Raw genomic sequence first — 144,179 nt, 5'->3', positions numbered from 1 at the left:
TACTTTGATTTTAAAATTTCTTTTAAAACCTTTTTTATACTTTGAATAAGTCATTCCCAACATCCTCCCATGTGAGGTGCTAGAGGAGGATTGAAAACCCATTTAATTTTTTTCATTGCACAAAATCGTAGTAATTCATCCTGGTTCAACTTCTTCAGTTCTTGAGATATTTCCTTTTCAGCTCCTATGAAGTTTTTTCCATTATCACTATATAATTCCTCAGGAAATCCTCTCCGACATCCAAACTGACGAAGTACATTGACAAATGAATTCATACTCAAATCATGTGCTATTTCAAGATGAATAACTCGAGTGACCATACAGGTGAAAATAACACCATATCTTTTTTCTCGGCTCCTCTTGACTGATACTTCTAAAGGTCCGAAATAGTCAACGCCTCTTTCAATGAAGGCCCTGATTGTGGGTTCAATCCTGCAAGGGGGTAGTTGTCCCATCATTGGGATTCTCGGTAAAGCTCTTTGATTTTTACAATGTTGACAGCTGTTCCAAGCACTTCTTACCGCTTGCCTCATTCTTAATATCCAAAATCTCATTCACAGATTGTTCACTACCATTTCTTGACCATGGTGCTGAACCATTTCATGATAATGTTGGATCAGAAGTTTAGTTTTTCTGTGGTTAGGATCTAAAACTATAGGACGTTTTGCAGAGTCGGTCAACTGAATTGACTGGTCCAGTCTTCCACTGAGCCGTATGAGTCCATCATTCTCAGAATAACTGCAAGAAAGAGTGTAAAGTCGACTTTTACTTCTGATGACCATATGTTTTTGAATTACCTGCAAATTATTATTTAATCCGGCTCGAAGGACCATATGTTTTTGAATTACCTGCAAATTATTATTTATTCCGGGTCAAAGAACGAAATTTTATATTCTTTTAGAAAAGTCAGACGTCTTTCAAAAACTTTTTTTTTTTCAACAAAAACTTATATTTTCACATCAACCTTGATCACTACTAACAAATGTCAACTAAAAACGATATACAGGGTGTAATCAGATAACAATGATAAATCTATAACATTCTCCCCCTTAGTAATTGAATAACAAATTACTACTATTTTATAACATCTAAAACGATGAGTCTTGAAACGTTAATTCAACAACATTTATAACAGGAATAATACAAAGTATGCTAAAATGAAGTCGTAAACAAAAAGTACAGTACCTATATGGAAGTTCAAGTCACAATTGTGATAGCAGATATTTTTTCAAAAGAAATATCAAGTTCTGTAGATTCGTGGTGTTTTTAAACTAACAAGCTATTCTACTATGAAATATCGAATTCATTCCATATTTTGTATGTACATAATACGTGTGGAATAATCACGTTTCGTGTTGATCAGTTATCTGAATCTCATGAAACTCAACATTCGAATGTTTCAAATTCTTCTTCACAGCTAAACTGTTGAGGAGTTTCACTGATAATTATAATTTTATGGGAGAAATTCTTTAACACGAATCTAAATTTAGCTGAAAAAACGCACATCGGAAAAAATATTTACTATACTAATAAAAAGCAAACGAATGAACTACAAAAACGGCTGCACATGATCAGGTGAAAAATATCCAGGGAATAATTATGTTCCATTTCTTTCACAGATGTTGACAAAAAAACCTTTCAGAAAGTTTTGATAAAAAATGAGAAACTGGAATGCGATTTTGTTTTGTTGAGTGGTGCGTTGTCATATGACTATCATTGTATTGTCAATATTCTATAGGATATTTTGAATTTTTTTGATATGGCCGAACAGTTTACATTCAATGAATATGCAGATATGCATGTATTTTATGGACGAGCATTTTGTAATGCTGCAGAAGCTCGTCGTCTGTATTCCGAGCATTTTCCCAATCGAACGGTACCGTCAAGAGAAACATTCGAGCGTGTCGATCGCAGCTTGAGGGAAACAGGTATGTAATAATTGATAATTAATTTGAGCACGTTGTTTTATTTCGATATTATTGTAGGTACAGTTTTGCCAAAACGAGGTGGTGAGGGCGCTCCTAGGACTGTACGTACCGTTGTATTGGAGGAAAATATTTTGGAAGCCGTCGCTGATGATCCTTCAATGAGCATCAGAAATCTATCAGAACAGTTCCATACATCCAAGTCCACTATTCATAGAATAATTAGGGAACAACTGCTCCACCCATTTCACATCCAGAAGGTACATGCCATGACACCTCAAGATTTTCCAGCACGACTGGAATATGCCAATTGGTTCATGGGTAGGCAAAGAGAGGATATGACTTTTATTAATCGAGTTTTATTCACTGATGAAGCAGGTTTCAGTAGAGATGGAGTTATCAACTCTCATAATCTCCATATATGGGCCGAAGAAAATCCCCATGGGATATTGCAAACCAAACACCAACGGAAATTCAACGTGAATGTTTGGGCTGGTATCATAGGAAACCATCTTATAGGACCATTCGTTCTACAGGACCGATTGAATGGAGAACGTTAGTTGGAGTTCATTCAGAACGATTTGAATGGACTTTTGGAACATGTTCCATTGCAAACCCGAAGAGATATGTGGTTTATGCATGATGGCGCTCCTCCTCATTTTAGTTTGATTGTGCGTGACCATCTGAACCATATTTTCCACAATAGATGGATTGGTAGAGGTGGGCCATATTCATGGCCATCGCGGTCTCCGAATTTAAATCCATTGGATTTCTTTCTGTGGGGGCATCTAAAAAGCCTTGTTTACGCTACACCTATTCACACAAGAGATGCATTGTTGAATAGAATAACATTACATTGTGAAGCCATACGAAACGACCCTGGAATGCTATTTCAAGTACAGAGAGGGTGTCTTCGCAGACTAAGAAAATGTATAGAGAGAGAAGGTGGTCATATCGAGCAGTTTCTGTAGCGGATTTTTCATTTCTGTTTGCTCTTGAGGCTCTTGAGTTTCGTTAGTTGAACGTGTTTGCATTATAAAAATTCGTTATGAACATTTTACCTATCATTTCCATTTTCCTTAAAAACTAATATTTTCGAATAATGGTAGACATCTCAGGATAAATGTTGTTGAATTAACGTTATCATTATTATTTCTGCTTTGATAATTATTCATTTCAAATAATGGTGGACGAGCGGGTTTGATGTCGTCGAGTGAAACTACATTTTTATCAAGACTCGTTGCTCCGATCGACTTTCCACACGAGTACTTTTATTCATAAAATTGTCCAAGTAACCTTAATTTGTTGAAAAATATTGAAAAATATCTGTCATTTCAAAGTTTTGGGGTGTGGACCATCGGGGGTAGTCCGTTCCTGACTTTGTAGCAAAACAACTGACTCCTGCATGAAAGCTCATCGAAGGAATTCATTTGTTTAGTCAATTACCAGAATGTGGATGATTTTGAATATTCACTTGAAAAGTTATCAAAGAAAAACATTTTTCATTTTGTAACTTCGAGGGCCCGTTACTTGGTAACGAAGGATTTTAGGAAAAAAAGTTATATGAAGTACTGGTGGTATTTTGACCCCATCTATACATTTTCGAGAGGAAAAGAGGAAGTCCAGGGACACCCTGTATAATTTATAAATTCGTTTATCATCAGAAGGAGTTAGTGCAACTTTTCTTTGATTTATTGTGGAAACCCCATGTTTTTTAATCAGATTTTCTGATACTTCAAAGTTTTTGAATAGACAATCGTAATAATTTTGAAAATTTATTTTTTGAAGAGAGGCTTTCGTTATACTTTTATCATCTTTTTTTGTTATAAATTTTTTTTATCATCCTCTTCATGCCTTTTTTATGGCATACATTTTTGACTTTAGACATATGAACTCTTTCATAATTCTTTCGTTTTTTTCATCTTTCATCAAACCTAAAATATTTTTATTTGCTTATGGAATTTTTTATCCATAGCATAGTCTCTCTTTGATATTTTTATATATGTCGATGTTTCATCGTGAGTAGACGTGTTGTAGCATAGCTCCACAGAAAAGGCAAACAAACTATCAAAAAGTGCAATAACAAATTGGAAAATCATCTTGCCATACAAGTAAGTGTTAAATTACAAGTTGTTAGTGTCATTTCAACTCTAAACTGCACGTACTAGTTAGAAGTTGCAACTATTTTTGCATCATGTCGAAAACTAGAACCAACAAGGGAGAGGACGAATTGCACACAACCATTAAAGCTGTAGTCAACAACAAACTTGTTTCATCTAACGAGTTTATAACACTCCTCTCCGATTCTATCATGGATGTAATCACAAAGATGTATGATAAAGAAATAGATGTGCTCAAGAAACAAAATGATGAACTCACAAAAGTTTTGCGAAATCAAGAACATCAAATAAAAACTCTAGTTGCTAACCAAGAATCATGTGATCGAATCCGAAGATCTAGAAATGTCATATTCTATGGCGTTCAAGAAAGTGACAATGAAAACTGCATGGACACTATTCTGGGTATAATCAATAATAAACTCAATATAAGACTTGATCTGATGAGTATTGATAATTGTTTCCGCATGAAAATTCCGGACAGAAACAATATTAAACCAATCATGACCCAGTTCTCTACGGTTTCCATTAAACAATTGGTATATAATAAAAAGAAGCTGTTGAAAGGAACGGGCATGGTAATTAGAGAAGATTTGTCTCCTGAAACACTGAAACTTTTCAAAGCGGCGGTGGAGAAAATTAAGAAAAATGGAAGATTATGGTCAAACAATGGAAATATATATGTCAAGTTAAATGACAAAGATATCATTAGTAAGATTAAGAAGTTAAGTGATATTGAAACTATGTGAAGTGAAATATTATTGCATTTTTCTTATTTCGTATTCAGATTATCTGCTCTATACAAACTTATTTACGATTCTTCTTATTTCTGTGGGACAGCGCAGTTTAGGTTACCATTTCAAATATTCAATTTTTTGTGGGTTATTTTGGTTTTGCTTTTTCATACATTCATTTATTGGAATATCATTGAACAATATGTAATTATTAGAGTTAATTGTTTATAAATAAGTTGTTCGCCCTGAACCGCTGGTATATTTTTCTTTTTTTGAACTTCATCTTGTCATTGTGATTGTAGCATTTTCAATTTTTTTTATTTTTTTATTTTTGCACAAATAATATCAAATAATCAATTGTTGTGGGCTAGTGCAGTTGGTCCGTACCCACAGTGACTGTTAATTTTTTGTGGTTTGGAAGGTCTTACCTTTTTTAAACTTCTACTTATTCAGTTGTAGAATATTAGAATTTTTTAGAATTGGAAATAGACTTCGAGAGAATATTTGGGAAAATTTAATAAATATTAATAAACAGAATGGATTATCTTAGTGTAGCTTGTTTAAACGTACGATCTTTGCTACCATCACTTCGTGACGTAAAAAATATACTACAGCAAAATGAATACGATGTTTTTTTGGTATGTGAGACATGGCTGTTTGATCATATTACTGATGTAGTCTTAAATATTGCAGATTATGTATTATACAGAGGAGACAGGAATGCTCGGGGTAGAGGTTTATGTGTTTATGTAAAAAATAAGTATCCTAATGAATTGATTGTAAAGAATGATAAAAATAATTGGGAACAATTGTGGATTAAACTGACAATCCATAAACAAACATTTGGTATAGGTGTGATTTATAAACCACATGACCAAACAGCCAATGATTTTCTTGATGAATTTGAAGATTCTTTGGGATACTTATTTCCAACTGTTGATGAAATGGTGTGTTTAGGTGATTTCAACATAAATTTTATTGAAAAAAATGCGGTTGTCAACAAATTGAATCATATTTTGGAGGTATTTGATCTAGCCCAGGTAATTGACGAACCAACAAGAATAACTGATAGCTCAGAATCGCTGCTTGATTATATTATACTTAAGGAAGAAAACTTGATTGAGAAAGGTATTATTCATAATGATATATCAGACCACTGTATTGTAAATTGCAAGCTTAATGTAAAAAAGAAAACGACTTTCAAGATGTATACTTATAGGTGTTTCGAAAATTTTAATGAACAATTATTTCTTCATGATTTGAGAAATATATCATTTTTCCGCATTTTCGATCAAGAAGGCGTGGATGAAAAAGTATCTTACTTGGTAAATTGTTTAACTAGCATATTTGATCGGCATGCCCCTATAATAACTTCGAAAATTACAAAAAAGAAAGCTCCTTGGCTGACATTTGCCTTACAACAAATGATGAATGAACGAAATAAAGCTCTGAATAAATATAAACGAACAAAGTCAGTCGCTCATTTTCAATTGTATAAAGATCTCAGGAATTATACAAACCAAGCAATAAAAAGGGAGAAAAGGGCATACTTTTTGTATCAGTTTGAGAATTCCGATTCAAAAAAGCTGTGGCAAACACTGAGAACAAATAACTTCTTGAAAAACAAAAATCAAGAAATTCCTGAAAATCTAAAGAAGCCAAGTGAAATTAATAATTTTTTAATAAATTCCATTCCAAATGTTGCCCCACCTGAATATCTTATGAATTTTTACAGCACCAACAATATTATTCCTTCCACTTTTAAATTCAAAGAAGTCAATGACACTTTTGTATATGACAGCATTTGTAAAATTAATTCCAATGCAATGGGCTGTGATGGGCTGAATGTTAAACTTATCAAACTTTGTTGTCCTCTAATTGTGCCATATATTACACACATCATAAATTTCTGCCTTTCAAGGGGTGTTGTCCCTACTGTTTGGAAAAGAGCAGTGGTTCAAGTTCTACCCAAGAAACAAAATCCTTCAGAATACAAGGATCTTAGAGGAATAAGTATCCTACCCATGCTTTCCAAGATTCTAGAAAGATCCATTGAAGTACAGATAAGACAGCATTTAGCCGACCACTCACTATTGCCTGTTGTTCAATCTGGCTTTCGTAAAGGCTACAGCTGTACGACAGCCTTACTTAATATAGTCGATGATATCATTGCCTCAATGGATAAAGGTCTGTGTGCAATATTGGTACTGCTGGATTTCAGCAGAGCATTTGACACTATCAACTTCAAATTACTGCTTAATATTTTGCACTATATAGGTTTTCCATAGGTTTTTCAGAATCGGCTGTTGGCCTTATACAAAATTATTTAGACAATCGTAAACAGTGAGTAAAAATTGAATCAAATCAGTCCGAATATATGACATTGAACTCGGGGGTGCCTCAAGGTTCAATCCTGGGCCCTTTACTTTTTTCTGTGTATACCATCAATTTAATAAAATCTTTAGAACAATGTAAGATTCATGTCTATGCTGATGATACACAGATTTATCACACTTTTCCTCCGCAGTTAGCAGATGATGCTTCTGAAATAATTAATAGGGAACTGGCGACGTTCATTAATTTTGCTTCTGAACATTGTTTACTAATAAATTGCGCTAAATCTAAAGTAATGTTATTTGGTTCTATGTATAATCGGGCTAGATTTCAGTTTCCTATTAATATAGAAATTAATAATGAATTGATCCCTGTTGTTGAAGAAGCTAAAAACCTAGGCATTATCATAGAGGCAGACCTAAGATTCGAAAAACATGTTAATCAATTGATTCGACGGGCATATGGTTCACTAAAACTGATTTATGGAAACAGGCATTTAATTCCTCGAAAAATCAAAATGAAACTGTGCGAAACATTAGTTTTATCACATTTTAATTTCGCTGACTCTGTCTATGGTCCGAACTTAACAACTTTTTACAAAAATAAAATTCAAAAAGTGCAGAATTCCTGTTTGAGGCTAATATACGGCGTGAGAAAAATCAGAGAATATCACATAAATTAATTGAGATTGGATGGTTGAATATGGAAAATAGAAGAGTTCATCATGCAGTCACTTTATATTACAAAATTATTCTATCTAAAACTCCTTCATATTTGTACAACAAAATATCTTTCAGGACAGACATACATAATTTAAATCTACGATTTAAAGGGTTATTATCCCCACCTAAATTCAAAACTGAAATGTTCAGACGATCTTTCACCTACCAAATTTATAATTTATATAATTCCGTTCCTGAAAGTTTGAAGAACCTCAGTATTACTTGCTTCAGATCAGAATATAAAAATAATTTATTCAAAACACAAGTCTAGATACCCCTCTGCCCCGCTGCCAAACCAACAAACGTAACGATTTTCGTCACTTATCACTCATTTCTCTCATTGTCTATTTGTCAATTACATGTACAAACACATATGAATTCTTCGACGCACTGTATTAGGGTTAAGTGGAAGAACATTTTCGTAGTAAAACTATCGTTTGTCTGCAGAAAATGAACTTCGCCCTTTATTTTCAGAAATGTTTTTTTTTTTTTTGCATACAATGTTAAAATCTATATGTATATTATTTGAAAATAATAAAGACCTTTATTATTATTATTATTATTATAAATATCATCAGTGAAAAAGTAGTAAATCACTGAGTCAGTATCTGTATATAACAGTTCGGCTTTTTCATTAAATTTACGTTTGATTTAATCATAATTGGAGTCATACAAAATGGTCTTTGAAATTTCTAAAACGCTGAAACCTACATAAATGATTCATTCAATTTTATATTAACTCTGTTCATTTCAATCACTACTATGTCATCGTCAAAAATGGTTATCTAGCTTTCTGCTCCATATCCACCCTCCCATTTGGTACATAACTAAACTTCTTTATATTTACGGCAATTCTCGATTGTTTTTCCGAATACATTTTCATTCATTAGCTTGAAGAAATTCTTTTCGAAATAATGTTTACTCTTTTTTCTCAACATCGTATTTGAATCAATATAAGTTTTTCAACCAAGGTATTTGCTTAAATTTCAAAATTTTCACGAATATTTTCAAGGAAAACATTCATCGTCTTCATCGTCGGAATCATCATCATCCGTCTCCCTAGGAAATAGGTCCCACTGATGGCCCATCATAGTCCACCTCGTCATCATTCCACAGGCCATAATACAGGTTAGCATCTGATTCAGTATCCGCGTTGTGGGATCCGGGAACTCGTATTCGAAGACGTCCGCCTCTTCGGTGCCGGTATCGTGCAGCACCTGCAGTCTCGTATCAGACCATCCTACAGGCTGCTCGTGGAGATGAGGCTCTGTGATGAAATGTACATCTTCTCCGACAGTCCAGTTGCCAGGTGACCTTCTGGGCTCCAAAAATGCTTGTGGCTCGGTGGTGGAATCTGCTTGAGAGGGAGTGGGGATGAAGTGAAATGAAGTGTTCACAAGCTGTGTCTCAATTGATATTTTTTTCAGGAGTGAAAAGAAGGAGGGAAGTGGACGCTGCCCCAACCACGCAGTGCCCTGTATACGCCAATGAACTCACGTGTACTTGATGAAAAAAAGGATCTGAGGAAAGGAAATAAATGAAGGTTATGTTGCCACGTCGTCAACCCCCTTATTGATCCGCTCCTGGAGAACCTTCACACGGTCGTTCATTTCGTCGACTTATCTCATGTTCTAACTGATGCAGATATCTTCTTCTAATGATTTCATATGAATGAAAATCGTTTATTACAAATTTTTTCAGGTTTTTACAATCTTTTGTGTGTGTGTGTTTGTGTAGAACCCTGCTATAGGCTTATGCCTCTTCAGGGTGAGTGGGTTGTGTGTGTGTGTTGTATTTTATGTTGGTGTTTGTGTTGTGTTGTTTTTGTGTTCCAGTTTTCTTCAGTGTTTTAAGGTTGATCCATGTGGTAGTCTGGGTTCGTTGCGGTGGTCAGTGGTCCAGATGTTGGGACTCGGTACCGGTTTTTTGGGCCGGGGTTGTGTGTGTTAGAATTTCGGTTCTTTCCGGGACGCTGCTATCAGGTATCCGCTATCTGTATCCCAGTGGGAAATCCTCTAGGATGTCCTGGATCGGCTCCGGTGGGTCTTCCATTGCTCCCAGGAGTCTGGCTGGGGGAAAGGGGAGCTTTTTCCTGGGTTTCCTTCAGGATCCTCCACGGGGGATCCATGGCAATGTGAGCGTGTCGATGGCATCGGTGTTGTTGCTGCTCATCGTTCTGGTCGCATATCGTCCTTGGAGTTCCTGAAATCTTTGGTTGATTGGTGTAGTATTTATGAGGTTGTATAGGTCTAGGGAAGGGTATCGGTAGTGCAGGTTGTGTATGTTGCGTAGGATTCTTCTCTCGGTCGTGAGGATGCGGTGGGACAGTTTCGGAGGAAGCGTACAGTATATCATTGCTTTGTAGTCAAGGACTGGTCTTATAAAGGTTTTATAGGTATGAAGCAGAGTTCCACTGTCGCATCTCCCAAGCTTTCCTCTCAGAGCCTTCAGTAGGTTAGCTCTCTTCCGGACTCTGTTCAGTGTCTCTCTCAGGTCGATTTCCCAGTTGAGGGTCCCCGTGAAGGTGACCCCCAAGTAGGAAACCAAGTCCTGGAGTATGAGGTTTTCCCCCAAAAGTCTGAGATTTAAGTTGTCCGGGTTTAGTTTGGGACGGGTAGAGGTGTTAGGATGTCGGAAGAGGATTGTTTGGATTTTGTGGGGTTGATTTTGATACGCCATTTGTTGCACCACTGCTCGAAATGGTCGATCATATTTTTGGCTTGAATTTGCAAGCGGCGGGTGTTGGGGACGGAGGAGTATAGGATGGTATCATCGGGGTATTGAAGGATTTTATGGGTTGTGGGAACATCATGTGCATAGAAGAGGAATAGGGAAGGGGCGAGGACTAATCCCTGGAAGATTCCGGCTTTTGGGGAGAAAGGGGTGGATAAGGCTTCGCCGACTTTGACGCGGATATGTCGGTTGGATAATTAGGAGGCTACTAGTCGGATGAAATGATGAGGCAGATTGATTTGGATAAGCTTCCAGATCAGGCCCGCGTGCCAGACTTTGTCGATAGCCTTTTGGATGTCTAAGTAGATTGCAATGGTGCAAAAGGATGCGTTGATATTTTGGGATATGTGGGTGTGTAGTTCGACTAGTGCGTTCTGGGTAGAATGTTCGGTCCTGAAACCATGATGATAGGGAGGGATAATGTTGTGGAGTGTGAGGAAGTCGTTCAAACGGTTAGTCAACAATCGTTCCAGCAGTTTTCCAATGCAGCTAAGCAAGCTGATGGGTCTGTAGGAGTCGGGATTAGTAGGATCCTTGTGGGGTTTAGGGATTAGAATTGTGTTAGCTTGTTTCCAGGCGTTTGGAAAGTAGGCGTGTGCGAGACTCGCATCTAGGATGTGTTTGATGAATGGGATTGCTGAGACGGGGAGGTTTTTCAGAACACGGCGGTTAACCGAGTCTGGTCCAGGAGCGGTATTTCTACCACTGTGGATGGTATTGAGGATGTCTTCCTTGCTGAATGGGGATCTTAAGGGACAGTTGGCGTCGAGGGGGATTTGACCTGGGTGCCTGCCCAACTGCGCTGGCACCTGTTGATGAATGTGGTTAAGAAATAGGTTGTCGAAGTGAGGGTCTTTAGGAAGACGGAAGGTGTTTTCGAAATTTTCACGGAAGGCTTCGGCTTATCGGGAGGGGAGGAAATGATGTTACCGTCAATCACTAAGTGACTGTCGGTTTTCCGTTTTTGTCCTGTTAGGACTTTAAAGTTGTTCCAGAAAGCCATTCCATCTCGGTAGTCTAGTTTTTTAGTCTCCTCAATCCACCTTTTCTGGGTGAATTGGTTGATGAGGAGGCGTATACGAGCGTTAAGACGGTTCCACTCGGTTTTAAGGACAGGATCCCTGGTACGGACGAAAGTTCTATATAGTTTGCGTTTATTTTTGATGAGGTTAATGAGGTAGGGGGGAAGTGGGGATTGATCTATTCGTCGGGTGGTGGTAGGAGTGGATAGGTCGTCTGACTCTGAGATAATTTTTTGAATTGATTCAATTTGGGCGTCAATTTGTCCAGAATGGTTCAGTGGAGGATTGTCAAGAGTAGATAGTTTTTGGTTAACGAGAAGTTGGAATTTTTTGACGTCTGTGTATCTATGGTTTTTGTATGAAATGGTTTCAGAAGTGAAAGGAGTAGGGAAGTTTAGGGAGGTTTTAATGATCAGGGGTAGGTGATCCGACATAATAGTGTCTCCGATATAGGCCAGTTTATCGACCATCTCTATCAGGCTCGCAGAGCACAAGATGTGGTCGATGATAGAGGCCCCATGGTGGCTCAGAAACGTCGGGTGGGGGCAGGGAATTCTATAAAGGTTGTGTTCTAGAAGAAGGTTGGCTAGGAGACGGCCGTTGGCATTGGAGGTGGAATCTCCGAATTGAGTGTGACGAGAGTTGAAATCGCCTATTAGGAATGCTTTAGGGAGAGAAGATGCATATTCAATTAGGTCTCTGGAAAGAGTTTGGGTTGGATGATTGTAATAGGCTATGACAGTTATGTTGCCGGTGTTAGATAGAAGATCTATCGCTAGACAGTCAAGTTCGGATAGGATAGGAGGAAGGGTGTGTTGTTTGTGGGGAAGTCCTCGTTTAGTTAAGATAGCGATGCCTCGGGAGTGAAGGTCTTTTGGACGGTGGGTTGTATTGAAACCGGAGAAGTTGGGAGGGTTTTTGGTCAGTGTATTGGTAATACACAGGATTTGGATTTTATGGATATGGAGGAGTGTTTTAGTGTGGTATATTTTTCTGTTGAGGCCCTGGGCGTTATGTGTTCGGCCGTATATGTTGACTCCGTGAGTCAAACATTTGGTGTATTGGTCCTTATTCGCGGTGATGATCTGAATAAGGGGGGTAGGTTTTGAAGTTTTTTGGAGGTTATCCTCCAGATTTTGATTACTTCAGTTTTGGCGGCTTCTAGAAGCCACTTATTTCTTCGATTGTAAAGTCGATCACAAATGATAGGTGCGGCTCTTTAGGAGCCGTAGATTGAGGGCTTCTTGGTCTCAAATCGACAACTTTGAAAGCAACGTGACCAGTGCGGTCACGTAGTAGCTTTTGGAGTTGCTCCGCAGATTTGGAGCAATTGTAAGTTTTGAGAAGGGCGGTTTTATTGAAATTTACTTTCAACTCCGTGATTTGTCCACGGAGGAATTCGTTTATATTCAAAAGGTTGAAAAGTGCCCTTTGACTGGCTAGGTCATCGGGGATTTCTCGGATGTTGAATAGATTATGATTAGATAGCTGAACTAGTGTGGATGTTGGAGGGGGGGTCATAGTGGGTTCGCGCTCGGGAGACGAGCCGGAAAAGAAAGGAGAGGGATTGGTGAAAGGGATTTGAGTACGTTTGGATTGGCGAGTTTGTCTCGCCATAGTTTTTTAGTAAATTAATATTGAGTTGTACAACCTTATGCTTGGAGATCCTTTGATAGCAGCACCTCCAGGTGCTGTCTCTGGGAGTTTAGCTGCACCTTCGCCTTTTGGATTAGGCTCTGGTGTCTCTATCGGAAGAGTTTGATTAAAATAATCAGTGACTCCTCACGCCGGTAGACACTTATGAGGTAATCCTCTGGGTTTGGGTACTCACTTCACTTCACTTCACTTTACTTCACTTTACTTACGCTTTCACTTCACTAGTTGAGGTTTCAACCTTTGCAGGTCGAGCTCTAACACTTGGAATGGTTTCATATGAAAAAAATCATTTCTTATATAGTAGATAGCGAGGCACCTCTCACCACAATCTGTGCAATTGCGCGCACATCGCTAGTTAGGTACGAACATTTCCCATCATTCCAAATCGATGAGCGTCAGAGGCGATCCTCCCACCAACAATTCCAACTCGATGCGCCTACAGAAGGGTATACGAGCATGTCAGTGGTCGTTGGAACTCCACGAAGTGTAGACGTGCGTACTCTCTGTCTCGATAGTCCCACTAGAGCCGACGTCACAGGCGTCCACTCTCGATGCGCTGACAGAAGGCGAAATCATTCATTCGTGATTGGAACTTCGTGGAGTGCAGATGTGAGAGGCTCATGTTGGTGAATAGTGGAATGGCTGATGTGGGGTGCTATGCAAACTATTTTGTACGTCATAGCGGTGGGGGAGGGACCGATGAGCTAACAGAAAGCACTGTGTATTCATTCGTGGCTAGATCTTCGTAAAGTGCAGAGGTGTGGTGCTCGTGTTGGTGAATAGTGGATGGCTGGTACTCTATGCAAACAAGTTTGTACAGAGTACACATGAAGGGTTATGCCCACTCTTTACCGTGCACATTTGGATAATGAACGACCATTGAGATCTGGTGTTTGTTTCCTCGTATCAGAACCGCTACTTTTTCTATCCTCCTGAATATTCATCCTGAAAATCCATCATCACCTTTGTGTTGAAACATAAGTTGTAGGTTGATTAAATGTAAAAATGAATACATATGGGTGAACGTTTGTAATTTTGTAATTTACAAATTCGTTTATCAACATAAGGAGTTAGTGCAACTTTTCTTTGATTCATTGTGGAAACCTCATGTTTTTCAATCAGATTTTATGATACTTCAAAGTTTTTGAATAGACAATCGTAATAATTTTGAAAATTTATTTTTTGAAGAGAGGCTTTCGTTATACTTTTATCATCTTTTTTTGTTATAATTTTTTTTTATCATCCTCTCCATGCCTTTTTCATGGCATACATTTTTGACTTCAGACATATAAACTCTTTCATAATTCTTTTGTTTTTTTCATCTTTCATCAAACCTTAAACATTTTTATTTTCTTATGGAATTTGTTATCTACAGCATAGTCTCTCTTTGATATGTTTATAAATACCATCAGTGAAAGAGTAGTAAATCAGTGAGTCAGTATCTGTATAAAACAATCTTCGTGAAGTGCATATGTGTGGTTCTCGTGTTGGTGAATAGTGGATGGCCGGTTCTCTATGCAAACCAGTTTGTACAGAGTACATATGAAGGGTTATGCCCACTCTTTACCGTATATGTAATCTATTTTTCAATGAAGGATATCTATACCGTGCAAATTCCAATGTATACTTTGTACAAGAAAGTAAACATAAAGGATAATCTGACCCAAGGTTAAACTATTCTTGAATTTTTTTTTCTGCACCAGACATATCGTTCGGAGTCACCCACCACCAGACGTTAATGACGTCATAGTGGTGGGGGTAGGCTTAGAATCGGCTCAAAACATCACAGACCACAAGGCAACCATTCTGGTTATGATTTTGATAAGTAATGGAACAAAAACAGAATATACAAAGAAATGTTTCAATTACAATGCTTTGAAAGAAAATTCAACTAGACAACATATTTTTATACTGTAGAATCTAACGAATTGGTGATTTCGTTCATGGAAATATTCAGGCATTTTATTGCACAAAATAAAAAAAAATACATCAAAAAGGAATTTAACGTGAAAAATGGATCACTTAAGGGCTTGTTATTCCAATTATTAGAAGGAATGATCTATATCGTGAACATGAAACATATTCCGAAGATGCTGAAACAAGACAACAATATAATCAATATCGTAATCACGTAAATATACTAATCGAACAGAATGAGGCATTTTTTATAAAAATGAAATAATTAGGAATAAAAAACAATCTGGAAACTTGTGGAAAATTGTAAATCCGGAACCTAAAAAAATGATACACTAAAAAATAAGTAATGATGATATAATAGATGATATTTTGAAAAAATTAATTTATATTTTCGTTTAACATAGTCGTAAATTCTGCCAAAAATTTTGTACGTGGACTGTCATATATGAATGAATCATCCCAGTGTGGACAAATCCGAAAACACGTCTATCAAAAAAAATATTTCTATACAGATTACAACTCATCAACGAAGTCATTGAGAACATTTACCAGGACAGTTTTGTAACTTTCTATTACTCTTTTCTCAAGCCAGAGTAGGATAACGGGACAAGTGCCACGCCTAGCTGTGGATTCTGTGGAGGCAAGGGCATAGGTCGTCACTTGTCACTATAAATCAACGTTGCTACACAGGAATAGGACACTTACAGACTACCAATAAAACAATGAAAACGCTTCAATGCAGAAATGTGAAGAATCAACTATTTTTTAAAAAATGGGACTGATTCTTGAATAAATAATTCAAAGTGTCGGTGGATGAAGAATGAGTTCTTGTATAATGATGGCCTCGATAAGAATATTTGAAAAATACAAGATCTCACCCAACGGTTTAATGCATCAAAATTTACAAACTCAGATGGAAAACATATCTTCTGAAACCATCAATGAAAATCGAAACCGATGACTGGTGATCTCCCACTCCGACTTCTCTGATCCTGGTGATTCCTGGTGATTCCGGCAGTCTCCAGCAGCTACCCCAGACACTTCTTCAACGTTCTTCTTCAATTCTCATATTTCATGCTGCTTATCTCAACCGATTGTGGTTTCGTCCATTCAAAAGTTTTTATAACATACAGTTGGTATAATATTCTCATACTTTCTTTTTTTATTTCTGTTTTACTACGCTTCACTAAGCTTGATTCTCTATTTTACCTGAATATTAGGTTTACTTTTAGGTTCAATCGATTCTAGGGTTAGTTTCAATTCACAACTTCATACTAATATTCAATAATGTACTCATTCAATTTCCACCCTATAAATACTCTAAAAGTTGGAATTCACTCATACGGATGACTATCAGAATAAAAATATAATTTTTGTCACCACTACTTCCTCCTTATTTGAAAGACAAGCACAGAGAAGACCGTTTCACAATTTCATTCTTTCTACACCTAGTAGGTATCAGTTCAAAGTTCAAACTCTTTTCCACCTGATAAAATAGACATATAAACAAAGTCCACCGATTCTAAGAATGACATAAAAATAGATATCTCTCTGTGTTTAACTTCTAACTTGACCCTACACGGTATAAATGAATTTCCTGACTCAATAATATTACAGTTTGAGAATGAATTCTTTAAATGAACGAAAGAAGAAGATTTATCTGACGTCTAATTGCATATTCACCCGTGATACGGACTAAAATAATCAAAAGCAAATAATATGGCTTTTGAATGTCAATATTCCGATTTATATTTGTTTGGTAGCGCTACCGAAGACTGCTCAGGAGAATCCCAGATCTCAGAAAATAAAAATAAGAATTTAGATAATGGGTAAGTTGTAATTCACAATTGATGAAATTGAAAATGAAAAGGTTCATTCGTGTTCAGATTGTGTCACAAACAATATGAAATTACAAATGGAAAAATGTAACGTAGCAATGATTGGCAATAATAGGACTGTTCACTTCAAGTTTTGACATGAATTAAGTATCGACGGCACTAAACTTGCTTTTTAAAAATAATTTTATTGTTACAAAAGTTGAAAATCAAAAAATAGAGAAATACAAAATATATGAAATTATACGTGTTGTTACTTTGAGAAATGAAATCCGACTGACTGTGGATGCGAGGCTTCGCTCATCAGCATCTGGAACACGGTGGTGGTACTGCTAGATCAGCGGAATTGTCCTAGGTGGTGAGATGGATCCTCCCCCCGAAGATTCAACTATCATGCACAGTCGGGTAGTTGAACAGATAGATCGGTTCCTCCATTTATTACTTGCAGTTGATTCTCTTCTTGACTTATTATTGGTGCAACATTGAAGTAAATTTTTTCTGTACAAGAAGTAAACTATCATTGATATGATCGTTAAGTGGATCACTAAAGTCCATATACTCGGTGACTGGTAAAGTCCGCCTTGGTTGAATGTTATTTCAGGATTCAGGATTCAAGTATGCCCACTGACTATATGTGAAGATTTCAGGATTGTTACCAATTCGGGAATCAATATTATTTGATTGCTATTAATTATATTTCCTTCATTGATTATTTCGGTTTGATTCGCCTCGATATTGCAGCCTACTGGAATGTCGACTGAATAGGATCCAATTATTCGTTGAACTTTCTCTTGTTCATTACACTGTAGGTGGATTGTCGTTTTATTTAAAAATGTCGCTATCCTTTGGGTAGAGTCCTCCAGTTGGTTAGATATTGGCTTAGTCATCCTACATCGATTTGTCTACATGTGGAAGTGTCTTCCATCTTCAGGAGTTTCAGCTCACAAAGATTTCCAGAAATTTCTCTAATCGGCATTTTCTTGCACACATAGAATTGTGGTTCGACATTGACACAATCGTCGTTTTTAAATGTGAAATATTCTGAGTTCTTCAGTAAAAATGAATTTTCGAGTATAAGTGCCTTGAACTGACTTTGACTATATGTGAGGATTGCATATAAGTGATAGTAATCGAAAATGTATGAATATGTGATCAGAAAATGAATAAGAGAGGTTATTCTACCATTCAGAATGAAACATTCGATTTTCATGATTTTCTCTAATTTCAAGATGTTTTCTAAAGTAATGTGAATAGGAAATTAATTCTTTGGAACACTTCTGTGTGATTTGAGAAGTTCGACGTATAAGTCTGGGGGTTTCACTATGCTTGGATGCATAATGTTGAGTTTCGCGAATGCTATCGAATTTTCAATCTCCTTTAAGGCAGATTCGACTATTCCGAACATATCAATCGTTTGGTTTAGTATATCTTGAACATATGCTTTAGTTTCTTCATAACTCTCTGTTTGAAATATGGCAGCAATATGAACTATTATTTCTTGAAGAAATTTTTCATTGTGAATTGTGTTGTGACGGCTTCTCTTCCTTGCGAAGCTCCTGCTGTCTTCCAGCCAAAGTCTTTTCTACCATCGCTTTGGAGTACCCATTCCATTGAAGATAATTTTTGATGGTGTCTAGTTCCTTCTCGAGACCTTGCTTCGTATTAAAGAGCCCAAAAGCACGGTCTGATAGAGTCTTGATGATTCTTCTTTCAGTCGATTGATGGTTGTTGGATTCGTGGTTCAGATACTGTCCCATATGAGTGGGTTTTCGTCACAAGTAGTGCTTGCACTTCCCTACATCATAGGATCATCGGAGAGGATAAGAAGCATTGGTTCCAAGTACAACATCAGAACCTGCTTCAGATCCGGTAACACTATCCGTAGCAGCCTCACGAAAACCAGGCCACCAAACGCGGAATGCGATTCTAAGAATTGGATTTACCGGATACCCTGTGAGTGCGGAAAATCCTATATTGGTGAAACTAAGAGGCCATTGAATGTTCGCATTGCCGAGCACAAGAAACACACACAGCGAGGGGAAGCCAGCAAATCAGGAATAGCAGACCATGTTTGGGCTCATCAACACAACATCGAGTGGTCCCAAGCTGAGATCTTGCACAGAGAGGAACATTGGTTCAGGAAAAAATTCAAGGAAGCCGCATACATGATGTCCAACAACGTATTCAGCCAAGCCAGCGTATGCAACATATGGAAGCCCATCATAAATAGGCATCTCTCGGAGGAATCAGTCCAGTCATCACCCGAAGACGATTGTAGATACTAACAATCGAAACGTACTGAACTAACGTGACTTGGAATCTCTCCACTGTTCTCAAATTCAGATCCATTGTCAACTATAATTTGAATAGGTACGCCATGATGTGAAAATAATATTAAGTTTGTCAGCTATATCGGTAGGCAATGAAAAGGGAAATGAAATACTTGCGCGTATTTTGAAAAACTGTCTATAATGGTAAGAAATACCTAAAGTATGAACGTCAATGTGGATAATTTCGAGTGGTTTGGTGGCTGTCGAGTTATATTAATTTTTATTTTTATAGAATCTCTTTCGTATATACTTCGTTAACAAATTTCACACTCGTTAATGAAGGTTTGGATAAAATATTCCATACTGGGCCAATAATAAAGGGTTTTGAGTTTCTGTTCGGTGTCGTCAATACCTCTATGATTACTTTTACCTTCGTAATATGTCTGTATCAGTTCTAAAGCTTTTTTTTATCTGTGACATCGATTAGTTTGCTTTCACATCTCTTGAATTTTATTGAAGGTCATTTGAAATTTTGTCTAATTATTTCACAAAATCGTTCATAGTTATATGCATTTTCGAAGTAAAGATGATAAGGTATGTTAGGTGCGATATATTCTTTTACGAAATCGATTACGTCTCTTTCAAAGTTATTTAAAGGAAGCTGAACAGTTTTTCTCTGTTTCTTCTCAAATAAGATTGTTATTTTTGGTTAGGATGGTGAATGAAGAACTAATTGGAAAATAATTTGATTTTGACCAAAATTTACTGGGGTTTCTGGAATGGGTATTTCAACAATTGGATTTTTCTCGGTATTAGTGTGTACGGTAACGTCATCAATTTCTTCAATTGGGTTTAGTTCATGTTTTTCAGGAGTTTGAGTAGTTTCTATGTCGGCATTAACTACCATATAAGTATTATCTTAAAAATGTTTACGTATTTCTAATATATCCGAAGATGGTTGGTAGTCTGGGGTATTTCAGTTAGGGTTAACACTATTTTGGTTATCAAAAGTAATAGATGGACCGGCTAGACGTTCGGACTCTTCGATCTAGTTCTTCCCAAAAAGTATTTGACTCTTTTGTGTTCAATGCGTGAAAGTGCATCAGCATTCGTATTGGACGACCTTTTTTTGTAAATTATATTATATTCATATTCTTCAAGTTTAATTTGCCATCTTAGCAATATAGAACTCTGGTCTTTCGTTGAAAATAGCCATTGGAGTGGTTTATGATCCGTGACTATATTGAATTTCCTGCCAAAAAGGTAAGGACGAAAATATTTGGTTACCCAGACACTAGCCAAAAGTTTTTTTTCTATCGTGCTGTAATTTGATTTGGAGTCGTTTAGAGTCCTTGAAACATATGCTACCGGAGGGTATTTTCCAATAGGTCCTTGATTCAAGACCGCTTCCAAGGCTACGGTTGAGACGTCCGTTGTTGAATTGAACGGTTTAGTAAAATATGGTACTGAAGGATTGATTCATTAATCAGTGAATTTTGACAAGTTCCGAAACACGATCGGAATTCTTTGTCGTTGATGATCTGTGCACCCCTCTTCAAGCTTTTTTTGAGTGGTTCCGTTAATTTTGCTAAGTTATTAATGAATCGTCTATAATATCATAACAGTCCTAAGAATCCTTTAGTTTGTTTAGTTGTTTTTGGAATAGGGAAGTTCTCGATTGATTTAATTTCATTCGGATTTGGTTTGACATCGTTTGGAGTAACAATATGGCCAAGATAAGCCACTGCTTTTCATAAAAATTCTGACTTATCAAGTTGCATTTTGAAGTTTGACTCTCTGAGTCTTTGGAAAACTGCTCTTAACCTTTCGATATGCTCTCAGAGAGATATGTCATCTGAATGGACTCAGCATTTTCTGTTTTGAATACCTCTTAGGAGATTCTCTATCACTCGTTCAAAAGTCGCGGGAGCATTCTTGGGACCAAATGGCTTCCTAAGGAACTCGTAGTGCCCATTTTCGGTATTGAATGCTGTTTTTTCGATGTCTTCCTCACGCATTTCAATTTGGTGAAATCCGCTGGCAAGATCTAGAGTCAAAAAATTTTGGCATCTACCTAGTTTATCTGATAAATCGGTTATATTCGGCAAGGTATATTTAACATCAATTGTTTTTTCATTAATATTCCAGTAATCTACAACTAAGCCTTATAATTTTTTGATCTAACATTTTTTGAATTTGTGTTTGGACTTCTTTTTTGTGAATGAAGGGGTATGTCTCAATATAAACGGGTATTTCGTCAGTCGTGTAAAGACATTACACGATTTTTAGTTTCATTTGTAAAAGTAAGCAGTTCATCCTCATGGTAAAAAATATCGAAAAATTCCAAACATAATTTTTCTTTCATTGATTTTTCTTCGACATTCAGATGGTCGGTTCTGATATTAGCGTAGTAGTTTCAAGTTTCAGGTTTCCAGAAACATCAAATGCCTTTGAAATGGGAATAAGAGCACTATGTTTATGACAGGATTTTTGAAATACTGCTGACACTATGAATGGATCATTTTAGATTCTATCGGGGTATAGATAATAAGACAGATTTGGATCAATAAAAGATTTGGTCGGACCTGTATCGACTGAAAATTTCAAATTATATTCAAGTAAAGTTATAAAGGGTAATTCACTAGAATTACTTGAATTTGAAGATATTATCACTGGTTCTTCGTTTGATTGGTGTGTTGACTTATTCATTGAATATTTTCATCGGGATTATATTGGGTATTTTCGAAATTTTTATACTGACCCTGGCTTTCAACTTCAGAATTTTGTGAATAATATTCGACATCATTCGTTTCTGTATTGAAAAGTTCCTCTGAGATAAAGTACCTTTGTTGAGGTGTACTAGGAAATGAGGGACCTGGTTGATTTATGTTGAACGTTTGCCTTGTTGAAACAGTCATAAGTGTTTGACTGGGAAGATTTCGATTGAGATTGAGCTTGAAAACGTTCTGGTTATTAGTGGGAAAAACTTGAGAATTTCGGAAAAATATTTGTTGTGCAATATCAATTCTTGGTTGGATATTTAAAGGCTGTGAAGGGAAATTTTTCAATGTATGGAATTGATTATTTGAAGATCAACGCATCATCGCATTGATCCGCAAAATTTCTATACAGTGTGTCTATTAAAATATTCCGAATTGTGACATTTTGAATATTAACTACTAGTTTAGCATTTTCTATTAGTTTAATTACCAAACTGTTCAATAGATATGTATTTTGGAAAGAAGATAGTCAAGCTATCACAAGTACTTAAGTTCATTCGGGTTTCCATCGAATTGTGGAACGCAATTTGAATATTCGGGTTTGAGAACATTTGCCATTTCTGAAAAGTTTGAAATATTCAATTCTGAGTTTTGGTTATGAAATGTTTTATCACTATTGATTGGAATTGATTGAGAAATGAAATTAGTTCGATTAGAAAAGGGGTTTACAAAAATTCGATTGGTTCTTGGATTTGGGTTGGAAATTGAATTGTGTGAGTCAGCTAAAGATAATTAATGAAAAATATTGTCAAGCGACATAAAATCGGAGTACTCACAATGAAAGCAAGATTTTGGTAACCGCTTTCTTGCCCACTATAAGGAGTGTGCCTGTCTTGTCAGCATCTGAAACAGGATGGTGGTACTGCTAGATAAGCGCAATTGTCCTAGGTGGTGAGATAATTCACGAAAACTATTATCATTTGAATAATTCAGAAACCTAATTATGTTAGAAAAGAAGTGTGTTGCATTGAACTGAAATAAAAAAACAGCTTATTTTCCGTTCTTTATTCTGTCGCTCACCTAGACATACTGCTCATCGGTACGTAGATGATATATGGAAAAGTACTATGTTCAGAGTGCTACACTAACAAACTATATACAGGATGTCACATGAATCATCTGAATTGAAAAAAAATCCTCCAATAGGTACGATAAAAATAATCTCATGGAAATAAATGAAATATTCAAAAACATTCATTGATTTTTATAACATAGCTGAGATAACCATACCTACCACAAACATCTGAAATATTTTTTTTAGTTAGAACTACATAAAAAGTAGACTTCGATATGTCATCGAAATTTCTTACAGGAAAACATACGCCTCCAAAAATTATACATCCATTATCACATTCAGGATTGACGATCTTCAGATCGGAGGTGTATGATGTCACGTTGTTCTCATCTTCTATGTAATTCACGGATTTTATTTGAGATTCCATATATCTTTCAGCCACATCTGAATATAACACCGTGAACAAACAGGAGATTGAATTGAGGACGGTGTTGTTTGTAGAAATCCTTCAATTCCCATCTACTTTCGGATTCCGAACTGATCATGTCACAATGTTTTCTCTTGCAATGATCTACAGAGTCAGATTTAAAACCTTCCCATCTGCATTCGACAGTCCTTCCCAGTGGACACGATATGAAGGCAAATTTGCCCAATATTTCGTGAGATACTACGAATAGATCTTTTTTGCGAATTTGATAGCCGTTGTTAGCATTTTCGCAAGGTCTTTCTAGTATCTCGAATATTCATCCCAAAAGTTGGGCCTCTACATACAAGACAATCTCTCGTTCGGCAGAAACATCCAAAACAAATCTGATGACCGTTGAGTCAAGCAAACTGGACATTCTAATGTAGAGGCTATTACGTCTTCCAAACGTTCTCCTGGCGAATAGGAATATGTGAAAGGTCGCGTCAAGCAAACTGGACATTCTAGTGCAGAGGCTATGACGTCTTTAAAACGTTCTCCAGGCGAATATGTAAAAAGTCTCAATAGTTACTACTGTATTGCGTGCATAAAAGAGGTGTGTCAATATTCGGTCCACACCGTAGGTCGAAGCCAAAAATTCTCTCGAATGTGGCATGAAAACACTAATTTTATACACGAAATACAAACAATATTTTCTCTACAACCATTGAAGTGAATTAACATCGTCTGAAATATATTGAATACATACATCTTGACGTAGTTTTTGTCCCGCTATGTTATCGCGTTATCGCTTTTAAACGACTGTTGTCTTTGAAATAGTTTTCAATGCTTTCAGTGATATCGAATATAGAAATGTTTCCTGTCTGAAAAAACTTAGCACAAAATAACTTAGTAAAACTTCTCTTTTTCATTCATTCTATCCTTGATAACATCAATAATTACAATACAATTTCACAACATCCAATGGATATGGATCAACCTTTTTTGCGAATTTGCTAGCCCTTGCAATCATTTTCACAAGGTACTTCTAGTATCTCGAATATTTGTCCCCAAAGTTGGGCCTCTACATACAGGAGAATCTCTCGTTCGGAACGAACATCCAAAACAAATCTGATGATCGTTGTGTCAAGCAAACTGGAAATTCTAGTGCAGAGGCTATGACGTCTTCCAAACGTTCTCCAGGCGAATATGTAAAAAGACTTTATAGTTATTTCTGTATTGAGTGCGGAAAAAGAGTGTCAATATTTGGCCCAGACCGCAGGTCGAAGCCAAAAATACTCTCGAATGTGGCATGAAAACATGAATTTTATAGACGAAATACAAACAACATTTTTTGGAAAACTGTTAAAGTGAATTCACATCGTATGAAATATATTGAATACATACATCTTGAGTTTTTGTCCTAATAAGTTATCACGTTATCGCTTCTGAACCACTGTTGTCTTGAAAATAGTATTCAATGTTTTCAGTAAAATCGATTACAGAAATTTTTCCTGTCTGAAAGAACTTAGCCCAAAATGACTAGGTAATACTTCTCTTTTTCATTCATCCTATATTGGATAATATCAATGCTTACAATACAATTCCACAACATCCAGTGGTATTTCTGTATTGTTACTATAGGCGGTTTTTTTTCAAGCCGCGTGTTAGACTTTTTGACTTGATTGATCGTAGTTGCTTCAATTTCAATTCATATTTGAGAAGATGGATGTTGATTTCAATGGTGGTAGTATAACCCGAATAGATATTTATGAGTATTATGCATTTTTGCACAATGTTCCGTGAGATACTATGGATCGACCTTTTTGACGGATTTGATAGCCGTTGCTAGGTACTTCTAGTATCTCGAATATTTGTTCCAAATTTGGACCTCTACATACAGCACAATCTCTCGTTCGGGAGAAACATCCAAAACAAATCTGATAACCGTTTTGTCAAGCAAACTGGACATTCTAATGTAGAGGCTATGACGTCTTCCAAACGTTCTCCATGCGAATATGTAAAAAGTCTTTATAGTTATTTCTGTATTGAGTGAGGAAAAAAAATGTCAATATTTGGCCCATACCGCAGGTCGAAGTCAAAAATACTCCCGAATGTGGCATGAAAACACAAATTTTATACACGAAATACAAACAACATTTTTTGTACGACTGTTATAGTGAATTTACATCGTCTGAAATATATTGAATACATCTTGACGTAGTTTTTGTCCCAACAAGTTATCACGTTATCGCTTCTGAACGACTGTTGTCTTGAAAATGGTATTCAATGTTTTCAGTAAAATCGATTACAGAAATTTTTCCTGTCTGAAGGAACTTGGCCCAAAATGACTAGGTAATGCTTCTCTTTTTCATTCATCCTATATTGGATGATATCAATGCTTACAATACAATTCCACAACATCCAGTGGTTTTTCTGTGTTGTTACTGTAGGCCGTTTGTTGGCAAGCCGCGTGTTAGACTTTTTGACTTGCTTGATCTTAGTTGCTTCAATTTCAATTTATATTTGAGAAGATGGATGTTGATTTCAATGGTGGTAGTATAACCCGAATAGATATTTATGAGTATTATGCATTTTTGCACAATATTCCGTGAGATACTATGGATCGACCTTTTTGACGGATTTGATAGCCGTTGCTAGGTACTTCTAGTATCTCGAATATTTGTTCCAAAGTTGGACCTCTACATACAGCACAATCCCTCGTTCGGGAGAAACATCGAAAACAAATCTGATAACAGTTCTGTCGAGCAAACTGGACATTGTAATGTAGAGGCTATGACGTCTTCCAAACGTTCTCCTGGCCAATAGGAATATGTAAAAAGTCTTTATAGTCATTTCTGTATTGAGTGCCAAGATAGAGTGTCAATATTTGGCTCAGACCGCAGGTCGAAGCCAAAAATTATCTCGAATGTGGCATGAAATCACGAATTTAATACACGAAATACAAACAACATTTTTTGTACAACTGTTGAAGTGAATTTACATCGTCTGAAATATATTGAAAACATTCATCTTGACATAGTTTCTGTCTCGATGAGTTATCGCGTTATCGCTTTCAAACGGCTGTTGTTTCGAAAATAGTATTTAATGTTTTCAGTAAAATCGAATACAGAAATTTTTCCTGTCTGAAAGAACTTAGCCCAAAATGACTAAGTAATACTTCTCTTTCTCATTTATCCTATATTTGATGATATCAATACTAACAATACAATTCCACAACATCCAGTGGTATTTCTGTGTTGTTACTATAGGCGGTTTTTTGGCAAGCCGCGTGTTAGACTTTTTGACTTGATTGATCGTAGTTGCTTCAATTTCAATTCATATTTGAGAAGATGGATGTTGATTCCAATGGTGGTAGTATAACTCGAATAGATATTTATGAGAGATATGCATTTTTGCACAATATTCCGTAAGATACTATGGATCGACCTTTTTGACGGATTTGATAGCCGTTGCTAGCTTTTCTGCAAGGTACTTCTAGTATCTCGAATATTTGTTCCAAATTTGGACCTCTACATACAGCACAATCTCTCGTTCGGAAGAAACATCCAAAACAAATCTGATAACCGTTTTGTCAAGCAAACTGGACATTCTAATGTAGAGGCTATGACGTCTTCCGAACGTTCTCCTGGCGAATATGTAAAAAGTCTCAATATTTATTTTTGTATTGAGTGCAGAAAAGGAGTGTGTCAATATTTGGCCCATACCGCAGGTCGAAGTCAAAAATACTCACGAATATGGCATGAAAACACGAATTTTATACACGAAATACAAACAACATCTTTTGTACGACTGTTATAGTGAATTCACATCGTCTGATATACATTGAATACATACATCTTGACGTAGTTTTTGTCCCGATGAGTTATCGCTTCATTGCTTTTGAACGACTGTTGTCTTGAAAATAGTATTCATTGGTGGTAGTATTACCTGAAAAGATATATCTGAGAACTATGTAAATTTGCACAATATTCCGTGAGATACTATGAATCAACCTTTTTGATGGATTTGATAGTCGTTGCTAGCATTTTTGCAAGGTACTTCTAGTATCTCGAATATTAGTCCCAATCTCTCGTTCGGAAGAAACATCCAAAACAAATCTGATAACCGTTTTGTCGAGCAAACTGGACATTCTAATGTAGAGGCTATGACGTCTTCCAAACGTTCTCCTGGCGAATAGGAATATGTAAAAAGTCTTTATAGTCATTTCTGTATTGAGTGCCAAGATAGAGTGTCAATATTTGGCCCAGACCGCAGGTCGAAGCCAAAAATTCTTTCGAATGTGGCATGAAACCACTAATTTTATACACGAAATACAAGCAACATTTTTTTGTACAACTGTTGAAGTGAATTTACATCGTCTGAAATATATTGAAAACATACATCTTGACGTAGTTTTTGTCTCGATGAGTTATCACGTTATCGCTTTCAAACGGCTGTTGTTTCGAAAATAGTATTTAATGTTTTCAGTAAAATCGAATACAGAAATTTTTTCTATCTGAAAAAACTTTACCCAAAATAACTAAGTGATACTTCTCTTTTTCATATTCGATGATATCAATACTTGAAATACAATTTCACAACATCCAGTGGTCTTTCTATGTTTTTACTATAGACGGTTTGTTGGCAAGTCGGGTGTTAGACTTTTCGACTTGTTTGATCGTAGTTGCTCCAATTTCAAGTTATATTCAGGAAGATGGATGTTGATTCCATTGGTGGTAGTAGTACCCGAAAAGATATATCTGAGAACTATGTAAATTTGCACAGTATTTCGTGAGATAGTATGGATCGACCTTTTTTGCGAATTTGATATTCGTTGCTAGCATTTTCGCAAGGTACTTCTAGTATCTCGAATATTTGTCGCAAAAGTTGGGCCTCTACATACAGGACAATCTCTCGTTCGGGAGAAACATCCAAAACAAATCTGATAATCGTCGTGTCAAGCAAACTGGACATTCTCATGCAGAGGCTATGACGTCTTCCATACGTTCTCCAGGCGCATATGTGAAAATTCTCAATAGTTATTTTTGTATTGAGTGCGGAAAAGGAGTGTGTCAATATTTGGCCCATATCGCAGGTCGAAGCCAAAAATACTCTCGAATGTGGCATGAAAACACGAATTTTATACACGAAATACAAACAACATTTTTTGTACAACCGTTAAAGTGAATTACCATCGTCTGATATACAGGGTGTCCCTGGACTTCCTCTTTTCCTCTCGGGAATGTATAGATGGGGTCAAAATATCACCAGTACTTCATATAACTTTTCTTCCTAAAATCCTTCGTTACCAAGTAACGGGCCCTCGAAGTTACAAAATGAAAAATGTTTTTCTTTGATAACTTTTCAAGTGAATATTGAAAATCATCCAAATTTTGGTAATTGACTAAAGAAATGAATTCCTTCGTTGAGCTTTCATGCAGGAGTCAGTTGTTTTGCTACAAAGTCAGGAACGGACTACCCCCGATGGTCCACACCCCAAAACTTTGAAATGACAGATATTTTTCAATATTTTTCAACAAATTAAGGTTACTTGGACAATTTTATGAATAAAAGTACTCGTGTGGAAAGTCGATCGGAGCAACGAGTCTTGATAAAAATGTAGTTTCACTCGACGACATCAAACCCGCTCGTCCACCATTATTTGAAATGAATAATTATCAAAGCAGAAATAATAATGATAACGTTAATTCAACAACATTTATCCTGAGATGTCTACCATTATTCGAAAATATTAGTTTTTAAGGAAAATGGAAATGATAGGTAAAATGTTCATAACGAATTTTTATAATGCAAACACGTTTAACTAACGAAACTCAAGAGCCTCAAGAGCAAACAGAAATGAAAAATCCGCTACAGAAACTGCTCGATATGACCACCTTCTCTCTCTATACATTTTCTTAGTCTGCGAAGACACCCTCTCTGTACTTGAAATAGCATTCCAGGGTCGTTTCGTATGGCTTCACAATGTAATGTTATTCTATTCAACAATGTATCTCTTGTGTGAATAGGTGTAGCGTAAACAAGGCTATTTAGATGCCCCTCACAGAAAGAAATCCAATGGATTTAAATCCGGAGACCGCGATGGTCATGAATATGGCCCACCTCTACCAATCCATCTATTGTGGAAAATATGGTTCAGATGGTCACGCACAATCAAACTAAAATGAGGAGGAGCGCCATCATGCATAAACCACATATCTCTTCGGGTTTGCAATGGAACATGTTCCAAAAGTCCATTCAAATCGTTCTGAATGAACTCCAAATAACGTTCTCCATTCAATCGGTCCTGTAGAACGAATGGTCCTATAAGATGGTTTCCTATGATACCAGCCCAAACATTCACGTTGAATTTCCGTTGGTGTTTGGTTTGCAATATCCCATGGGGATTTTCTTCGGCCCATATATGGAGATTATGAGAGTTGATAACTCCATCTCTACTGAAACCTGCTTCATCAGTGAATAAAACTCGATTAATAAAAGTCATATCCTCTCTTTGCCTATCCATGAACCAATTGGCAGATTCCAGTCGTGCTGGAAAATCTTGAGGTGTCATGGCATGTACCTTCTGGATGTGAAATGGGTGGAGCAGTTGTTCCCTAATTATTCTATGAATAGTGGACTTGGATGTATGGAACTGTTCTGATAGATTTCTGATGCTCATTGAAAGACCATCAGCGACGGCTTCCAAAATATTTTCCTCCAATACAACGGTACGTACAGTCCTAGGAGCGCCCTCACCACCTCGTTTTGGCAAAACTGTACCTACAATAATATCGAAATAAAACAACGTGCTCAAATTAATTATCAATTATTACATACCTGTCTCCCTCAAGCTGCGATCGACACGCTCGAATGTTTCTCTTGAGGGTACCGTTCGATTGGGAAAATGCTCGGAATACAGACGACGAGCTTCTGCAGCATTACAAAATGCTCGTCCATAAAATACATGCATATCTGCATATTCATTGAATGTAAACTGTTCGGCCATATCAAAAAAATTCAAAATATCCTATAGAATATTGACAATACAATGATAGTCATATGACAACGCACCACTCAACAAAACAAAATCGCATTCCAGTTTCTCATTTTTTATCAAAACTTTCTAAAAGGTTTTTTTGTCAACATCTGTGAAAGAAATGGAACATAATTATTCCCTGGATATTTTTCACCTGATCATGTGCAGCCGTTTTTGTAGTTCATTCGTTTGCTTTTTATTAGTATAGTAAATATTTTTTCCGATGTGCGTTTTTTCAGCTAAATTTAGATTCGTGTTAAAGAATTTCTCCCATAAAATTATAATTATCAGTGAAACTCCTCAACAGTTTAGCTGTGAAGAAGAATTTGAAACATTCGAATGTTGAGTTTCATGAGATTCAGATAACTGATCAACACGAAACGTGATTATTCCACACGTATTATGTACATACAAAATATGGAATGAATTCGATATTTCATAGTAGAGTAGCTTGTTAGTTTAAAAACACCACGAATCTACAGAACTTGATATTTCTTTTGAAAAAATATCTGCTATCACAATTGTGACTTAAACTTCCATATAGGTACTGTACTTTTTGTTTACGACTTCATTTTAGCATACTTTGTATTATTCCTGTTATAAATGTTGTTGAATTAACGTTATCATTATTGTTTCTACTTTGATAATTATTCATTTCAAATAATGGTGGACGAGCGGGTTTGATGTCGTCGAGTAGAACTACATTTTTATCAAGACTCGTTGCTCCGATCGACTTTCCACACGAGTACTTTTATTCATAAAATTGTCCAAGTAACCTTATTTTGTTGAAAAATATTGAAAAATATCTGTCATTTCAAAGTTTTGGGGTGTGGACCATCGGGGGTAGTCCGTTCCTGACTTTGTAGCAAAACAACTGACTCCTGCATGAAAGCTCATCGACGGAATTCATTTGTTTAGTCAATTACCAAAATTTGGATGGTTTTGAATATTCACTTGAAAAGTTATCAAAGAAAAACATTTTTCATTTTGTAACTTCGAGGGCCCGTAACTTGGTTACGAAGACTTTTAGGAAAAATAGTTATATGAAGTACTGGTGATATTTTGACCCCATCTATACATTCCCGAGAGGAAAAGAGGAAGTCCAGGGACACCCTGTATATGGAATACAGACATCTTGACGTTATTTTTGTCCAGATAAGTTATCGCGTTATCGCTTTCAAACGACTTTTGTCTTGAAAATAGTATTGAATGTTTTCAGTGAATTCGAATACAGATTTTTTTTCTGCAAGAAAAAACTTAGCCCAAAATAAATAAGTAATACTTCTCTTCTTCATTCATTTTATATTTGATGATATCAATACTTACAATACAATTTCACAACATCCAGTGGTCTTTCTATGTTGTTACAATAGGCGGTTTGTTGGCAAGCCGCATGTTAGAATTTTGACTTGTTTGATGGTAGTTGCTTCAATTTCAATTTATATTTGGGAAGATGGATGTTGATTTCAATGGTGGTAGTATAACCCGAATAGACATATCTGAGAAATATGCAGCTTCGCACAATATTTCGTGAGATACTATGGATCGACCTTTTTGGCGGATTTGATAGTCGTTGCTAGCATTTTTGCAAGGTACTTCTAGTATCTCGAATATTTGTTCCAAAATTGGACCTCTACAAACAGCACAATCCCTAGTTCGGGAGAAACATCCAAAACTAATCTGATGACCGTTTTATCAAGCAAACTGGACATTCTAATGCAGAGGCCATGACGTCTTCCATACGTTCTCCAGGCGCATATGTGAAAATTCTCAATAGTTATTTTTGTATTGAGTGCGGAAAAGGAGTGTGTCAATATTTGGCCCATATCGCAGGTCGAAGTCAAAAATACTCTCGAATGTGGCATGAAAACACGAATTTTATACACGAAATACAAACAACATTTTTTGTACAACTGTTAAAGTGAATTAACTTCGTCTGAAATATTTGGAATACAGACATCTTGACGTTACTTTTGTCCAGATAAGTTATCGCGTTATCGCTTTCAAACGACTTTTGTCTTGGGAATAGTATTGAATGTTTTCAGTGAAATCGAATACAGAATTTTTTTCTGCATGAAAGAACTTAGACCATAATAAATAAGTGATACTTCACTTTCTCTTTCGTTCTATATTTGATGATATCAATACTCACAATACAATCTCACAACATCCAGTGGCCTTTCTGTGCTGTTACTATCGACGGTTTGTTGGCAAGCTGTGTGTTAGACTTTTTGACTTGTTTGATCGTAGTTGCTTCAATTTCAAGTTATATTACAGAAGATAGATGTTGATTTCAAAGGTGGTAGTATAACTCGAATAGATTTATTTGAGAAATATGCAAATATGCACAATATTCCGTGAGATACTATGGATCGACCTTTTTGTCGGATATGATAGCCGTTGCTAGCATTTCTGCAAGGTACTTCTAGTATCTCGAATATTTGTTCCAAAGTTTGACTTCTATATACATCACGAACTCTCGTTTGGAAAAAACATTCAAAACAAATCTGATGACCGTCGCGTCAAGCAAACTGGACATTCTAGTGCAGAGGCTATGACGCCTTCCAAACTTTCTCCAGGCGAATATGTAAAAAGGCTTTATAATCACTTCTGTATTGAGTACTGAAAAATAGTGTCAATATTTCGCCCATACCGCAGGTCGAAGTCAAAAATACTCTCGAATGTGGCATGAAAACACGAATTTTATACACAAAATACAAACAATATTTTTTGTACAACTGTTATAGTGAATTCACATCGTCTGAAATATATTGAATACATACATCTTGACGTAGTTTTTGTCCAGATAAGTTATCACGTTATCGCTTCAGAACGACTGTTGTCTTGAAAATAGTATTCAATGTTTTCAGTAAAATCGATTACAGAAATTTTCCCTGTCTGAAAGAACTCAGCCCAAAATGAGTAAGTAATACTTCTCTCTTTCATTCATCATGAATTTGATGATATCAATGTTTACAATAAAATTCCACAACATCCAGTGGTCTTTCTGTGTTGTTACTATAGGCGGTTTGTTGGCAAGCCGCGTGTTAGACTTTATGACTCGTTTGATCGTAGTTGCTTCAATTTCAATTTATATTTGAGAAGATGGATGTTGATTTCAATGGTGATAGTATATCCCGAATAGATATATCTGAGAAATATACATTTTTGCACAATATTCCGTGAAATACCATGGATCGACCTTTTTGACGGATTCGATAGCCGTTGCTAGCATTTTTGCAAGGTACTTCTAGTATCTCGAATATTTGTTCCAAAGTTGGACCTCTACATACAGCACAAACTCTCGTTCGGGAAAAACATCCAAATCAAATCTGATGACCGTTTTGTCAAGCAAACTGGACATTCTAATGTAGAGGATATGACGTCTTCCAAACGTTCTCCTGGCGAATATGTAAAAAAATATAATTTATTTCTGTATTGAGTGCAGAAAACGAGTGTTTTCATACACGAAATACAAACAACTTCTTCTGTACGACTGTTAAAGTGAATTTACATCGTCTGAAATGCATTGAATACATACATCTTGACGTAGTTTTTGTCCCGATAAGTTATCGCGTTATCGCTTTTGAACGACTGTTGTCTTGAAAATAGTATTCAATGTTTTTAGTAAAATCGAATACAGAAATTTTTTCTGCCTGAAAAAACTTAGCCCAAAATAACTGAGTGATACTTCTCTTTTTCATTCATTCTATCCTTGATGATATCAATACTCAAAATACAATTTCACAACATCCAGTGGTCTTTCTGTGTTGTTACAATAGACGGTTTGTTGGCAAGACGGGTGTTAGACTTTTCGACTTGTTTGATCGTAGTTGCTCCAATTTCAAGTTATATTCAGGAAGATGGATGTTGATTTCATTGGTGATAGTAATACACGAAAAGATATATCTGAGAACTATGTAAATTTGCACAATATTTCATAAGATACTACGGATCGACCTTTTTTGCGAATTTGATATCCGTTGCTAGCATTTTTGCAAGGTACTTCTAATATCTCGAATATTTGTCCCAAAAGTTGGGCCTCTACAAACAGGACAATCTCTCGTTCGGGAGAAACATCCAAAACAAATCTGATGACCGTCGTGTCAAGCAAACTGGACATTCTAATGTAGAGGCTATGACGTCTTCCAAACGTTCTCCTGGCGAATATGAATATGTAAAAAGTCTTTATAGTCATTTCTGTATTGAGTGCCAAGAAAGACTGTCAATATTTGGCCCAGACCGCAGGTCGAAGCCAAAAATTCTCTCGAATGTGGCATGAAACCACGAATTCAATACACGAAATACGAGCAACATTTTTAGTACAACTGTTGAAGTAAATTTACATCGTCTGAAATTTATTAAAAACATACATCTTGACGTAGTTTTTGTCCCGATGAGTTATCGCGTTATCGCTTTCAAACGACTGTTGTTTCGAAAATAGTATTTAATGTTTTCAGTAAAATGGAATACCGAAATTCTTTCTGTCTGAAAAAACTAAGCATTTTTGCAAGGTACTTCTAGTATCTCGAATATTAGTCCCAAAAGTTGGGCCTCTACATACAGGACAATCTCTCGTTCAGAAGAAACATGCAAAACAAATCTGATAACCGTTTTGTCAAGCAAACTAGACATTCTAATGTAGAGGCTATGACGTCTTCCAAACGATCTCCAGGCGAATATGTCAAAAGTCTTTATAGTTATTTCTGTATTGAGTGCGGAAAAAGAGTGTCAATATTTGGCCCAGACCGCAGGTCAGAGCCAAAAATTTTCTCGAAAGTGGCATGAAAACACAAATTTTACAGACGAAATACAAACAACATTTTTTGTACAACTGTTAAAGTGAATTTACATCGTCTGAAATATTTTGAATACATACATCTTGACGTAGTTTTTGTCCCGATGAGTTATCGCGTTATCGCTTTTAAACGACAGTTGTCTTGAAAATAGTATTCAATGTTTTCAGTAAAATCGATTACAGAAATTTTTCCTGTCAGGAAGAACATAGCCCAAAAGGACTAAGTGATACTTTTCTCTTTCATTCATCCTATATTTGATGATATCAATACTTACAATAAAATTCCACAACATCCAGTGGTCTTTCTGTGTTGTTACTATAGGCGGTTTGTTGGCAAGCCGCGTGTTAAAATTTTGACTTGTTTGATGGTAGTTGCTTCAATTTCAATTTATATTTGGGAAGATGGATGTTGATATCAATTGTGGTAGTATAACCCGAACAGATATATCTGAGAGATATGCAGCTTCGCACAATATTTCGTCAACCACAACCACGAATTTAATACACGAAATACAAGCAACATTTTTTGTACAACTGTTGAAGTAAATTTACATCGTCTGAAATATATTGAAAACATACATTTTGACGTAGTTTTTGTCCCGATGAGTTATCGCGTTATCGCTCTCAATTGACTGTTGTCTTGAAAATAGTATTCAATGTCTTCAGTGAAATCAAATATAGAAATTTTTACGATCTGAAAAAACTTAGCCCAAAATAACTAAGTAATACTTCTCTTTTTCATTCATTTTATTCTTGATGATATCAATACTTGAAATACAATATCACAACATCCAGTGGTCTTTCTATGTTTTTACTATAGACGGTTTGTTGGCAAGTCGCGTGTTAGACTTTTCGACTTGTTTGATCGTAATTGCTCCAATTTCAAGTTATATTCAGGAAGATGGATGTTGATTTCATTGGTGGTAGTAGTACCCGAAAAGATATATCTGAGAACTATGTAAATTTGCACAGTATTTCGTGAGATAGTATGGATCGACTTTTTTTGCGAATTTGATATTCGTTGCTAGCATTTTCGCAAGGTACTTCTAGTATTTCGAATATTTGTCGCAAAAGTTGGGCCTCTACATACAGGACAATCTCTCGTTCGGGAGAAACATCCAAAACAAATCTGATAATCGTCGCGTCAAGCAAACTGGACATTCTCATGCAGAGGCTATGACGTCTTCCATACGTTCTCCAGGCGCATATGTGAAAATTCTCAATAGTTATTTTTGTATTGAGTGCGGAAAAGGAGTGTGTCAATATTTGGCCCATATCGCAGGTCGAAGCCAAAAATACTCTCGAATGTGGCATGAAAACACGAATTTTATACACGAAATACAAACAACATTTTTTGTACAACTGTTAAAGTGAATTAACATCGTCTGAAATATATGGAATACAGACATCTTGACGTTATTTTTGTCCAGATAAGTTATCGCGTTATCGCTTTCAAACGACTTTTGTCTTGAAAATAGTATTGAATGTTTTCAGTGAATTCGAATACAGAATTTTTTTCTGCAAGAAAAAACTTAGCCCAAAATAAATAAGTAATACTTCTCTTTTTCATTCATTTTATATTTGATGATATCAATACTCACAATACAATTTCACAACATCCAGTGGTCCTTCTGTGTTGTTACAATAGACGGTTTGTTGGCAAGCCGCGTGTTAGAATTTTTGACTTGTTTGATCGTAGTTGCCTCAATTTCAAGTTAGATTTGAGAAGATGAATGTTGATTTCAATGGTGGCAGTATAACCCGAATAGATGTATCTGTGAAATATGCAAATTTGCACAATATTCCGTGAGATACTATGGATCGACCTTTTTGGCGGATTTGATAGCCGTTGCTAGCATTTTTGCAAGGTACTTCTAGTATTTCGAATATTTGTTCCAAAGTTGGACCTCTACATACAGCACAAACTCTCGTTCGGGAAAAACATCCAAAACAAATCTGATGACCGTTTTGTTAAGCAAACTGGACATTCTGATGCAGAGGCTATGACGTCTTCCATACGTTCTCCAGGCGCATATGTAAAAAGTCTCAATAGTTGTATCTGTATTGAGTGCAGAAAAGGAGTGTATCAATATTTGGCCCAGACCGCAGGTCGAAGCCAAAAATTCTTTCAAATGTTGTTACGGTTTGGATGGTCCACCCCGTAACTTCAAAAACTAAATTGGTACGATAAGCCGTTCGCCGTTCGCTCGCAGCTCGTTCAAGTGGAGAATTCGTTCCTTGAAAATGAAGAGGGAAAAAAAGCGAACAGCTGATCTAGGTTTTGATAAACAAGTTCTCTTCTGGTCGTGTGTATGTGTTGGTATTTCGAAATTGTACCTTTTTCTCTATTGTGCAATAAGATTTAAAGTAATGTAAACTTATTTACTTGATTTACAAGAATAGGGAAGGGCACTGAAGTGAGAACTCGAGTAGGAACGTTATGTAGGAGTAGAATGTGGCTTATTATAGTTAGTTGAGTGCTTCAACGTTAAGAAGGAATTGGTTATCATCGTTGTCTCTGCTCCTGGTTGTGGAAGAGTCCAATATCTGTGGAGTGAAGCATTTCAAAGCGATATTAGGAAGAACTTTTCGCCAATAATATTCACTACAAGGTGGATAAAATACTGTGTAAGCAGTTGGGGCTTTTCCTTTGTTACTTATTTTGGATACGAGAGGTTTTGTGGACGTAAGGACCCTCAAAAGGTAACTTAATACGTATTCAAGAACAACTGGTGAGTGACTTTATTTTTTTGTGCAATTTATAGGGTTCCAGTGAGGGGGCCACTATTCCTGATTGAACTTGATGTGGAAGTTAATGAAGTAGCCATTTGCTTCTACATGCAATATTGCTGTCTTTGGCAAGTGAAATCAGTAGCTCTCAACTCAATTTCCCGTCTGAATTCTCCGGAGAAAACTGTAGAATTTGTAGTTGTCAGGAGTGCTGACTTATTCAAATTGCAAGTTTTGAAATGGTCTTCCAGCTCTATTGAATTATTAGTCGATACCATTTTATTTAAGCCTCTGATCCGGTAATTTAAGCAAGAACAATACAAATAAAATAGGGATTTTGAAGAGAATTTCAACGATTTTTTTATTTGAAAAAAATTGTATTATGTGTTTTGTTCCTAAGGTAACGTGTAAGCGACAACGTGACGTCACTGCGGCGCGTTAACTGAGTTTGTTTTGCCTTTTTGTTGTTGTTATGAGTGAATATATATTAGATGTTAAGGGGCAGCCCTTTCTTTTGTGTGAATTGATTATTTAGTAATTTGTACCGATACGCGTAATCCTGATTATTATTGTAATATAATTGTTAATCATCTTTATATCGTTCCGATTTGTCTGTTCATACCCAGTCACCCTGGGCAATCTACTAGTTAAGACTGGCTCATTGATAACTAGTGGCGCCCATCAAAATCAACTCAGGAAAATCTAATAAAATTGATCTCGTGGACCCACCCCGACCGACACTTGAGCTTGGGTACGAGTTCACGCACCTCAGCTATTGGACAGATGAACAAGGGTACATAATATTATTTGAGTAGTGCGTAACAATGTGGCATGAAAGCACGAATTTGATACACGAAATACAAACAACATTTTTTGTACAACTGTTAAAGTGAATTAACATCGTCTGAAATATATGGAATACAGACATCTTGACGTTATTTTCGTCCATATAAGTTATCGCGTTATCGCTTTCAAACGACTTTTGTCTTGAAAATAGTATTGAATGTTTTCAGTGAAATCGGATACAGAATTTTTTTCTGCAAGAAAAATCTTAGCCCAAAATAAATAAGTAATACTTCCCTTTCTCATTCATTTTATATTTGATGCTATCAATACTTACAATACAATTTCACAACATCCAGTGGTCTTTCTATGTTGTTACAATAGACGGTTTATTGGCAAACCGCGTGTTAGCCTTTTTGACTTGTTTGATCGTAGATGCTTCAATTTCAAGTTATATCTAAGAAGATGGATGTTGATTTCAATGGTGGTAGTATAACCCGAATAGATATATCTGAGAAATATGCAAATTTGCACAATATTTCGTGAGATACTATGGATCGACCATTTTGGCGGATTTGATAGCCGTTGCAAGCATTTTTGCAAGGTACTTCTATTATCTCGAATATTTGTTCCAAAGTTGGACCTTCACATACAGCACGATCTCTCGTTCGAGAGAAACATCCAAAACAAATCTGATGACCGTTTTGTCAAGCAAACTGGACATTCTAATGCAGAGGCTATGACGTCTTCCAAACGTTCTTCAGGCGAATATGTAAAAAGTCTTTATAGTCATTTCTGTATTGAGTGCCAAGAAAGAGTGTCAATATTTGGCCCAGACCGCAGGTCGAAGCCAAAAATTCTCTCGAATGTGGCATGAAACCCCGAATTTAATACACGAAATACAAGCAACATTTTTTGTACAACTGTTAAAGTAAATTTACATCGTCTGAAATATATCGAAAACATACATTTCGACGTAGTTTTTGTCCCGATGAGTTATCGCGTTATCGCTTTCAAACGACTGTTGTCTTGAAAATAGTAATTGACACATTCAAGACAAAGTGTTCCAGCCTCAGAGTGTAGAATATGTCGTCAACAATGCTGAAAAACAAATTTTGTACTTTCGACTACAATAATTTTTGTTCAATATGTAAACGTAGCGAATGTGGGTGAAATTCCAAAGGAATATGCGTGAAGGCTTGTGTAAACAATGGAAATCGATTCGTCCAACATCAGTCAATGAGTGCCAGTTAGCAGTATTTGCGCAGGCGCAATTCCAAAGAGTACACCATTCAATTGTGAATAGAAATTGATATTTCAAGATCGTCGTTTGAAAACAAAATACTGTTGAATTTGTTCCAGAACACGCAACGAGGCAAGAGAAAAAGAAGTCATGCATGAAATTTGACGTTCATAAAGTTATCATAGAATCTACGATGTCAGCATGTATTTTGATTAGAGTTGTACAACCAACTTATTTCAAGTTGGTAAGACGGAACAAAGGCTCTCTGTTTGATATCGTAATTTGTCATCACTTATTTTCCTATAAATACCTCCTGCGAGGCGAAATGATGAGTTATTTGTATCGGTTGAAGGTGATACTAGTGACAAGTGCAACGATTTCCATCTGATCGTGTTTTCCATGCTCACTTGAGAATTTTCATTACAAAATTTTTTATACGTTTTTGACTTTTTTTCAAATGAATTCATTCAAATTTAATTCAATTCAAAGGTGGTAAGAGTTTTTGTTGAATTATCATTGGATTTTTAAAATTTTCCTCAGATTAATTTACTGTAGTGTTTTTTTATACATACTTTTTGAAGGTTATTGTTCTTTTTTCAATTATTTTGTTATACAAAATAGTTTAGAGGTAATAACGTATTCCTCAAGCCAACCCTGGACTACTATTTTCATCCTACATATATCAGAAGATAGGAAGTGACAATTGCTGATATTTCTCAATCATTAATAATGAATAAAAGATAAGAACCGGTAATTGCTGACATCCATTTTTCTCGAATACTATCTCTTACAATATTTATTGTATCGTACAATTTGTTTTGATGTTCCATTAGATGATAGCCTCATAACCGTGAAATGAGATTATAAATTTCACTCGAGAATCATCCAAGCTGAATAAGAGTTTTTCCCGTATTTTATCTATTTGCCTTTGACCATGCCATAGATTGTCTGTATACACATTTATAATATTATAAGCAGAAGCTCATTTTGTGACCAGCTTTCGAGTTGAATAAAACGTATAGTAAGAAAGGAATAACTTTTATTTATGTTGTCGTTAGTTGAGAGAGTGTTATAATTTGAAACATTAATTGTTATTTAATTTTTGGTTTCTCGCAGGTGGATTTTCAAAAATTCAAGTTCGGTCGTGAAGAGGAAACTAATTAACAACAACAATTTTCTACCACATCGACTGACGGAGAAGTATCACTCCCCATTAGGAAAAATTTATCATCAGAAAAATACGCTGTCGTGTTGTTTCATTTGAATTTGTACGAAATTAAGGTTAGTACTGCTTTCCCATTTTTTCTCTGTTCGAAATATGTATAGAGTTTCGACTCAAAAAGTTTCTCATTCATAGATATGATCTGCATAAAATAGTGTTTTCAATACTTTTTTTGTGTTTAGTACTTACAGAATGACTTGTGTTTAGTACTTGTATTGAATGACAATTGATTTTTTCAATTATAATTGTAGCTCGCCCATTTATCACAATCGCTCCACGAAAGACATTACCCCCAATCTTAGCAACCTTTCCAGAACGAACTTTAATCTCAACAGCTTCCAGAACCATCTCAACAGTGTCCACAGAACGAGATTCAATTTTCTGCAGCTTCCAAAATCGACTCATCACACTAAGAACTTCATTTGTGAACAAAATATCGGTGAGACATGTCAATAAATAAAATCCAAATGGTTGATTTCCCAAAAATCAAGTCGGTAATTGATAAATACATCTAACACATCAAAGATAATTATTCGGATCATATTGCAAAACAAGCTATACGATAAATTAATAAACATATAAGGAAATGCGTTTTAACTATGAAAACAATTCAATTTCCGGTTGGGGAAAAACAATGATTACACAAATTGGGAAATTGAAACGCTTTAAAGTTATTATCAAAATGATGAATGATAAACATATAGGTTCGGGTTTGAAACGACGAAGCACCAGGGTAAAGTGGCAAAATGTTAACAATGTTTTCAATAGTAGAGTAACAACGCGGGTAATCATCAATTTGACTCATAAAGAACCTAAAAATTTTCTAGACGATGCTTTTCCATTATTCAAACGTGAGATTCACAAAATTTCAAAACAAATGTCATGCCTCAAAGTTGATTCTACATTTTCAGGGGATTTTAATAAGAAATCGAATGATGGTGATATTGTTGATCGCAAATATTTCAGTACGGCAAATAAAGTTATCGATTCGAGTATGGACTTGGCTGCTTGGTACAATGAAACCGTTGTGGATGTTATATTGAATAAATTAGGCGAATCTGAAGAACAACTGTCGGGGTGGGACATTCAACCATTTGTAGTTGCCATTCAGACAAAAATATTTGAAGTCTTTCTTTCAACGTTCTAATGGTACGTTCAGTCATAGAAGCCTTAGTGATGCTGTACGTATTGTTGTGATTTATTCCATGTTTTTTCATCAAAGTTTGAAACGTATTGTTGTGAAATTCTTTGCCTTGATCGGTTTGTGAATTTTTTGGACAACGTCTCGTATGTGTCAAGATATCTGCAAACGTTTTGGTAGTTTCCTCTCCCGTTTTTGATTTCAGTGGTCTAGTCCACGAAATCAGAAAAGAAAAACAATCTATGACGACTAGAATCAGTTTGAAATTTCGAGTTTGGTGAGTCCATCTGCCATAAGTCATCTATTCCTTCGATAATTCCTTCTAATTGGTTTATGTAGTTCGTTGACAAGTTGAATCTTGTCTTTGGAAGTCATGACGACTGATGCTAAAGATGTGTGAACCCCGCTCTTTTATTATGGTTATGCTTGAACTTCATTTTGCATCTTGTTGATGTCCTTGATAGTAAATTGTACCTTGGCTATATTCGAATTTATTTCGGTGATTTGTTTGGAGATGTCACCTTGAAATTTGATGAGTTTTTCATTTACTTGGGTCATTTCTTTTCCGTGTTGCTTAGCTAGCTGATATATGAAAGGAGAAAGTTCTTTATCGGTTCCATCCACATACTTTTCATTAGCAACATCGTAATCAGTGATGTGGCTTTTCACATGACACAATTTCACATCACCACAATGAATATTACCATCTGAGGTATAATGCAATAAACTTCCTCCAGAGGGCGTTGGCAATTTTCACTTTCTGTTACTGTCGCTACGTCCAAACTTATCGATAACCATTTTGAAAATGATAATGTATTGGAGGACGTAGTGTTTCTCATATAATTATTTCTGCTTCTTTGAGTTCATTCGAAATGGCAATTATTTCATTGTTGTGTGAAGTATTTCCTGCATCTCGAGACGCTAGTAATAATTTGAGATGTTTGCATAGCTCGTTGGGATCGTCCCAATAAATGTATTCAATGTGTTTCGTATTGAATGTCATTGCAAGAGGTAACGTTTTGGGTGTAAACATGATGTCATGTCATGGAAACTAGTAGTAGTGAGAGGTGTTTTAGGTTGAAAAAACCCAGTACCAGTTTTACGACGATTTCCTGTTGTAGGAAACAACGGTTTGATTATGTTGGTGTACTTGTATCTCTGAGTGCCTTTTAGATCTCCAGCGGAATTCTTGTGAGCGCTCGATAAATCCAAATTTTTTTGTATATATTCAAATCCTCAGAGTTATAATTTCCAGGCATGTCGAGAAATAACAGTTCATATATACCGGGTATCGATTTCCTTTCGGCCCAGGAACCATTTTGAAGATACTCCATCATATATGGGACCGCATACTTTGTCGATTTACTTGTCATTTCCCTAATGTTTTTCGATGTACGGTTGAGAGATTATCGAATATTGATCGATATATTCTTCTAAAACTTGTTCATTAATGCCTGACGCAACATTGTGGTCTTGTTCGTCTTCTGCATACCTACTAAAGACGTTTTCATCATCATCATCCTCATCTGTACCTGCAACGTGTACGAGGGATTGGAATGGAGTCGTTTCAGGCTCTTCGACTGTCTCTTGTTCGACTTCGGTTTTAGCCTCTGTTTTCAATGGGGTAGTAGCTGACTGTATTGCTGTTTTATTCGCTATTTTCTTCAATGGAATAGACAGAGACAGAGGTTTTTAAATCTTTGCAATGACTCATCTTCTTCAGATTTGCCCAAATTCAGAGCCAAATATTTTTTTCGAATGATGCGTGAAATTTCGTAGATTTCATTCTTTCGAATAACATCAACTTCTTTGCTCAACGGTTTCATGATGGTGGATGATACTACATTACACACTGTGTATACTCATATATTTGTCGAATCCTTGACGAAAACATCCACCATTCTTATCGAAATCTTTCATTATTACAACGGTTCCATATCGATGTTGCCAAAATTCGCCACACATTCTCTTGAATTCATCGAAAGACATGTCGGGAGAGACGTGTTCATCGAATATATGTTTCGAATTCATTTCATCCTGTTTGAAAAGTACAGTCATATTGCAATTGTCTCGTATCAATTGTTTGGGGATTTTTGAATATGTCTGACAAAGATAGGCGGTATCAATGTTCTTATGCCTACATACAGAATAATATTCGCGACTTTTCTGTTGGCCATCGCATGCGACATCATCGAAAATGAATATGGAATTCAATTTGGCTTCGTGAGGGCTCATGATATCCTTATTTTCCCTGGACGGATAATATCCCAAACCCTAAACTCTACTGAAAATTCCTCGAACCACTTGATATTTAGGTTGATACGATGATTTTGAATATACGTAGATATTTTCAAATTTGGCGCCATTCGGATGGAATAGCAATGTTAAGATAGCGTTTGTATTTCCACAACCACTTGGCCCACAAATTATTGCACCATGCTTTCCAACTAGACTACTATTGTTGGCTTCATTCAATAAGTCTAAATGTTCAATAGGTAATGTCTTGTTTTGTTGAACGACTTACATGATGTGATGTTGGACAATGAGTGCTCTACGGTTATAAATAAAAACATTACAGTCATCACCCAATCATTCTCAATGTTGACTCACTCCGGTGCAGGTGTCGTCAATTCAATTATCAATATGCTCCCATTCGAATTACATCTACCTGGTTATCAGTTTTGCGGACCAGGCATCAAATTGAAAAAGAGATTGGAACGCGGTGACACCGGTGTAAATCCTTTGGACGAATATTGTAAAGATCACGATATCGCGTACTCTCAAAGCGACTCATTAGAAGACCGTCATAAAGCAGATCAAGTGTTGGAAAATAGAGCTTGGGAACGCGTTAAATCGAAAGACGCTAGATTTGGTGAAAAAGCTGCAGCTTGGCTCGTAACTGTAACAATGAAAGCAAACCATAAGCTCGGCATGAGGTTATTTATCTTTTCGACGTAATATGCATTAAATATTTACTACAAATTGGAAGAAATCTAGTTCTTTGGCTTTGCGAGCTGCTAAAATGGCATTGAGTCAAACTGAAGGACGTAAAAACATACGGATACCTAGGATAATCCCATTCGAAGTAAAATCCGGAGGAATCCTTCCACTCATACCTATATTCGCTGCCCTTTCAACTTTGGGTTCTTTGGCAGGTGGAGCAGGCGCTATCGCAAAAACCGTAATAGATGCTAAAAATGCCAAAAAGAAGTTTGAAGAAGATCAACGTCACAACGAAGCTATGGAACATTTAGGTTCCGGTTTGTACCTACGCAAAACACCTCGAGGATTTGGTCTGTTCCTAAAGAAACAACAGCAACGTAATGGGCGAGGTCTTTACTTGAAAAAGCAAAAAAACTCCTACTGAAGCTACCCCATAGAGCATTATACGATTTGGAAATTCAGAAATGTGCCCGTCAACTGAGAATTCCACATTTTCGTGGAGTCTTTATGCGCGACACGTTGCCAACTCGTGGTCGTCGGCTGCGAGAATGTGCTGTATTGAACTTAGATTCTCAATTGAATGCAGGCACTCATTGGGTAGCTTACATTAAAAACGGTGATGCTGTACAATATTTTGACTGTTTCGGTAATCTCAAATCTCCAGTGGAATTGGTAAGATATTTTGGAGGGGGTATAACGATTACATTTAACAATGATGAGTATCAAAATTTTGACCAGAGTAATTGCGGACATCTGTGCCTACAGTTTCTGCTCCATAATGTATGCAAAAATGGTTGGAGATGAATCTATACGAGATTTAACCGATGCTGAGTTGGAAACTTTATCAATCGACTATTTGATCGAGAATGCTGAACCTTGGGAATTATTGGATGTTTGGCATAGATTTCCAAAGGACTACCAACATCGATTTGCTTTGCAGATTCGTTTACCATGTTTCATCCATTACCGACATGAGGTACCACCACCTACATCAGCAGCGTCATCGCTACAAAAAGCAATGTATCATGGGCCTGACGTTTTTCTCTTTTCCATTTGTACTTCTGCTCCTGTGGTTATACAAATCAATCTGAGTAAATAAAGAGATAATCATTATCATTATTATTATTATTATTATTGTGAGTTCACAAATGGGATGTTATCATTGTAAAAATGGATGATTTTTATTCAAAATCTTGTTGTTGTTTCAATCATTATTTAAGGTTATGTCATACTGGCATTATATCAGTCATGTCTATGATATTAACGCTAACGAGTCGTTTTTCGACGCTCTCCATCGAATTCAATCCACCCATTCGATTAGATTCTGATTCTGAATATACTTTGGCTTTGCTCAGTTTCCATTCATACAACAGTATACCCAACATTGAGGAAGGTATGAAATTCTACTACTATTGAAACGCTGACAAAACTAAACAAAAAAGCATCGATATTCCTGTTGGATCTTACGAAATTGGTGACATTGAAGAATTAATAAACAAATACATCTCACCTAAAACGTTCAAGGAAATCCCTGAGGATTTTTTCTATGTAAAACCGAATTATAATACGCTGAAAAGTGAAATATTCTGTCTGAAACACTCGATTGATTTCTGACCTGCAAATAGCTTGGCTTACATACTGGTATTTTCATCTACTCTTCTCAAACCAAAAATTTATTACGAATCCGATCTACCTGTGGATATCATTAAAGTACGCACCATACACATAGATAACAATATTACGTTTGGAGCCTCCTACAACGACAGACCGGCTCATACGATATACGAATTCGCTGTTGGTGTTGATCCTCGGTACGTAATTGACGAAAAACCTAATCACTCCATTCACCTACCTATTGCACATAGAGACGAAATGAACAATATTACGCTGTGAGTGCTCGACCAACATTTCAGGCTCATTGATTTTCGAAGCGAAGAAATAATAATTCGTTTGGAATTGAAGCGAAAGTATGGTGCTGACTATCTATAAAAATAAAACACCTCCATACCCCAAGTCACTCTTCACCAAGACCTTCACTAGTCGACAACTATTGAGAACGAAAAATAAACTGTTTCTGGAATCTCTTGGTTACCATGTTGTCCAATCAAGTGTGTCCGAAAACCGCAAATCGATGAGTCCATACAAAAGGTAAAGTGGCGTACCTACTATCTTTATGTCAAGTCTTGTCGCAACAACGATGTTATTGAAATCAACATCAATCAATCTGATGCCTACGATGCTTTGTACGATAGTCTGCTATTCATTAGTGGAAAAGTTGAGAAGACCTTTCGTAAACAATGCTGGCGCTTTCATATTTCAATCTGCTAGTTATGAGCAGAGTGGTAATGAATTGGAAGCAGTTCGTGAACTTGGAATTGTTATTACTGTAAGAGGCTTTCTCATCTACACCGACGAATAAATCAAACACTTGGCCACCTCCGGCTGGACTTTTCCCAACAATACAGGCTTCATCAACATAACTCATCTAACATTCAACATGCTCATCCCCATCAAACATTTTTTGAATATCTTCAATGATTATCAGTGCGTTTTTTACGGTAAACATACCATTCGATTAGTACGAGCTGGAGATGATAGCAACTGTTTCAAAATAGATGAGACTCCTGCTGCACTAACACCGAAAACGGAAGTTGAATTGGAAATTGAAAATATTGAACTGAAAGTTGAATGAATCTTCATGCATGATCAAATCAAATAGCAACTTTTGGAAGCTACCCAAGCAGTTACTCCTATTCTCATACCGTTCAGAAAATGGAACTTCATATGCTGCCTGCTCTCACACAAGGTGTGATTGTATGTTTCCAAAAAAATAGTGACTACACTAAAGTCAACAATGATCCAACAATATTCAATCATTCGAATATCACCAATATAATGCTCACTCTAATCGGTGAGAATTACTCCAAGAAAAATATGCATTTGGATTTTGCAAAAGGGGAATTTTTCGCAAGCTTATTTCAACTACTCACAATTTGGTATCAGCTACAAAATGACTAATCAACATAATCCTCTTCTCACTTCCACCGTTTTCACGGACAAAGCTCTCTTTTTCATCGATTGTTCCAGAAGGGATGAGAGCATCAAAAGTTCCAGTGTTGATGTAAAACTTGAAAGTTTCCGAAAAGTTTCCTCAAAATACTAGAGCCTATTGCATCATTGTGCACGACACTGTCATAAAACACCCCCCACTCAGCGAAATTATTAAAAAATGGAACTGAACATGTGCTTTCGCTTCTTTCCTTGCTGTACATATTCAAGGCTTCACCGTCGAGCAAAAATTCCATCCTTAAGAAATAGCCATTAGGGTTGGAATTCAGTGTAATAACTTTTTACTGCTGGCAAATACATCATTTTCCTGTTTGATTAAAGAAGATCGCCGTACTGCCTGTTATTTGGAGCGAAACATTCACGGATTGAGGTATTTCTCTGGCTTTGTAAAATATAATCAATTGGATGCCATCCTCATGAAAAATCTACAAGGTGTCGATGTCATTTATGTGCGTGGATATCAAAAACATGACTTTCTGACTGAAAAATTTCACGAGAAGAATATACCTACACGCGTTGTGAATTTGGAGGGCTATGAAAATACAACATGAATGATTCCCACATTCGACAATAACGAAGGTGCCTCACCCTGTATGCATCACATTCGCAACCAAACCAACTATAATTGCAGTCTCCGAAACGTAGATATTTTATACAAATGGCTTTGTGATATATCACCAAAATAAAAATGTATAATAAATTTCTGAATCATTTCTTCTCTTTCATCTAACCTCACCGCCTTATGATACCCTCAACAAAAATATAAAACGTATGCAAAACGGTCGAAAACGCACGAAAAACGATCGCATGTAAAACGTTCGGACGCAAAACGGTCGAAAACACACGCAAAACGATCGTAAATGCACGAAAAACGGTCGAAAACCCACGAAGAACGGTCGAAAACGCACGAAAAACGGTCGGAAACTCACGTAAAAACGGTCGAAACTCATGCAAAATCTCATTGCTGAATACTTCGCTCCCCCATTGCCCTCACGTTGAGTCCACAACACGTAACCCCTCGACACTTTCGGGTTTCTCTTAAACTGACATGTTTTTTCTCAAATGATATATTTTGACGCACCCTGTACACTTCGACGTCATGTTTTTTTCTTTCAATGATGTATTTTGAGATATCCCGCATACAGTAGTATTACTTACCCTTCATTTTCAAACCGGCAACACTACATTGCCCCATAAACAATGATTTATTGTACAACCGGCAACGTCGACCCTGCAATGCTGGCATTGGCAGCGTATAACCTCGATTCCATCTCCATCTCTCTTTGCCTCGATTACGTCACACGCGTCTCTCGCTCTTAGACACATATACACATATTTATATGAAATATTAATTATTTCCCTAATCTAAGTATATTTTCCTATCTTCAACATGATAATGACGATTACAACTTTCCTAACATTCTACGGAAATCAAAAAAATGCTGTCAAGTATAATGAATGAGTCAATTTCGGTCCCGACAAAACTAACGCTATAAATACCCAACATTCGCAGTTACTTTCAATATCTTACGTTGATGTAGAGGCTAAGGACAATATCTAGCACCCGGACAATTCAGGTTCGAATCTCATAACTATAAACTTGTTTTAATCAAAATCACGTGACAAGGGGGCCTGAGCAGTGATGCGGAGTGCCAAGGGGGACGAGGGCGGAGTACTAAGGGGGCTGATAGGTGAGGCGGAGTACCAAGGGGGCCGAGGGGCGGAGTTCCACGCTTGAATCGCTACGATATTCATTCCATCCTGCGTCGATGACGTCACATGTTTGAACCAAAAATTGCAAAAAGTTTAGCTCCATAAGAAAATACATGAGGTTTTGAGCTCGTATCGGTGTTGTTCATCTACTCACAATTTTTCGTGAGATACAATGGATCGATCATTTTTGCGAATTTGATAGCCGTTGCTAGCAACGTTTTGTTGTCTTGAAAATGGTATTCAATGTTCTCAGTGAAATGGAATATAGAAATTTGTCCTGTCTGAAAAAACTCAGCTCAAAATAACTTAGTAATATTTTTATGTTTCATACATTCTATCCTTGATAATATCAATACTTACAATACAATTTCACAACATCCAGTGGTCTTTCTGTGTTGTTACTATTGACGATTTGTTGACAAGCCGCGTGTTAGACTTTTTGACCTGTTCGATCGTAGTTGCTTCAATTTCAAGTTATATTCAAGAAGATGGATGTTGATTTTAATGGTAGTAGTATTACTCGAATAGATATATCTGAGAAAGCAAATGCAATAGTATCTAATATGTTACCGGCCAAATCCAAGTAAGTTTATGTGACAACATAATATGACCAGTTTCGTGAATGGTACGTCAAGAAACAGTTGAAGAATTATTACATATATCTATAGATCTATTTCTATTGATAAAATACCCAATTCAAAGACCTACTACACAAGAACCTTCACTGTTTCAAATTCTGATAACATTGAGATATACCGCAAGTATAGAGCACTACGGCCGCCTCATACAAAAAATAATAGATCATATTCGGAATATTCGACAGGAAAATGTATCAACCAGCTTGATTATGAAATAGCTGGGAAAAGACATATATGAGAGCTACACAGGTCACTGTTTCAGGAGAATCTCTGTCACTCTTCTATACAATGCAGGGGGCAACTATACATTCATGAAACATCACGGTGGCTGAAAAGCTGCCTCCGTAGCAGAAGCATACACCGAAGATTGTTTGAATAACAAATTTGAGATTTTTAACAAAATATCGAATTGTCTATCTTCTTCCAAACAAACTAAAATATCTGACGAATATGTGGAATTAACTCACATTACAATTGATTATTATTCCAAATAATAAAATTGTTTTATGATGAATGATCGAATAATAATTGACTTTCTCAAAAATAAAACTTTCAAAACGTAATATTTCATGTTTACTTTGACAGTGAAAAAATGTCTATTTTCCACGGTGAAAAAAGTGGACATTCACGCATCAACAGAGATGTAGAAATGTCAAATTCTGTGACAGTTGAACAAAAACACATTTTTATACAGAAAATAATCGTAAAGAGAAGAAGTAATATTGAAAATACCCATATGGCAGATGACAAATTTAAATAACTCACCTTTCCCGACATCAGCTCTTTGTTTGGTCTTTCATTGACTAGCAAGTGAACCAGAGTTTCTTCCGTTTTGTTATATGTAATGTAATAATGAGTTATCTTCAAGTCATTGTTCAATAGATTTGCATCATTTCAATCAACAAGCTTCTGGGAAGGTGATTATTTAGCATTTTTGACTTTACACTGCTCTCCAAGTTCGAAATATAGTGAATGTTCACATTGGTAACAGAATGGTACTGACGGTAAGATATAATTCACTTCAATTTTGGAGAGATAAAATTCAGTCTGAATTAACTATAAACTATTTTCAATACTTTTCAACTATCGTTACGATTTTGTTCAAAATTTATTTTCCTGTTCGTCACCAAGAGAGTTGAAACATATCATTAAAGTTTGGCAAACTTTAGAGCTATGAAAATGGAAACACCACTGTTCCGAGCTTTCATAAAAGTATGTGTTTATGATGTCATTGGAAACAAATTATGCTAGGCCGGGTCTGTCTGAAGGATAACTAGATTTATTGAGGTTATTTGTGTATTTTCACAAATTATTATTTGTTTCTGAAACGTAATTATATGTTTTCTAGTGCGTAGTAATAAAACGAAATATTCATTTATTTGTTTCAAATGTGAAGCAACAATTTTAATGCAGGCAAAATTTGATATTCGAGGAACTGAGAATCATTTAGGAATCAATAGCAATTACGAGCGTGTCGTGAAACTGCGTAGAAATGTTTTGCAAAAATTATGAGAAGGTACAGAATCGGTGTGTTACATTATACACTGTGTCCCAGCTAAAAGTTGTCACCACTTAATCTGCAAACAGCAATTGTGGAAACTATAAAGTTTTGTGGGCGTCAAGAACTGGCTTCGAGAGGAACAAACGATTCTGGCCCTGTTTCTATGACTTATGAGGAGTCAGTCACAAATGACAGCAATTTCAGAGCCATCTTAAGAATGAGGATGGAATACAAAATTGCTCAAACACAGCGAAAACATTGCTCTGAACGCGACATATATGACCGCCAAGGTCCAAAATGATCCGATATCGATTTGTGGGAAAATGATTTAGAAGAAAATTGTAAAATATTTGAATGAAGCGAAAACCTTCGGTTTTGTAGAGGAAACTGCGATATTTCGGGACATGAACAACTTCCACTATGTGTTAGATACACAAAAAAGGTCGAAACTTGTTATGCAGTGAAAGAAAATAATCTCGGATTTGTGAAAGTCAATAATACAACTCCACAACCATTGGTTGACACGATCATAGTGTCTCTGAAAAAACTTGCCATTGACTGCAACGACATGATGAGACAGGGGTACGATGATGAAAATAATGAAGTTGCCATCAGCTGTTTCCACTACTTCAAAATCGAGTTTTTCTTGTTTCGAATGTTTGCACAAACTGAATTCTGGTCATGAAGCTATCTCTTTTATAACTACGAAACACTATGATGAGGTATATTTTATGAAAACTTCATTGCCACCTATTTGAAAATACCTGAAAAATAGGTAAATTAATTGACATCACAGGTATGGGACAAGGGGTGAAAATATTCGAATACTCAACTATATTATGATCCAAGGTTCAGGATGTGAAAATATATTCCATTCCAAAATGATTGTGTTTTCTTTATTGGGCCGGATACTTTTTGGACCACCCTGTCACCCAGTTGTCTCACAGCCAAAATCATTGCAAAATGGTAGTTAACAATAGTTACATCGTATTCTTCTATCGACGTGATTCAATGGAAGATTGAATCTCATCAAGTTTACATCGGTCGGTGGCCGGAAGGTTCGACGTGGGTGCTTTGTTCACTCAGTCAATTGGCCGATGTGTGATTCGATGGTTCAAGCCGCAGGCTGCACGCTCGATTTTCACTTGCTATCATCTAACCCGTCTTAGGAATCACACGTTGGAAAGTAAGACTTCGTTAGTCCGTAGCTGGCACAGGTTTCGACTTCGAGGGTTGTCGTTCGTAGGGGTGCGATACCTGGTTAACGGAAAAAACATATTTTATACATATTTTTTCAATAACATCATCAGGAGTTAGCATGTTAGTCATCTACTGATTCAATCCTATGTTTCAGATTCAGATATTCAACTTTTCAAAGAATTTACGCGCCAACTGAGATGAAATTTTGACGCGCATTTGAAACCAAATTGTACTCGCCCCAGAAGATAGTTATTGGTCACACAAACTGATTTCGATAGTACATTGGCAAAATATGACTCAAGTGGGCGTAGTCGTTCAACAGAGAAAAATTTTACGTTTCTGCGCTCTCTCAGTTGGCGCGTACTATATTTACTTTCGCGTAGATACGTATATATTCCTTATTGGGAAGAAGGAAAAGATTTATTCGAGAAGGAGAACTTATTCCGTTATTCAAACAAATTGAAATTTTGTTCTTATCCAATGATTCAACTGTTGTGTATCTGCACATCAAGTGTTTATACAAGGCATATCTGCTGAAGCTTCCATACAATATCTGCAGAACTAGGTTTCTAACATATTCCAATTTTGCAAACGTTAGTGGGTCAACATGAACAATGACTAACATGACACAACCAGTCAACTGAAAATTGTTATTAATGATCCGTAGCTCAAAATTTTTTTTTTGAAAACAACAACTGTCAAATATTATGTTTTCATTTATGTATTCAATTTGAAATGAATTTCATCATCTGTGAAAATATTGATGATTTCATTAAATATTTTTCCAAAAATTCAAAACAGTTGTTGTTTCAAGCGATTTCGAAATTCAAAGTTGAGATTTTGAGAATCAATTCATCAATATTTTTTTGATGAACCTTTTTCTAAAAATATAGCGTTTTCGAAATACAAGTGTTGAAATTAAAAAATTTAAATTTTATTTTGTGCAGAACTTCTAATATATTAGCCTCAGTTGAATATGATGTATATTCCTCAACATTTAGGTTTGATTACGAAAAAATGGTCCAACAAAAGTATCACCCCAAATTCCTGCCACAAAATTTAATTTTGGGATATTGGATGTGAATTTGACGTGAAATATATTTGAATCACTTCAGGATCGAACATTTTGACAATTCATTTTCCTCTCAAGATAAAAGGTAAATTCATCCAAAATAACGTATAATGTACAACAAAGTCATACAATTGACGAATTTCGTGAGGATCTCACAAAATTTAACTCTTCTGTCGATGTGAGGGTGGCACTTGCACTTGTCACTGCTATATATCGTATTTCAGATGTTGATGGCTCTCTCCATACGCACATGAGAACATATTGTTACGTTATTCCCCGTGGGTTCCCCAGTAATCAACTACACTGAACAATAATCAAACTTAACTACATTCCACTTTATAAATACAACAAACACTTCAACTAAAACTTCGACTATTATTCGAATATCTATCCCCTTACCAGATCGCTTCACGTACCGCACTCTCACTTCCGCTTGACTGTGGCGATGGGCGAGTGGATGGCGCTTATATTCGGCAATCGAAGGCGCCAGAATATTCCTGGAAATTCCATCGAAGTCGGTAGCATTATTCTCAAAGTAACGCCACGCCTGGAACGGTGGCGAACGTCAAACATTCGCGCGCTCTTAGCTACGTCACAGTTGGTTTATGGCTTCCAGTGGCGGCCGGCGTTATTTTCTTTAGGGCATAATTTACAACAATATGAAAATTTTCCAGATATTTCTTTCAATTTTTTCAATGAAATGAGCCTATATAAAGTCTACAGTCTCTAAACTTTGAATAATTTAGACATTTCGGGCAGTTCCGGAGCCTTATTTTTGGCGAAAAAGGTGAATGAAACACCCCATATACAGTGGCGTAATCTGACGCAGAAGTAGATTTCCTTCAAAACTATATTAGGTTTCCATATACCTATCTCTTCTGCTTTTCACACAAAGGCGTTTATATATTTCACTTATGAGTAATTTTTTCATCTCAACAATGAAATACCCTGTATTGCAATGAAAAGCAAAAAAGCATTTTATCGAAAAATTCAGAATCATAAATAGTGTATTATATTAATAAATGCTCAAAATGGTGTCCATTATTCTCGATGCACAGGCGAAGTCTTTCTTGAAATGAGTGCTGAACCCTGGATAATATATTTTGCGATATGGAACGAAACACTTTTCCTATTCATACTTTCATATCCTGAGGTGTCGTTGGCGGTGTATCGTGAACAATTGTTTTGATATATCCCCATAAAAAGTAGTCGAAACTTGTAAAGACCGGAGAACTGGCTGGCCAGTTCTGTTGACCTCCTCGTCCTATCCATCTATTTGGATATTGTCTATCCAACTCGTTTCTAACACGTCTATCAAATTGTGCTGGATCACCATCTACCTGCATCCACATCAGTTGACGAATATTAGGAGGTATACTTTCCAATAGCAGGGCCTTGCAAAAAAAACCAGGGGGAGAAATAATCTCAATTTTCCGAACCCTACCAGCAAAATTTCTCAACTTTTGAAAAAATTAAAGCCAAGGGATTAGTTAATACAATAATATATTGATTTTCCTACTTAGCTATCCAAAGATTGGCATAATGATTATTCCGGCTAGGGTATGCACAAACAAAAATAAATTTTGGTGATATAAAATAATTATGGGAATTATTCTACTTTGGACCAAGGTCCTCGGTCTTCCACCGTATTCACCATTCAATACAAATGATTGGAAACAACACTCAAATAATATTATGCTTATTATTCTCCACTATTGTTTTTTCTATCTTCACGGCCCGAAATTTCTTAACTTTTCCAAGTCGAAAAAACAGCGAAAAGTTGGGAATTTTGTAAAATTGTCACTTCAAAATTTGTGAACTGTTCAGGACTGTTTCTGTTTTTTTCGTTAATCAGCTGTCGCCCTCATACGAACGACAACTATCAGAAGTTGAGAAACTTGTGCGAGCTAAGGACTAACGAGGTTTTGCCTTTTAACGTGTGATACCTAACATGGTTGCAGAATCATTCCAGTTTCAGCCAGATAAATTCTCTCGAGAAAAATATCTGATCGAAGTGGGGATCGATCCTCCGGTCTTCCGATTGTGAGTCGGGTGCACTACCACCGCGGCCAATTCCATAACTGTTCTCTTACTTGGGAGAATTTTTGAAGTTTTCAAACAACTCAGAATTTGAAAGTATGGGATCTCCAAGTTATGCATGTTGGGAAATCCCAACATTCTCCTGGTTCTTTCACTTTTTTTATTACCTCTCCCTTTCTTTTCTCTCATTTTCATTTTTTTTAATTTTTATTATTTTTTTTTACTATTATTTTTTTCTATCTTCACGGTCCAAATTTTCCCAAGTATTTCCGAAGTCGAAAAAGCAGGGGGGAGTGGGCATAACCCTTCATGTGTACTCTGTACAAACAGTTTGCACAGAGTACCAGCCATCCACTATTCACCAACACGAGCACTATACATCTGCACTCCACGAAGATCCAGCCACGAAAGAATACCCACACTGCTTTCTGTAAGCTCATCGGTCCCTTCCCCACCACTATAACACGAGCACCTCACATCTGCACTCCACAAAGTTTCAGTCACGAATGAATGATTTCGCCTTCTGTCAACGCATTGAAATTGGTCGCCTGTGACGTCGGCTCTAGTGGGACTCTCGAAACAGAGTACGCACGTCTACACTTCGAGAAGTGGTGGGAAGGTTAACTCTGACGCTCATCAATTTGGAATGATGGGGATTGTTCGTACCCTACTAGCGATGTGCGCACAATTGGACAGATTGTGGTGGGAAGTGGTTCGCTATCCACTATATAAGAATTGATTATTTTCATATTGAATCATGTCATTCCAAACTACAGATTCTTTCACAGAGAACGTGTTGGACGTGCTGGAGGGGGACTTGGCATTTTGCCAAACGATCCCTACAGTGTGTCCAATACGACATTGACAGTGCTCGATTACACGGTACTGAGGCCGTGGGGGTCGAAATTCAACTGAGCAGGGGTTGTCACAGAATAATCTCGGTTTACAACCCTCCGAACATTCGTCCACTCCCAGAATCTCTGGATGAACTGCTGATGGAAAGCAACATGCCGACAATTGCTGTTGGCGACTTCAATGCCAAGCACAGGTCTTGGAGCAGAGCCACAAATCGAAACGGCCAAGCGCTCCATGCGCATGTTGACAGGCATGAATATCTTGTGCTGGGACCAGATGAGCCTACGTACTATCGCGGGCAGACTAGGCCTGACGTACTAGACATCGCGCTTCTCAGAAACGTCTCTCTGACTAGCGAAATTTACGTTCTGTCGGAACTGGATTCTGATCATAATCCAGTAATCCTGGTATTGGGCGATGACCTTCCTCTCCCCGATTATCGCATGATATCCAAGACGGACTGGGATGCCTTCACAGCCCAGCTCGAAGAAATGCGCGCCCCTCCTGAGGTACTCGATTCTCCCGACGAACTCGACGCGACAGTTGAGCGTTTCGAGCTTTCTGTGAATGATGCGTTTCGAGCGGCCACCTCCAGGGAGGAGTGTCCGCTGAAGAGCTACAACAAGTTTCTCGTATCAAAGCCTTGATACGAGAGAGAAATCGCCTGAGAAGGCTCTATCAGCGAACCCTTTTCCCAGGGGACAAAACAGCGGCGAACAGGATGGCCAATCAAGTCAAACAGGCCATCATTGAGCATCGAAACAAAAGGTGGGAAGAGCTCTTGGAATCCTTCGAACCTGGGAGTGACGAGCTTTGGCGAGTCAATCGTAGGCTCAGGGGGAAGAAGACTGCTCTTTCACTCATTCACGGACAGCGCGGAGTGTGCTACTTCCCCGCCGATAAGACGTGAAGAGCTCTTGGAATCCTTCGAACCTGAAAGTAACGAGCTCTGGCGAGTCACTCGTAGGCTCAGGGGGAAGAAGACTGCTCTCTCACCCATTCACGGAGAGCGCGGAGTATGCTACTCCCCCGCCGACAAGGCGTTAGCCTTTGCAGACACGATGGAACGTCAGTTTCAACTTAACGTTGACGACGATGACGACATCGATCGCGATATGCTGCTGGAAGACCGGGTTCACCGACTCCTCAGGGAAGATGACGACGACGACATCCGTCCGGCTTTCGTCATATCAAGGCTGCAAAGGCAAAGAAGGCTTCGGAGGTCGACTCACTAACCAACAAATTGTTAAACTTAATCAACAGTTCAGACACTTCCCTAGAAGGTGGAAGCATGCGATCGTCGTCATGCTCCCAAAACAGGGTGAGAACCAGCTGTTCCCGCAGAATTATCGCCCAATCAGTCTACTTTTGTCGTCGTCCAAACCTACAACATTCATGATGTACTATGACGTCAACAATCAGTATGGGTGGGCAATGAGCCAATATCTTCCATATGGAGGCTTTGAGTGGACAGATTTTAACATAGATATCACTCAAATTCCTGATGATGCCGATAAACGATACATTCTGAAAGTGGACTTGGAATATCTCCAGCATTTGTATGACAAACATAAAGATCTATCATTTAGCCCGGAACATATATGTCCTAAGAAGAAAAAACCTCCAGTAAAAGCTAAACAGCTTTCAAAGTTGATGGGTACTTTGCAACCGAAGGAGAAATATATTATACATTACAGGGCATTGAAGCAGGTTCCAGCACATGGATTGATATTGAAGGAAATCCATCGAGTGTTGAAATTTGAACAAAGTCCATGGCTGAAGTCTTATATCGATTTGAATACGAAGTTACGCGCAAAGGCATCAAATGAGTTTGAAAAAAAATTATATAAGTTAATGAACAATGCAGTCTTCGGTAAAACTATGGAGAACGTTCGGAAAAAGGTTAACATCAGACTTCTCACCGAATGGAGTGGTAGATATGGATCAGAAGCCTACATTGCTCAGCCTAAGTTCAAGTCTTGCACCATATTCAATGAAAACTGTTGAGCTTAATGAGCTACAAATTTTCCTAAATAAGCCTATATATGAAGGACAGGCTATTTTGGATTTGGCAAAGACAATCATCTACGATTTCCACTATGGATATATGGTGGAGAGCTTCGGAGACGGATGTACCGTTATGTATATCGATACCGATTCTCTCATATACGAGCTGCGACAAGACCCTTACGATATAATGGAACGAGACTGTCATCAACGCTTCGATACTTCGGATTATCCATCCAATAATCAGTTCAACGTTCCTTTGGTGAATAAAAAGGTTCTCGGGATGATGAAGGACGAGAACAATGGCGTACCGATGACGAACTATGTTGGACTTCGTTCTGAATTATATGCAACGAAGGTACTGATAACTGAGGGTGATTATGAGGAGAAAAAATAAATTGCTGAATGAGGGATATGATGAAGATGAAATTGCGATGGAATTGAGGAATTTGGGGAGCACCAAGAAAGCAAAGGGAGTTAGAATATCGGTTATGAAAACGTCAATCACGTTTGACGGTTATGAAGAATGTCTCAACAATTGGAAATGTATTAGTGTCACTCAAACACTAATTCGCTCTGATAAATATCAAGTGCACTCCATCGTCCAGGAAAAGATCGCCCTTTTCCCTGGAGATGATAAAAGATATCTCATACCCGATTCTGATGAAACTTCACCATGGTGGTATTATTGCATAGCCGAAGAAATTGATATATCATAACTTTGTAAATTCGTTAAAATGAAATGTATGATTTGAAATTGTCTATTCCTGTTCACTTCCACAATGATAAATCTTTTGAAAAACTATTACTTCTCGAATGCTGGAAACGCCTGCATGTAAAACTTTTTTCAATCTCATTGACCATAGTTATATATTGTGAATTCGATATAAGGTATTTCTAAACACTTCTTCTACGATGACAAAACGTAAGTATCAGTGCACAAGCAGTAACTTCAAAGACACTTTTTTTGTGGTTATGATATGCCTACTGGGAAAACTTCCACAATAAAAAATGGATAACGCATGCGCAGTCCTACCTCCTGGGTGATGTGGAAACGGACTTTGCAAATTGTCATCTTGGAGGAATGTACAGAATTTTTTACACTCAGTCAACTTCAACAGTTGTCATATTCCTTCCTCACTCAATGAACTTGACATGAATTTTTTGCCCTATATCATAAGGACCTATTGTTCCCTATCACAAACAGTTTACTGCCTTCCTGTTAGACGATATTCCTATTTTTTGAAAATATGTAACAATGAAAAATGCGTTTTTTGGAAGCAGTTGATGTGCATAAAATTTTGATTAGCGAAAATCCTAAATAATGCTTTGAAGGAAATTATTTCGATATTTTGAATACTAAATTTGCATAGTAATTTTGAGATGAATTTTATTGGCTGATAGTCTGTATTTTCAGACGAAAATTGATTGGAACCAAAAAATCAGTTGAAGTTCATACCATAAACGATTTTCAATCTTTCTGTCATTCGTTATTTTTTTTGGAAAATGAGTGGCGAAAATAACGTTTTTTCGAAACGATTGGAGTTCCTGAATTGACTGTTCCAACGCATTGAAATTTTGCGAAATATTTTAGGCGATAATCGCGGCATAAATGAACGTTTTATCGCACTAAATTTTTGACTTTTTTCAAAAGCGATTCTCTTGTTATTTTTGATTCATTTTCCGTGGCGCGATACAATGCAAATAATATGGGCTTTCAGAAGGAATGAGGGTTTAAGAAATGCATTTTTCGATGCGATTCAAACGACAAAACTGGCTATTTTAATGCATCAAGATTTTGCAAAATTTTCAATGCGTTTTTCGAGACAAAACTGAACATTTTATATCGCATTATATCCTCCTAGATCCTCGTTAACACATTTCATTCTCAAACGACACCCTATATGAATTTTTCTATTATGTTTACCTTCATCTGAATAACTCTTCCTGATGATGCTAACTTGGTTAACGAAAATGTGGCTTAGTGCCCTTCTGACCGCAATCTTTGTTTTCTCTCTGTCAATAAATTCTACATTTCTTCTCCTTTCATTTGGCGTACTGTGCGTGATGATACGATTATATATTGTATCATATAACTCTTACACACGTCACATCTACCTAGATTTGGGTATTCCACAAGGTTCCACTACGAGGTCTTGAAGTAACTAAACTGATGCTCCATGAGGAGTGGTATTGGATTTTGATCCAGAATGTAATGTTGTTTCAAATGATGTATTTGAGACACCCTGTACACACTGAAGAATCGCACGTCAAAACGATAGAACCCCGTTGAACTGCCATGTTTTCCTAAATGACGTATTTGAGACATCCTGTACACACTGAAGAATCACACGGTAAAACAATAAAGCCCACTGAACTTCCATGTTTTTTTCTTGGATGAGAAATCCTGTACACATCAAAGAATCACACGTCAAAACGACAGAGCCTCGTTAAATTGTCCTGTTCCTCAAATGACACATTTTGGGGCATCCTGTACACATTGAAGAATCGCATGCTAGAATGATAGAACCCCAATGAACTGTCCTGTTCCTTGAATGAGACATCCTGTACACATTGAAGAATCGCATGCTGAAACGATAGAGCCCCGTTAAACTGTCATGCTTTTTCTTGAATGAGACATCCTATCCATATTGCAAAATCGCACGTCAAAATGATTTTGAGACACCCTGTACACACATCGAGGGATCGCGAATTGAAATATGACAGTCCCGTTAAACTGTCATGTTCCTTAAAATATATATTTTGACGCACTCCTGTATACTCCACTCAATGCCCGTTACATTGCCGCCATGTTTTTTTCTCCGCTGGCAGCCATGTTTTTTCCTTTGATACCCTGTATTTGTTCTCATTCCAAACGCGCTCGAATCGTTATCTTCCAAACCGCGATAACGCTGCTCGATTCTCTGCCGTACGCATGACCTTGAAAGGAACCAAAAATTGCATAATGAACCTTAGCTGTTTTTCCATGTTATTCTCCATAAGGAATGAGTCAGAACCGGTGCAGCACCTTTACTAGTTTTGATTGACGTCTGAATGTCATTCAGATATACAATGAATCTGATACTCAATACTGGCTAGTTTCAATAACTCAAAATCTATTTCGAACAAAGAACTGAAATGTATCAAATTTTTTTTCCTCATTATTTTCCTCGAAACTCAGTGATTCCAGAAGAAAACTGAAACTATGTTGAACATAGGAAAGCATTTTCAAATTCGAGTAAAATACGACAGTTATTATGAAATCACGTTTATTTTCATTGAGTTTACATAAAATTTCATTCACTGAAACAAACAAAAATACTTATTTTACTTATCCTAATGGTATGACGGAATGATCAGAATCTCTTCATGATTTCAAAATCCTTTTTCGGAATAGGAAGAGAATTGCCCAACCATCTTCGAGACTTCTTCTTTAGATGTCTCACGTCTTTCAGGCTATGAGATTTGGCTATGAGATTTGTTGCTGAAATTTCAGAATACAGAAAAGTTTTTTTTGAGCATTGTACCTATCTTTCGAGTAAATCTATTATAATGTTTGTACTACATGAACATAGGGTCACAATATTTGATCAATCAAATAATTTTAGTTGACTATCCCAAAATATAAAAAAATGTTTGGTGTGGAGAATTTGAAGACGACTTGAATGGATATTATAACAAATTTCAAAATTTTAATCTTTCCGCAAATAGACATCATTCAACTATTTCAACAATTGCCAGTTATATTCAATAGATATTCTAATCAATTATGTTATTACTTTCTTATATGTCCTTTCGGCAACATTACTTTGTGACAGAATGATGGATTTAGCAATAGTCAAATTATGAATGTTTAACTTTCTGGCAGTTTATTTCTGATAAATTTCATTTCAATTTCATTTCGGCATTCTTACCATTGATGATATTCACATGTGTGAAACGATGACACAATTCAGTAACTCTCTGAAAGGTAGTAAATTGAAGGAATTATCTGAAAGTTCTCTCAGGAATTAGTTAAATGAAAGTTATCTTTGTTCACCATTCAATTGAGCAATATGAATATTTTCACTCTGTATGTCTCAGGAAATTGAATACCTATTGCAGAAAGCTCTTTCAATAAACTATTATTGTGACACAATTAGAATTAGAATTATTGAAGCCAGAACCCTAATATTAGCTTTGACATTTTAAACGATATGTGACTTTTCAATTATAAAATAATTTTTAACTTTTCATCACAAAAGAAAATATAACTGACTTCAGATATATTTCAGATAATAATATATTTTTTACAACCTCAAAATAATTTATATTGTATAGATATCGTCGTATTTGTAGCCTATATTCGATATGCTATATAGATACATAACTTACCTATTGAAACTAGATAAAATAAAACATTATATAATGTCATTGTATATAAGTTATATAATTATTCTGATAATATCAAATGAACATTTTCATTTCTAGACTTGGCCAATAGGAAATCTTTACATTCTGATCTCAATTACCAAGATATCATTATATTTACATGGTTCAATTAAAATGTTACCTATCTTATTAACGACATAGAATGAATCCGATATGCGCACGGACGACTATTTCAGAAAATGGGTATTTAAATTCTTTGATATCCATCTGAACATATCACATAGTTGGTGCTCAGTGACAGTTATGCTTTGAATAGCATGAAAACGTTTCCGTTCAGTATATCTAATAACGAATGACTACGAGAAAAAACATCAATTTTTGAACTGCTTGTAGACTAGTTTTTAGTATTTGGTGTAGTTTTCGGCGAGGCTTCGGTCATGAAACAACTGGAAATGGACTCGAAGGGGACAGCGGTTCTGGAACGTGTAAACATGAATGCGATCCATGTAACATGTATTTCTCTAAGCAATGTTACCTCAGACAGCATAAAAAATCGATACATGATGGTGACAAACCCTTCAGGTGTGTTGAGTGCAGCAAAAGATTCAGCAGTGAGGAGGTCTTGCAGAAACATTTCGAACGGCACTGGAGAGACAAACCCTTCAAATGTGTGCATTGTTATAAACCGTTCAATCACAAATGCGATCTCACCCGGCACATGTATCATCATACAGATACCAAACCGCACTATTGCCCCATTTGCGGTAAAGGTAAAGAAGGGACCATATGAGAAGACATACTTTGACGCGTGGAAAATAATTTCATGAAATCGCACCAAGTCATTTCTTCATATATTTGAATCACCTTGAACTGAATCTTAAACCATTATATACCCTCTAATAAATGTTCAAAATGGCCGCCATTGAGTTATTATTTATTTTCATTTATATATTCGGGATACAAACAGAAAAATCCACTACAGTATCCACACAATGGAATTATTATCAAATTGGAAGTATAAATTAATACACTAATATATGCATATCATAGTGTCTGAAATTAAGAATGAATTAGAATTGAATACAGTAACAATAGAAACTGATTATTAGTTATTGACAAAATGTATCAATTAATTATAATTTATAAAAATGAGTTTTCAATATTTTTTGCCCGTAAGCTACAATGTATTAAAAATATGGAAGTATTTTGCAAGAGTGTTACCTCATATTACTGGAGTTTTCTCCCAACACTAAACAGTTCTAGACCCACTATTAAGATTTCCGACCGTATATTTTTCAATAGACGGATTTTCTGAAATAACTGAAACAAAACCAAACTAATCCAAACCAACCATTATCCCTTCTTTCACTAAACAGATAATTATAAAAAAAAAATTTGTTACAAATAGAGTATTCTAACCCACCCTAGAACTTAATCATACGTCAATTAGTCAACACCCCAACATCAAAGCCATTTACACTAACGAATACTTATGGATACGAACACTGTTACGAATTAATTATAGAAAGCGGATAGCGAACCTATACAATTGAATTTGAACGTGAACGCATACGCTCAAATCACAAAATTATCGGAAACCTAGATAATCCCAAATAAATTAAATGCCGTGAATCACCTTGTATGGTTCAGCTGCTAAAACTGAACTCCCATCCAACCCTATATGAAATATTTTTTCGAAACACAACTAAGCATCCAGTGGGTTTATAATGATGTGTAAAGTAAAACAAAGTCATTCGATAGTCATTGTTGTACTGGAAGTTTCGTGTATACAAGGTAGTAAATTGAAATGCAAAGTTTTAAAAATCAAATGTATGTATTTATTTTAAGTCTTTACACCAGTCTCAGTAACGTTTCATTCAAGTATTATCATCAATGAGGTTGTAGTATCTAATTGCTACTTTTGACTAGCAAATAACAAATTATTTTAGAAACGTAGTCTTAGATTACCCGTAACTCACATTACGCTTACAAACTAGAAGTCTGATGTTTATTCAATTCAGCAAACAATCTTTGGATAGCTAAGTGAGAAAATTAATATATTATCGTTGGGAAATTTTGCTGATGGGGTTGGGAAAATTTGGATTCCCTCCCCCCCTGGTATTTCTTCTCTCTACGGCCCTGGTGACATGTTATTTATTACAGGAATAATGATGGCTTTCTGTGACAGATTTTTTTCCACGTAACCCTCGTAGCTATCAATAATTACTTCACCTACATCACGATCCAGGTGGACGTGTGTATGTGAGTCCTCAATTTGAGACGGAAGTGTTGGATGTAGTAATGAGCATTCATTATAATATATAGCATCAGAGTTAGATTGGTTTTCTTTATCGCCACTCCAGTCAGTTGAAATAGGTGGATTGGTGATTGTCACACGATACTGATTTTCTACCCATTGAATAACATCGCTATTGAGATATTCAACCAAATGCTTGTTTTTTCTTCATCATTCTGCAATTTTGAAGGTGTTATTCCCATCGAACTGAACATTTCTTGAACTAGGCTTGTGAAGTAAACCTTTGGTGTAGTAATGAATATTACTGAGTTTTTTCTCAACATCAAATCATTATTTTCAACACTTCGACACGTGTTTCGATCACCAAGTGATCATCTTCAAAGAGAAAGATTAAAAAAAACAGTTATTAAAAACGATTTGATGTTGGGAAAAAAAATTCCAGTAATATTTGGTACATAACGTACAAAACTTTTATATTAAGGGGACGTATTCCAAGAAATAGTCAACTGATCCTTCTTATTTTTACTACTGAAGGCTCAATATTCAGAATAACAAAAATAATCAGTCGGTATAATTTTAGTCAAAAATAGACCTATCGCATAAGTGCCGTTCATTTTTAATTATTATATTTTACCACATAGACCTAATCTGTAAATGGTCCCTGAACACTATAACATATTTTGTTCTATACAGACCTATTTCACAAATGGTCATTTTATTACAAAAAAATAGTTGTTACTTACCTTCAGAGTATTTGCAATAAACAGACTCACTTCGAGATCCGCCGATATTTTACACGTCCACACGAAAGCACGTCTGACGTAATACTAGTTCTGCCTCTTTCACAAAACATGCATAAATGAATAGCGGGAACAGTAAAAGAGATCGAAACATGCGTTGTCCCTATTATACTATTTATCGTGAGTATGAATGCTCAATGCACACAAGAATTACAATAACTCTTGTGAAAAGATAGGATGAGAAATTAATTATGGTTCCATTGCGTATGCATCTGCCTCAAAATCAGTCTTGAAACCGCTTGACACTATTCATAATACTGCTCTCAGAATCGCTTTGGGTGCTTTTCGCACTACTCCGATAGATAATATTTATTTTGAAACTTGTGAACCCGCCTTGCAAGGGCGACGAATGTATTCAACCATGTCACATGCCACATCCATAGCAGCAAATGAAAATAAGCTTTTGTACAATAATACGTTTACCAATAAATACCGGCACTATTTCGATGGGAAGACACGCACACCTAAGCCATACTATGAAATAATTCGAACGTATCTTCAGCACCTAAACATTGAATTCCCGGATGTGTATCCGTTAGATCTCGACCATCCACGCCCTTGGACTATAGCAATTCCTGAAATTAACACCAATTTACATTTCTATAATAAACACGATACAAACCCTTCTATTATCAGAATTGCCTTGGCCTCTATTTTGAATCAGCGTTACCATAGTTTCACGAAAGTATATACCGACAATGGTGTTGGTGTAGCGGCGGTAACTCCTAACGACGATTTCAATATAAACTGCCCTTTGACACTACCGTCTTTTCCGCAGAATTGTATACATTATACAAGGCAATCCATTACATTAATCACTCCAATTCTTCGTTAGGCCAAATCCTCACAGACTCCTTTAGTTCAGTAGAAATATCACAACAAATTTATCCTATCAATCCTATTGCCAAAATGATGAAATCAGAACTGTTGGAAGCAAAAAAGAACTCTCGGAAGATCAGCATTATGTAGATTCCTTTTTACAACGGGATAGACGGAAATGAAAAAGCAGACCAATGTGCGCGAAACGCAATAGTAAGTGCTGAATCAGAAGTAGTATCTCGCAGTGTACAGAGTGATTTGAAAGTCTTTTTCAAAAATAAATTGTCATGTTTGTGGTATCGAGAGTGGTTAAATTCGCGATAAAAATTGAGTAACATTAAAAACAATATCTTGGGTTGACAACCAACTTGTAAGAGCAGAATAGCACAAGTGACTTTCACGCGCCTCCGTCTTGGTCACACAAGATTTACACATGGCTACCTTCTGACGAATAGTGATCCACCTAGATGCGACGATTGTGATGCAGTTCAGAGTGTAAATAACATTTTAATTGAATGCCCTGAATAAAATGTTCAACTATCTCATCATCAGTTTCCGAATGACATTAGAGTTCTCCTCGGAACAGAATTCACCTCAAGAAATCTGATCGGTTATCTCAATGACATAGACTTATTGAACAAAATTCAAATATGTGTACACATTTACTGTTTCAGTATTTATAATTTGAGAGTATTGTATCTACTGATCCGTCAAAAAGAAATAATAACTAGCTAGATGTACAGTAGACAGGACAAGATTTAATTTTAACCGTACTGTCACGAAGTTTGAAACGTAATGAAATGAATTTTACACAAATGCAATGTTTCATATCGGTAGGTATTTAAGAGAAGGGGTCAGATTGGTCTTTGGAGGGATAAACAAAGGTTTGGATTACCATAGGTAGGAGAGATCATAATGGCGGGTTATTCCCAAGATAAGGGATACAAGGAATAATTAAGTAATTATAAATGTACGGGTTTCTTGAGAAGAGATATTTGGGAATATTGAATTTTATGAGCATAAGTGGTTTCACAAACTACACTTAAACGATTTGATCTCCACTAACTTTATTGAAAATAATCATAACATGTTTCGCTAAAACATTAGCTTTTTCAAATGATTAATACATCCAAACATCCTTACATTCATATTTATATACTACAGGTAACCACAATCGAGACTACCTGTAAGAAATTACCTGAATCTCTACATCACATACCTGCTCGATTATGCTTACCTAAAGCAAATTGCCTACCATCTACATCAATAATAATTCTTTATGGGTTTTTAAGAAAACAAGTTCAATAATGGTGATCTATTCAAATCTAATTGGTCATTCATTAGAATATTTGAATTTTTAAGTTTATTAATTTCCATTGCTTCTAAATGATTCAGTTTGAAACCTTTATTTTCAATGTGCAAAATTTCGAATTCTTCATTAAAGATGTGATTTTCTTCTAGAAGATGATTTGAATACGTTGAATTTGTTTTCTTGTTTACATAGCTCTTATGATGTTCCTGGATTCGATTCCTAAATGTCCTGCCAGTTTGACCAATATTTACCTTAGGGCACGTTCCACACTTTAATTTATATACCCCTGATTTCTCGAATTTAGATGTCTTATCTTTATTATTTTTAACTAGCTTTCCCAACGTATTACTTGTTCTATATGCAATTTTAATATCTCTATTTCTCAAAAATGAAGCCACTTTTTCCGTTGGTTGTCCAAAATAGGTTAAAGCTCTATAATTTTGATTATCTACCTTATCAATGGGAAAAACGTCTCGCATCGCTTTTGTGTAGACTTTCTTGGCAAGTATTTTGTTTATTAATTCGGCTTTAAACCCATTGTTTACCGCAATTTGCTTGATGATATTGAGTTCTTTATCAAAATTATCTATTGAAAGAGGAACATTGACTAATCTATGAATCATGCTATTATAAGCTGATACTTTGTGTTGATACGGATGGGTAGAATCGTAATGTATCGTAATATCCGTATAGGACGGTTTGTGATAAATTGAAAAATCATGTTTGTTGTTCCTCCTACTAATTGTTAGGTCCAAAAAATTGATTGAGTTGTCTGTTTCTATTTCAATAGTGAATTTAATGTTCTCATGAATTTTGTTAATATCCCGATGAAAAGTATCTAATTGCCTCTTAGTACCTGTAAAACATACCAAAACGTCATCCACATATCTATGCCAATACAAGAAATTCTTAATCAAAGGATGTTTAAAGATTGACTTCTCTAGATTATCCATGAAAATTTCTGCAAGTAATGGGCTTAATGGATTTCCCATAATTAAACCTTTTGAGGAGGAATAAATATTGTTGTTGAATTGAAAATAATTTTGGTTGAGACATAATGACAGAAGGTCAATTATTTCTCGTTTTATGACTGGGTTCACTCTATTTTTATCTAATAATTCTATTACTAAAGTAATAGTATCATCTGGAGGTATACTGGGAAATAGATTCTGCACATCAAAGGATAGTAATTTTGCGTTGTCTGGTAGAGATAAGTTCTCTATTTTATTGATTAAGTCATATGAGTTCCGTAGACTAAATTTTGGTTGGAAGTTACTATGGTTTAAGATGTTTGGATGTATTAATCATTTGAAAAAGCTAATGTTTTAGCGAAACATGTTATGATTATTTTCAATAAAGTTAGTGGAGATCAAATCGTTTAAGTGTAGTTTGTGAAATTACTATGGATCTTCATCAAGTAACGGCCGAATCAATCAGAAAATTAAAGGAAGCTACGACTAGTTTCTTGGCCTTGTGGTACTTCAAGTTAATTCTTCGGTGTGCCATAACTAATCAGAATATTTGGTTTTTTAACATTTGCATCAAGAAAGAAGTGTTTCCAAGATTCATCCAACTGAAAACATCAAATAAAAGCCAAGCAGCGCAAGATGGCATAAAAACAGGAAAAATGAAATGGATGAAAGAAGTGCGAAAACGGGAATATAGCAAGAGGGACAACGCAAATATATATCTTAAGGTAGTACATACGGAATTACTTCATAGGTGTCATAATATAGAATTCGATATTTTAGATGTTAGAGTAAGAGAACAAGTAAATCAAATCATTCATAAAAAGTACTGCATTCAAAAGAAAAAACTAAATTCACTAATAGCACAGAAACCATCTCTATCTATTAGAAACAATTTCTCGAATCATAAATTTTATGACAGGTTCATAAATTTATCGAAAGTTCAGTTCACAGACATGGAAAATGGGTTGATAGAAAAAGGTTTCAAATACAACATTGGACATAAAAATAGCACTAACAACTTTGAAATTTTGGGAATAGAAACTGAAATGGCATTAGGAGGGACATTGAATAACATTAATAACAAACATTTGGCGTCACATATCATAAAGTCAGAATTTCTGAAAGAAGGTACTTTTACGAATGAATTGAAACTTGTTAAATCAATACGTAGTAAAATTAACGAAAATAATGTTATATTAACTAGAGCAGATAAAGGCAATACTGTAGTTGCTATTGATCGAAAGGACTATGTCAACGGAACCCTTGATTTCTTGAATTTAGGAAATTTTGAAACGCTGAAACGTGATCCAACTAATTTATTTCAAAGACAAGTGAAAGATTTTTTGAAAAATTCTAACATACTTTTTACAGAAAGGGAAAAGTTTAAATTAACATTGATGAACCCCCAAATGCCAAAATTATATTCACTCATAAAACTGCACAAACAGGGTTATCCAATTAGACCAGTGGTTTCCTTTGTCACTGCACCATCAGTGAAATTATCAGAAAGGCTTATCAATATCATCTTAAACCATAGTAACTTCCAACCAAAATTTAGTCTACGGAACTCATATGACTTAATCAATAAAATAGAGAACTTATCTCTACCAGACAACGCAAAATTACTATCCTTTGATGTGCAGAATCTATTTCCCAGTATACCTCCAGATGATACTATTACTTTAGTAATAGAATTATTAGATAAAAATAGAGTGAACCCAGTCATAAAACGAGAAATAATTGACCTTCTGTCATTATGTCTCAACCAAAATTATTTTCAATTCAACAACAATATTTATTCCTCCTCAAAAGGTTTAATTATGGGAAATCCATTAAGCCCATTACTTGCAGAAATTTTCATGGATAATCTAGAGAAGTCAATCTTTAAACATCCTTTGATTAAGAATTTCTTGTATTGGCATAGATATGTGGATGACGTTTTGGTATGTTTTACAGGTACTAAGAGGCAATTAGATACTTTTCATCGGGATATTAACAAAATTCATGAGAACATTAAATTCACTATTGAAATAGAAACAGACAACTCAATCAATTTTTTGGACCTAACAATTAGTAGGAGGAACAACAAACATGATTTTTCAATTTATCACAAACCGTCCTATACGGATATTACGATACATTACGATTCTACCCATCCGTATCAACACAAAGTATCAGCTTATAATAGCATGATTCATAGATTAGTCAATGTTCCTCTTTCAATAGATAATTTTGATAAAGAACTCAATATCATCAAGCAAATTGCGGTAAACAATGGGTTTAAAGCCGAATTAATAAACAAAATACTTGCCAAGAAAGTCTACACAAAAGCGATGCGAGACGTTTTTCCCATTGATAAGGTAGATAATCAAAATTATAGAGCTTTAACCTATTTTGGACAACCAACGGAAAAAGTGGCTTCATTTTTGAGAAATAGAGATATTAAAATTGCATATAGAACAAGTAATACGTTGGGAAAGCTAGTTAAAAATAATAAAGATAAGACATCTAAATTCGAGAAATCAGGGGTATATAAATTAAAGTGTGGAACGTGCCCTAAGGTATATATTGGTCAAACTGGCAGGACATTTAGGAATCGAATCCAGGAACATCATAAGAGCTATGTAAACAAGAAAACAAATTCAACGTATTCAAATCATCTTCTAGAAGAAAATCACATCTTTAATGAAGAATTCGAAATTTTGCACATTGAAAATAAAGGTTTCAAACTGAATCATTTAGAAGCAATGGAAACTAATAAACTTAAAAATTCAAATATTCTAATGAATGACCAATTAGATTTGAATAGATCACCATTATTGAACTTGTTTTCTTAAAAACCCATAAAGAATTATTATTGATGTAGATGGTAGGCAATTTGCTTTAGGTAAGCATAATCGAGCAGGTATGTGATGTAGAGATTCAGGTAATTTCTTACAGGTAGTCTCGATTGTGGTTACCTGTAGTATATAAATATGAATGTAAGGATGTTTGGATGTATTAATCATTTGAAAAAGCTAATGTTTTAGCGAAACATGTTATGATTATTTTCAATAAAGTTAGTGGAGATCAAATCGTTTAAGTGTAGTTTGTGAAATTACTATGGATCTTCATCAAGTAACGGCCGAATCAATCAGAAAAAAAAAAAAAAAAAAAAAAAAAAAAAAAAAAAAAAAAAAAAGAGCATAAGTGGATTAGAAATACCCGTAAATTTAAGATCAACTGGGAAACCCAGATTATGAATAATGAAAACTTGAATAACTTAAACAAGATTAGTTAACAATACATCAAATAAAAATAATGCCATGATACATTCTGTTTTGTTGTACAAATTTTAGAGCTGGCAAATCTAGGCTGAATACTGAACAATTAGGATTCACTTGAAAAACATAATAATTTCTATAGTGAAATTTTGAGACCGAACAAGCCGCCACCCTTGAACTGTCTAAGTTGAATAAAATGAAATAGAGCAGTTAATTGAAGGGTAGAGGGCAGAGTTTCTTAGTACAGCGTTTGTACTCACCTCTTTTGGTTTTTAGAGTCACTAAACGCACAATGCAGTCTTCTCCTCTATGGATTGCGGTGATTCTTTTCATGGACCAAACAAGTGGGAGTATATTGTCTTCATGGATCAGAACTATATCTTCAACTTGAATCCTGCTAGTTGATCAACAACGTTGATGCGAGCTAATAAGGTTATTTAGATATTTCTTATGCTAGCGATCCCAAAAGTGCTGCTTTAATTTCTGCGCATTTTGCCAGGCAGACAATCGGTTAGATGGAGTGTTAGTGAAGTCAAACTCTGGACAGCTTGTCAATGAAGCACCAGTGGGAAAATGGTAGGCAGTCAAAGGCAAAAGGTCGTTTGGATCCGAGGATGAAGGAGATAAAGGACGAGAGTTCAATATCGTTGCGATCTCAATTATATATGTTTCTAATTGTTTATATGTAAGCAACGTATTTATGTGAATGTTTTTCAAATAATATGACTGCAGCTTACCAAAGTCCTTCAAAATGTGGAGCTCGGGGTGATATGAAATAGCAAGTGATTCTTTCATTATCAAAATGTTGTTTTATAGCGGTTTGATAATCAGCTGAATTGAATAAGGCTTGCAGCTCATGGTCAGCGCCGACAAAGTTAGTCCCGTTGTCAGAAAATAATTCAAGTGACTTTCCTCTCATAGAAAAAAAGCGCTCAATACTAGTTGAGAGAGCTTCCGTAGTAAGATCGGAAACAAGCTCTAAATGGATAGCTTTAGTGACCATGCAAGTATATTTATTCAGATTACGGAATCGCTTTTCTTTGATGTATAGTGGGCCACAGTGGTCGATACCCGTTTTCAAAAGAAGTCGCGAAGGCACAACGCGGTAATCAGGTAGGGGACCTGGCTCATGATCAGCTAGACGAGGTTTTGCACGAAAACAGGGAAGGCAACCGTGAATAACCTTTCTTACGCCATGTCGCCCGTCAAGCGGCCAATAATTTTGGCGAACTGAATACAAGGTTGTCTGAACCCCAGCATGCATGAGTCGCATATGTTTCTCGCGGATGATAAGCCGAGTGATATGGTGATTAGCAGGCAAAATTATAAGGTGAAACTGATCTAAAGGTGAGGAGGACCGATGAAGTCTACCGCTTACACTCAATATTCCTTGATCATCCAAATATGGACTTGAAGGGATTAATTTGCTAAAGTCCGGTAGAGATTAATTTTTCTTCAGGCAATTGATTTCTTTTAGAGCTGCAGGAGTCTCTGTTGGACTCAAAGCTCCTGAGTATTTGAGGATTTTATGTTTTGTATTGTGTACAAAACGCAATAGATAAGCAACCACAGATTTAAGTTCACGATAAGAACTGAAACATTCAACTAATGGAAACCCTTTCAATGAAACGTAACAAGTAACGGGATTATTTGCTACGGCTTTAAGTTCAGGGATAGTAATTTCAGATAATGCGCCTTTTGGCCATTCGTCTTTATTCTGTGATAACCAAGAGGGGCCGTTAGGCCATATAGAACTAGTAATAAATTCAGAAGGTAATTTTCCGCGTGATACTAGATCTGCGGGATTGTCTTTAGAGAATAGATGTCGCCAATGACAGATTTTGGTAAGTTTTTGTATATCAGCTACACGATTGGCTATAAAGGTTTCAAGCGATACGGAGCAGTTTGCACCTAATGTATTGCGATCGTGGAGTCGGACCACAAATAAATGTCAGTGACGTCTAATAGAAGATATTTCTTGACCATGATAAGTGAATTGGAAAGTAATACTGCACTGCATAGCTCTAAGCGAGGCAAGCTAACTGGGCTCACAGGAGCCACTCTTGATTTGGAGCATATTAGTGGTGTGTGCACAACTCCGTTTGAATCTGTTGAGCGTAAGTGTAGGCAAGCTCCATAGGCCTTGGTTTATAATTTAGTTAATGTAGATGGTTCAAATGCTGGAGATTGGCATATTAGGGATATAAAACCCTATTTTGGTTCTAACTCTGAAGTATCAGTAGGGTAATATTTTGTTACTGATCTCCTATTTCAACCTATGTTGGATTTGTTAGGTTTCCTATAGATATATTACTAGTATTTTTCATTCTTGATGAAGGAACTTAGTGCACGATGTTCCTTATTCTGAGAGTACTTGTTTTCTTTTTCTTGAAGAAAATTGTATCTAGTTTTTGTGTAGTCATTTCAAGTTGAGGCAGACATATTTGATTGTAACTTTTTCCCGACTTATGACAAATCCTGATTTAGACTTCCCGATATTACTTATTCTTACAGTATGTGTGGTACGCAGAGCTACCGTAGCCGAAACTTCAATGAATAGCACTTCGTGTTGTATAAAATATCCCTCTGGTGGTATATTTTATTTTTTTGGGAGAGGGGTTGTGTAGGGTTTATAAAAACCTACTGTACTCTTCATTAAATTTTTATTCCGTCGAAGGTAATTATGATTGATTCAAAAAAAAAATTTCCTGAAGTGTAAGCAATCCAATTCACACCTTTTGCCTCGCAAAGATTCTCACTTCTCAATACACATATGATATTTAGTTTCTGGTACAGATTGATAAGTTTTTCTTTCCAATAGGACCGATTCACTCGGATCCCTTCGAAGTAGATTTTCTATTTCCGTTAAACCGAAAGTCAGGAATGAGGTGTTGCTAAAATTATTTGGGTGAATTCTTCATAATAGATTTGCGCTGTAGGTGATCCTTGATCATGAGGACGGCAAAGAGTTGTGGCATTTTTTGGAAAAGGAAGTGATGAACGAAAATCTCAAGAAGGGATTTGTTCAGTGGTGAGCCGTGTGGTCAATTTTCAAGAATTGAACGATATCGTTTCGGATATAGTTTCATATATAGATTTTGAGAGTTCCACAAAAGGTTGCACTTCCTGAGGATCCTACTGGGTCACAACCACTTTTCCAGAACGAGCGACGCCATTTCCTTGAAAACGTTATTCGTGATTTTCTTGGTTAACGGGCCCTTCGATTAAGGAGGTATGAAAATTCATTTCGATCCTTTCATTTGCATATGAGATTCACCTTTTAGTGAATAAAAACGTTTCTGTTCAGTATATCTAATAACGAATGACTACGAGAAACACCATTCATTTTTGAACTGCTTGTGGACTAGTTTCTAGTATTTGATATAGTTTTCATTCTGAAAATCGCACAATCTTTCAATGGAGAATAACAATGAAAACATTCTAGTTGATTTGGAAAATTACGTTTTCTTTGAGAATGGGTTCGCAACAAGTTCGGATGCAGTTGCATTTCTGAACAGTGATCCTTCTACTGGTTCTTTACTTTCTGAAGACTTGAACCTGTCAAACCAAGACAGGCAATCGGCAGCAGTAAAAAACGATATTTCAGCGAAGGAACTCGAACAGTATATGGAACAGGGAGCGAAATATACTGATGAAGCGATGTCAACGTCGGAGATTGTGTTTGAAAAAACCCAAGGGAGTCATCAACCGGGGATCGATTTCCGTATAAGCCAAACACCATCACAATTGCTACATCTGGAACCTTCAAATGATTTCAATGCTTCATCTCCTATGACATTGCGAGAATTTACCAGTATATCCATTACTAAGGAGGGACAGATATTCTATAATTGTCTTGATTGTGAAAGACATTTTGCCTCTCTAGGTTTTTTGAAACGGCATTATAATTCTGCAATTCATAAAAATATGGTTTTGAAGAATAGTGTCAACTCACATCAGACGACAAATAGCAACGGAGCAGCAAAGCACTCACATCTCAATGGAGATATGCGGGGAATATCATCTTCCATTGGAGATTCGAGTGAATCGCAAAGGGATATGCAGCTGACTCACCAGCGAGACTTCGGCCTTGAAACAACTGGAAATAGACTCGAAGGGGACAGCGCTCCTGGAACGTGTAAATATGAATGCGATCAATGTAACATGTATTTCTCTAAGCAATGTTACCTCAGACAGCATAGAAAATCGATACATGATGGTGACAAACCCTTCAGGTGTGTTAAGTGCGGCAAAAGATTCAGCAGTGAGGAGGTCTTGCAGAAACATTTCGAAAGGCACTGGAGAGACAAACCCTTCAAATGTGTGCATTGTTTTAAAACGTTCAATTACAAATGGGATCTTACACGACACATGTATCATCATACAGATACCAAACCGCACTATTGCCCCATTTGCGGTAAAGGTTACAGTAGAGGGGACCATATGAGAAGACATACTTTGACGCATGGAAAATAATTTCAAGATATCGCACCCTGAGAATGAAAGTGATTGATTTCGAAAGATTCAGTTTCAAAAAATTGTAGTATTGAATACATCTCAATATAACTCTTCTGTGTTCCGACGCATTAGATCAATTCTAAGCAGATTTATAGATTAGTCTTTTGAGTGCACCGTGACCAAGTAACTTTGTATTTGTGATATTTTCAATATATATTGATATTAAATGTGATGTAGTTTCAAATTAAGTCACTATTGCAAAATTATTTTTGAACTTTTCCAAATTTTTCATGAGTTACGTCTGTTTATGACGCAAAAGATTCAGCAGTGAGGAGGTCTTGCAGAAACATTTCGAAAGGCACTGGGGAGACAAACCCTTCAAATGTGTGCATTGTTATGAAACGTTCAATTACAAATGCGATGTCACCCGGCACATGTATCATCATACAGATACCAAACCGCAATATTGCCCCATTTGCAGTAAAGGTTACAATAGAAGGGACCATGTGAGAAGACATACTTTGACGCATGAAAAACAATTTCAAGAAATCGCACCCTAAGAATGAAAGTGATTGATTTCAAAAAATACGGTTTGTGGTAAATGAGCGAGAAAGTCTTCAAAAAATGATAGTATTGAATACATCTCAATATAACTCTTCTGTATTCCGACGCATTATATCGATTCTTAGCAGATTCATAGGTTAGCCTTTTGAGTACACCGTGACCAAGTAACAGCTGAATTGAATAAGGTTTGCAGCTCACGGTCAGCGCCGACAAAGTTAGTGCCGTTGTCAGAAAATAATTCAAGAGACTTTCCTCTCCTAGCAAAAAAGCGCTCAATACTAGTTTCAAATTAAGTCACTATTGCTAAATTATATTATAATTCTATTTATGACGCATATTGGAGAGCATTCTATTGACATAATAAATAATAAGTCATTTTTGTACTGGAAGTTCTGTGAATGCGAGGTAGTAAATTAAAATGCAAAGTTTTAAAAATTGAGTCTTCGCAACAGTCTCAATAACGTTTCATTTAAGTGTTATCATTAATGAGGTTGTAGTAACTAATTGCCACTTTTGACTAGCAAATAATAAATTATTTCAGAAACGTAGTCTTAGGTTACCCGTAATTCACATTACGCTTACAAACTGAAAAGTCTGATGTTTATTCAATTCAGCAAACAATCTTTGGATATCTGAGTAAAAAAAACAATATATTATGGTGGTAACTAATTCCTCGGCCTCGACCATTTTACAAAATTCTCAATATTACGCTATTTTTTCGACTTTGAAAAGTTGGGAAATTTCGGGTCGTAAAGATAGAAAAAATAATAGTAGAAAACAATAAACATAATATAATTTGGGTGTTGTTTCCTTTCATTTGTATTGAATATTCCTATACATGGTGGATATGGTGGAATACCAACGACCTTGGTCCAAAATAGAATAATTCCCATTATTATTTTCATATTTACCAAAATTTATTTTTGTTTGTGCATAATGCATAAGCATTCAGCCAATCTTTGGATAGCTAAGTAAGAAAATTATTATATTATAGTTATAACCTAACCCTTGGCATTCATTTTTTGGAAAGTTGGGAAATTTTGCTGATGAGGTTGGGAAAATGTGGATTCCCTCCCCCCCTGGTATTTCTTTTCGCTACGGCCCTGGTGACATGTTATTTTTACCAGGAAAAATGATGACTTTCTGTGAAATTTGAAACCAAAGTGTTGGATGTAGTAATGATCATTCATTATAATATATAGCATCAGAATTAGATTGGTTTTCTTTATCGCAACTCCAGTCATTTGGAATAGGTGGATTGGTGAATATCACACGATACTGATTTTCTACCCATTGAGTAACATCGCTATTGAGATATTCAACCAAAGGCTCTCTGTTTTGTTTTTTTTTTTCGTCAGTCTGCAATTTTGGAGGTGTTATTTCCATCAAACTAAACATCTCTTGAACTAGGAGTAGATGAACAAGGCGGGAACGAGCGCAAAATCCCATGTATTTTTTCATGGAGCTGAACTTTTTGCAATTTTTGGTTCGAACAGGAGTGGGGGAAACGTGTGACGTCATCGACGCAGGATGGAAGAGCGATTCAAGCGTGGAACTCGGCCCCCTTGGTACTCCACCTAAAACCTATCAGCTCCCTTAGTACTCGGCCCCCTTGGGATTCCGCATCAGCGCTCAGGCCCCCTTGTCACGTGATTTTAATTAATAAAAGTTTATAGTTATGAGATTCAAACCTGGGTCCTCCGTGCCGTAAACATTGTCCTTAGCCTCTACATCAACGTAAGATATTGAAGTTAACTGCCAATGTTGGGTATATATAGCGTTAATTTTGTCGGGACCAAAATTGACTCATTCATTATACTTGACAGCATTTTTTTTTTATTTCCATAGAATGTAATCGTCATTATCATATTGAAGATAGGAAAATTTACTTAGATTTGGGAAATAATTAAAATTTCATATAAAGATCTGTATGTGTGTGTAAGAGAGAAACGCGTGTGACGTAATCGATTCAAAAATTTACGTGGCTTTGCGTATAGGATATTGAGAGATTCATTTGAATAATTTATCGTACAGAATTGTTTCATGTCCTGTTATCAGTAACCACACAAAGATAAGCGCTCGATTCATCGATACAAAAGTATATGAATGTTATATGCGAATTATCGTCTCACACGTATTAAATTACAAAGCGATAACAGCTTCCTGCTAAAAGCGCTTATTGTGCAGTATCAGCAAGATGAACACTTGTGCTCCAGATAAAGCAATTGCTGACACTGTTCAAATATTGTTTTTCATACCAAACGTATAAATAGACCCTGCGAGGTCAGAAAGTTGTTCATTAACGAGTTGTTCATTAACCAAGAAACCATTCTCCAGTACAGTTCATATACGATTCATATCAATTACTCATTCAGTTAATGTTCCAAGTTTTTCACGTTATATTCAAATTGTAATAAAGTGTTTATAAAGAAATAAACCAATTTTTAAAAAGTGAATTGTGAAAAACAAGATATAATAAATTGGCGCAGTCGTGCGGATTCCTGAACGTTGTTAGAACAAGAAAATTCTAACTGGCAGCGGTGGATTCCAATCCTTCAAGGAATCAAAGAACCAAGCCCTTCAAGGAAACAAAGGACCGAGCCCTTCGGGAAAGCGAGAACCAAGAGAACCCGAGGAGTCATCATTTGAAGAAAACCACGGAAGGAACACCTAGTGAAGCCCCTGGTGGAAAACTTCGAGAACAAGACGAATCACCCATGAAACAAATACTGTAAGTCAACAAAGATCCATCTCGTTTATTGTATTGAATTTTATCTCATTGCAATAATCATACAGACTGATTATTGGCTTATTGTAAAACCAATTGTTGATAATTGCACAGATCAATTATCATCAGAATAATCGTACTGTTCGATTATCTCAGAGGTATTGAGTATTGCTATCATTGATTTATTATAGTCCAGTGAATCGATTATTTGAGTGATATGCCTGACAACGAAAATGCCCCTGAACCAATCCCTGAACCTATTCCCGAAATTGAACCATATAAATTGTCGGAAATATTTTCGATCGTCCCTGAGTTTGAAGGAGACCAAATATTTCTAACAACCTTTACAAATGCTTGCGATTGTGCATACCAAATGTCAACTCGCGACCAAAGAAATCTTTTGACGATACACATTAAAAACAAACTTCGCGGAAGAGCTGCCCAAGTGATAAGCTCTCGAAACCCCAAAACAAATCAAGAGATCAGACACCTACTGAATTTAAACTTTGGTGATACCCGAGATCTCACCTCCTAAATCCAAGACCTGCAAAGACTAAAATAGCTACCAAATGAAACCGCGTTGATATTTTTCAACAGATTACAAGTACATAACGCCAAAATGCACGCTTGTATTCAAAAATCTACACTCACTGCCGATCAAAAAACAGCTCAATCGAGACTCATCGAAACCATGACACTGAATACACTACTTACCGGACTTGAACCCAGACTAGGACAAATCATACGCGCTGGAAACCCCAGAGACATGCTCGAATCACATATGCGAATCAGGGGAGAACTCCAACTTTCGTATTTCGAAAATCAAAAGCATGACAAACACAACCAACCGAAAAACAACATTTCCAAAAGACCCCAACAACCTCAGTCTTCAAGAACGTGTAACTTTTGTGGACGCTTTGGTCATTTGTCGAACGAATGCCGCCAAAGACAACGACCACAACCAAATAACGCAAATTCCTTTCAAAACACGAACTTTCCAAAACCAAATTTTCTCCAACAAAACCGTCCTTGAACGAATTTTCGAAATAATCAACAAAGACCACAATTTCAAACCAATCAACAAAGGTTGCAATTCCAAAATACCCTACCTAGGCCAAATTTCCAAAACCAAAACCAGAATCGTCCCTCAGCAATTCAACGCAACCCCAACTCAAATCAACAAAGAACACATTGCGTTAAATATGAAGAATCACAACCTCTCCAAGATTATAACACAGAGTATGAGAACTACTATACAGCTAGTAGCCAAGAAAATGACTATTATACTGATAATGGTCAATGCCCGCAAGAACAACTTGAACGATACGATCAATACAACCAAGATGATCAATACAACCAATACGATCAATATGACCAACACGACCAATATATAAACAATCCAAATATCTCAGAATACCAGGATTTTCTTTCACTTCGAACACAACATCAACCTCCAGATTTCAGTCAATCCCAAGACATAACATCGGACATTCAAACCCAAATCCAATCGATGACCCTAGAAGATTATCACCCCGATCTGAACTTCCCGGAACAACGCTTCATGTAAGTTCACTTCACTCCATGAATTCAAAAAACTTATACTATATCAAAGACCTTTCAAATACCTTCAGAATCTTAATAGATACTGGTGCAGGAATTTCGATATTCAAACAAAAAACTTGTGAAAAATACCTTCACCGATTCCCAGAAAATGTAATAGTCCAGGGAATCACGGACCAAAAAGTTTTAATCACTGAATCGACCCTGATCAATTTCAAAGATAATGATCCCCACAAAGTCTATGTTCACAACCTTGATATTGAATTCGATGGTTTATTAGGATCCGATTTTCTGGAACATTATAATTGTATTATTGATCTTAAAAACAAACAATTAATTACAAATTTCAAAACAGTTCCTTTGTTCAAAGTTATAGATAATGAAGTAACTGAGAATTCGAAACCAAATTAAATTTCAATTGAACCCAGAATAGAAACAATATTCAAACTCAAAAGTAACTTTGAAAATACCGACGCTATACTGTTAGCGCAAGAAAAAGAGAAAGTCAGAATACCAAACGCCCCAGTAAAAATTGACAAAAATGGTGAATTTATGACATCCATCATAAATGCCAACGCAATCCCCAAAACAATAGATTTTTCAGACCTTATTCTCGAACCAATAACAGACTTTGAATCAATTTTGAACTTTAACACCTCTCACGATGATTCAGAACAAATTGACAGAACTCAAGAGATAAAAAACCATCTCAGACTTGACCATTTAAACCATGAAGAAGAACAAATGATAACCGAATTATGCCTAGAATTTTCTGACATATTTTATCTTGAAGGCGACAATCTCACCTTCACCAATGAAATTAAACACACAATCGAAACTAACAATGCGAGACCCGTGTTTACAAAATCTTACAGATACCCTCATATTCACAAAAAAGAAGTCAAAACCCAAATCTCCAAAATGCTTAATCAAGGTATCATTCAACATTCGACACCCCCATGGTCATCCCCAGTTTGGGTACTACTGAAAAAGCTAGATGCTTCAGGAAAACCCAAATGGCGTGTTGTGATTGACTATCGAAAACTGAACGAACTGTCAGTAGCCGATAAATATCCGTTACCCAACATTTCCGACCTGCTAGATCAGCTTGGAAAATGTCAGTATTTTACCACCCTCGATCTTGCATCAGGATTTCACCAGATCGAAATCGACCCAAAAGACGTTCCAAAAACAGCCTTCTCTGTTGAGAACGGTCACTATGAATTTGCCCGTTTTAAATTGAAGAACGCACCATCCACATTCCAAAGAGTTATGGATAACATCCTCCTTGGCATCCAAAACAGGCGCTGTCTTGTATATATGGATGATATCATTATATACTCACCAACGATCCACGAACATATTTCAAGACTGACAGAAGTGTTCAAAAGACCAAGGAAAGCCAACTTGAAAATTCAGCCTGACAAATGCGAATTTTTAAGGAAAGAAGTCGCCTATCTTGGACACGTCATCACGAAAAACGGCGTTAAACCAAACTCCTCTAAAGTTGAATGCATCCAAGAATTCCCCCAACCAAAAAACCCAAAAAAAAAATCATATCCTTTTTAGGTTTAGCTGGTTATTATCGACGCTTCATACCAAATTTTGCCAAAATTTCCATACCACTCACAAAATTACTACAAAAAGATACCCCATTTAAATTCGACTCAGAATGTTTGAAATCATTCAACGAATTAAAATTAGCCCTTACTTCTAGTCCAATTTTGATTTATCCCAACTTCGAAAAACCTTTCCTCTTAACGACAGATGCTAGCGCATTTGCAATAGGAGCTGTTCTTTCACAAGGACCGATAGGAAAAGACCTTCCAATAGCATATGCCTCCAGAACACTATGCAACGCTGAATCAAAGTACTCTACGATTGACAGAGAACTTTTAGCGATTGTATGGGCTCTGAAACACTTTCGACCATACCTGTTCGGTAGAAAGTTCAAACTCATCACTGACCATAGACCCCTCACTTGGCTTTTTTCAATAAAAGACACAGGTAGTAGGCTAGCACGTTGGAGACTTAAATTAGAAGAGTACGACTACGAAATAGAGTATAAACCTGGTAAAATAAACAAAAATGCCGATGCCCTATCACGGATCAAAATTAATCACTTCAGAGAATGTGTAAATTTTCACGGAAAACTTACGATACTCGCTTCAAACGAAATTGATGAAACGAACAAACCAACAGACACAAAAACACAAGATACAGAAACACAAGACACAGAAACACGAGACACAGAAACACAAAACAAAGAAACACCAGAACACGAAGAAACCCCCTTCGAACAAATTTTACAAGAATACGAAAATTTCAGTCACTTATATGAAACTCGATCCCTGATCGACTACTCAAAAATCAAATTTGACAATTCGCAACTTTTAGACAAATCACATAAATACATCCTCACATTTTTCTGCCAAAACAAATTAGAAGATCTTCATCATAAAATCGTAGATGACATATTCGAGGAAAATGACGAATTTTACAACGATAGAATCAATATTCTTTCAAGTAAAACCGTCAAAGACAGAAAATATTTCATAATTGCTCTACCCTTCGATCATACCTCAGCAGTAGAAATTCAATTCTTTATCCTTTATAAATGGACAGATGAAATAGACGTTTCCAAAACGTACTTTGTCGAAAATAATTTGGATTTACCAATTTTGGAAATTCTTTCTTTCATTTTCGCTGAAAAAGAAATTAAGATAACAGTATGCCAAAATCTAACAAGAACTCCCGACGAAGACCAAATTCCCATCGTAATGGACCAATGCCATTCAGGAAAAAATAATTTACATCGAGGAATTAACGAAACGGTTAGACGCGTAAAAAAAAATATAATTGGCCAAATTTAATCAAGGACGTAGAAAATTTTGTAAAGAACTGCGAAACATGCAAAAAAGCAAAAATTTGCAGACAAAACCTTAAAAGCCCTTTAGTCATTACAGAAACTCCGAAAACACCATTCGAGAGAATAAACATTGACATTCTTGAAATTTCCACAAAAAACTATATACTTACAATTCGAGACGAACTCACCAAATTTACCCAAACTTACCCAATTGAAAATAAATCAGCAAAATCAGTAGTAAACACTTTACTGCTATACTTTCAGCACTACGGAACTCTACTCAGAATTCATTGTGACTTCGGTCGAGAATTCAACAACGCCCTACTGAAAAACCTTTGTACACTTTATGACATTAAACAATCATTTTCTAGTGTGGACCATCCGCAATCAAACGGTTCCTTAGAACGTTTTCACGCGACCCTTCTAGAAATAATAAGAACAAATAAAATCGACAACCCTGATGAACACCCCTTAGGTATTTTACCATACGCAATAATTTGTTACAATAACACCAAAAACAAAACACACGGATTCACCCCTTACGAACTACTATTCGGACAAACCTCTAGTAGACCACCCGAAACTCTTTACAACCAAAAAGAACTCATAACCAAGTACATACGAAATTTAAATAATAAAATCTCTTATTATTATAAAATTGCTCGTCAAAGGACACAAGACCAAAAAGAAAAATCTAAAATTCGATTCGATAGAAACGTTGCACAAAATATACCTGAGTATAAGGTAGGAGACAATGTTTACGTTAAAGAATCTCAAATTAAAAATAAACTAGAAAACAAATTTAATGGCCCATTTGAAATTATAGAAATCTACCAAAACTCAGCAATGCTAGTTGATTGGAAGACAAGACAAAAAACAAAAGTAAATTTTGACAGACTACGACCTTGTACTGAAAATTGATTTCATTTTCAGGATTCTCCTGCTGATTTCAGCAACACACACTACACATTCCCAATACTCCGTTCAACCCATTAATAACACAATAGGAATTTTTCTTCACGAAGAAAGCACTTTGAAAATTTCCAATGATAAATGGACTCTTCTTGTCTACAAAGACTTGGACTCCATAGAATTTGCCTTAAATAACAACAACAAAATTTTGGAAAACATGCTATATACTTTTGACCAATCAAACCCTAGAATGTTATCCTTCAAAACCGAAGTGAAAACACACATTAGTTTATTGACCCAAATATCTGACTCACTCGACTTGAAATATCGAGAAATATTTGCAGATACCCAAAATTATTATAAAAGATCCAAACGAGGATTAATTAATGGAATAGACCTTCTGGAAAGCCATTACTGGTAATCTAGACTCGTCAGATAGCGAATATTACACCAACTGTATTAATAAACTCACTCAAGACGAACACCAATTAGAAAACCTTTTGAAAAATCAAATATCGGTGACCACATCAGTAATTAGAAATTTCAACACAACTATTCAAAAACTTCAAATCGATGAAGAAACCTTCAATCGAGATATCAAGCAAATAAAACAATCAATCTATAATATTTCAGACGATCTTGCGTATTATGAAGCACAATTGAAAACATTGGAAATATGTGAAACATTAATGGAAAGTTATCTTTTCTTGGAATCAACTCTTGATGACATATTGAATTCAATAACATTCGCTAGATTGAAAATACTTCAAAGTTCAATTATCACTCCTAATGACCTAATGAACTCACTTCAGTAAATTTCCCAATCACTCCATAAAAACAATCTACCTTTACCCACAATGCTCTCACATGTTGCTCAATATATCGAAATCATCGAACTTGAAGCATATCAAGTGGACAAAAGAATTGTTTTCATATTAAAAATTCCACTGGTCGAACCAGAAACATACACTCTCTTTTACCAAAACCAATCCCAGATAACCGAACGGGACTTCATCACATATTATTAACTGTTCAAAAATATATTGCGAGAGATGACGAATCCTTGTTGTACATTTCACTTCAAAATTTAGAAAACTGAAAAACTCTGAATCATGGCGTAAGAATCTGTTCCGATCTACTACCCTACCCGATTGATAGCGAAGCTATATGCGAAGCCCAACTATTGAGAAGATTGACCGTCCTCCCGAAAACTTGCCAGTCTTCACTGATCTACGCTACGGAATACAATGTCCAGGAACTGAGTCTAAATTTGTGGCTCATAACAATATCTGAAGTCCTACCAATCACCATTAACTGCGAAAATATGGAACCAGTTACACGAGTGATCAAAACCAATTCCCTACTAAAACTCCAACCCGGATGCAGCTCATTCGTTGGAAGCACTAGAATTCACTCCAAATACTTCGTCGATAGATATAAGAACGTCACATACAAAAACCATGCCGTTCGAATACCATACAGCTGTTGCGATCATCTTCCTGAAAAACGACATCTCCCAGAACTGAAACCGCTGAAACTCAACAAAATCAACGTTGACGAGTTGAACATCGCTCAACATAAATTAAACCAATATTCCGAAGAATTGGATAAACTCATCAATGAGCCGTTTGTGAACAAGCACATATCATGGTTCACATATTACACTATAACATTGATCATTGTATTAATCATACTTCACATCTTTTGCAAATGTAGACGAAAAGGACCAATACGAATCGGTATTACATCCACTTCGAATCAACCACCCCCGGATCATCCAAGATCAGACAGACAACCATCCCGTATCTTAACGAGATTCATCCCCAGGAGAAGACCAAGTATCAACCTCCAGGAACCTATAGAAGAGGAAATCCAACTCAACACCAGTTTCCACAAGGAAAATGTTTTGTGAAAAGTTGCAGCAAAAAGCAACAACTTTTTGTATAAAAGGGGAGTTGTTATATGCGAATTATCGTCTCACACGTATTAAATTACAAAACGATAACAGCTTCCTGCTAAAAGTGCTTATTGTGCAGTATCAGCAAGATGGACACTTGTGCTCCAGACAAAGCAATTGCTGACACTGTTCAAATATTGTTTTTCATACCAAACGTATAAATAGACCCTGCGAGGTCAGAAAGTTGTTCATTAACGAGTTGTTCATTAACCACGAAACCATTCTCTAGTACAGTTCATATACGATTCATATCAATTACTTATTCAGTTAATGTTCCAAGTTTTTCACGTTATATTCAAATTGTAATAAAGTGTTTATAAATAAATAAACCAATTTTTAAAAAGTGAATTGTGAAAAACAAGATATAACATGAATACAACAAAAGTTATAGAACACACAGAGTCATCTATGAGTCACTAGCTGAACTATCTATTGGTTGAAGAAGGACACTGTAAACACTAGACTTATAAGACTGCATCTGTCAAATGTCAATACATGTCAGCATGGCAGGTTCGGCGTCACCGGTTGTACAATAAATCGTTGTTTATGGGGCATTGTAGCGTTACCGGTTTTGAAATTATTCGTGAATGATTCGATGAAAATTGGAAGCGTGAAAGTTATATATTAGTAATGATGAATCCGATTTGAGAAAAAACATTACGTCAAATGGAAGGATAAGAAGTGCAGAAGTCAACGACGAAGAGAAATCGAAGATGACGCAACATGTCATAAGGGTACTAAACCAAATATTTGTTAATGATAGTTGAATCTCAACGTGCAGTACATCAAATGGAAGGGAAACGAATACAGAGTGTACCGACAGAGAAAAAACAAAGATGGTGTAACGAATATAATATCCAACGCCCAATGTGAAATAGCATAGGAAAAATTGCAAATTCAACAAAAATCACTGAAAAAACTTGGAATTGAAAAATGTTGGGTTATGAACAACTATAAGTCTATTCCAATTGCAGAAGCTTGATGCAAAACGCAGAATTTATTGACAAAGGAAATGAAAAAACCATTGTATACTGAAACATATGATATATTTGGATTCCTTAGGGTGAGAAGGATTCGAATCCATCAAAAAACGACCACTTTCGGTTTCCACTTCCGGTCGTCCGATTCCGATGATTTTGAAAGCATCCAAGGTGCATTTCAATTATTGCATATCATTAAAGAAAAAAAACTCTTTGTAATTCTGCGTGGATATTTTTATAATTTTTTTGACAAAACATTTATCATACAATGTTGATAACGTGTTCACCAGGAAGTTTGTAGATTCATCAGGATTGTTTATTTCGTGAAATATTTTCCAATTTACAGTATTCACGCATTCTATAAACTGTTGTTTACCATGTCCAATCATATGTCTGCATGATATATACTTATCTTTAAATATGGAACGTGTTGCAATGGAGAATACAATTCCTTTATGGTCTGACATATATATATCTATTTATATATATATATATATATATGAAATCTAGAAAGGTTAATGCAGTCAAGCTGCTGGAAAATAATTCCATGAAAATCAAAAAATAAATAAATAAGTACTCTTTGATCATTCCCATATTGATTTCAATTTAAGAGCCACCGGTATACAGCTGTTTCAGCCTATTGGGCATCGTCAGTACCGGGCAGGCGGTCCTCGATTGAAGACAAAATGAGAAAAAACCAAGAAAGTACTTGATAAAAATAGCTGCGTAAATGCAAGCGAAACATAAGTGGAACCACCTATTGGTGTGACACCCAAGTCAACTTGCCAAGTTTTTATGTCAGTGTTGGTGGTTTGACCAATCAACCGACAACTGCGGTAGCAGAAATTTGGGAAGCTAACCTGAAATGCCATCGGAAAACGAATCCACATGTTTCTAGAAATGATATGAAATCTAGAAAGGTTAATGCAGTCAAGCTGCATATATATATATATATATATATATATATATATATATATATATATATATATATATATATATATATATATATATATATATATATATATATATATATATATATATATATATATATATATATATATATATATATATATATATATATTCTTATTGATATTCCACAAAAAAGATTTAAAGCTTTATATCTTCTATTGATTATCTGCGAGCGCTTTCAAAAGTTGATAGTACTGTTATCTTCTAGGCACTCCTCAAACTGAACTTATCATCCTGTCGTCTGCCTCTTCATACGGTCAGAGCGTCTCAACTCAGGTATTTCAGGTACTTTAGGTGAATTCGTCTGTATTTGTACTGCATCAGGTACTCTTCTTTGTGTTAGATCTTCTCTAGGAATGTGTATGGTTTTGTTTAATATATTGAATGCTAGGTCTTGTTGTGTTTTGATTTGTACTTGTTCCTTGATGAGTGATTTATGACTGTTAAATTTATGGATGTTCAAGTTTTCCCAAATGTCCATGCGGTTTCCCTAGTTGACTTGTTTTATGAGTTTTATGTTCTCTGGTGGGGAGAAATTATGTTTGTTTTGTATGGCGTGTGTTGCGAGGTTTGATTTATATACTATTGGATTTATGTATGCCTTTTTGTGCTCATTGTATCTTTGGATTAGTTTTTTCTTGGTTTGGCCGATAAAGAATTTGTTGCAGTCCGAGCATTGCATGCTGTATATCCCGTTTTGGTCTTTGTCATCTTCTTTTTCATAGTTGTTTATTTTTTGTGTTATCTTCGTGTTCGGCTTGTATGTGATGTTGATGTTCAGTGATTTGAAGATGTTTGTTAGTTTTTTGGTTTGGTGTCCTACGTACGTAAATGCTGTCCATCGTTGTGTTGTTCTGTCTGTTGGGGTGGCTTGATCCTTGTTCTGTATTTTTTGTTTGATTCTGTTTTCTAGTTTATAATAATAATAATAATGATATTTATTCGTAGTTCTATATAAATACAATAAATATACAATCTATAAAAATGATTGAAAAAAATACAAATGAGGCTAGAAACAACATGTACCGGAAGGGTACTGTTGATCTTAGTTCTAGCCTTCAAGGAAAGAAAACTAAACGAAAGAAAAAACAATGAAACAGAGAAAGAAAAAAAGAAGAGGAAGGAGAGAGAGGGAAGAGAGAGAGAGAGGAAACATGTCAAATTTATTACTGAAAATTTTTCAGAATTATAAAATCTATGAAATCAATGGCTTTATAATTGAGCAGCGATGAGATATTTTTTGTAACAGCAAATGGAAAAAACTCTATTAACTATATATTTTTGTGAAATATTTTTGTACAAACTATATATATTATAACTGAAGGATCGTCGATATAGAGTGGTTCGATGGGGCGGCGGAGAAAGTAACCCTTTAAACCTCAAATTTAGAGTGTGTACATCGCTAAGAAATCTTATTTTGTTATACAAATATGATGGACATTTGTTAATCAATATTTTATAAAAGAGGGTAGCCGAGTGTAAAACACGTGTATTTTCCATAGTCAACCAATTGGTTTCTTTAAGTTTATATGAAATTTTGTCATATTTTCTGATACCATATATATACCTAAGTGTTGCGGAACGGCTAACATACTCATTTTTATTTTCTTAATTTTGCCTCACCCTGTACCCTCAAAACGACTTCATTATGATTGCGCCCTCTGTGGTGTGTTGGAGCGATGAAAAGAGACGAACAGTGTTGTTGTATTGGTTTTTCTATGTGGTTGATTGTTCGCCATTCTCGACTGCCCAGTTCAACTGTGAATTATTCGTCTTTAGTTGATAACATTTATGTTTATCACACTGCATAATATCGTGCTTTGATACACGGATTAGCTTCGATTCCAAGAACTGGTACCAATCTCAGGACTCTGATGAGACAGCCGCAATCCACTCAAGGTAAGTCGTCTTTGAGAGATTTACTTTAACATTTTGTTAAATATCATAACGGTATACAGTCCCTACTGTTCCTATTACCGTTCCGTTACATGGTCCTTCGAGCCGCGATTAGAATCATTCCTGTTAAGTCAGAGTTTTCTATAAGAATTTTTCTTTATATCATTCAAAAGAAAAAATTTTTTTTTGAAGCGCTCATTTTTGAATTTCATTCTGAAAATTGCTAATTTCAAAGTGACTCTCTCAAATCTGCATAATTTTGTGAATTCCGTAGCGAAATTATAATTTCCAATAAACATAAAATTGAATTTTCGTCTCTATTTTCATATTCTTGCCAAACAGTACTTTCGTTGAAAAGTGGAAGTGTATCTACAGCGCATGACCAACTAATTATCTTGCGCTCAACATACCATTGCTCCGTCGATCGCTGAACTTCTTTTATATTTTTTGGAATTCCTCAATTCCCGCTGTCGTTTTTTGCTCGCGTTTTTTATCACCTGTTACTTTCTGGGTATTCCTTTCGAATTCCTTTCGAACTTCGTTTATTTGCTCCCATATCAAAATGGATAAGGTTAAAAAATACAAAATTTATCGTAATTCTGCTATAAATGAAATTACAGTATTGAGAGCCCTTTCAGATAGGGTTAAAACTGATAAGTCTATTCGAACTTTATTTAAAGTTAGATGCGAAGAGTTGGACTCGATAAAAGACGAGTTCACAAAACAGCATAATTGTATTATCAGTACATTGCTTACACTTCCAGATGAAGATGCCGCTCCAGAGGACGCGGTAGAAGAAGCGTTTCTTGCAGAGTTGTACGCTGTAAAGGCTGTTTATATGGAATTCATTGATGACGTGGTTGATACCACACAGGCACCTGTTTCATTTCTTCAAACGAGTACGAATTATTCTAAAGTTAAGCTTCCAAAAATAGAACTTAAAACATTTTACGGTGAATATAAGAAATTTCCATCCTTTATCGATCATTTCAACTCAGTTATTCACAATAATGATACCTTATCGAATGTGGACAAATTCGATTATTTGATAGTAGTAGATTTGAGCCGGTTCTAAGCCTCCCCCCACCACTAAGACGTATTAATTGCTTTTTTTTGTTGTTGTTTAGTGAAGTCAAGGCGATGTGACCTTGAAGCGTCTGGTGTGTGGATCGTTCAGAACTTTTTTCCGGTTCTGGGCCTCCCCCCACCACTATGACGTATTAATTGCTTTTTTTATTGTTAAATAACATCAAGGCGATGTGACCTTGAAGTGTCTGGTGCAGGGATCGTTCAGATTTTTTTTCATATGAAATTTTGTGTGTGTGTGTGTGACAAAGTGACGTAATTACAATTACTTGGTGTGTGGGAATGCACGGTACAGGGTTTACATCCTTCAGTTATGTTCATGAAACATGACCTTGAATATGGAATTCAACTTTGAGATTAGGGAACTAGATTGCATACATGGTAAAGTCAGGGTTTGATATTGTCCTTCATGTGTATTCTGTACCTGTTTGTACAGAATAACCACACGTCTGCATACGACGAAGATCCATCGACTGATGAGCGGTCCTTCTTCACCAGTTTGGACGGTACCCATCGTGACAGAGAGCGTATACGTCTGCACTCCGTGAAGTTTCAACGACCACTGTTTGCTTGTATCGCCTTCTGTCAACACATCGAGTTGGAATTGGTGGTGGTGGTGGTGGGGGAGCGCCTGTGTTCGACGCATCGAGTTGGCTTCGACCTTGATCGACCTTGATCTACGTCACACCCTCAATGTACGTCACAAGGTAATAAAGATAAGGCGACTTTCAGGTAGTGTTTTGGGTTTGACTTTGAATGACTTTCATTCACACTTTATATTTTCACAGCTATTTTGAACAATGTTCAAAGTCGCATAACCTTGGGGGTTGACCTTGAGATTTTTAGTCTGTCTCGGTCACATCAACATTGAAATGACCTTTACATACGTAATATGATGTCGACAAGGTGACTTTGAAGAAGTCTTTTGAGTTCGACGTTGAACGAGCTTTATCTACTTCACACCCTTGAACTATGTCAGGAGGTGATACGGTCAATGTGACTTTGAGATAATGTTTTGGATTTAACCTTGAATGACCTTCATTCACTTCCCATATTTTCACGACATTCATTGATTCATGTGATTATTTTGACTTTGAAATGACCTCTACATACGTCACATAATGTCGACAAGGTGACTTTGAAGAAGTCTTTTTAGTTCGACTTTGAACGATCTTCATCTACGTCACACCCTTGAACTATGTCAGAAGGAGATACGGTCAATGTGACTTTGAGATAATGTTTTGGATTTAACCTTGAATGATCTTCATTCACTTCTCATATTTTCACAACCTTCATTGATTCATGTGGTTATTTTGACTTTGAAATGACCTCTACATACGTCACATGATGTCGACAAGGTGACTTTGAAGAAATGTTTTGAATTCGAACTTGAATGACCTTCACCTATGTCACACCCTTGAACTACGTCACACTGACAGTAGTGTGACGTACCACGACCACAATCGTATCATATAAAAGACGAGTTGTGATCGTGAACGTCGTCATTCAGTACATGAGAGCGCATCGAGATGAATTCCGAAAAAATCGCAGCTGTAGTTTGAATTTCGCTTTTCTTCTGACAGTATTGTCTTTCATCAGCATATGAAATTGGATTACGGCTAAAAATATACATTTTCCATTGTATAACTTATCTATATTGAATTTTACGAGAAAAATAGTTATGACAAAAGTAGTATGAAATTGAATTCTCAACAATTTTGATTCCTATAATTTTTTTTTTCATAAAATCGATATTTTTAGAGAAAGGGTGGAGGTGAAATTTCGTCATTGTATTATCACGTTTATTTTTGACTTTACGAGAAACTTCGTGATGAACAAAGTTGTATAAAATTGAATTTCCTACAATTTCGATCTCATCAATTTTTTTTTCATAGGTTCGATATTTGTATCGATTTAAATCTGAAATAAGTAGGGGGTGAAATCTTATAATGGAATTATCTCATTTATTTTCAATTTCACAAGAAAAATCACAATGATCAAAGTAGTATGAAATGGAATGAAAGACGAGGAATTTTTTTCCACATTGTTTATTCCAAGATTACAAACTGCTTCTTCCAACCTTCCAATATCTACCAAACTAATTTGAATGTTCATCTGTCGTCATCGTCTTCGAATTGAAATTTAGGGAAATAAATGTTGATTATGTCACCATGTCGTCAACTCCTTTCTTGATCCGCTTCTGAAGATCCTTCACACAGTTGCTAATGTGGGCGACTTCCAGCCGGTACTGTTTCGTTGAATCACCCTCAACACGGTACTCCTCATTGACTCCGACGATGTCCTGACTTCCCCTTTCAATGTTGGTTTCCACCTCTGACAGTTCAGCCAGCAAACAACTTTTCCGTTCGACTAGTTGTTCCTGTCGAACCACAAATCGTCGCTTGCGTGTGGCAATCTCTGCCAATCTCTCATCGCTGTCCCGGATCACTAGTAGCTTCGTCTTCCTCTCTCGGCATATTCTGTCGAGTTCGAGCACGTCGTTGACTAAGTTGCAGCTCCTCTGCGGTGTCGGTAAGTCCATCTTGCTACCAGAGGGTGGGACGGAAGTTGTTCCCTGAACAGTTGGCACAGGCATCGGTGGCGGAGATAGTATGGATCCGGCTCTTGGTAGATTATGCGGTCCGGTTGTGGTCTCTGAAGATATCATGGTGGTGGGCATCGGTGGCTGAGGTACTATGGATCCGGCTTTTGGTAAGTTATGCGGCCCGGTTGTGGTCTCTAAAGATGTCATGCTGGTGGGCATCTGTGGCTGAGGTACCATGGATCCAGCTTTTGGTAGGTTATGCGTCCCAGTTGTGGTCTCTGAAGATGTCATGGTGGTGGGCATTGGTGGCTGAGGTACTATGGATCCAGCTTTTGGTGGGTTATGCGGCCCGGTTGTGGTCTCTGAAGATGTCGTGGTGGTGGTTGGCTCAATGTTAAATGCAGTGGATGGCATCTGCGATGCCGTCGGTGGCTGATTTTTCGTATTGACCGTCTCGGACTTTGAAACGGTGGTATCCAACGTAGAAGGGGCTCGCCACAGGGTCGAGGTCATCGGCGGCTGCCGATAAGGATTCGTCTCATCCCATATTTTCATATATTTCCGCAGCTCCGACTGCTTTGGTTTCACCTTCGGCTCCACCTGCTTCGACTTAGCGGCGGACACTCTTTTCTTATTCGATTGGGGGCAGCAAACTCATTATCGCTACCGTTCGCTGCCTCTCTCTTGTTGGCCCTCTTCGAACCCTTCTCCGCGTCTTTGCTGGTGCTGCTCGTTTCAGAAGAGGGGGTGGTTGAACGAAAATCCTCCATTCTGCTACATCCAGGTCTTGGAGATGTCACCATCACAGGTTCTCCAGGAAGGGGGCTGAGTGGGAGTTCTACATGGAATTCCGTTAGGAAGTCCACGATATTCTCTGGTAGCTCTGATCCCTGCACCAACACCACGTCTTGCAGGATATTCACCTTACCCTTCTCAGATTTGCCGGTATCAGTGAAAAGAGGCATACTCCAAGCTAGAAATTCACAAAATAATTAGAATGGAATATAATAATAGACAATAATAATATATCTGAAGAATGGTTGGTTGGATAACAGGATCAATTTTTTCTCAAAGAAACAATTGTTTTCTTGCCAACGTTTCGAATTCAATTAAATTCTTCTTCAGGGCTTTGTAATAATGTAGTTTCATAAACATACCTCCCACAAAAACTTATACGACAAGTATCGTTTCTATTACTTACCGAAAAGTAGTTTCTCCGTGTTGATATAACTATTTTGAAAAAACATTAGACATATTAGATACATTTAAAAAATAAAATAAAAAAAATGCAATACCTTCGATAGAACACCAACGCAAAAGGACATAAATGTATAGACTCCAATTACTTTTGTTACAATGGAACTATTTACAAACAAATTTCTCGAGTTGGTAATGGGTAATTGTATATCAACCATTTGTGCAGATTTGGTCATGGCAGAACTACTGAATATATGCATAAAAAGTTAACAAGCAAAAAAAAACACCCCAAGACATACAATCTAATGTAGTGTACAAATTGAACTGTGGAAGGTGTCACAAATGCTATGTTGGTCAAACTGGACGGTATCATAAAACACAAGTTTCAAAACGCATGACAGACTCTGAGAAACTGAATATAAGCAAAAACTCCACAGCCCTGATTGAACATGAAAAAGAATATGCACACAATTCTTGAACTAGATGTTCAACCATATTTATAAAAAAGACTCTTGAGCAAAACACACACACACACACACAACTGATCCATATATGAACCATCATGCATCAGATACTTCAAAGGAGGGGGGGGGTTAGAACCGGCTCAAATCTCCTACGAGAGATTTTTGAAATATTTTTCCAAACATAACTTCCACAGTAAAATCAATATTATAGGGAATTTGAAATCTAGAACAATTACCATTTCCAATTCTGATTTCCATAAAAAAATTACCTACTACAAATAATTTTTCTAAAGCCCTCATTAGAAAAATAATGACAGAAAGAAGTTCCTCTTCCCAAAATACTGAGGTGAAACCCAAATATCACAAAAAGTCATTTATAGAAAATTCATCTGATAAACTTGGAATGATAGTCATAAGCAATCAAATTAAAGTAGCCTTCTTAAATGAAAGTACAGTTGGAAAGCATTTTTTCTTAAATAAAACAAATAAAAAACACCCCAAGACCTGCAATCTAACGTAGTGTACAAATTGAACTGTGGAAGCTGTCACAAATGCTACGTTGGTCAAACTGGAAGATATAATAAAACACGAATTTCAGAACTCATGAGAGACTATAAAAAACAGAATATTAGTTTTGAGGGCACCCTGCGATTTTGAAAAATTTTTTGGGTTTACTTACGTATTTCGATGCGTAGATTACGAATCCGAAAGAAAAAAGCTGCGCTCTCATTCATTTACAAAGTTACTTCCTTTCAAAGTTCAGAAAAGGGCAACTTTTCATCTTTCTTTTTCATAAGATAAACTACTTAAAAGCACAAGCGTTTATTGAGTAGGTCACCTTTACACCTTATTCTCCCTTAATTGACACTTTTCAATTCAACAATCAATATTTTTCTTATAAAAACTTAATTGGAAATTGAATACTTGCATCAGTCGTACCAACTATGTCATTAACCTTAAAAACGTAAAATATAGAGATATGTAACCAAAAAAGCAGCTCCTTACATTTTTTAACATTTTTATTGGAAAAATGTTGATTGTTGAAGTGAAAAGTGTCAAGGAAGGAGAAATAAGGTGTAAAGGTGGCCTAGTGAATAAATGCTTGTGTTTTTAAATAGTTTATATGGTTAATGAATATTACTGGAGTTTTTTCCCAACACCAAATCGTTATTTCTACACCTCAACACGTGTTTCGATCACCGAGTGATCGTCTTCAAGAGGAAGATAAAACTATAAACTACTCAAAACTAAAGCTATTTATGCTATTCAGGTACATCATACAGGTAGGTAATCAGTATTACCACCCAAACAAGTGTACCACCCTAAATTAATTTTACAAGAAACCGTTAGTAGCAGCCACTAACGGTTTCTCGAGGGGTATTGTAGATGACATAATTAGGAAAAAGAAGTTTAGGTTGAGAATGAACGAAATCTCGACTTTCAGAAAGGATAAAAACCAAGATAAATACATCTCAGTTCCATACCACCAATATACGAAGAACTTTGGAAATATTTAATATTTTCAAGGAACTAGGTATGAGGTGGTTTTTAAATCATACACTGCAGAGCCTTTTGGGAAGTCCAAAAGACAAAGTCGAGAATTCGGAAAAGTCTGGAATTTACGAAATTGAATATAAGGAATGCGATGCAAAATATTATGGACAGACAAAAAGATCTATTCAAGTGAGATATTAGAAACATATAGCACACTTAAAATATGGAAGACCTGAAAAATCAGCAGTCACCCATATTTTGCACATCATATTTTGCAACAAAACCATTTCATAAACTTCAGTTCTTTAAGATTAGTTAGACAAGTTAACAACAACAGGCAACTAGATGCCTATGAGAGTGTAGAAATAAGTGAACATAATAATATTATGAATAACGATAACGGACCAATACCAAATATCATACTGTATAGCTTGTTGAAATAATATTGTTGGGTTTACTGATTACTACAGAAAGACACATTGTAAATATATTTAGATATGCAATATTGTGAAACTAATTTCATATAGCTGATATTTGTTCTATATATAGCTGTAACATTTAAACATACATAAGGACATATTGTAAAATAATAGAAAGGCCAATTGTAAAATTAATTTAGGGTGGTACACTTGTATGGGTGGTATTACTGATTACCTACCTGTATGATGTACCTGAATAGCATAAATAGCTTTAGTTTTGAGTAGTTTCTAGTTTTATCTTCCTCTTGAAGATGATAACTTGGTGATCGAAACACGTGTCGAGGTGTAAAAATAACGATTTGGTGTTGGGAAAAACTCCAGTAATATTCATTACTACACCAAAGGTTCCAAACAGTACATCATAAGTTTATATGGTGAAAAGAAGGCTGAAAAGTTGCCCTTATCTGAACTTTGAAGGGCCGTTACTTTGTAAATAATGGAGAGCGCCGCTTTTTTCTTTCGGATTCGTAATCTACGCATCAAAATACAGAAGTACACTTAAATCGCCGGGTACCCTCAAAACGAATATTTACCCAATTACTTTAAGAATAGTATTGGAAAACTTGAGTTCTGGGTTAAAATAATCACCAATAACGCCTTATCTTAAGGTTTGTACTAGATAAATATATTTTTGGTCGTAGAAAATAGCGCAACTCAAAATATTAATCGATAAATTTTCCAAAAAAGTGACTTGTTTTTTTTAAATTGATTCTAGTTATTAGAGAGTCGCACTGTAGATATTTTAATTTATAGAAACACTGTACTATTTCTCCATGGCATAAAACGTATTATCTAGCGAATTTCTGAAAATTTTGAGATCTTTGAATTTTTCATTGATTGTACATTCATTTGCTTTCGTAAATTATAGATATTGTAATACAATGCAGAATTTCGACATCGACATTGGCCAATGTTTGGTATGGTCTATTACATTCTACACCAGAAGTAGGTATGCTTTTTTTTGTACAGGATACAAGTGTCTTCCTTATTATCATATTATCAATGTATTCTTCACCTTGGATATTATTTCCTGGAAAGTAGGCATATTTCAATTCGATAAGTAGAACACCTAGATAATTTACCCCTTCTGTTGCAATGTTTTTTATTTTATTTTTAAATGTATCTAATATGTCTAATGTTTTTTAAAATAGTAATATCAACACGGGGAAACTACTTTTTAGTGAGTAATTCAATTAACCTTATTATTTCTTATAAAATTGAAACGATACTTATCATATAAACTTATGAAACTACGTTGTTATAGAGCCCTGAAAAGAATTCGAAACGTTGGCAAGAAAACAATTGTTTTTAGAGAAAAAATTGATCTTGTTACCCAACCAACCAATCTTCAGAAAAATTATTGGTTCACTGAATTAGTTAACTGATTAATAATATACTTACAGTTTCGATTCGTAGATTATGACCACAACAGAACACTCAAAAATTAATTTGGAAGATATAAGGTTAGAAGAAACAGTTTGAATGATGCTAGCTTTCGACTAGACACACTTTTATATCTAAACCACACCTAACCTCCCTCCACATATCACCCCTACTTCATCTAATACTGGAGCTGAATACTTCACGAAAAAAATTGTGATCGATAATGTTGTATAAAATTGAATTTCCTACAATTTCAACTCTATAATTTTTGTTTTTCGTATGATCGATTTTTATTATTTGAACCTGATAAAAACTTTGTAACATTACAATCATAATAAATCTCATCTTTACCACATATCTCACTTCCCCCACAAAAGTTATTATAATTCTTGTGTGAATTGAATGGGTTATATTTTTAGGAGTGATTAATTTTTGGAAAGAAAGTTTTTGGCTTTCTACTACTCCATCTCGATACATGAGATTAGGGAATCTTCCAAAGAAAGGATTACTTCTTTCCTTTCTTTGGAAGATTCCCTAATTTCATGTATCGAGATGGAGTAGTAGAAAGCCAAAAACTTTCTTTCCCAAAAATCCTTGTGTGTATTAAACATTCATACTCACTCACTATAAAATAATCGTGAGTCAAACCATAATGATCAAAGTTGAATGAAATTGAATTTTCAACAATTTTAAAGGAATTTTCATATCCTTTTATGTGAATAAATTCGATAGAACTATTATTATTATTATTATAAATTTCAAACCACAATAATATTATAGAAAATACAAATGGGTACGAAAAATTACTTAGTGATCTAAATGAGGTTGTCAAACAATTATAGCCTACATTTTGGTATGTCGTCCTCCACGTTCAATACAAATTATGGTTCCTCTACTGACATCTGTAACTGCATTTTTAATAAATCGAGGATTTATATTTGCACAGCACTCGCGAATGGTATTTTCCAGATGTTGTATGTCAGTAAATGGTCTACTTCGGTACACTTTCTGTTTCAGGTAACACCACAAGAAAAAGTCTAAAGGCGTCAAGTCGGGTGATCTAGGTGGTCAATAGTGTTCCCAGTTACGTCCAATAACTTTGTCTCTGAACATTTGTTGGAGGGACTATTTTACAGTATTGTATTGGTGCGCCATCAAGCTGATACCATAGGTCGTATTTAATACTTAAAGGTATATTATCTAAAACTTCACTAACCTCATTATTTGAAAGGTTGAGATAATCGACGGATGATAAATTTTCCCTAAAGAAAAATGACCCAATTATTTGGTCGTTAAGTATCCCACACCATACATTAGTATTCGACACTACCATGGCATGCATTTTATTTGTCGAAATCTACTTAAAACTTTCATTCGACGTGATTAGGCATTCTTACCGCCCTAGTTAGTATTTATAAATAATCTGTAAATACTGAATATTGAAATTTTAATGTAATTTCAACTCTAGTAATTTTATTAATACTTATTGCAGTTTTTGAGTTGTGTCTGCTTTTTCAAAAAAATTTCAACAATTTTGAAGGAATTTTCATATTCTATCTTATTTTTACTATCACAAATTTCATGAATCAAATTCATGAAAAATTTTCTTTAAATGAATAGGTAGATACCCACCGAGTTCACGAAAATTCATTAACAGAAACAGCTGATACCATAGGTCGTATTCAATACTTAAATGCATATTATCTAAAACCTCACTAACCTCATTATTTGAAAGGTTGAGATAATCGACGGATGATAAATTTTCCCTAAAGAAAAATGGACCAATTATTTGGTCGTTAAGTATCCCACACCATACATTAGTTTTAAAGGAATACTGATCACCATGCACATTCAACTGTGAAATTGGGATTTTCTTGGGCCCACCATGAGAGTAAATGTGTGTACAGGATACAAGTGTCTTCCTTGAAAATAATATTGATGTATTCTTCAGCTTGGATATTATTTCCAGGAAAGGACATATCGCTGTAATGCAGTTATATCAATTACATCGCGGACGCTGATTTTCGAAAATCAATACATTTTTTTAAACTTGACATCAATAATATCCATTGAAGGTGTCTACCATTATGAGTCGTGAGAATATCCTGTTTTTTCTTCGTTAATGAAACATAAAAAAGATTCATTAGACGCCACCCCAGTGAGATTGCGTCTCCACAAATATTCCCACACATTCTATAGCATGTAAACGAATATTTTTTTCAATGCATCCAACATCCAGTTGGTGAAAGAATATATATATATATATATATATATATATATATATATATATATATATATATATATATATATATATATATATATATATATATAAAAAAGTTAATTCACGATGTACAGATTTTATTAGACGCCACGTCAATGAGGTCAAAGAATCTTTTTTATGTTTCATTAACGAAGAAAAAACAGGATATTCTCACGACTCACAATGGTAGACACCTTCAATGGATATTATTGATGTCAAGTTTAAAGAAATGTATTGATTTTCGAAAACTAGCGTCCGCGATGTAATTGATGTAACTGCATTACAACGATATATCCTTTCCAGGAAATAATATCCAAGCTGGAGAATACATCAATATTATTTTTGAGGAAGACACTTGTATCCTGTACACACATTTACTCTCATGGTGGGCCCAAGAAAATCACAATTTCATAGTTGAATGTGCATGGTGATCAGTATTCCTTTAAAACTAATGTATGGTGTGGGATACTTAACGACCAAATAATTGGTCCATTTTTCTTTAGGGAAAATTTATCATCCGTCGATTATCTCAACCTTTCAAATAATGAGGTTAGTGAGGTTTAAGATAATATGCCTTTAAATACGACCTAAGGTATCAGCTGTTTCTGTTAATGAATTTTCGTGAACTCGGTGGGTATCTACCTATTCATTTAAAGAAAATTTTTCATGAATTTGATTCATGAAATTTGTGATAGTAAAAATAAGATAGAATATGAAAATTCCTTCAAAATTGTTGAAAATTTTTTGAAAAAGCAGACACAACTCAAAAACTGCAATAAGTATTAATATAATTACTAGAGTTGAAATTACATTAAAATTTCAATATTCAGTATTTACAGATTATTTATAAATACTAACTAGGGCGGTAAGAATGCCTAATCACGTCGAATAAAAGTTTTAAGTAGATCTTGACGAATAAAATGCATGCCATGGTAGTGTCGAATACTAATGTATGGTGTGGGATACTTAACGACCAAATAATTGGGTCATTTTTCTTTAGGGAAAATTTATCATCCGTCGATTATCTCAACCTTTCAAATAATGAGGTTAGTGAAGTTTTAGATAATATACCTTTAAGTATTAAATACGACCTATGGTATCAGCTTGATGGCGCACCAATACAATACTGTAAAATAGTCCCTCCAACAAATGTTCAGAGACAAAGTTATTGGACGTAACTGGGAACACTATTGACCACCTAGATCACCCGACTTGACGCCTTTAGACTTTTTCTTGTGGTATTACCTGAAACTGAAAGTGTATCGAAGTAGACCATTTACTGACATACAACATCTGGAAAATACCATTCGCGAGTGCTGTGCAAATATAAATCCTCGATTTATTGAAAATGCAGTTACAGATGTCAGTAGAGGAACCATAATTTGTATTGAACGTGGAGGACGACATACCAAAATGTAGGCTATAATTGTTTGACAACCTCATTTAGATCACTAAGTAATTTTTTGTACCCATTTGTATTTTCTATAATATTATTGTGGTTTAAAATTTATAATAATAATAATAATAGTTCTATCGAATTTATTCGCATAAAAGGATATGAAAATTCCTTCAAAATTGTTGAAAATTCAATTTCATTCAACTTTGATCATTATGGTTTGACTCACGATTATTTTATAGTGAGTGAGTATGAATGTTTAATACACACAAGGATTTTTGGGAAAGAAAGTTTTTGGCTTTCTACTACTCCATCTCGATACATAAAATTAGGGAATCTTCCAAAGAAAGGAAAGAAGTAATCCTTTCTTTGGAAGATTCCCTAATTTCATGTATCGAGATGGAGTAGTAGAAAGCCAAAAACTTTCTTTCCAAAAATTAATCACTCCTAAAAATATAACCCATTCAATTCACACAAGAATTATAATAACTTTTGTGGGGGAAGTGAGATATGTGGTGAAGATGAGATTTATTATGATTGTAATGTTACAAAGTTTTTATCAGGTTCAAATAATAAAAATCGATCATACGAAAAACAAAAATTATAGAGTTGAAATTGTAGGAAATTCAATTTTATACAACATTATCGATCACAATTTTTTTCATGAAGTATTCAGCTCCAGTATTAGATGAAGTAGGGGTGATATGTGGAGGGAGGTTAGGTGTGGTTTAGATATAAAAGTGTGTCTAGTCGAAAGCTAGCATCATTCAAACTGTTTCTTCTAACCTTATATCTTTCAAATTAATTTTTGAGTGTTCTGTTGTGGTCATAATCTAGGAATCGAAACTGTAAGTATATTATTAATCAGTTAACTAATTCAGTGAACCAATAATTTTTCTGAAGATTGGTTGGTTGGGTAACAAGATCAATTTTTTCTCTAAAAACAATTGTTTTCTTGCCAACGTTTCGAATTCTTTTCAGGGCTCTATAACAACGTAGTTTCATAAGTTTATATGATAAGTATCGTTTCAATTTTATAAGAAATAATAAGGTTAATTGAATTACTCACTAAAAAGTAGTTTCTCCGTGTTGATATAACTATTTTAAAAAACATTAGACATATTAGATACATTTAAAAATAAAATGAAAAACATTGCAACAGAAGGGGTAAATTATCTAGGTGTTCTACTTATCGAATTGAAATATGCCTACTTTCCAGGAAATAATATCCAAGGTGAAGAATACATTGATATTATTTCCAAGGAAGACACTTGTATCCTGTACAAAAAAAAAACATACCTACTTCTGGTGTAGAATGTAATAGACCATACCAAACATTGGCCAATGTCGATGTCGAAATTCTGCATTGCATTACAATATCTATAATTTACGAAAGCAAATGAATGTACAAACAATGAAAAATTCAAAGATCTCAAAGTTTTCAGATATTCGCTAGATAATACGTTTTATGCCATGGAGAAATAGTACAGTGTTTCTATAAATTGAAATATCTACAGTGCGACTCTCTAATAACTATGATCAATTTAAAAAAAACACTTTTTTGGAAAATTTATCGATTAATATTTTGAGTTACGCTATTTTCTACGACCAAAAATATATTTATCTAGTACAAACCTTAAGATAAGGCGTTATTGGTGATTATTTTAACCCAGAACTCAAGTTTTCCAATACTATTCTTAAAGTAATTGGGTAAATATTCGATTTGAGGGTACCCGGCGATTTAAGTGTTCTTCTGTATTTTGATGCGTAGATTACGAATCCGAAAGAAAAAAGCGGCACTCTCCCTTATTTACAAAGTAACGGCCCTTCAAAGTTCAGATAAGGGCAACTTTTCAGCCTTCTTTTTCACCGTATAAACTTGTGATGTACTGTTTGGAACCTTTGATGTAGTAATGAATATTACTGGAGTTTTGCCCAACACCAAATCGTTATTTTTACACCTCGACACGTGTTTCGATCACCAAGTTATCATCTTCAAGAGGAAGATAAAACTAGAAACTACTCAAAACTAAAGCTATTTATGCTATTCAGGTACATCATACAGGTAGGTAATCAGTAATACCACCCATACAAGTGTACCACCCTAAATTAATTTTACAATTGGCCTTTCTATTATTTTACAATATGTCCTTATGTATGTTTAAATGTTACAGCTATATATAGAACAAATATCAGCTATATGAAATTAGTTTCACAATATTGCATATCTAAATATATTTACAATGTGTCTTTCTGTAGTAATCAGTAAACCCAACAATATTATTTCAACAAGCTATACAGTATGATATTTGGTATTGGTCCGTTATCGTTATTCATAATATTATTATGTTCACTCATTTCTACACTCTCATAGGCATCTAGTTGCCTGCTGTTGTTAACTTGTCTAACTAATCTTAAAGAACTGAAGTTTATGAAATGGTTTTGTTGCAAAATACGATGGGTGACTGCTGATTTTTCAGGTCTTCCATATTTTAAGTGTGCTATATGTTTCTAATATCTCACTTGAAAAGATCTTTTTGTCTGTCCATAATATTTTGCATCGCATTCCTTATATTCAATTTCGTAAATTCCAGACTTTTCCGAATTCTCGACTTTGTCTTTTGGACTTCCCAAAAGGCTCTGCAGTGTATGATTTAAAAACCACCTTCATACCTAGTTCCTTGAAAATATTTCCAAAGTTCTTCGTATATTGGTGGTATGGAACTGAGATGTATTTATCGTGGTTTTTGTCCTTTCTGAAAGTCGAGATTTCGTTCATTCTCAACCTAAACTTCTTTTTCCTAATTATGTCATCTACAATACCCCTCGAGAAACCGTTAGTGGCTGCTACTAACGGTTTCTTGTAAAATTAATTTAGGGTGGTACACTTGTTTGGGTGGTAATACTGATTACCTACCTGTATGATGTACCTGAATAGCATAAATAGCTTTAGTTTTGAGTAGTTTATAGTTTTATCTTCCTCTTGAAGAAGATCACTCGGTGATCGAAACACGTGTTGAGGTGTAGAAATAACGATTTGGTGTTGGGAAAAAACTCCAGTAATATTCATTAACCATATAAACTATTTAAAAACGCAAGCATTTATTCACTAGGCCACCTTTACACCTTATTCCTCCTTCCTTGACACTTTTCACTTCAACAATCAACATTTTTCCAATAAAAATGTTAAAAAATGTACGGAGCTGCTTTTTAAGTTACATATCTCTATATTTTACGTTTTTAAGGTTAATGACATAGTTGGTACGACTGATGCAAGTATTCAATTTCCAATTAAGTTTTTATAAGAAAAATATTGATTGTTGAATTGAAAAGTGTCAATTAAAGGAGAATGAGGTGTAAAGGTGACCTACTCAATAAACGCTTGTGCTTTTAAGTAGTTTATCTTATGAAAAAGAAAGATGAAAAGTTGCCCTTTTCTGAACTTTGAAAGGAAGTAACTTTGTAAATGAATGAGAGCGCAGCTTTTTTCTTTCGGATTCGTAATCTACGCATCGAAATACGTAAGTAAACTCAAAACATTTTTCAAAATCGGAGGGTGCACTCAAAACGAATATTCAGTTTTTTATAGTCTCTCATGTGTTCTGAAATTCGTGTTTTATTATATCTTCCAGTTTGACCAACGTAGCATTTGTGACATCTTCCACAGTTCAATTTGTACACTACGTTAGATTGCAGGTCTTGGGGTGTTTTTTTATTTGTTTTATTTAAGAAAAAATGCTTTCCAACTGTACTTTCATTTAAGAAGGCTACTTTAATTTGATTGCTTATGACTATCATTCCAAGTTTATCAGATGAATTTTCTATAAATGACATTTTGTGATATTTGGGTTTCACCTCAGTATTTTGGGAAGAGGAACTTTTTTCTGTCATTATTTTTCTAATGAGGGCTTCAGAAAAATTATTTGTAGTAGGTAATTCTCAATCAATTTGAGAATTTTGTTATGGAAATCAGAATTGGAAATGGTAATTGTTCTAGATTTCAAATTCCCTATAATATTGATTTTACTGTGGAAGTTATGTTTGGAAAATTATTTCAAAAATCTCTCGTAGGAGATTTGAGCCGGTTCTAACCCCCCCCCCTCCTTTGAAGTATCTGATGCATGATGGTTCATATATGAATGGGTTGTGTGTGTGTGTGTGTTTTGCTCAAGAGTCTTTTTTATAAATATGGTTGAACATCTAGAACAGCTGGATGTTCAAAATCAAAATTGTGTGCATATTCTTTTTCATGTTCAATCAGGGCTGTGGAGTTTTTGCTTATATTCAGTTTCTCAGAGTCTGTCATGCGTTCTGAAACTTGTGTTTTATGATACCGTTCAGTTTGACCAACATAGCATTTGTGACACCTTCCACAGTTCAATTTGTACACTACATTAGATTGCATGTCTTGGGGTGTTTTTTTTTTGCTTGTTAACTTTTTATGCATATATTTTGTAGTTCTGCCATGACCAAATCTGCACAAATGGTTGATATACAATTACCCATTACCAACTCGAAAAATTTGTTTGTAAATAGTTCCATTGTAACAAAAGTAATTGGAGTCTATACATTCATGTCCTTTTGCGTTGGTGTTCTATCGAAGGTATTGCAATTTTTTTTATTTTATTTTTTAAATGTATCTAATATGTCTAATGTTTTTTCAAAATAGTTATATCAACACGGAGAAACTACTTTTGGTAAGTAATAGAAACGATACTTGTCGTATAAGTTTCTGTGGGAGGTATGTTTATGAAACTACATTATTACAAAGCCCCGAAGAAGAATTTAATTGAATTCGAAACGTTGGCAAGAAAACAATTGTTTCTTTGAGAAAAAATTGATCCTGTTATCCAACCAACCATTCTTCAGATATATTATTATTGTCTATTATTATATTCCATTCTAATTATTTTGTGAATTTCTAGCTTGGAGTATGCCTCTTTTCACTGATACCGGCAAATCTGAGAAGGGTAAGGTGAATATCCTGCAAGACGTGGTGTTGGTGCAGGGATCAGAGCTACCAGAGAATATCGTGGACTTCCTAACTCCCACTCAGCCCCCTTCCTGGAGAACCTGTGATGGTGACAACTCCAAGACCTGAATGTAGCAGAATGGAGGATGTTCGTTCAACCACCCCCTCTTCTGAAACGAGCAGCACCAGCAAAGACGCGGAGAAGGGTTCGAAGAGGGCCAACAAGAGAGAGGCAGCGAACGGTAGCGATAATGAGTTTGCTGCCCCCCAATCGAATAAGAAAAGAGTGTCCGCCGCTAAGTCGAAGCAGGTGGAGCCGAAGGTGAAACCAAAGCAGTCGGAGCTGCGGAAATATATGAAAATATGGGATGAGACGAATCCTTATCGGCAGCCGCCGATGACCTCGACCCTGTGGCGAGCCCCTTCTACGTTGGATACCACCGTTTCAAAGTCCGAGACGGTCAATACGAAAAATCAGCCACCGACGGCATCGCAGATGCCATCCACTGCATTAAACATTGAGCCAACCACCACCACGACATCTTCAGAGACCACAACCGGGCCGCATAACCTACCAAAAGCTGGATCCATAGTACCTCAGCCACCAATGCCCACCACCATGACATCTTCAGAGACCACAACTGGGACGCATAACCTACCAAAAGCTGGATCCATGGTACCTCAGCCACAGATGCCCACCAGCATGACATCTTTAGAGACCACAACCGGGCCGCATAACTTACCAAAAGCCGGATCCATAGTACCTCAGCCACCGATGCCCACCACCATGATATCTTTAGAGACCACAACCGGACCGCATAATCTACCAAGAGCCGGATCCATACTATCTCCGCCACCGATGCCTGTGCCAACTGTTCAGGGGACAACTTCCGTCCCACCCTCTGGTAGCAAGATGGACTTACCGACACCGCAGAGGAGCTGCAACTTAGTCAACGACGTGCTCGAACTCGGCAGAATATGCCGAGAGAGGAAGACGAAGCTACTAGTGATCCGGGACAGCGATGAGAGATTGGCAGAGATTGCCACACGCAAGCGACGATTTGTGGTTCGACAGGAACAACTAGTCGAACGGAAAAGTTGTTTGCTGGCTGAACTGTCAGAGGTGGAAACCAACATTGAAAGGGGAAGTCAGGACATCGTCGGAGTCAATGAGGAGTACCGTGTTGAGGGTGATTCAACGAAACAGTACCGGCTGGAAGTCGCCCACATTAGCAACTGTGTGAAGGATCTTCAGAAGCGGATCAAGAAAGGAGTTGACGACATGGTGACATAATCAACATTTATTTCCCTAAATTTCAATTCGAAGACGATGACGACAGATAAACATTCAAATTAGTTTGGTAGATATTGGAAGGTTAGAAGAAGAAGGTTGTAATCTTGGAATAAACAATGTGGAAAAAAATTCCTCGTCTTTCATTCCATTTCATACTACTTTGATCATTGTGATTTTTCTTGTGAAATTGAAAATAAATGAGATAATTCCATTATAAGATTTCACCCCCTACTTATTTCAGATTTAAATCGATACAAATATCGAACCTATTAAAAAAAATTGATGGGATCGAAATTGTAGGAAATTCAATTTTATACAACTTTGTTCATCACGAAGTTTCTCGTAAAGTCAAAATTAAACGTGATAATACAATGACGAAATTTCACCTCCACCCTTTCTCTAAAAATATCGATTTTATGAAAAAAAAATTATAGGAATCAAAATTGTTGAGAATTTAATTTCATACAACTTTTGTCATAACTATTTTTCTCATAAAATTCAATATAGATAAGTTATATAATGGAAAATGTATATTTTTAGCCGTAATCCAATTTCATATGCTAATGAAAGACGACACTGTCAGAAGAAAAGCGAAATTCAAACTACAGCTGCGATTTTTTCGGAATTCATCTCGATGCGCTTTCATGTACTGAATGACGACGTTCACGATCACAACTCGTCTTTTATATGATACGATTGTGGTCGTGGTACGTCACACTACTCTCAGTGTGACGTAGTTCAAGGGTGTGACGTAGGTGAAGGTCATTCAAGTTCGAATTCAAAACATTTCTTCAAAGTCACCTTGTCGACATCATGTGGCGTATGTAGAGGTCATTTCAAAGTCAAAATAACCACATGAATCAATGAAGGTTGTGAAAATATGAGAAGTGAATGAAGGTCATTCAAGGTTAAATCCAAAACATTATCTCAAAGTCACATTGACCGTATCTCCTTCTGACATAGTTCAAGGGTGTGACGTAGATGAAGATCGTTCAAAGTCGAACTCAAAAGACTTCTTCAAAGTCACCTTGTCGACATTATGTGACGTATGTAGAGGTCATTTCAAAGTCGAAATAATCACATGAATCAATGAATGTCGTGAAAATATGGGAAGTGAATGAAGGTCATTCAAGGTTAAATCCAAAACATTATCTCAAAGTCACATTGACCGTATCACCTTCTGACATAGTTCAAGGGTGTGACGTAGATAAAGCTCGTTCAACGTCGAACTCAAAAGACTTCTTCAAAGTCACCTTGTCGACATTATGTGACGTATGTAGAGGTCATTTCAAAGTCAAAATAATCACATGAATCAATGAATGTCGTGAAAATATGGGAAGTGAATGAAGGTCATTCAAGGTTAAATCCAAAACATTATCTCAAAGTCACATTGACTGTATCACCTTCTGACATAGTTCAAGGGTGTGAAGTAGATAAAGCTCGTTCAACGTCGAACTCAAAAGACTTCTTCAAAGTCACCTTGTCGACATCATGTGACGTATGTAGAGGTCATTTCAATGTTGATGTGACCGAGACAGACTAAAAATCTCAAGGTCAACCCCCAAGGTTATGCGACTTTGAACATTGTTCTAAATAGCTGTGAAAATATAAAGTGTGAATGAAAGTCTTTCAAAGTCAAACTCAAAACACTACCTCAAAGTCGCCTTATCCTTATTACCTTATGACGTACATTAAGGGTGTGACGTAGATCAAGGTCGATCAAGGTCGAAGCCAACTCGATGCGTCGAACACAGGCGCTCCCCCACCACCACCACCACCAATTCCAACTCGATGTGTTGACAGAAGGCGATACAAGCAAACAGTGGTCGTTGAAACTTCACGGAGTGCAGACGTATACGCTTTCTGTCACGATGGTACCGTCCAAACTGGTGAAGAAGGACCGCTCATCAGTCGATGGATCTTCGTCGTATGCAGACGTGTGGTTATTCTGTACAAACAGGTACAGAATACACATGAAGGACAATATCAAACCCTGACTTTACCATGTATGCAATCTAGTTCCCTAATCTCAAAGTTGAATTCCATATTCAAGGTCATGTTTCATGAACATAACTGAAGGATGTAAACCCTGTACCGTGCATTCCCACACACCAAGTAATTGTAATTACGTCACTATGTCACACACACACACACACACACACAAAATTCTATATGAAAAAAAAATCTGAACGATCCCTGCACCAGACACTTCAAGGTCACATCACCTTGATGTTATTTAACAATAAAAAAAAGCAAATAATACGTCATAGTGGTGGAGGGAGGCCCAGAACCGGAAAAAAATTCTGAACGATCCATACACCAGACGCTTCAAGGTCACATCGCCTTGACTTCACTAAACAACAACAAAAAAAGCAATTAATACGTCATAGTGGTGGGGGAGGCTTAGAACCGGCTCAAATCTCCTACTCAATGATCTACAGAGTCAGATTTAAAACCTTCCCATCTGCATTCAACAGTCCTTCCCAGTGAACACGATATGAAGGCAAATTTGCCCTATATTTCGTGAGATACTACGGATCGACCTTTTTTGCGTATTTGATAGCCGTTGCTGGCATTTTTGCAAGGTACTTCTAGTATCTCGAATATTTGTCCCAAAAGTTGGGCTTCTACATACAAGATAATCTCTCGTTCGGGAGAAACATTCAAAACAAATCTGATGACCGTTGAGTCAAGCAAACTGGACATTCTAGTGCAGAGTCTATGACGTCTTTAAAACGTTCTCCAGGCGAATATGTGAAAAGTCTCAATAGTTATTACTGTATTGCGTGCATAAAAGAATTGTGTCAATATTCGGTCCACAACGCAGGTCGAAGCCAAAAATTCTCTCGAATGTGGCATGAAAACACGAATTTCATACACGAAATACAAACAACATTTTTTGTACAACCGTCGAAGTGAATTAACATCGTCTGAAATATATTGAATACATACATCTTGACGTAGACATACATCTTGTCCCGATAAGTTATCGCGTTATCGCTTTTGAACGACTGTTGTCTTGAAAATAGTTTTCAATGCTTTCAGTAATATCGAATATAGAAATGTTTCCTGTCTGAAAAAACTTAGCCCAAAATAACTTAGTAAAACTTCTCTTTTTCATTCATTCTATCCTTGATGACATCAATAATTACAATACAATTTCACAACATCCAATGGATATGGACATTCTAGTGCAGAGGCTATGACGTCTTCCAAACTTACTCCAGGCGAATATGTAAAAAGTCTTTATAGTCACTTCTGTATTGAGTGCGGAAAAATAGTGTCAATATTCGGCCCATACCGCAGGTCGAAGTAAAAAATACTCTCGAATGTGGCATGAAAACACGAATTTTATACACGAAATACAAACAACATTTTCTGTACGACTGTTATAGTGAATTTACATCGTCTGAAATATATTGAATACATACATCTTGACGTAGTTTTTGTCCAGTTAAGTTATCACGTTATCGCTTCAGAACGACTGTTGTCTTGAAAATAGTATTCAATGTTTTCAGTAAAATCGACTACAGAAGTTTTCCCTGTCTGAGAGAACTCAGCCCAAAATGACTAAGTAATATTTCTCTTTTTCATTCATCCTATATTTGATGATATCAATGCTTACAATACAATTCCACAACATCCAGTGGTCTTTCTGTGTTGTTACTGTTGGCAAGCCGCGTGTTAGACTTTTTGACTTGTTTGATTGTAGTTGCTTCAATTTCAATTTATATTTGAGAAGATGGATGTTGATTTCAATGGTGGTAGTATAACCCGTATAGATATATCTGAGAAATATACATTTCTGCACAATATTCCGTGAGATACTATGGATCGACCTTTTTGGCGGATTTGATAGCCGTTGCTAGCATTTTTGCAAGGTACTTCTAGTATCTCGAATATTTGTTTCAGAGTTGGACCTCTACATACAGCACAATCTCTCGTTCGGGAGAAATATCCAAAACTGATCTGATAACCGTTTTGTCAAGCAAACTGGATATTCTAATGTAGAGGCTATGACGTCTTCCAAACGTTTCCCTGGCGAATATGTAGAAAATCTTAATATTTATTTCTGTATTGAGTGCAGAAAACGAGTGTTTTTATACACGAAATACAAACAACTTTTTTTGTTCGACTGTTAAAGTGAATTTACATCGTCTGAAATGAATTGAATACATACATCTTGACGTAGTTTTTGTCCCGATGAGTTATCGCGTTATCGCTTTCAAACGACTGTTTAGAAATAGTATTCAATGTTTTTAATAAAATCGAATACAGAAATTTTTTCTGTCTGAAAAAACTTAGCCCAAAATAACTAAGTGATACTTCTCTTTTTCATTCATTCTATCCTTGATGATATCAATACTCAAAATACAATTTCACAACATCCAGTGGTCTTTCTGTGTTGTTACAATAGACGGTTTGTTGGCAAGACGGGTGTTGGACTTTTCGACTTGTTTGATCGTAGTTGCTCCAATTTCAAGTTATATTCAGGAAGATGGATGTTGATTCCATTGGTGGTAGTAATACACGAAAAGTTATATCTGAGAACTATCTAAATTTGCACAATATTTCGTGAGATACTATGGATCGACCATTTTTTGCGAATTTGATATCCGTTGCTAGCATTTTTGCAAGGTACTTCTAATATCTCGAATATTTGTCCCAAAAGTTGGGCCTCTACAAACAGGACAATCTCTCGTTCGGGAGAAACATCCAAAACAAATCTGATGACCGTCGTGTCAAGCAAACTGGACATTCTGATGCAGAGGCTATGACGTCTTCCATACGTTCTCCAGGCGCATATGTGAAAAGTCTCAATATTTATATCTGTATTGAGTGCGGAAAATAAGTGTGTCAATATTTGGCCAATCCGCAGGTCGAAGCCAAAAATACTCTCGAATGTGGCATGAAAACAAGAATTTCATACACGAAATACAAACAACATTTTTTGTACAACTGTTGAAGTGAATTAACATCGTCTGAAATATATGGAATACATACATCTTGACGTTAGTTTTGTCCAGATAAGTTATCGCGTTATCGCTTTTAAACGACTTTCGTCTTGAAAATAGTATTGGTTGTTTTCAGTGAAATCGAATACACAATTTTTTTCTGCATGAAAAAACACAAAATAAATAAGTAATACTTTCCTTTTTCATTCATTTTATATTTGATGATATCAATACTTGAAATACAATTTCACAACATCCCGTGGTCTTTCTGTGTTGTTACAATAGACGGTTTGTTGGCAAGCCGCGTGTTGGAATTTTGACTTGTTTGATCGTAGTTTTTCCAATTTTAAGTTATATTCAAGAAGATGGATGTTGATTCCATCGGTGTTAGTATTACCCGAATAGATATATCTGTGAAATATGATAATTTGCACAATATTTCGTGAGATACTATGGATCGACCTTTTTGGCGGATTTGATAGCCGTTGCTAGCATTTTTGCAAGGTACTTCTAGTATCTCGAATATTTGTTCCAAAGTTGGACCTCTACATACAGCACAATCTCTCGTTCGGGAGAAACATCCAAATCAAATCTGATGACCGTTTTGTCAAGCAAACTGGACATTCCAATGCAGAGGCTATGACGTCTTCCAAACGTTCTCCAGGCGAATATGTAAGAAAGTTATTTCTGTATTGAGTGCGGAAAAAGAGAGTCAATATTTGGCCCAGACCGCAGGTCGAAGCCAAAAATACACTCGAATGTGGCATCAAAACACGAATTTTATACACGAAATACAAACATTTTTTGTACGACTGTTATAGTGAATTCACATCGTCTGAAATATATGGAATACAGACATTTTGACGTTATTTTTGTAAAGATAAGTTATCGCGTTATCGCTTTCAAACGACTTTTCTCTTGAAAATATTATTGAATGTTCTCAGTGAAATCGAATACAGAATTTTTTTCTGCATGAAAAACTCATCCCAAAATAAATAAGTAATACTTCTCTTTTTCATTCATCGTATATATCAATGCATTGATATCAATGCTTCAATACAATTCAACAACATCCAGTGGTCTTTCTGTGTTGTTACTGTAGGCGGTTTGTTGACAAGCCGCGTGTTAGACTTTTTGACATGTTTGATCGTAGTTGCTTCAATTTCAATTTATATTTGAGAAGATGGATGTTGATTTCAATGGTGGTAGTATAACCTGAATAGATATATCTGAGAAATATGCATTTCTGCACAATATTCCGTGAGATACTATGTATCGACCTTTTTGGCGGATTTGATAGCCGTTGCTAGCATTTTAGCAAGGTACTTCTAGTATCTCGAATATTTGTTCCAAAGTTGGACCTCTACATACAGAACAATCTCCCGTTCGGGAGAAACATCCAAAACAAATCTGATAACCGTTTTGTTGAGCAAACTGGACATTCTAATGTAGAGGCTATATCGTCTTCCAAACGTTCTCCTGGCGAATATGAATATGTAAATAGTCTTTATAGTCATTTCTGTATTGAGTGCCAAAGAAGAGTGTCAATATTTGGCCCAGACCGCAGGTCGAAGCCAAAAATTCTCTCGAATGTGGCATGAAACCACGAATTTAATACACGAAATACAAGCAACATTTTTTGTACAACTGTTGAAGTAAATTTACATCGTCTGAAATATATTGAAAATATACATCTTGACGTAGTTTTTGTCCCGATGAGTTACCGCGTTATCGCTTTCAAACGACTGTTGTTTCGAAAATTTTTTGCCAAAAAAATTATCCTATCAAATTTGTCTATTTCTAGTCATGTGTGTCGAAATAACCAATGAAACCATCATTACACTGATAACTACCCATGGATAGTTTTCACGGGTAGTTATCACTTATGTCATGATATTGCTAAGCAACCAACACAATAAAGTTGTTTGACATTTCAGTAATTCAATTTATTTCGAAAATGTCACTTCCTCGCTTTGGTGTTCAAAATGATGCGGCAATTGACAAAATCATTGAAGAAAATACACCAAAAAATACTGTCAATAGTAAAAAATACACTTGGAAAATATTTATGGAGTTTTGTGACGCCAGAAAATATGAATTGGATGGAAATCGTACTCTCGAAGAGCTTGCATTAATACTCAAGGATTGGGCGATTAATATGAGAAAAATGGATAGCACAGAGTTTAAGGAGGCTGTTGTTAAAACCGTATGGAATATAACAAGCAAATTATTACAAGAAAAGTATTACAAGGAGTATAATATCATGCTAGACCCCTTTAAAAGTGTTGCATTCAAACAAGCGCGGAATGCACGCGACGCAGCACGAAGAAATTTACAAACAGATCCCACTAAACGCAAAACAAGCTCAGTACCATTAACTTCAAATGAAATGAGTAAAATTATAAACTTTTGGGATGAAAATACCCCTATAGGACTCCTACGCAAATTTTATCACATAGCAGCGGTGGAATTGGCTTGGAGAGGTGGTGAAGGTGCTGCTTGCTTAGTTGATTATTTTCATATCGAAAAGGACAACAATGGATCTCCAACTAATAGGATAGAATATAATCCAATTTTCAGTAAAACCTGCCAAGGGGATTCAAAGAACTGCGCCTCTAGCAAATGGTTAGTTCAAAATAGTGATAACAATGCTTGTCCTGTCAGATTATTCATTAAATTATTATCAAAACGAGGCACAAATATCAAGACAAATACACTATTTTTAAGGCCAAATCGTCACTGGAAGACAGGAAGCGATAATTGGTATGACAATATGCCTCTGGGTAGAAATATAATCAACGGATGGACGAAATCTTCTGCTGAAGCAATTAGCTTGGATACGAAACAGAGGAAAATAACCAATCACTCTAATAGAGCAACTGCAGTCAGTCAACTAGCTGAGAGTGGAGTTCAAGAACAGCAATTGTTGAAAATTACTGGGCACAATAATGGAAATTCCATAAAACCTTATTTGAATATTGATCAGGAACATCATAACCAAATAATCAATAGTATGCGTGGAAACACCTATGCAGTAACCGAGGCAAATACAGCAAGATCAACGGAATATCATTATACGAATTGTTCTTTTAATAACTGTGTGTTCAATAAATATTTTTGTTCGAATTGCAAAAAATTTTCTCACCGAATATCCCTCGAACATTGATAAATAACTCATAATTTTATCACAACTTCCTCAAGCACGTTATTTTAGGTAACATCCTCCGCCCTCCGCCTTCGGCGTCAGGATGTTACCAAATAACGTGCTTTCGAAAACTGTGATAAAATTATTTCGTTAGTTATCAATGTCCTTGGGATATTATAGCTGAAAATAGTATTTGATGTTTTCAGTAAAATCGAATACAGAAATTTTTCCTGTCTGAAAAAAGTTAGCCCAAAATAACTAAGTAATACTTTCTTTTTCATTTTCGATGATATCAATACTTGAAATACAATTTCACAACATCCAGTGGTCTTTCTGTGTTTTTACAATAGACGGTTTGTTAGCAAGTCGCGTGTTAGACTTTTCGACTTGTTTGATCGTAGTTGTTCCAATTTCAAGTTGTATTCAAGAAGATGGATGTTGATTTCATTGGTGGTAGTATAACCCGAAAAGATATATCTGAGAACTATGTAAATTTGCACAATATTTCGTGAGATACTATGGATCGACATTTTTGACGGATTTGATAGCCGTTGCTAGCATTTTTGCAAGGTACTTCTAGTGTCTCGAATATTCGTCCCAAAAGTTGGGCCTCTACATACAGGACAATCTCTCGTTCGGGAGAAACATCCAAAACAAATCTGATAACCGTTTTGTCAAGCAAACTAGACATTCTAATGTAGAGGCTATGACGTCTTCCAAACTTTCTCCAGGCGAATATGTAAAAAGTCTTTATAGTTATTTCTGTATTGAGTGCGGAAAAAGAGTGTCAATATTTGGCCCATACCGCAGGTCGAAGTCAAAAATACTCCCGAATGTACCATGAAAACACGAATTTTATACACGAAATACAAACAAAATTTTTTGTACGACTGTTATAGTGAATTCACATCGTCTGAAATATATTGAATACATACATCTTGACGTAGTTTTTGTCCCAATAAGTTATCACGTTATCGCTTCTGAACGACTGTTGTTTTGAAAATAGTATTCAATGTTTTCAGTAAAATCGATTACAGAAATTTTTCCTGTCTGAAAGAACTTAGCCCAAAATGACTAAGTTATACTTCTCTTTTTCATTCATCCTATATTGGATGATATCAATGCAAACAATACAATTCCACATCGTCCAGTGGTCTTTTTGTGTTGTTACTGTAGGCGGTTTGTTGGCAAGCCGCGTGTTAGACTTTTTGACTTGTTTGATCGTAGTTGCTTCACTTTCAATTTATATTTGAGAAGATGGATGTTGATTTCAATGGTGGTAGTATAACCCGAATAGATATATCTGAGAAATATGCATTTCTGCACAATATTCCGTGAGATACTATGTATCGACCTTTTTGGCGGATTTGATAGCCGTTGCTAGCATCTTCGCAAGGTACTTCTAGTATCTCGAATATTTGTCCCAAAAGTTGGGCCTCTACATACAGGACAATCTCTCGTTCGGGAGAAACATCCAAAACAAATCTGATAACCGTTTTGTCAAGCAAACTAGACATTCTAATGTAGAGGCTATGACGTCTTCCAAACGTTCTCCAGGCGAATATGTGAAATGTCTTTATGGTTATTTCTGTATTGAGTGCCAAGAAAGAGTGTCTATATTTGGCCCAGACCGCAGGTCAGAGCCAAAAATTCTCTCGAATGTGGCATGAAAACACGAATTATATAGACGAAATACAAACAACATTTTTTGTACAACTGTTGAAGTGAATTTACATCGTCTGAAATATATTGAATGAATACATCTTGACGTAGTTTTTGTCCCGATGAGTTATCGCGTTATCGCTTTCAAACGACTGTTGTTTCGAAAATAGTATTCAATGTTTTCAGTAAAATCGAATACAGAAATTTTTCCTGTCTGAAAAAACTTAGCCCAAAATAACTGAGTGATACTTCTCTCTTTCATTTCCGATATCAATACTTGAAATACAATTTCACATCTAGTGGTCTTTCTATGTTTTTACTATAGACGGTCTGTTGGCAAGTCGCGTGTTAGACTTTTCGACTTGTTTGATCATAGTTGCTCCAATTTCAAGTTGTATTCAAGAAGATGGATGTTGATTTCAATGGTGGTAGTATAACCCGAATAGATATATCTGAGAACTATGTAAATTTGCACAATATTCCGTGAGATACTATGGATCGACCTTTTTGACGGATTTGATAGCCGTTGCTTGCATTTTTGCAAGGTACTTTTAGTGTCTAGAATATTTGTCCCAAAAGTTGGGCCTCTACATACAGGACAATCTCTTGTTCGGGAGAAACATCCAAAAGAAATCTGATAACCGTTTTGTCAAGCAAACTAGACAGTCTAATGTAGAGGCTATGACGTCTTCCGAACCTTCTTTAGGCGAATATGTGAAAAGTCCTCATAGTTAATTCTGTATTGAATGCGGAAAAAAATGTCAATATTTGGCCCATACCGCAGGTCGAAGTCAAAAATACTCCCGAATGTGGCATGAAAACACGAATTCTATACACGAAATACAAACAACATTTTTTTTACGACTGTTATGGTGAATTTACATCGTCTGAAATTTATTGAATACATACATCTTGACGTAGTTTTTGTCCCAATAATTTATCACGTTATCGCTTCTGAACGACTGTTGTCTTGAAATAGTATTCAATGTTTTCAGTAAAATCGATTACAGAAATTTTTTCCTGTCTGAAAGAACTTAGCCCAAAATGACTAAGTAATATTTCTCTTTTTCATTCATCCTATATTTGATGATATCAATGCTTACAATACAATTCCACAACATCCAGTGGTCTTTCTGTGTTGTTACTGTAGGCGGTTTGTTGGCAAGCCGCGTGTTAGACTTGTTGACTTGTTTGATCGTAGTTGCTTCAATTTCAATTTATATTTGAGAAGATGGATGTTGATTTCAATGGTGGTAGTATAACCCGAATAGATATATCTGAGAAATATGCATTTCTGCACAATATTCCGTGAAATACTATGTATCGACCTAGCCGTTGCTAGCATTTTCGCAAGGTACTTCTAGTATCTCGAATATTTGTCCCAAAAGTTGGGCCTCTACATACAGGACAATCTCTCGTTCGGGAGAAACATCCAAAACAAATCTGATGATCGACGTGTCAAGCAAACTGGATATTCTCATGCAGAGGCCCTGACGTCTTCCATACGTTCTCCAGGCGCATATGTGAAAATTCTCAATAGTTATTTTTGTATTGAGTGCGGAAAAGGAGTGTGTCAATATTTGGCCCATATCACAGGTCGAAGCCAAAAATACTCTCGAATGTGGCATGAAAACACAAATTTTATACACGAAATAAAAACAACATTTTTTGTACAACTGTTAAAGTGAATTAACATCGTCTGAAATATATGGAATACAGACATTTTGACGTTATTTTTGTAAAGATAAGTTATCGCGTTATCGCTTTCAAACGACTTTTCTCTTGAAAATAGTATTGAATGTTTTCAGTGAAATCGAATACAGAATTTTTTTCTGCATGAAAAAACTTAGCCCAAAAAAAATAAGTAATACTTCCCTTCTCCATTCATTTTATATTTGATGATATCAATACTCACAATACAATTTCACAACATCCAGTGGTCTTTCTGTGTTGTTACAATAGACGGTTTGTTGGCAAGCCGCGTGTTAGCCTTTTTGACTTGTTTGATCGTAGATGCTTCAATTTTAAGTTATATCTAAGAAGATGGATGTTGATTTCAATGGTGGTAGTATAACCCGAATAGATATATCTGAGAAATATGCAAATTTGCACAATATTTCGTGAGATGTTATGGATCGACCATTTTGGCGGATTTAATAGCCGTTGCAAGCATTTCTGCAAGGTACTTCTATTATCTCGAATATTTGTTTCAAATTTGGACCTTTACATACAGCACGATCTCTCGTTCGAGAGAATCATCCAAAACAAATCTGATGAGCATTTTGTCAAGCAAACTGGACATTCTAATGTAGAGGCTATGACGTCTCCCAAACGTTCTCCAGGCGAATATGTAAACAAGTCTTTATAGTCATTTCTGTATTGAGTGCCAAGAAAGAGTGTCAATATTTGGCCCAGACCGCAGGTCGAAGCCAAAAATTCTCTCGAATGTGGCATGAAACCACGAATTTATTACACGAAATACAAGCAACATTTTTTGTACAACTGGTAAAGTAAATTTACATCGTCTGATATATATTGAAAACATACATCTTGACGTAGTTTTTGTCCCGATGAGTTATCGCGTTATCGCTTTCAAACGACTGTTGTCTTGAAAATACTAATTTACACATTCAAGACAAAGTGTTCCAGCCTCAAAATGTAGAATATGTCGTCAACGATGCTGAAAAACAAATTTTGTACTTTCGACTACAATAATTTTTGTTCAATATGTAAACGTACCGAATGTGGGTGAAATTCCAAGGAAATATGCGTGAAGGCTCATGTAAACAATGAAAATTGATTTGTCCAACATCAGTCGATGAGGGCCAGTTAGCAGTATTTGCGCAGGCGCAATTCCAAAGAGTACACCATTCAATTGTGAATTGAAATTTATATTTCAACATCGTCATTTGAAAACAAAATACTGTTGAATTTGTTCCAGAACACGCAACGAGGCAAGAGAAAAAGAAGTCATGCATGAAATTTGACGTTCATAAAGTTATCATAGAATCTACGATGTTAGCATGTATTTTGATTAGAGTTGTACAACCAACTCATTTCAAGTTGGTAAGAATATATAATATAGGTATGCAGAATTATAGCTATCACTTATTGATAAAGCCAGACACGTGGCTTCATAACAATTCAGTACGACGAAACAAAAGCTCTTTGTTTGATTGCATAATATGTCATCACCTATATTCCTTTTCTTACCCAAGGTGACATTGATTACTGTCAATGCTGAATCAGCAACCAGAGATATGCAGTTCTCAAAGCGACGGAACAAAGGCTCTCTGTTTGATTTCATAATTTGTCATCACTTATTTTCCTATAAATACCTCCTGCGAGGCGAAATGATGAGTTATTTGTATCAGTTGAAGGTGATACTAGTGACAAGTGCAACGATTTCCATCTGAACGTGTTTTCCATGCTCACTTAAGAATTTTCATTGCAAAATTTTTTATACGTTCTTTACTTTTTCTCAAATGAATTTATTCAAATTTAATTTAATTCAAATTTACTGTAGTGTTTTTTTATATATACTTTTTGAGGGTTATTGTTTTTTTTTCCAATTATTTTGTAATACAAAACAGTTTAGAGGTAATTACGTATTCCTTAAGCCAACCCCGGACTACTATTTTCATCCTACATATATCAGAAGATAGGAAGTGACAATTGCTGATATTTCTCAATCATTAATAATGAATAAAAGATAAGAACCGATAATTGTTGACATCCATTTTTATCGAATACTATCTCTTACAATATTTATTGTATCGTACAATTTGTTTTGATGTTCCATTAGATGATAGCCTCATAACCGTGAAATGAGATTATAAATTTCACTCGAGAATCATCCAAGCTGAATAAGAGTTTTTCCCGTATTTTATCTATTTACCTTTGACAATGCCATAGATTGTCTATATACAGATTTATAATATTATAAGCAGAAGCTCATTTTGTGACCAGCTTTCGAGTTGAATAAAACGTATAGTAACAAAGGAATAACTTTTATTTATGTTGTCGTAATAAACTAATAAGGTATTTTTGACATTAAAAATAAAATAAATACAACAATAAAATAGTTGAGAGAGTGCTCGTATAATTTGAAACATTAATTGTTATTTAAATTTTGGTTTCTCGCAGGTGGATTTTCAAAAATTAAAGTTCGGTCGTGAAGAGGAAACTAATTAACAACAACAACTTTCTACCACATCGAGTGACGGAGAAGTATCACACCCCATTAGGAAAAATTTATCATAAGAAAAATACGCTGTCGTGTTGTTTTATTTGAATTTGTACGAAATCAAGGTTAGTACTGCTTTCCCATTTTTTCTCTGTTCGAAATATGTCTAGAGTTTGTGATTGAATACAATACTTTTTGTTCGACTCAAAAAGTTTCTCATTCATAGATATGATCTGCATAAAGTAGTGTTTTCAATACTTTTTATGTGTTTAGTACTTACAGAATGACTTGTGTTTAGTACTTGTATTAAATGACAATTGATTTTTTCAATTATAATTGTAGCTCGCCCATTTATCACAATCGCTCCACGAAAGACTTTACTCCCACTCTTAGCAACCTTTCCAGAACGAACTTTAATCTCAACAGCTTCAAGAACCATCTCAACAGTGTCCACAGAACGAGATTCAATTTTCTGCAGCTTCCAAAATCGACCCATCATACTAAGAACTTCATTTGTGAACAAAATATCGATGAGTCATGTCAATAAATGAAATCCAAATGGTTGATTTTCCAAAAATCAAGTCGGTAATTGATAAATACATCTTACACATCAAAGATAATTATTCGGATCATATTGCCAAACAAGCTATACAATAAATTAATAAACATATAAGGAAATGCGTTTTAACTATGAAAAAAATTCAATTTCCGGTTGGGGAAAAACAATGATTACACGAATTGGGAAATTGAAACGCTTTAAAGTTATTATCAAAATGATGAATGATAAACATATAGGCTCGGGTTTGAAACGACAAAGCACCAGGGTAAAGTGACAAAATGTTAACAATGTTTTCAATAGTAGAGTAACAACGGGGGTAATCATCAATTTGACTCATAAAGAACCTAAAAAGTTTCTAGACGATGCTTTTCCATTATTCAAACGTGAGATTCACAAAATTTCAAAACAAATGTCATGCCTCAAAGTTAATTCTACATTTTCGGGAGATTTTAATAAGAAATCGAATTATGGTGATATTGTTGATCGCAAATATTTCAGTACGGCAAATAAAGTTATCGATTCAAGTATGGACTTGGCTGCTTGGTACAATGAAAACGTTGTGGATGTTATATTGAATAAATTAGGCGAATTTGAAGAACAACTGTCGGGGTGGGACATTCAACCATTTGTAGTTGCCATTCAGATAAAAATATTTGAAAAGTCTTTCTTTCAACGTTCTAATGGTACGTTCAGTCATAGAAGCCTTAGTGATGATGTACGTATTGTTGTGATTTATTCCATGTTTTTTCATCAAAGTTTGAAACGTATTGTTGTGAAATTCTTTGCCTTGATCGGTTTGTGAATTTTTTGGACAACGTTTCGTATGTGTCAAGATATTTGCAAACGTTTTGGTAGTTTCCTCTCCCGTTTTTGATTTCAGTGGTCTAGTCCACGAAATCAAAAACGAAAAACAATCTATGACGACTAGAATCAGTTTGAAATTTCGATTTTGGTGAGCGAAGTCCATCTGCCATAAGTCATCTATTCCTTCGATAATTCCTTCTAATTCCTTCTAATTGGTTTATGTAATTCGTTGACAAGTTGAATCTTGTCTTTGGAAGTCATGACGACTGATGCTGAAGATGTGTGAACCCCGCTCTTTTATTATGGTTATGCTTGAACTTCATTTTGAATCTTGTTGATTTCCTTGATAGTAAATTGTATCTTGGCTATATTCGAATTTATTTCGGTGATTTGTTTGGAGATGTCACCTTGAAATTTGATAAGTTTTTCATTTACTTGGGTCATTTTTTTTCCGTGTTGCTTAGCTAGCTGATAAATATATGGAGAAAGTTCTTTGTTGGTTCCATCCACATACTTTTTATTAGCAACATCGTAATCAGTGATGTGGCTTTTCACATGACACAATTTCACATCACCACAATGAATATTACCATCTGCGTTATAATGCAATAAACTTCCTCCAGAGGGCGTTGGCAATTTTCACTTTCTGTTACTGTCGCTACGTCCAAACTTATCGATAACCATTTTGAAAATGATAATGTATTGGAGGACGTAGTGTTTCTCATATAATTATTTCTGCTTCTTTGAGTTCATTCAAAATGGCAATTATTTCATTGTTGTGTGAAGTATTTCCTGCATCTCGAGACGCTAGTGATAATTTTAGATGTTCGCATGGCTCGTTGGGATCGTCCCAATAAATGTATTCAATGGGTTTCGTATTGAATGTCATTGCAAGAGGTAACGTTTTGTGTGTAAACATGATGTCATGTCATGAAAAGTAGTAGTAGTGAGAGGTGTTTTAGGTTGAAAAAACCCAGTACCAGTTTTACGACGATTTCCTGTTGTAGGAAACAACGGTTTGATTATGTTGGTGTACTTGTACCTCTGAGTGCCTTTTACATCTCCAGCGGAATTCTTGTGAGCGATCGATAAATCCAAATTTTTTTGTATATATTCAAATCCTCAGAGTTATAATTTCCAGGCATGTCGAGAAATAACAGTTCATATATACCGGGTATATACCCAGCCAATTTTATGTATCCGCTACGCTTGTCAAAATCGATTTCCTTTCGGCCTAGGAACCATTTTGAAGATACTCCATCATATATGGGACCGCATACTTTGTCGATTTACTTGTCATTTCTCTTTTTCATTTGTACTTCTGCTCCTGTGGTTATACAAATCAATCTGAGTAAATAAAGTGATAATCATTATCATTATTATTATTATTATTATTGTGAGTTCACAAATGAGATGTTATCATTGTAGAAATGAATGATTTTTATTCAAAATCTTGTTGTTGTTTCAATCATTATTTAAGGTTATGTCATACTGGCATTATATCAGTCATGTCTATGATATTAACGCTAACGAGTCGTTTTTCGTCGCTCTCCATCGATTTCAATCCACCCATTCGATTAAATTCTGATTCTGAATATACTTGGCTTTGCTCAGTTTCCATTCATACAACAGTATACCCAACATTGAGGAAGGTACGAAATTCTACTACTATTAAAACGCTGACAAAACTAAACAAAAAAGCATCGATATTCCTGTTGGATCTTACGAAATTGGTGACATTGAAGAATTAATAAACAAATACATCTCACCTAAAACGTTCAAGGAAATCCCTGAGGATTTTTTCTATCTAAAACCGAATAATAATACGCTGAAAAGTGAAATATTCTTTCTGAAACACTCGATTGATTTCTGACCTGCAAATAGCTTGGCTCATATACTGGGATTTTCATCTACTCTTCTCAAACCAAAAATTTATTACGAATCCGATCTACCTGTGGATATCATTCAAGTACGCACCATACACATAGATAGCAATATAACGTTTGGAGCCTCCTACAACGACAGATCGGCTCATACGATATACGAATTTGCTGTTGGTGTTGATCCTCGGTACGTAATTGACGAAAAACCTAATCACCCCATTCACCTACCTATTGCACATAGAGACGAAATGAACAATATTACGCTGCGAGTGCTCGACCAACATTCCTGGCTCATTGATTTCCGAAACGAAGAAATAATAATTCGTTTGGAATTGAAGCGAAAGTATGGTGCTGACTATCTATAAAAATAATACACCTCCATACCCCAAGTCACTCTTCACCAAGACCTTCACTAGTCGACAACTATTGAGAACGAAAAATAAATAGTTGTTACGTTTCAATTTAGCACTAGATCAATACTGCTCCTATGTGACCTTTCAAAACACTACCTTACCTTTTAAGATTTTTATTCAAAGGATATTAACAATGTAATTCAGTTACAAGTTGATTTTATTCATTTAACATCATAGTAATGGGAATCTTCCGTTCCATAGAAAACCATACCTGAAATGTACAAGAATAAATGTATGCTCCCTGACTAACTGCTTTGACCAGTACTTACGCATTCTCCTTTTGCCAATCGACGTTGGAGATCCGAAATTCCTCGCTAGGTTGAAATAGTTGTTATTGTTTGTTTCTCAGTTTACTTCGCCTATCATTTTTCAGCCGTTGTCTGCCTTATTCTCTATACCTTCCCAAGAATATTTCTTGCATAGATTGTTATTCATCACTTCCAGAAGGATTACTACATATTAGAGTCATATCGCCTGAAAAACAATACTAGTTAGCTCTGGTTTCTGAGTACTGTTTGATATTTTCGGTAAATATTCTGCATAAGATGAATGTTCAAATATTCGTACTGAAAGGGAAGGATGTGCCGACTTACCTTATATGTTTCTATTCCATCGCATGAATAAGGATTGGTAAATAGTTGAAAATAGGTTGGAACAATATTTTTGTACATTCTAATGCAAGGTTAAGAGACAGCTGTTGGTTGACATCCGCCGAACTTTCGTAGTGTCGTTCCGACGAACTACACCGAACTAGTTCTACAGTTGTTCACGGGTGGAGGATTTATCGGCTACTCAAGTTGTCAAGGGTTGTTTTAGGGTTGCATTGCTTTGAGAAGGAGTTTTGATGGGTCATGGACTTGTTGATGATGTCTCAAGTGGCTGTGGAGGAATTGATAGATTTATGATGTTGTGCACAGCGCCCCCTTGGTGCTTGTAGTGTAGATTGGACGCACTGTGGCAACAACTGGTTAGCTGTCAGATGTGGCAGTCTCCTTAGTATTCGGAAGTTGGCTTTCGATGAGCTTGGTTCGGAGTTCAAAGCGTACCATCAGACTGATTGTAGGATATATTTGGTTGTATTTGTGCCATCCTTCACGGGGATTATTTCTACAAGTCAGGATTGTATAGTGGAAGACTGATTGGTCATTTTGGTGTGGATATTTGCAGTCTGAAACTTAAGCTCTTTTGAGGATTTGTGGTGGTTACCGAACTCGTGCCAGGTGGAAGGATTTCCGAAATTAGGTATGTCTGAATCACTGTCGCATCTCTCATGTGGTCTTAGCTATGATATCACCTCTTCAATTCTACAACCTTCGTTTCTCGTCTCTAGATTCATAAGAAACAGAAGGCCCTCAGTCACTCATCAAGTCCCAGTAGGACTTCCGTGCAGAACACCGCACACGAAGAAACGTATAGAAAACCCCTTGGCCAGGGTAAGAGTTTTACCATTGAATGTGTTTTTGATTATTTTAGTAATTTCTGATTCCATCGTTACATCTCAACTGAATATTAGTATTGAAGAGAGGTTTCAACACTCATTCAATTGTCTTGATTTTTACGGGTCATATGGTTATACAGGGCACCCAAAAATATACTCTTGTTATCTTGCTTCTTTGCTTAATGAAAATATACCAGGGGTATTGATTAGTCAAATAGTCCTATTGAATGGGGGTTGAATCTCACCTTGTTTTTATCTAATTCTGATTGAGAATTTTCTTCCGTAGGGTTTTTTTTTTCTTCTCCTTTCCTTTTTTTTCTTCTTCTTAAGTTTCTTTATCTTTCTGGATCTTATTTGGTAATCCATTACTGGTCCAGCTTGTCGTGCCCTACAGGGTGATCTATCTTGGTGGTGCTACAGGGTGATCCATCTCCGCCGTACTACAGGGTGATCCATCTCAGCAGTACTACAGGGTGATCCACTTCCGTCGAACTACGGGGTAGCCTAACACCATATACCGGGTGGCCCAAAAGGAGCACGCAAGTTATAATTGATTTATTTGAAAATTTGTGCTATACTGAGATATTTGAATAATTGTTTGCCTTTATGTTTATTGATACCTGTTGATATAGTGTTGTTTATCGTTTATTGATTAAGAGTTGTTTATTGATGCCTGATTGATATAGATATTTGTGAAACGGAAATTGAGGTACATTCTTCCTTTCACGATTGCTGATTGACACCGATGCGCCTACGCCTGAGCTCACGCGACGCAAACGAGTTTGTCTTACCATCCGATACTAGTATTTACGATTACACCTACTCAATTTTCGTGGTAGTTTTACTCGACGTATTGTAGTTTTTTGAGCGTCGTTACTACCGTAATTTATGGCTGATTGAATTCGTGGTATATACACCGCACTCTTGTATTGACATTTGAACATCGCGTAGTAGTGTGAAATTGCATTGTTGTCTTAGAAGCGTTGTTGGTTATTCCATGTAAGTTAGGATTACTGAATAAATCATATTGGGGATCTTTATCTTTTATTTCCAATATTAATTGGTGAGTTATTGATATTGTGAGTTACTTAGGGTATCTGGAGGATTAAATTTACCTGGCGCCCATTAAGATCTATTTGAAATTTGCTAAGTTGTTTAACCCACTCCCGTCTCCACTGTTTAGCTTAGCCGCGGATACCCATCTGTCTTATTTGTTACCGACAGATGATTTAGTCTCCTCTTATGGTTTGTGAGGTGACATTGTTTCTGGAATCTCTTGGTTACCATGTTGTCCAATCAAGTGTGTCCGAAAACCGCAAATCGATGAGTCCATACAAAAGGTAAAGTGGCGTACCTATTATCTTTATGTCAAGTCTTGTCGCAACAACGATGTTATTGAAATCAACATCAATCAATCTGATGCCTACGATGCTGTTCATTAGTGGAAAAGTTGAGAAGACCTTTCGTAAACAATGCTGGCGCTTTCATATTTCAATCTGCTAGTTATGAGCAGAGTGGTAATGAATTGGAAGCAGTTCGTCAACTTGGAATTGTTAGTACTGTAAGAGGCTTTCTCATCTACACCGACGAATAAATCAAACACTTGGCCACCTCCGGCTGGACTTTTCCCAACAATACAGGCGTCATCAACACAACTCATCTAACATTCAACATGCTCATCCCCATCAAACATTTTTTGAATATCTTCAATGATTATCAGTGCGTTGTTTACGGTAAACATACCATTCGATTAGTAAGAGCTGGAGATGATAGCAACTGTTTCAAAATAGATGAGACTCCTGCCGAAAACGGAAGTTAAATTGGAAATTGAAAATATTGAACTGAAAGTTGAACGAATATTTATGCATGATCAAATCAAATAGCAACTTTTGAAAGCTATCCAAGCAGTTACTCCTATTCTCATACCGTTCAGAAAATGGAACTTCATATGCTGCCTGCTCTCACACAAGGTGTGATTGTATGTTTTCAAAAAAATTGTGATTACACTAAAGTCAACAATGATCCAACAATATTCAATCATTTGAATATCACCAATATAATGCTCACTCTAAACGGTGAGAATTACTCCAAGAAAAATATGCATTTGGATTTTGCAAAGGGGAATTTTTCGCAAGCTTATTTCAACTACTCACAATTTGGTATCAGCTACAAAATGACTAATCAACATAATCCTCTTCTCACTTCCACTGTTTTCACGGACAAAGCTCTCTTTGTCATCGATTGTTCCAGAAGGGATGAGAGCATCAAAAGTTCCAGTGTTGATTTAGAACTTGAAATCGGAGCATCCGAAAAATTTCCTCAAAATACTAGAGCCTATTGCATCATTGTGCTCGACACTGTCATAGAACACCCCCCACTCAGCGAAATTATTAAAAAATGGAACTGAACATGTGCTTTCGCTTCTTTCCTTGCTGTACATATTCAAGGCTTCACCGTCGAGCAGAAATTCCATCCTTAAGAAATAGCCATTAGGGTTGGAATTCAGTGTACTAACTTTTTACTGCTGGCAAATATATCATTTTCCTGTTTGAGTAAAGAAGATCGCCGTACTGCCTGTTATTTGGAGCGAAACATTCACGGATTGAGGTATTTCTCTGGCTTTGTAAAATATAATCAATTGGATGCCATCCTCATGGAAAATCTACAAAGTGTCGATGCCATTTATGTGCGTGGATATCAAAAACATACCTTTCTGACTGAAAAATTTCACGAGAAGAATATACCTACACGCGTTGTGAATTTGAATGATTCCCACATTCGACAATAACGAAGGTGCCTCACCCTGTATGCATCATATTCGCAACCGAACCAGCTACAATTGCAGTCTCCGAAACGTAGATATTTTATACAAATGGCTTTGTGATATATCACCAAAATAAAAATGTATAATACATTTCTGAATCATTTCTTCTCTTTCATCTAACCTCACCGCCTCATGATACCCTCAACAAAAATATAAAACGTATGCAAAACGATCGAAAACGCACGAAAAACGGTCGAAAACGCACGAAGAATGGTCGAAAATGCCAAAAAACGGTCGGAAACGCACGCAAAAACGGTCGAAACTCATGCAAAATCTCATTGCTGAATACGTCGCTCCCCCATTGCCCTCACGTTGAGTCCACAACACGTAACCCCTCGACACTTTCGGGTTTCTCTTAAACTGACATGTTTTTTCTCAAATGATATATTTTGACGCACCCTGTACACTTCGACGTCATGTTTTTTTCTTTCAATGATGTATTTTGAGACATCCCGTACACAGTATTATTACTTACTCTTCATTTTCAAACCGGCAACACTATATTGCCCCATAAACAATGATTTATTGTACAACCGGCAACGCCGACCCTGCAATGCTGGCATTGGCAGCGTATAACCTCGATTCCATCTCCATCTCTCTTTGCCTCGATTACGTCACACGCGTCTCTAGCTCTTAGACACATATACACATATTTATATGAAATATTAATTAGTTCCCTAATCTAAGTATATTTTCCTATCTTCAACATGATAATGACGATTACAACTTTCCTAATATTCTACGGAATGAGTCAATTTCGGTACCGACAAAACTAACGCTATAAATACCCAACATTCGTAGTTACTTTAAATATCTTACGTTGGTGTAGAGGCTAAGAACAATATCTCGCACCCGGCGATTCAGGTTCGAATCTCATAACTATAAATTTGTTTTAATCAAAATCACGTGACAAGGGGGCCTGAGCAGTGATGCGGAGTCCCAAGGGGGACGAGGGCGGAGTACTGAGGGGGCTGATAGGTGCGGCGGAGTACCAAGGGGGCCGAGGGGCGGAGTTCCACGCTTGAATCGCTACGATACTCATTCCATCCTGCGTCGATGACGTCACACGTTTCCCCCACTCCTGTTTGAACCAAAAATTGCAAAAAGTTCAGCTCCATAAGAAAATACATGAGGTTTTGAGCTCGTATCGATGTTGTTCATCTACTCACAATTTTTCGTGAAATACAATGGATCGATCTTTTTTGCGAATTTGATAGCCGTTGCTAGCAACGTTCTGTTGTCTTGAAAATAGCATTCAATGTTCTCAGTGAAATCGAATATAGAAATTTGTCCTGTCTGAAAAAACTCAGCTGAAAATAACTTAGTATTATGTATATTTTTCATACATTCTATCCTTGATAATATCAATACTCACAATACAATTTCACAACATCCAGTGGTCTTTCTGTGTTATTACTATTGACGGTTTGTTGACAAGCCGCGTGTTAGACTTTTTGACCTGTTCGATCGTAGTTGCTTCAATTTCAAGTTATATTCAAGAAGATGGATGTTGATTTTAATGGTGGTAGTATTACTCGAATAGATATATCTGAGAAAGCAAATGCAATAGTATCTAATATGTTACCGGCCAAATCCAAGTTAGTTTATGTGACAACATAATATGACCAATTTCGTGAATGGTACGTCAAGAAACAGTTGAAGAATTATTACTTATAACTATATATCTATTTCTATTGAACCTTGAACCTTGAAGAACCCTCACTGTTTCAAATTCTGATACCATTGAGATATACCGCAAGTATAGAGCACTACGGCCGCCTCATACAAAAAGTAATAGATCATATTCGGAATATTCGACAGGAAAATGTATCAACCAGCTTGATTATGAAATAGCTGGGAAAAGACATATATAAGAGCTACACAGGTCACTGTTTCAGGAGAATCTCTGTAACTCTTCTATACAATGCAGGGGGCAACTATACATTCATGAAACATCACGGTGGCTGAAAAGCTGCCTCCGTAGCAGAAGCATACACCGAAGATTGTTTGAATAACAAATTTGAGATTTTCAACAAAATATCGAATTGTCTATCTTCTTCCAAACAAACTAAAATATCTGACGAATATGTGGAATCAACTCACATTACAATTGATTATTATTCCAAATAATAAAATTGTTTTATGATGAATGATCGATTAATAATTGACTTTCTCAAAAATAAAACCTTCAAAACGTAATATTTCATGTTTACTTTGACAGTGAAAAAATGTATATTTTCCACGGTGAGAAAGTGGACATTCACGCATCAACAGAGATGTAGAAATGTCAAATTCTGTGACAGTTGAACAAAAACACATTTTTATACAGAAAATCATCGTAAAGAGAAGAAGTAATATTGAAAATACCCATATGGCAAATGACAAATATAAATAACTCACCTTTCCCGACATCAGCTCTTTGTTTGGTCTAACTTTTTCAAACAGTTTTTTCATAATCATCCTTTGTATTTGCGCCAAAGATGCAAATTTTTTCATGAGCTTCAACCTATTTGAGAAAAGGCAAACTTCGTTGGCAAAAGAACATTTTAGTGTTGTTTGAAACACAGTCTCTCCAAAAAACAATTTCTTCTTGATTTTCTGGGTAAAGTGCATATGAAACACTTTTCAGATATCGCCATACATCTCCTGCATTCATGGTTACCAAAGAAACATTGAAGTAGCGGAGGGGACATTTGGGAGGAACAGGATTCACAATTTAGTTCATTGACTAGCAAGTGAACCAGAGTTTCTTCCGTTTTGTTATATGTAATGTAATAATGAGTTATCTACAAGTCATTGTTCAATAGATTTGCTTCATTTCATTCAAAGAGCTTCTGGGAAGGTGATTATTTAGCATTTTTGACTTTACACTGCTCTCCAAGTTCGAAATATAGTGAATGTTGACATTGGTAACAGGATGGTACTAACGGTAAGATATAATTCACTTCAATTTTGGAGAGATAAAATTCAGTCTGAATTAACTATAAACTATTTTCAATACTTTTCAACTATCGTTACGATTTTGTTCAAAATTTATTTTCCTGTTCGACACCAAGACAGTTGAAACATATCATTAAAGTTTGGCAAACTTTAGAGTTTACTTTACAGGGCTACCCTGACAATCCTTTGAAAATTCAGGAAAAAAAGTTGAAAACGCAATTCTAGCTATGAAAATGGAAACACCACTGTTCCGAGCTTTCATAAAATTATGTGTTCATGAAACATTGGAAACAAATTAGGCTAGGCCGGGTCTGTCTGAAGGATAACTAGATTTATTGAGGTTATTTGTGTATTTTCACAAATTATTATTTGTTTTTGAAACGTAATTATATGTTTTCTAGTGCGTAGTAATATAACGAAATATTCATTTATTCGTTTCAAATGTGAAGCAACAATTTTAATGCAGGCAAAATTTGACATTCGAAGAACTGAGAATCATTTAGGAATCAATAGCAATTACGAGCGTGTCGTGAAACTGCGTAGAAATGTTTTGCAAAAATTATGAGGAGGTACAGAATCGGTGTGTTACATTATACACTGTGTCCCAGCTAAAAGTTGTCACCACCTAATCTGCAAACAGCAATTGTGGAAACTATGAAGTTTTGTGGGCGTCAAGAACTGGCTTCGAGAGGAACAAACGATTCTGGCCCTGTTTCTATGACTTATGAGGAGTCAGTCATAAATGACAGCAATTTCAGAGCCATCTTAAGAATGAGGATTGAATACAAAATTGCTCAAACACAGCGAAAACATTGTGTATTCAATTTGGAATGAATTTCATTATCTGTGAAAATATTGATGATTTCAATAAATATTTTTCCAAAAATTCAAAACAGTTGTTGTTTCAAGCGATTTCGAAATGCAAAGTTGAGATTTTGAGAATCAATTCATCAATATTTTCTTGATGAACCTTTTTCTAAAAATATAGCGTTTTCGAAATACAAGTGTTGAAAATAAAAAATTTAAATTTTATTTTGTCCAGAACTTCTGATATATTAGCCTCAGTTGAATATGATGTATATTCCTCAGCATTTAGGTTTGATTAAGAAAGAATGGTCCAACGAAAGGATCACCCCAAATTCCTGCCACAAAATTTAATTTTGGGAATATTGGATGTGAATTTGACGTGAAATATATTTGAATCACTTCAGGATCGAAAATTTTGACAATTCATTTTCCTCCCAAGATAAAAGGTAAATTCATCCAAAATAACGTATGATGTACAACAAAGTCATACAATTGACGAATTTCGTGAGGATCTCACAAAATTTAACTCTTCTGTCGATGTGAGGGTGGCACTTGCACTTGTCACTGCTATATATCGTATTTCAGATGTTGATGGCTCTCTCCATATGCACATGAGAACATATTGTTACGTTATTCCCCGTGGGTTCCCCAGTAGTCAACTACACTGAACAATAATCAAACTTAACTCCATTCCACTTTATAAATACAACAAACACTTCAACTAAAACTTCGACTATTATTCGAATATCTATCGCCTTACTAGATCGCTCCACGTACCGCACTGTCACTTCCGCTTGACTGTGGCGATGGGCGAGTGGATGGCGCTTATATTCGGCAATCGAAGGCGCCAGAATATTCCTCGAAATTCCATCGAAGTCGGTAGCATTATTCTCAAAGTAACGCCACGCCTGGAACGGTGGCGAACGTCGAACATTCGCGCGCTCTTAGCTACGTCATAGTTGGTTTATGGCTTCCAGTGGCGGCCGGCGTTATTTTCTTTAGGGCATGATTTACAACAATATGAAAATTTTCCAGATATTTCGTTCAATTTTTTCAATGAAATGAGCCTATATAAAGTCTACAGTCTCTAAACTTTGAATAATTTAGACATTTCGGGCAGTTCAGGAGCCTTATTTTTGGGGAAAAAGCTGAATGAAACACCCCATATACACTGTTGTAATCTGACGCAGAAGTAGATTTCCTTCAAAACTATATTAGGTTTCCATATACCTATCTCTTCTGCTTTTCACACAAAAGGCGTTTATATATTTCACTGATGAGTAATTTTTTCATCTCAACAATGGAACACCCTGTATTGCAATGAAAAGCAAAAAAGCATTTTATCAAAAAATTAAGAATCATAAATAGTGTATTATATTAATAAATGCTCAAAATGGTGTCCATTATTCTCGATGCACAGGCGAAGTCTTTCTTGAAATGAGTGCTGAAACCTGGATAATATATTTTGCGATATGGAACGAAACACTTTTCTTATTCATACTTTCATATCCTGAGGTGTCGTTGGCGGTGTATCGTGAACAATTATTTTGATATATCCCCATAAAAAATAGTCGAAACTTGTAAAGACCGGAGAACTGGCTGGCCAGTTCTGTTGACCTCTTCGTCCTATCCATCTATTTGGATATTGTCCATCCAACTCGTTTCTAACACGTCTATCAAATTGTGCTGGATCACCATCTACCTGCATCCACATCAGTTGACGAATATTAGGAGGTATACTTTCCAATAGCAGGGCCTTGCAAAAAAAAACCAGGGGGAAATAATCTCAATTGTCCGAACCCTACCAGCAAAATTTCTCAACTTTTGAAAAAATTAAAGCCGAGGGATTAGTTACTACAGTAATATATTGATTTTCCTACTTAGCTATCCAAAGATTGGCATAATGACTATTCCGGCTAGGGTATGCACAAACAGAAATAAATTTTGGTGATTATAAAAATAATAATGGGAATTATTCTGCTTTGGACCAAGGTCCTCGATCTTCCACTGTATCCACCATGTATAGGAATATTCAATACAAATGATTGGAAACAACACTCAAATAATATTATGCTTATTATTCTCCACTATTGTTTTTTCTATCTCCACGGCCCCAAATTTCTTAACTTTTCCAAGTCGAAAAAACAGCGAAAAGTTGGGGATTTTGTAAAATTGTCACTTCAGAATTTGTGAACTGTTCAGGACTGTTTCTGTTTTTTTCGTTAATAAGCTGTCGCCCTCATACGAACGACAACTCTCAGAAGTTGAGAAACTTGTGAGAGCTAAGGACTAACGAGATTTTGCCTTTTAACGTGTGATACCTAACACGGTTGCAGAATCATTCCAGTTTCAGCCAGATAAATTATCTCGAGAAAAATATCTGGTCGAAGTGGGAATCGATTCCTCGGTCTTCCGATCGTGAGTCGGGTGCACTACCACCGCGGCCAATTCCACAACTGTTCTCTTACTTGGGAGAATTTTTGAAGTTTTCAAACAACTCAGAATTTGAAAGTATGGGATCTCCAAGTTATGCATGTTGGGAAATCACAACATTCTCCTGGTTCTTTCCCTTTTCTTATTACCTCTCCCTTTCTTTTCTCTCATTTTCATTTTTTTTAATTTTTATTATTTTTTTACTATTATTTTTTTCTATCTTCACGGTCCAAATTTTCCCAAGTATTTCCCAAGTCGAAAAAGCAGGGGGGGAGTGGGCATAACCCTTCATGTGTACTCTTTACAAACAGTTTGCACAGAGTACCAGCCATCCACTATTCAACAACACGAGCACCTCACATCTGCACTCCACAAAGTTTCAGTCACGAATGAATGATTTCGCCTTCTGTCAACGCATTGAAATTGGTCGCCTGTGACGTCGGCTCTAGTGGGACTCTTGAAACAGAGTACGCACGTCTACACTTCGAGAAGTTCCAACGACCACTGACATACTCATTTAGCCTTCTGTAGGCGCATCGAGTTGGGATTGTTGGTGGGAAGGTTAACTCTGATGCTCATCAATTTGGAATGATGGGGATTATTCGTACCCTACTAGCGATGTGCGCACAATTGGACAGATTGTGGTGGGAAGTGGTTCGCTATCGACTTTATAAGAATTGATTATTTTCATATTGAATCATGTCATTCCAAACTACAGATTTTTTCACAGAGAACGTGTTGGACGTGCTGGAGGGGGACTTGGCATTTTGCCAAACGATCCCTACAGTGTGTCCAATACGACATTGACAGTGCTCGATTACACGGTACTGAGGCCGTGGGGGTCGAAATTCAACTGAGCAGGGGTTGTCACAGAATAATCTCGGTTTACAACCCTCCGAACATTCGTCTACTCCCAGAATCTCTGGATGAACTGCTGATGGGAAGCAACATTCCGACAATTGCTACTGGCGACTTCAATGCCAAGCACAGACCTTGGAGCAGAGCCACAAATCGAAACGGCCAAGCGCTCCATGCGCATGTTGACAGGCATGAATATCTTGTACTGGGACCAGATGAGCCTACGTACTATCGCGGGCAGACTAGGCCTGACGTACTAGACATCGCGCTTCTCAGAAACGTCTCTCTGACTAGCGAAATTTACGTTCTGTCGGAACTGGATTCTGATCATAATCCAGTAATCCTGGTATTGGGCGATGACCTTCCTCCCCCTGATTATCGCATGAGATCCAAGACGGACTGGGATGCCTTCACAGCCCAGCTCGAAGAGATGCGCGCCCCTCCTGAGGTACTCGATTCTCCCGACGAACTCGACGCGACAGTTGAGCGTTTCGAGCTTTCTGTGAATGATGCGTTTCGAGCGGCCACCTCCAGGGAGGAGTGTCCGCTGAAGAGCTACAACGAGTTTCCCCCTCGTATCAAAGCCTTGATACGAGAGAGAAATCGCCTGAGAAGGCTCTATCAGCGAACCCTTTTCCCAGGGGACAAAACAGCGGCGAACAGGATGGCCAATCAAGTCAAACAGGCCATCATTGAGCATCGAAACGAAAGGTGGGAAGAGCTCTTGGAATCCTTCGAACCTGGGAGTGACGAGCTTTGGCGAGTCACTCGTAGGCTCAGGGGGAAGAAGACCGCTCTCTCACCCATTCACGGACATCGCGGAGTGTGCTACTTCCCCGCCGACAAGGCGTGAAGAGCTCTTGGAATCCTTCGAACCTGGGAGTGACGAGCTTTGGCGAGTCACTCGTAGGTTCAGGGGGAAGAAGATTGCTTTCTCACCCATTCACGGAGAGTGCAGAGTGTGCTACTCCCCCGCCGACAAGGCGTTAGCCTTTGCAGACACGATGGAACGTCAGTTTCAACTTACCGTTGACGACGGTGACGACATCGATCGCGATATGCTGCTGGAAGACCGGGTTCACCGACTCCTCAGGGAAGATGACGACGACGACATGCGTCCGGCTTTGGTCATATCAAGGCTGCAAAGGCCAAGAAGGCTCCGGGGGTCGACTCAATAACCAACAAATTGTTTGAAGAGACTCTCGGAGAACTGCGTTGAAGGGTCATATCAAGGCTGCAAAGGCCAAGAAGGCTCCGGGGGTCAACTCAATAACCAACAAATTGTTTGAAGAGACTCTCGGAGAACTGCGTTGAATTTCTCTTAAACTCAATCAACAGTTCGTTGGCCCTCAGACACTTCCCTAGAAAGTGGAAGCATGCGATCGTCGTCATGCTCCCAAAACAGGGTCAGAACCAGCTGTTCCCGCAGAATTATCGCCCGATCAGACTACTCTCGTCATCGTCAAACCTACAACATTCATGATGTACTATGACGTCAACAATCAGTATGAGTGGGCAATGAGCCAATATCTTTCATATGGAGGCTTTGAGTGGACAGATTTTAACATAGATATCACTCAAATTCCTGATGATGCCGATGAACGATACATTCTGGAAATGGACTTGGAATATCTCCAGCATTTGCATGACAAACATAAAGATCTACCATTTTGCCCGGAACATATATGTCCTAAGAAGAAAAAACCTCCAGAAAAAGCTAAACAGCTTTCAAAGTTGATGGGTACTTTGCAACCGAAGAAGAAATATATTAAACATTACAGGGTATTGAAGCAGGCTCCAGCACATGGATTGATATTGAAGGAAATCCATCGAGTGTTGAAATTTGAACAAAGTCCATGGCTGAAGTCCTATATCGATTTGAATGAAAAGTTACGCGCAAAGGCATCAAATGAGTTTGAAAAAAAATTATATAAGTTAATGAACAATGCAGTCTTCGGTAAAACTATAGAGAACGTTCGGAAAAAAATTAACATCACACTTCTCACCGAATGGAGTGGTAGATATGGAGCAAAAGCCTACATTGCTGAGCCTAAGTTCAAGTCTTGCACCATATTCAATGATAACTGTTGAGCTTAATAAGCTTAATAAGCTGCAAATTTTCCTAAACAAGCCTATATATGAAGGACAGGCAATTTTGGATTTGGCAAAGACAATCATCTACGATTTCCACTATGAATATATGGTGGAGAGCTTCGGAGACGGATGTACCGTTATGCATGCCGATACCGATTCTCTCATATACGAGCTGCGACAAGACCCTTACGAGATAATGAAGCGAGACTGTCATCAACGCTTCGATACTTCGGATTATCCATCCAATAATCAGTTCAACGTTCCTTTGGTGAATAAAAAGGTTCTCGGGATGATGAAGGACGAGAACAATGGCGTACCGATGTCGGACTATGTTGGACTTCGTTCTGAATTATATGCAACGAAGGTACTGATAACTGAGGGTGATTATGAGGAGAAAAAATAAATTTCTGAATGAGGGATATGATGAAGATGAAATTGCGATGGAATTGAAGAATTTGGGGAGCACCAAGAAAGCAATGGGAGTTAAAATATCGGTTATGAAAACGTCAATCACGTTTGACGGTTATGAAGAATGTCTCAACAATTGGAAATGTATGAGTGTCACTCAAACACTAATTCGCTCTGACAAATATCAAGTGCACTCCATCGTCCAGGAAAAGATCGTCCAGGAAAAGATCGCCCTTTCCCCTGAAGATGATAAAAGATATCTAATACCCGATTCTGATGAAACTTTACCATGGTGGTATTATTGCATAGCCGAAGAAATTGATATATCATAACTTTGTAAATTCATTAAAATAAAATGTATGATTTGGAATTGACTATTCCTGTTCACTTCCACAATGATAAATCTTTTGAAAAACTATTACTTCTCGAATGCTGGAAACGCCTGCATGTAAAACTTTTTTCAATCTCATTGACCATAGATATATGTTGTAAATTCGATATTAGGTATTTCTAAACACTTCCCCTACGATGACAAAACGTAAGTATCAGTGCACAAGCAGTAACTTCAAAGACACTTTTTTTGTGGTTATGATATGCCTACTGGGGAAACTTCCACAATAAAAAAAGGATAACGCATGCGTAGTCCTACCTCCTGGGTGATGTGGAAACGGACTTTGCAAATTGTCATCTTGGAGGAATGTACAGAATTTCTTACACTCAGTCAACTTCAACAGTTGTCATATTCCTTCCTCACACAATGAACTTGACATAAATTTTTTGCCCTATATCTTAAGGACCTTTTCTCTCAATAACACGTCCACAGAAATTCAGGTTTTGTTCCCTATTACAAACAGTTTACTGCCTTCCTGTTAGACGATATTCCTATTTTTTGAAAATATGTAACAATGAAAAATGCGTTTTTTGGAAGCAGTTGATGTGCATAAAATTTTGATTAGCGAAACATCCTAAATAATGCTTTGAAGGAAATTATTTCGATATTTTGAATACTAAATTTGCACAGTGATTTTGAGATGAATTTTATTGGCTGATAGTCTGTATTTTCAGACGAAAATTGATTGGAACCGAAAAATCAGTTCTAGTTCATACTCTTTTTTCCCGACTTATGACAAATCCTGATTTAGACTTCCCGATATTACTTATTCTTACAGTATGTGTGGTACGCAGAGCTACCGTAGCCGAAACTTCAATGAATAGCACTTCGTGTTGTATTAAATATCCCTTTGGTGGAATACTTTATTTTTTTGGGAGAGGTAATTATAATTGATTTAAAAAAAATCCTGAGGTGTAAGCAATCCAATTCACCTCTTTTTGCCTCGCAAAGATTCTCACTTCTCAATACACATATGATAAATTAGTTTCTGGTACAGATTGATAAGTTTTTCTTTCCAATAGGACCGATTCACTCGGATCCCTTCGAAGTAGTTTTTCTATTTCCGTTAAACCGAAAGTCAGGAATGAGGTGTTGCCAAAATTATTTGGGTGAATTCTTCATAATAGATTTGCGCTGTAGGTGATCCTTGATCATGAGAACGGCAAAGAGTTGTGGCATTTTTTGTGGTCAATTTTCAAGAATTGAACGATATCGTTTTGGATATAGTTTCATATATAGATTTTGAGAGTTCCACAAAAGGTTGCACGTTGACATGAATCTTATAAGTAATACTTTTCCTGATATTTTCACCTGGACTATCCTTAGGTCAATGAAAGCGTACTTTTACCTACGATCATTATTGAGTTATTACAATTTGTTTTACACATGATCAAATGGCAGATTTGAGGGACATTCAGATTTTGATTTCTATCTTTATTCAATTCACCGGCCAGTATTTTGTGAATGTCAAGTATCTTCAGAATATCTGATTTTTTATAGTTTCATTTCATTCCCGTGCCTTAAAGAACTGAATTTGATTAGAATTGGTTTCACAGTCGACCATATCAATGATCATTCATTTTATTGACTGTGTGGCGCTCAACTTAGATATCTATAAAACAAATTATTCAATTGCTGAGATTTGAGAATACAAAAAAGTGTT

General features: G+C 36.1%; 3 protein-coding genes across 3 annotated transcripts in view; 1 reads left to right on the top strand and 2 right to left on the bottom strand.

The window, feature by feature from the left end:
• Positions 1–54, bottom strand: part of LOC141481362 (uncharacterized) — a 540-nt gene extending 486 nt beyond the window's left edge. Inside the window, exon 1 of the mRNA XM_074172755.1 lies at positions 1–54. This exon is cut by the window's left edge and continues 486 nt beyond it. Within this exon, the coding sequence (XP_074028856.1) occupies positions 1–54 (54 nt within the window).
• Positions 51–533, bottom strand: LOC141481361 (uncharacterized). The gene has a single exon (XM_074172754.1). It carries the CDS (start codon positions 531–533, stop codon positions 51–53), a length of 483 nt encoding a protein of 160 aa, XP_074028855.1.
• Positions 534–3,935: 3,402 nt separating this feature from the next.
• On the top strand, positions 3,936–7,402 carry LOC141481341 (uncharacterized). The gene is made up of 2 exons (XM_074172732.1): positions 3,936–5,414; positions 5,470–7,402. Exon 1 carries the CDS (start codon positions 4,120–4,122, stop codon positions 4,789–4,791), a length of 672 nt encoding a protein of 223 aa, XP_074028833.1. The 5' UTR covers positions 3,936–4,119; the 3' UTR covers positions 4,792–5,414; positions 5,470–7,402.
• Positions 7,403–144,179: the final 136,777 nt, after the last annotated feature.

This window comes from Leptinotarsa decemlineata, unplaced genomic scaffold (assembly GCF_025532065.1).
Source record: "Leptinotarsa decemlineata unplaced genomic scaffold, Ldec_3_MD MMD2_tig00000157_RagTag_RagTag, whole genome shotgun sequence".
Classification (NCBI taxonomy): Eukaryota; Metazoa; Arthropoda; class Insecta; order Coleoptera; family Chrysomelidae; genus Leptinotarsa; species Leptinotarsa decemlineata.
Note: the sequence above shows the minus strand (reverse complement) of the source record. Positions and strands in the feature narration are given on the sequence as shown.

Coding starts and splice junctions, on each gene's coding strand:
- LOC141481361 (XM_074172754.1), bottom strand. CDS start 533: ATGAGGCAAGCGGTAAGAAGTGCTTGGAACAGCTGTCAACATTGTAAA.
- LOC141481341 (XM_074172732.1), top strand. CDS start 4,120: ATGTCGAAAACTAGAACCAACAAGGGAGAGGACGAATTGCACACAACC.